The sequence below is a fragment of the Bos grunniens genome, chromosome 25 (assembly GCF_055505025.1).
Source record: "Bos grunniens cultivar Pamir isolate PY7600 chromosome 25, Bosgru_T2T1.0, whole genome shotgun sequence".
Lineage (NCBI taxonomy): Eukaryota > Metazoa > Chordata > Mammalia > Artiodactyla > Bovidae > Bos > Bos grunniens.
In genome coordinates, this window is record NC_141189.1 from 7,051,044 (window position 1) to 7,193,385 (window position 142,342).

General features: G+C 60.0%; 4 protein-coding genes across 4 annotated transcripts; all 4 read left to right on the top strand.

Moving 5' to 3' along the window:
• The first annotated feature begins 4,003 nt into the window (after positions 1-4,003).
• Positions 4,004-47,728, top strand: LOC147344898 (uncharacterized). Its single transcript, XM_086375586.1, has 33 exons — positions 4,004-4,016; positions 4,085-4,217; positions 9,439-9,565; positions 11,555-11,620; positions 12,587-12,637; positions 14,639-14,710; positions 15,677-15,823; positions 16,721-16,858; positions 17,753-17,845; positions 19,805-19,852; positions 21,880-21,930; positions 23,097-23,141; positions 23,955-24,005; positions 24,993-25,064; positions 26,036-26,122; positions 28,081-28,128; positions 30,157-30,207; positions 31,201-31,338; positions 32,218-32,294; positions 33,240-33,471; positions 35,329-35,408; positions 36,330-36,483; positions 37,375-37,425; positions 38,395-38,460; positions 39,433-39,477; positions 40,477-40,586; positions 41,395-41,467; positions 43,556-43,606; positions 44,602-44,739; positions 45,811-45,855; positions 46,090-46,137; positions 46,644-46,740; positions 47,709-47,728. Exons 1-33 carry the CDS (start codon positions 4,004-4,006, stop codon positions 47,726-47,728), a joined length of 2,718 nt encoding a protein of 905 aa, XP_086231712.1.
• An 18,570-nt stretch (positions 47,729-66,298) lies between these two features.
• On the top strand, positions 66,299-73,257 carry MUC3A (mucin 3A, cell surface associated). The gene is given in 11 exon segments (XM_086374283.1): positions 66,299-67,716; positions 67,818-67,919; positions 68,856-68,971; positions 69,088-69,146; positions 69,756-69,904; positions 70,288-70,353; positions 70,712-70,874; positions 71,044-71,235; positions 71,313-71,395; positions 71,693-71,745; positions 71,913-73,257. Coding segments are annotated over 11 exon segments (2,406 nt in total). The 5' UTR covers positions 66,299-66,335; the 3' UTR covers positions 71,955-73,257.
• A 7,336-nt stretch (positions 73,258-80,593) lies between these two features.
• Positions 80,594-86,050, top strand: LOC147344900 (uncharacterized). Its single transcript, XM_086375587.1, has 2 exons — positions 80,594-80,806; positions 83,643-86,050. The coding sequence occupies exons 1-2, from the start codon at positions 80,746-80,748 to the stop codon at positions 86,048-86,050; spliced, it is 2,469 nt and encodes an 822-aa protein (XP_086231713.1). The 5' UTR covers positions 80,594-80,745.
• Positions 86,051-86,720: 670 nt separating this feature from the next.
• On the top strand, positions 86,721-116,478 carry LOC147344901 (uncharacterized). The gene is made up of 12 exons (XM_086374282.1): positions 86,721-86,960; positions 98,472-107,549; positions 107,956-108,057; positions 108,516-108,643; positions 108,973-109,037; positions 111,807-111,958; positions 112,319-112,390; positions 112,495-112,657; positions 113,387-113,548; positions 114,170-114,249; positions 115,839-115,927; positions 116,115-116,478. Exons 1-12 carry the CDS (start codon positions 86,858-86,860, stop codon positions 116,154-116,156), a joined length of 10,236 nt encoding a protein of 3,411 aa, XP_086230408.1. The 5' UTR covers positions 86,721-86,857; the 3' UTR covers positions 116,157-116,478.
• Positions 116,479-142,342: the final 25,864 nt, after the last annotated feature.

A 142,342-nucleotide genomic window follows, 5' to 3' on the forward strand; every position in this document is an offset into this window, starting at 1 on the left:
GTGGAAGTGAAGTCGCTCAGTCGTGTCTGACTCTGCGACCCCATAGACTGTAGTCTACCAGGCTCCTCCATCCATGGGATTTTCCAGGCAAGTGGGTTGCCATTTCCTTCTCCAGGGGATCTTCCTGACCCAGGGATCGAACCCAGGTCTCCTGCACTGCAGGCAGACACTTTACCATCTAAACCAATGGGAGTGAAACTAAGGAGAGGCCCCAGACTCCAGAGTCCAAGGTCTTGGCCAAGTGAGTTCTCTGTCCAGTTTTGCTAGTTCTTGGTGGAGGGCAGGGGAAGGGTAAGGAAGGGAAGTATCCTAGGAACTGCTCTGAGTGGGCCAGGCATCCTGGGGTTGGGCCACCAGCAGCTCTTCCTGGTTGACACCCCCTGGGCTTGTCTTATCTTCTAGGTAGTCCACCCTCCCTGCAGCAACAGCAGATCCAGGGAGGAGGGGGGAAAGGGGGAAGGTGGAGCCCTGCAAAGGTGAAGCTATGTTCAGCCCCCATGCCCAGCAGGGCAGATAACTTCATCTGGTGCTGCTGTGCACACGTGCGGCCTCCCAGCTGCGATCCCCCGTGCTGGTACTGGCCCTGCTCCCAGCCTCCGCGGCGCCTCCGGACCCATGCAGCTGTTCAGGGTGCTGCGTCTCCTCTGGATGCTCAGGGCCTTCCTGGGGTCCACAGGTAAGGAGGCGCGGTGGGGGAGGGCTGCGGAGACCGTCCTGATGTCCCAGGGCAGAGTGTGTGTGTGTGTTTGGGGGGACTCTGAGGTCTAAGGAGCCTGAGGAGGGGTCCCTCAGAGCTCTCTGTGCGGGCAGAACCGAGGCGGGGGAAGGGAGGGAAGCTGGGTCCCAGGGGTGCTGCTCTCTCCCCTGGGACGGAGCAGGTTTGCAGGAGTCCGCGTGCATCAGTTGGATGGGATAACCTCTTTCTGGTCTTCCCAATTGGAGTCAGTTTTTGGAGCTCCCCTTGTCCTGTTGCTCCTGCTCCCCCAGCTCTGATGCTTCCTCCAGCGTGGATTCTCTCTCTCCCTTTGTGCGTGCCTGCTCAGTCACTTCAGTGTTGTCTGCCTCTTGGCGACCCCAGGAACTGTAGCCCGTCGGGCTTCTCTGTCCATGGGATTTCGCAGGCAAGAATACTGGAGTGGGTTGCCATTTCCTTCTCCAGGGGATTTTCCCAACTCGGGGATTGAACCCATGCCTCCTGCGTCTCCTGCATTGCAGGCAGATTCTTTACCACCGAGTCCCCGGGGAAGCCCCATCCCTCCCTTTACTTCCGTCCATTCAGCCCTCCTGAGGGACCTGCGTCTGCCCTGGGAACCCCTCCTTTCTCTGGGGCATCTTCACTTTTGGTCACAGTGGCCCCTCCTCCAGCTCTGCCCCTGACTCTCCCACCCCGACCCAGCCCACGTTTCTGGACACAGCTGTCCTTGGCAGGGTGGTGGGGGGAGATCTTGATGGCTCCCAAGACGTTCTGAGTCTAGTTGAGGACATTAACCCCAGAGAGGGCAGGAGGTCTAGGTGTTTCCTGCTCGAAACTGCTGTGTCTGTCGGTCACCCTTAGCGTCTTGAGATCTTTGAGCCTCACTCTGGTGAGAGCGGTAACCTGTAAAATGGGGTTGAGGATACTGTATCTGTAAAGAGAAGGGCTCATGTTTGTAGACTAGTTAATCGAGATAGAATAGGTAATAGAAAATACATCTTTTTGGTACCTTTTTAAAAAGAATATTATTTATTTGGTTGAGCCGTGTCTTAGTTTCAGCTTGAGGGGTCTAGTTCCCTGACCATGGATCAAACCCAGACCCCCTGCACTGGGAGCATGGAGCCTTAGTTACTGGCCCACCGGGGAAGTCTCAAAAACATATCTATGTTTGTTATTAACACTCACAGCTACACATTAAGGTCCCCCAGGACTCACGCCTGCCTGCCGAGGTATCTCTTTCTGGAAGTTTCCTTTTCTGTCCTGTCTCTCAGCCTGTGTGTGGTCCTCTCTCCTTGCCCCTCAAACTCAGTGAAGTCTGAGCTTCAGTCTCCATCTTCCCCTTTGGTGTTCTCTTGGCAACTTTCTGCTCTCCCTGGCAACCCTGTCTCCCAGAGTCCATGATGGGTCCCCATCCTCAGCCCAGGTTTGGCTGGGTTCTCTGTCTGTCTCTCCAAAGAGGAGAATCAACCCAGACAGCAGCGGGTCACAGGGAGAGGGGCAGAGGTGGGCCAGAGGGTGGGGCACAGAACCAGAAGGGCTGAAGACTCTGGGCAGCAGGAGAAGGTGGGAGGAAGGAGCAGAGTAAGGGGAACGTGGGTGTGTGAGGAGGAAGGGATGGGAGAGGCGATGGGAGGAGGCAGGACCTTTGCTGAACCTGCGTGCTCAGCACCGCCATTTCAGGACTGTGAGGTCAGTACTCAGACAAGGTGGCCAAGGAATCAAGGGTGTCTCCACTGAAACTTCCCATGGGGAGGCTGCCCTGGGGAGCAGACAGATGTTTTGGCCCTCATATATTTATTATGATTTTAAAACATATTTGTGTATTTGGCTCCGTCTGGTCTTAGTCGCGGCACATGTGATCTTTCAGTTGCGCCACATGGGATCTTTAGTTGCGTCTTTCGAACTCTTAGTTGCGGCACGTAGGATCTAGTTCTCCAACCAGGGATCAAACCTGGTTCCCCTGCATTGGGAGCGTACAGCCTTAGCCACTGGATCACCAGGGAAGTCCCCAGATGTTGGCCTTTAGAACCTGGAAGGACCCCGGCCCCAAAGTGCTCTGATGGGGGAATAACTGGTGGCACTTCCTACCTTCTGTGACACGTACCTGGAACATGGGGAAGTGAGTAAATATGTGGTGTTAAGGTGACGGGCCGACCTACCACTGAGTTCCTCTGTTCTACCGCCAATACAGGAACTTCAGCCACAGCCACATCCACCTCTAATGAGCTTTGGCGCACTGCTCTGAGGAATCCCCCACACTCCAAAGGCACAGCAAAGTGGCCACTGAACACCCCCCAAACTTCTCCCAGTCCTGATGCTAGGGAAAACATACCCAAGACTATCAGCACCTCCCCCCACTCAAAATCCCTGTCTGAAACATTGCTCAAATCACCCATCAATTCCAACCCCCCAACAAGCCCCACGTCCAAGTTTGTCTTCAAGGTTGAAACCACCCCACCTACCATGATCGTCTATATGGGCTCGACAGAGTGCACCAATCCAACGAGGCTCATAATCACCACCACTTACCCCACCACCACCTGTGTGAGCCAGACCCAAGTGTCCTTCCCCAGCTCTCACGCCACCACACCTGGGACAGAGACACCACGGACAACCATCACCAGTACTTATGCCATGTCAACAACCAAGAGAGTCACCTCCGCCGTGACCAGTCCCCCCACAGTCACCACTGCAGGGAAAACTCCCACAACCACGGCCCCACCCTCCTCCTTTGTCCCAACCTCACACACAACCCCAGACACTCTGATCTCCTCTATGACTGGTACCACTAAAAGGGCTACCCCAGCTGCTGCAAGTGTCCACACAACTGTGTCTCCTACCCCGACAATCGTGCCTACCTCTGCTACTACCCCTTCTCTGACGACTAGGAACACCTTGATAACAACAGACAAAAGCTTCTCACCCGCCACCCATACTGTGAGCACTACTTCTCTTCCAGACATGGTCAGTACTTTTAAAACATCCACAGCCACCACTCCAGCACCCACTTCAACTGATATGTTAACAACACCTACAACACCAGTTGTCTCTACTGCCACTGAAGCAACCACGGGAATAGGTACACCAAACACAACTCCTGTGAGCACGATGGGCTCCGAGAAAACGACATTCATTCCAATGACTGACATTCCCACAGAAACTCTCACTGACTCAGTTACTTCAGTTTCTCCAGTCATGTCCTCAAGCAGCCCTGCCACATTTACCACATCCAAATCCAGCCCTGTGCCAACCAGCACTGATACACTCTTGACATCCACTACCAAGGGGCCACCCTCCACCAATGTGGCCATGACCGAAAAAGGTGAGACAAGGGACCCAACATCTCATGCTTCTTCCACCAGGAAAACCACATTTCTTACTACCACTGAGGTTTGTGCAGATACTGTAACGACAGAGATTACTTCTGCAGCCCCAGTCACACGATCATATACTCTCACAAATACAGTCTTTTATCCAACTACTTCTACTTCAGTGACCACCAATACCTTGATATCACCCATCAGTAAGCATCAGTCTCCATCTGCTTCAACCAGAGACAGGAGCCCTTTCCTCACTCTGACTAACAGATTCCCTAATACCCACACCACTGCTGTCCTTTCAACACACAAGAGAAATTCCACTGGATCCACAACAGAAATCACCATTCCCACGGACATTGCAGAGAATGCCACCTCAACCACAGACACTCTGCCCACTTCTTCCATGACAAAAACAAGTGAGAGTTTGAAAACCTACATAGTAACCGCACTCATGCAAACCGCAGCCCCGGCCACCTCCCTCACGGCCACTCTGCCCTCTGCCGCCGCCGCGCACACCACCGGGGCTGCTAGCACCCTCCTGGTGACCACACCCATGCCCACCGCACGGCCCAGCGCTCCGGCCCTCACCTCTTCCACCATCTACCCCGGCGGGAGCGCCCTCACTTCCGCATTCACCTCACCCCTCCCGGCCTCCGCCGCGCCGCGCACATCCACGACTCTCCCTCCCTCCTCGGTCGGGACGGGAGCCCCCAGCTCCGCGCCCGCCACCACCGAGGCCACATCCGCCGGGCCCGCGGCTCCATCCACCACCGCCACCTCCGCCGTGGCCCTCGGCTCCACACTCGCTCTGGCCAGCCCCTCAGCCACACCCACCCCCAGCCCCGCGGCCGCGGCCTCGGCCACGCCCACGGCCGCGGCCACCCCCACCACCGGGATCATCTCCTCCGGCCCCACCACCCCCCGCACACACAGCACCTTCCCTGTCCAGGCAACCTCGGCCAGCACGCCGGCCGCCACCTCCATCTTCACCACTCCCCGCAGCACGGCGACTCCCTTCCGCTCCAGCGCCATTCCCGCCACATCGCTAGGCGCCTCCTCCCCGGCCCCCGGCAGCACCAGGGCCAGTACCACTCCGGCCGAGGGTGCCAGCCCACCTGCCCCGAGCGCCAGTGTGCCGCCCCCGCACCCCACCACCACGGGGACTCCTCCCAGTGACACCGCTAGCCAGCCTGTCGCCACGGGGGTGCCCTCTCCGCCGTCAGTCACATCCTCCGCCACGCCCAGCAGCACACTCTATGCTCCCGCGTCCACCACCTCCACTCCCGTGGCCACCAGTAGCCCCACCGCGTCCACGGGGGTGCCTCGCTCCCCTCCACCTGCCCCCAGCACAGAGCCCGCCTCCGCCTCCACCCCGCACACCAGCCCTCTGCCCACCGACATGACCACACTCCCCACCACCCACACCACTGCCGGCCCCTCGCCTCCCGCCAGCACGCCCACCGGCTCCACCACGCAGCTCGCCACTCCCAGGGACACCGCAGCCCCGGCCACCTCCCTCACGGCCACTCTGCCCTCTGCCGCCGCCGCGCGCACCACCGGGGCTGCTAGCACCCTCCTGGTGACCACACCCATGCCCACCGCACGGCCCAGCGCTCCGGCCCTCACCTCTTCCACCATCTACCCCGGCGGGAGCGCCCTCACTTCCGCATTCACCTCACCCCTCCCGGCCTCCGCCGCGCCGCGCACATCCACGACTCTCCCTCCCTCCTCGGTCGGGACGGGAGCCCCCAGCTCCGCGCCCGCCACCACCGAGGCCACATCCGCCGGGCCCGCGGCTCCATCCACCACCGCCACCTCCGCCGTGGCCCTCGGCTCCACACTCGCTCTGGCCAGCCCCTCAGCCACACCCACCCCCAGCCCCGCGGCCGCGGCCACCCCCACCACCGGGATCATCTCCTCCGGCCCCACCACCCCCCGCACACACAGCACCTTCCCTGTCCAGGCAACCTCGGCCAGCACGCCGGCCGCCACCTCCATCTTCACCACTCCCCGCAGCACGGCGACTCCCTTCCGCTCCAGCGCCATTCCCGCCACATCGCTAGGCGCCTCCTCCCCGGCCCCCGGCAGCACCAGGGCCAGTACCACTCCGGCCGAGGGTGCCAGCCCACCTGCCCCGAGCGCCAGTGTGCCGCCCCCGCACCCCACCACCACGGGGACTCCTCCCAGTGACACCGCTAGCCAGCCTGTCGCCACGGGGGTGCCCTCTCCGCCGTCAGCCACATCCTCCGCCACGCCCAGCAGCACACTCTATGCTCCCGCGTCCACCACCTCCACTCCCGTGGCTACCAGTAGCCCCACCGCGTCCACGGGGGTGCCTCGCTCCCCTCCACCTGCCCCCAGCACAGAGCCCGCCTCCGCCTCCACCCTGCCCACCAGCCCTCTGCCCACCGACATGACCACACTCCCCACCACCCACACCACTGCCGGCCCCTCGCCTCCCGCCAGCACGCCCACCGGCTCCACCACGCAGCTCGCCACTCCCAGGGACACCGCAGCCCCGGCCACCTCCCTCACGGCCACTCTGCCCTCTGCCGCCGCCGCGCGCACCACCGGGGCTGCTAGCACCCTCCTGGTGACCACACCCATGCCCACCGCACGGCCCAGCGCTCCGGCCCTCACCTCTTCCACCATCTACCCCGGCGGGAGCGCCCTCACTTCCGCATTCACCTCACCCCTCCCGGCCTCCGCCGCGCCGCGCACATCCACGACTCTCCCTCCCTCCTCGGTCGGGACGGGAGCCCCCAGCTCCGCGCCCGCCACCACCGAGGCCACATCCGCCGGGCCCGCGGCTCCACCCACCACCGCCACCTCCGCCGTGGCCCTCGGCTCCACACTCGCTCTGGCCAGCCCCTCAGCCACACCCACCCCCAGCCCCGCGGCCGCGGCCTCGGCCACGCCCACGGCCACGGCCACCCCCACCACCGGGATCATCTCCTCCGGCCCCACCACCCCCCGCACACACAGCACCTTCCCTGTCCAGGCAACCTCGGCCAGCACGCCGGCCGCCACCTCCATCTTCACCACTCCCCGCAGCACGGCGACTCCCTTCCGCTCCAGCGCCATTCCCGCCACATCGCTAGGCGCCTCCTCCCCGGCCCCCGGCAGCACCAGGGCCAGTACCACTCCGGCCGAGGGTGCCAGCCCACCTGCCCCGAGCGCCAGTGTGCCGCCCCCGCACCCCACCACCACGGGGACTCCTCCCAGTGACACCGCTAGCCAGCCTGTCGCCACGGGGGTGCCCTCTCCGCCGTCAGTCACATCCTCCGCCACACCCAGCAGCACACTCTATGCTCCCGCGTCCACCACCTCCACTCCCGTGGCCACCAGTAGCCCCACCGCGTCCACGGGGGTGCCTCGCTCCCCTCCACCTGCCCCCAGCACAGAGCCCGCCTCCGCCTCCACCCCGCACACCAGCCCTCTGCCCACCGACACGACCACACTCCCCACCACCCACACCACTGCCGGCCCCTCGCCTCCCGCCAGCATGCCCACCGGCTCCACCACGCAGCTCGCCACTCCCAGGGACACCGCAGCCCCGGCCACCTCCCTCACGGCCACTCTGCCCTCTGCCGCCGCCGCGCACACCACCGGGGCTGCTAGCACCCTCCTGGTGACCACACCCATGCCCACTGCACGGCCCAGCGCTCCGGCCCTCACCTCTTCCACCATCTACCCCGGCGGGAGCGCCCTCACTTCCGCATTCACCTCACCCCTCCCGGCCTCCGCCGCGCCGCGCACATCCACGACTCTCCCTCCCTCCTCGGTCGGGACGGGAGCCCCCAGCTCCGCGCCCGCCACCACCGAGGCCACATCCGCCGGGCCCGCGGCTCCATCCACCACCGCCACCTCCGCCGTGGCCCTCGGCTCCACACTCGCTCTGGCCAGCCCCTCAGCCAAACCCACCCCCAGCCCCGCGGCCGCGGCCTCGGCCACGCCCACGGCCGCGGCCACCCCCACCACCGGGATCATCTCCTCCGGCCCCACCACCCCCCGCACACACAGCACCTTCCCTGTCCAGGCAACCTCGGCCAGCACGCCGGCCGCCACCTCCATCTTCACCACTCCCCGCAGCACGGCGACTCCCTTCCGCTCCAGCGCCATTCCCGCCACATCGCTAGGCGCCTCCTCCCCGGCCCCCGGCAGCACCAGGGCCAGTACCACTCCGGCCGAGGGTGCCAGCCCACCTGCCCCGAGCGCCAGTGTGCCGCCCCCGCACCCCACCACCACGGGGACTCCTCCCAGTGACACCGCTAGCCAGCCTGTCGCCACGGGGGTGCCCTCTCCGCCGTCAGCCACATCCTCCGCCACGCCCAGCAGCACACTCTATGCTCCCGCGTCCACCACCTCCACTCCCGTGGCTACCAGTAGCCCCACCGCGTCCACGGGGGTGCCTCGCTCCCCTCCACCTGCCCCCAGCACAGAGCCCGCCTCCGCCTCCACCCCGCCCACCAGCCCTCTGCCCACCGACATGACCACACTCCCCACCACCCACACCACTGCCGGCCCCTCGCCTCCCGCCAGCACGCCCAGCGGCTCCACCACGCAGCTCGCCACTCCCAGGGACACCGCAGCTCCGGCCACCTCCCTCACGGCCACTCTGCCCTCTGCCGCCGCCGCGCGCACCACCGGGGCTGCTAGCACCCTCCTGGTGACCACACCCATGCCCACCGCACGGCCCAGCGCTCCGGCCCTCACCTCTTCCACCATCTACCCCGGCGGGAGCGCCCTCACTTCCGCATTCACCTCACCCCTCCCGGCCTCCGCCGCGCCGCGCACATCCACGACTCTCCCTCCCTCCTCGGTCGGGACGGGAGCCCCCAGCTCCGCGCCCGCCACCACCGAGGCCACATCCGCCGGGCCCGCGGCTCCATCCACCACCGCCACCTCCGCCGTGGCCCTCGGCTCCACACTCGCTCTGGCCAGCCCCTCAGCCACACCCACCCCCAGCCCCGCGGCCGCGGCCTCGGCCACGCCCACGGCCGCGGCCACCCCCACCACCGGGATCATCTCCTCCGGCCCCACCACCCCCCGCACACACAGCACCTTCCCTGTCCAGGCAACCTCGGCCAGCACGCCGGCCGCCACCTCCATCTTCACCACTCCCCGCAGCACGGTGACTCCCTTCCGCTCCAGCGCCATTCCTGCCACATCGCTAGGCGCCTCCTCCCCGGCCCCCGGCAGCACCAGGGCCAGTACCACTCCGGCCGAGGGTGCCAGCCCACCTGCCCCGAGCGCCAGTGTGCCGCCCCCGCACCCCACCACCACGGGGACTCCTCCCAGTGACACCGCTAGCCAGCCTGTCGCCACGGGGGTGCCCTCTCCGCCGTCAGTCACATCCTCCGCCACGCCCAGCAGCACACTCTATGCTCCCGCGTCCACCACCTCCACTCCCGTGGCCACCAGTAGCCCCACCGCGTCCACGGGGGTGCCTCGCTCCCCTCCACCTGCCCCCAGCACAGAGCCCGCCTCCGCCTCCACCCCGCACACCAGCCCTCTGCCCACCGACATGACCACACTCCCCACCACCCACACCACTGCCGGCCCCTCGCCTCCCGCCAGCACGCCCACCGGCTCCACCACGCAGCTCGCCACTCCCAGGGACACCGCAGCCCCGGCCACCTCCCTCACGGCCACTCTGCCCTCTGCCGCCGCCGCGCGCACCACCGGGGCTGCTAGCACCCTCCTGGTGACCACACCCATGCCCACCGCACGGCCCAGCGCTCCGGCCCTCACCTCTTCCACCATCTACCCCGGCGGGAGCGCCCTCACTTCCGCATTCACTTCACCCCTCCCGGCCTCCGCCGCGCCGCGCACATCCACGACTCTCCCTCCCTCCTCGGTCGGGACGGGAGCCCCCAGCTCCGCGCCCGCCACCACCGAGGCCACATCCGCCGGGCCCGCGGCTCCATCCACCACCGCCACCTCCGCCGTGGCCCTCGGCTCCACACTCGCTCTGGCCAGCCCCTCAGCCACACCCACCCCCAGCCCCGCGGCCGCGGCCACCCCCACCTACGGGATCATCTCCTCCGGCCCCACCACCCCCCGCACACACAGCACCTTCCCTGTCCAGGCAACCTCGGCCAGCACGCCGGCCGCCACCTCCATCTTCACCACTCCCCGCAGCACGGCGACTCCCTTCCGCTCCAGCGCCATTCCCGCCACATCGCTAGGCGCCTCCTCCCCGGCCCCCGGCAGCACCAGGGCCAGTACCACTCCGGCCGAGGGTGCCAGCCCACCTGCCCCGAGCGCCAGTGTGCCGCCCCCGCACCCCACCACCACGGGGACTCCTCCCAGTGACACCGCTAGCCAGCCTGTCGCCACGGGGGTGCCCTCTCCGCCGTCAGCCACATCCTCCGCCACGCCCAGCAGCACACTCTATGCTCCCGCGTCCACCACCTCCACTCCCGTGGCCACCAGTAGCCCCACCGCGTCCACGGGGGTGCCTCGCTCCCCTCCACCTGCCCCCAGCACAGAGCCCGCCTCCGCCTCCACCCCGCCCACCAGCCCTCTGCCCACCGACATGACCACACTCCCCACCACCCACACCACTGCCGGCCCCTCGCCTCCCGCCAGCACGCCCACCGGCTCCACCACGCAGCTCGCCACTCCCAGGGACACCGCAGCCCCGGCCACCTCCCTCACGGCCACTCTGCCCTCTGCCGCCGCCGCGCGCACCACCGGGGCTGCTAGCACCCTCCTGGTGACCACACCCATGCCCACCGCACGGCCCAGCGCTCCGGCCCTCACCTCTTCCACCATCTACCCCGGCGGGAGCGCCCTCACTTCCGCATTCACCTCACCCCTCCCGGCCTCCGCCGCGCCGCGCACATCCACGACTCTCCCTCCCTCCTCGGTCGGGACGGGAGCCCCCAGCTCCGCGCCCGCCACCACCGAGGCCACATCCGCCGGGCCCGCGGCTCCATCCACCACCGCCACCTCCGCCGTGGCCCTCGGCTCCACACTCGCTCTGGCCAGCCCCTCAGCCACACCCACCCGCAGCCCCGCGGCCGCGGCCTCGGCCACGCCCACGGCCGCGGCCACCCCCACCACCGGGATCATCTCCTCCGGCCCCACCACCCCCCGCACACACAGCACCTTCCCTGTCCAGGCAACCTCGGCCAGCACGCCGGCCGCCACCTCCATCTTCACCACTCCCCGCAGCACGGCGACTCCCTTCCGCTCCAGCGCCATTCCCGCCACATCGCTAGGCGCCTCCTCCCCGGCCCCCGGCAGCACCAGGGCCAGTACCACTCCGGCCGAGGGTGCCAGCCCACCTGCCCCGAGCGCCAGTGTGCTGCCCCCGCACCCCACCACCACGGGGACTCCTCCCAGTGACACCGCTAGCCAGCCTGTCGCCACGGGGGTGCCCTCTCCGCCGTCAGCCACATCCTCCGCCACGCCCAGCAGCACACTCTATGCTCCCGCGTCCACCACCTCCACTCCCGTGGCTACCAGTAGCCCCACCGCGTCCACGGGGGTGCCTCGCTCCCCTCCACCTGCCCCCAGCACAGAGCCCGCCTCCGCCTCCACCCCGCACACCAGCCCTCTGCCCACCGACATGACCACACTCCCCACCACCCACACCACTGCCGGCCCCTCGCCTCCCGCCAGCACGCCCACCGGCTCCACCACGCAGCTCGCCACTCCCAGGGACACCGCAGCCCCGGCCACCTCCCTCACGGCCACTCTGCCCTCTGCCGCCGCCGCGCGCACCACCGGGGCTGCTAGCACCCTCCTGGTGACCACACCCATGCCCACCGCACGGCCCAGCGCTCCGGCCCTCACCTCTTCCACCATCTACCCCGGCGGGAGCGCCCTCACTTCCGCATTCACCTCACCCCTCCCGGCCTCCGCCGCGCCGCGCACATCCACGACTCTCCCTCCCTCCTCGGTCGGGACGGGAGCCCCCAGCTCCGCGCCCGCCACCACCGAGGCCACATCCGCCGGGCCCGCGGCTCCATCCACCACCGCCACCTCCGCCGTGGCCCTCGGCTCCACACTCGCTCTGGCCAGCCCCTCAGCCACACCCACCCCCAGCCCCGCGGCCGCGGCCTCGGCCACGCCCACGGCCGCGGCCACCCCCACCACCGGGATCATCTCCTCCGGCCCCACCACCCCCCGCACACACAGCACCTTCCCTGTCCAGGCAACCTCGGCCAGCACGCCGGCCGCCACCTCCATCTTCACCACTCCCCGCAGCACGGTGACTCCCTTCCGCTCCAGCGCCATTCCCGCCACATCGCTAGGCGCCTCCTCCCCGGCCCCCGGCAGCACCAGGGCCAGTACCACTCCGGCCGAGGGTGCCAGCCCACCTGCCCCGAGCGCCAGTGTGCCGCCCCCGCACCCCACCACCACGGGGACTCCTCCCAGTGACACCGCTAGCCAGCCTGTCGCCACGGGGGTGCCCTCTCCGCCGTCAGTCACATCCTCCGCCACGCCCAGCAGCACACTCTATGCTCCCGCGTCCACCACCTCCACTCCCGTGGCCACCAGTAGCCCCACCGCGTCCACGGGGGTGCCTCGCTCCCCTCCACCTGCCCCCAGCACAGAGCCCGCCTCCGCCTCCACCCCGCACACCAGCCCTCTGCCCACCGACATGACCACACTCCCCACCACCCACACCACTGCCGGCCCCTCGCCTCCCGCCAGCACGCCCACCGGCTCCACCACGCAGCTCGCCACTCCCAGGGACACCGCAGCCCCGGCCACCTCCCTCACGGCCACTCTGCCCTCTGCCGCCGCCGCGCGCACCACCGGGGCTGCTAGCACCCTCCTGGTGACCACACCCATGCCCACCGCACGGCCCAGCGCTCCGGCCCTCACCTCTTCCACCATCTACCCCGGCGGGAGCGCCCTCACTTCCGCATTCACCTCACCCCTCCCGGCCTCCGCCGCGCCGCGCACATCCACGACTCTCCCTCCCTCCTCGGTCGGGACGGGAGCCCCCAGCTCCGCGCCCGCCACCACCGAGGCCACATCCGCCGGGCCCGCGGCTCCATCCACCACCGCCACCTCCGCCGTGGCCCTCGGCTCCACACTCGCTCTGGCCAGCCCCTCAGCCACACCCACCCCCAGCCCCGCGGCCGCGGCCACCCCCACCACCGGGATCATCTCCTCCGGCCCCACCACCCCCCGCACACACAGCACCTTCCCTGTCCAGGCAACCTCGGCCAGCACGCCGGCCGCCACCTCCATCTTCACCACTCCCCGCAGCACGGCGACTCCCTTCCGCTCCAGCGCCATTCCCGCCACATCGCTAGGCGCCTCCTCCCCGGCCCCCGGCAGCACCAGGGCCAGTACCACTCCGGCCGAGGGTGCCAGCCCACCTGCCCCGAGCGCCAGTGTGCCGCCCCCGCACCCCACCACCACGGGGACTCCTCCCAGTGACACCGCTAGCCAGCCTGTCGCCACGGGGGTGCCCTCTCCGCCGTCAGCCACATCCTCCGCCACGCCCAGCAGCACACTCTATGCTCCCGCGTCCACCACCTCCACTCCCGTGGCTACCAGTAGCCCCACCGCGTCCACGGGGGTGCCTCGCTCCCCTCCACCTGCCCCCAGCACAGAGCCGGCCTCCGCCTCCACCCCGCCCACCAGCCCTCTGCCCACCGACATGACCACACTCCCCACCACCCACACCACTGCCGGCCCCTCGCCTCCCGCCAGCACGCCCACCGGCTCCACCACGCAGCTCGCCACTCCCAGGGACACCGCAGCCCCGGCCACCTCCCTCACGGCCACTCTGCCCTCTGCCGCCGCCGCGCGCACCACCGGGGCTGCTAGCACCCTCCTGGTGACCACACCCATGCCCACCGCACGGCCCAGCGCTCCGGCCCTCACCTCTTCCACCATCTACCCTGGCGGGAGCGCCCTCACTTCCGCATTCACCTCACCCCTCCCGGCCTCCGCCGCGCCGCGCACATCCACGACTCTCCCTCCCTCCTCGGTCGGGACGGGAGCCCCCAGCTCCGCGCCCGCCACCACCGAGGCCACATCCACCGGGCCCGCGGCTCCACCCACCACCGCCAGCTCCGCCGTGGCCCTCGGCTCCACACTCGCTCTGGCCAGCCCCTCAGCCACACCCACCCCCAGCCCCGCGGCCGCGGCCTCGGCCACGCCCACGGCCGCGGCCACCCCCACCACCGGGATCATCTCCTCCGGCCCCACCACCCCCCGCACACACAGCACCTTCCCTGTCCAGGCAACCTCGGCCAGCACGCCGGCCGCCACCTCCATCTTCACCACTCCCCGCAGCACGGCGACTCCCTTCCGCTCCAGCGCCATTCCCGCCACATCGCTAGGCGCCTCCTCCCCGGCCCCCGGCAGCACCAGGGCCAGTACCACTCCGGCCGAGGGTGCCAGCCCACCTGCCCCGAGCGCCAGTGTGCCGTCCCCGCACCCCACCACCACGGGGACTCCTCCCAGTGACACCGCTAGCCAGCCTGTCGCCACGGGGGTGCCCTCTCCGCCGTCAGTCACATCCTCCGCCACGCCCAGCAGCACACTCTATGCTCCCGCGTCCACCACCTCCACTCCCGTGGCCACCAGTAGCCCCACCGCGTCCACGGGGGTGCCTCGCTCCCCTCCACCTGCCCCCAGCACAGAGCCCGCCTCCGCCTCCACCCCGCCCACCAGCCCTCTGCGCACCGACACGACCACACTCCCCACCACCCACACCACTGCCGGCCCCTCGCCTCCCGCCAGCACGCCCACCGGCTCCACCACGCAGCTCGCCACTCCCAGGGACACCGCAGCCCCGGCCACCTCCCTCACGGCCACTCTGCCCTCTGCCGCCGCCGCGCGCACCACCGGGGCTGCTAGCACCCTCCTGGTGACCACACCCATGCCCACCGCACGGCCCAGCGCTCCGGCCCTCACCTCTTCCACCATCTACCCCGGCGGGAGCGCCCTCACTTCCGCATTCACCTCACCCCTCCCGGCCTCCGCCGCGCCGCGCACATCCACGACTCTCCCTCCCTCCTCGGTCGGGACGGGAGCCCCCAGCTCCGCGCCCGCCACCACCGAGGCCACATCCGCCGGGCCCGCGGCTCCATCCACCACCGCCACCTCCGCCGTGGCCCTCGGCTCCACACTCGCTCTGGCCAGCCCCTCAGCCACACCCACCCCCAGCCCCGCGGCCGCGGCCTCGGCCACGCCCACGGCCGCGGCCACCCCCACCACCGGGATCATCTCCTCCGGCCCCACCACCCCCCGCACACACAGCACCTTCCCTGTCCAGGCAACCTCGGCCAGCACGCCGGCCGCCACCTCCATCTTCACCACTCCCCGCAGCACGGCGACTCCCTTCCGCTCCAGCGCCATTCCCGCCACATCGCTAGGCGCCTCCTCCCCGGCCCCCGGCAGCACCAGGGCCAGTACCACTCCGGCCGAGGGTGCCAGCCCACCTGCCCCGAGCGCCAGTGTGCCGCCCCCGCACCCCACCACCACGGGGACTCCTCCCAGTGACACCGCTAGCCAGCCTGTCGCCACGGGGGTGCCCTCTCCGCCGTCAGTCACATCCTCCGCCACGCCCAGCAGCACACTCTATGCTCCCGCGTCCACCACCTCCACTCCCGTGGCCACCAGTAGCCCCACCGCGTCCACGGGGGTGCCTCGCTCCCCTCCACCTGCCCCCAGCACAGAGCCCGCCTCCGCCTCCACCCCGCACACCAGCCCTCTGCCCACCGACATGACCACACTCCCCACCACCCACACCACTGCCGGCCCCTCGCCTCCCGCCAGCACGCCCAGCGGCTCCACCACGCAGCTCGCCACTCCCAGGGACACCGCAGCCCCGGCCACCTCCCTCACGGCCACTCTGCCCTCTGCCGCCGCCGCGCGCACCACCGGGGCTGCTAGCACCCTCCTGGTGACCACACCCATGCCCACCGCACGGCCCAGCGCTCCGGCCCTCACCTCTTCCACCATCTACCCCGGCGGGAGCGCCCTCACTTCCGCATTCACCTCACCCCTCCCGGCCTCCGCCGCGCCGCGCACATCCACGACTCTCCCTCCCTCCTCGGTCGGGACGGGAGCCCCCAGCTCCGCGCCCGCCACCACCGAGGCCACATCCGCCGGGCCCGCGGCTCCATCCACCACCGCCACCTCCGCCGTGGCCCTCGGCTCCACACTCGCTCTGGCCAGCCCCTCAGCCACACCCACCCGCAGCCCCGCGGCCGCGGCCTCGGCCACGCCCACGGCCGCGGCCACCCCCACCACCGGGATCATCTCCTCCGGCCCCACCACCCCCCGCACACACAGCACCTTCCCTGTCCAGGCAACCTCGGCCAGCACGCCGGCCGCCACCTCCATCTTCACCACTCCCCGCAGCACGGCGACTCCCTTCCGCTCCAGCGCCATTCCCGCCACATCGCTAGGCGCCTCCTCCCCGGCCCCCGGCAGCACCAGGGCCAGTACCACTCCGGCCGAGGGTGCCAGCCCACCTGCCCCGAGCGCCAGTGTGCCGCCCCCGCACCCCACCACCACGGGGACTCCTCCCAGTGACACCGCTAGCCAGCCTGTCGCCACGGGGGTGCCCTCTCCGCCGTCAGCCACATCCTCCGCCACGCCCAGCAGCACACTCTATGCTCCCGCGTCCACCACCTCCACTCCCGTGGCTACCAGTAGCCCCACCGCGTCCACGGGGGTGCCTCGCTCCCCTCCACCTGCCCCCAGCACAGAGCCCGCCTCCGCCTCCACCCCGCCCACCAGCCCTCTGCCCACCGACATGACCACACTCCCCACCACCCACACCACTGCCGGCCCCTCGCCTCCCGCCAGCACGCCCAGCGGCTCCACCACGCAGCTCGCCACTCCCAGGGACACCGCAGCTCCGGCCACCTCCCTCACGGCCACTCTGCCCTCTGCCGCCGCCGCGCGCACCACCGGGGCTGCTAGCACCCTCCTGGTGACCACACCCATGCCCACCGCACGGCCCAGCGCTCCGGCCCTCACCTCTTCCACCATCTACCCCGGCGGGAGCGCCCTCACTTCCGCATTCACCTCACCCCTCCCGGCCTCCGCCGCGCCGCGCACATCCACGACTCTCCCTCCCTCCTCGGTCGGGACGGGAGCCCCCAGCTCCGCGCCCGCCACCACCGAGGCCACATCCGCCGGGCCCGCGGCTCCATCCACCACCGCCACCTCCGCCGTGGCCCTCGGCTCCACACTCGCTCTGGCCAGCCCCTCAGCCACACCCACCCCCAGCCCCGCGGCCGCGGCCTCGGCCACGCCCACGGCCGCGGCCACCCCCACCACCGGGATCATCTCCTCCGGCCCCACCACCCCCCGCACACACAGCACCTTCCCTGTCCAGGCAACCTCGGCCAGCACGCCGGCCGCCACCTCCATCTTCACCACTCCCCGCAGCACGGTGACTCCCTTCCGCTCCAGCGCCATTCCTGCCACATCGCTAGGCGCCTCCTCCCCGGCCCCCGGCAGTACCAGGGCCAGTACCACTCCGGCCGAGGGTGCCAGCCCACCTGCCCCGAGCGCCAGTGTGCCGCCCCCGCACCCCACCACCACGGGGACTCCTCCCAGTGACACCGCTAGCCAGCCTGTCGCCACGGGGGTGCCCTCTCCGCCGTCAGTCACATCCTCCGCCACGCCCAGCAGCACACTCTATGCTCCCGCGTCCACCACCTCCACTCCCGTGGCCACCAGTAGCCCCACCGCGTCCACGGGGGTGCCTCGCTCCCCTCCACCTGCCCCCAGCACAGAGCCCGCCTCCGCCTCCACCCCGCACACCAGCCCTCTGCCCACCGACATGACCACACTCCCCACCACCCACACCACTGCCGGCCCCTCGCCTCCCGCCAGCACGCCCACCGGCTCCACCACGCAGCTCGCCACTCCCAGGGACACCGCAGCCCCGGCCACCTCCCTCACGGCCACTCTGCCCTCTGCCGCCGCCGCGCGCACCACCGGGGCTGCTAGCACCCTCCTGGTGACCACACCCATGCCCACCGCACGGCCCAGCGCTCCGGCCCTCACCTCTTCCACCATCTACCCCGGCGGGAGCGCCCTCACTTCCGCATTCACTTCACCCCTCCCGGCCTCCGCCGCGCCGCGCACATCCACGACTCTCCCTCCCTCCTCGGTCGGGACGGGAGCCCCCAGCTCCGCGCCCGCCACCACCGAGGCCACATCCGCCGGGCCCGCGGCTCCATCCACCACCGCCACCTCCGCCGTGGCCCTCGGCTCCACACTCGCTCTGGCCAGCCCCTCAGCCACACCCACCCCCAGCCCCGCGGCCGCGGCCACCCCCACCTACGGGATCATCTCCTCCGGCCCCACCACCCCCCGCACACACAGCACCTTCCCTGTCCAGGCAACCTCGGCCAGCACGCCGGCCGCCACCTCCATCTTCACCACTCCCCGCAGCACGGCGACTCCCTTCCGCTCCAGCGCCATTCCCGCCACATCGCTAGGCGCCTCCTCCCCGGCCCCCGGCAGCACCAGGGCCAGTACCACTCCGGCCGAGGGTGCCAGCCCACCTGCCCCGAGCGCCAGTGTGCCGACCCCGCACCCCACCACCACGGGGACTCCTCCCAGTGACACCGCTAGCCAGCCTGTCGCCACGGGGGTGCCCTCTCCGCCGTCAGCCACATCCTCCGCCACGCCCAGCAGCACACTCTATGCTCCCGCGTCCACCACCTCCACTCCCGTGGCCACCAGTAGCCCCACCGCGTCCACGGGGGTGCCTCGCTCCCCTCCACCTGCCCCCAGCACAGAGCCCGCCTCCGCCTCCACCCCGCCCACCAGCTCTCTGCCCACCGACATGACCACACTCCCCACCACCCACACCACTGCCGGCCCCTCGCCTCCCGCCAGCACGCCCACCGGCTCCACCACGCAGCTCGCCACTCCCAGGGACACCGCAGCCCCGGCCACCTCCCTCACGGCCACTCTGCCCTCTGCCGCCGCCGCGCGCACCACCGGGGCTGCTAGCACCCTCCTGGTGACCACACCCATGCCCACCGCACGGCCCAGCGCTCCGGCCCTCACCTCTTCCACCATCTACCCCGGCGGGAGCGCCCTCACTTCCGCATTCACCTCACCCCTCCCGGCCTCCGCCGCGCCGCGCACATCCACGACTCTCCCTCCCTCCTCGGTCGGGACGGGAGCCCCCAGCTCCGCGCCCGCCACCACCGAGGCCACATCCGCCGGGCCCGCGGCTCCATCCACCACCGCCACCTCCGCCGTGGCCCTCGGCTCCACACTCGCTCTGGCCAGCCCCTCAGCCACACCCACCCGCAGCCCCGCGGCCGCGGCCTCGGCCACGCCCACGGCCGCGGCCACCCCCACCACCGGGATCATCTCCTCCGGCCCCACCACCCCCCGCACACACAGCACCTTCCCTGTCCAGGCAACCTCGGCCAGCACGCCGGCCGCCACCTCCATCTTCACCACTCCCCGCAGCACGGCGACTCCCTTCCGCTCCAGCGCCATTCCCGCCACATCGCTAGGCGCCTCCTCCCCGGCCCCCGGCAGCACCAGGGCCAGTACCACTCCGGCCGAGGGTGCCAGCCCACCTGCCCCGAGCGCCAGTGTGCCGCCCCCGCACCCCACCACCACGGGGACTCCTCCCAGTGACACCGCTAGCCAGCCTGTCGCCACGGGGGTGCCCTCTCCGCCGTCAGTCACATCCTCCGCCACGCCCAGCAGCACACTCTATGCTCCCGTGTCCACCACCTCCACTCCCGTGGCCACCAGTAGCCCCACCGCGTCCACGGGGGTGCCTCGCTCCCCTCCACCTGCCCCCAGCACAGAGCCCGCCTCCGCCTCCACCCCGCACACCAGCCCTCTGCCCACCGACACGACCACACTCCCCACCACCCACACCACTGCCGGCCCCTCGCCTCCCGCCAGCACGCCCAGCGGCTCCACCACGCAGCTCGCCACTCCCAGGGACACCGCAGCCCCGGCCACCTCCCTCACGGCCACTCTGCCCTCTGCCGCCGCCGCGCACACCACCGGAGCTGCTAGCACCCTCCTGGTGACCACACCCATGCCCACCGCACGGCCCAGCGCTCCGGCCCTCACCTCTTCCACCATCTACCCCGGCGGGAGCGCCCTCACTTCCGCATTCACCTCACCCCTCCCGGCCTCCGCCGCGCCGCGCACATCCACGACTCTCCCTCCCTCCTCGGTCGGGACGGGAGCCCCCAGCTCCGCGCCCGCCACCACCGAGGCCACATCCGCCGGGCCCGCGGCTCCATCCACCACCGCCACCTCCGCCGTGGCCCTCGGCTCCACACTCGCTCTGGCCAGCCCCTCAGCCACACCCACCCCCAGCCCCGCGGCCGCGGCCTCGGCCACGCCCACGGCCGCGGCCACCCCCACCACCGGGATCATCTCCTCCGGCCCCACCACCCCCCGCACACACAGCACCTTCCCTGTCCAGGCAACCTCGGCCAGCACGCCGGCCGCCACCTCCATCTTCACCACTCCCCGCAGCACGGCGACTCCCTTCAGCTCCAGCGCCATTCCCGCCACATCGCTAGGCGCCTCCTCCCCGGCCCCCGGCAGCACCAGGGCCAGTACCACTCCGGCCGAGGGTGCCAGCCCACCTGCCCCGAGCGCCAGTGTGCCGCCCCCGCACCCCACCACCACGGGGACTCCTCCCAGTGACACCGCTAGCCAGCCTGTCGCCACGGGGGTGCCCTCTCCGCCGTCAGCCACATCCTCCGCCACGCCCAGCAGCACACTCTATGCTCCCGCGTCCACCACCTCCACTCCCGTGGCTACCAGTAGCCCCACCGCGTCCACGGGGGTGCCTCGCTCCCCTCCACCTGCCCCCAGCACAGAGCCCGCCTCCGCCTCCACCCCGCCCACCAGCCCTCTGCCCACCGACATGACCACACTCCCCACCACCCACACCACTGCCGGCCCCTCGCCTCCCGCCAGCACGCCCACCGGCTCCACCACGCAGCTCGCCACTCCCAGGGACACCGCAGCTCCGGCCACCTCCCTCACGGCCACTCTGCCCTCTGCCGCCGCCGCGCGCACCACCGGGGCTGCTAGCACCCTCCTGGTGACCACACCCATGCCCACCGCACGGCCCAGCGCTCCGGCCCTCACCTCTTCCACCATCTACCCCGGCGGGAGCGCCCTCACTTCCGCATTCACCTCACCCCTCCCGGCCTCCGCCGCGCCGCGCACATCCACGACTCTCCCTCCCTCCTCGGTCGGGACGGGAGCCCCCAGCTCCGCGCCCGCCACCACCGAGGCCACATCCGCCGGGCCCGCGGCTCCATCCACCACCGCCACCTCCGCCGTGGCCCTCGGCTCCACACTCGCTCTGGCCAGCCCCTCAGCCACACCCACCCCCAGCCCCGCGGCCGCGGCCTCGGCCACGCCCACGGCCGCGGCCACCCCCACCACCGGATCATCTCCTCCGGCCCCACCACCCCCCGCACACACAGCACCTTCCCTGTCCAGGCAACCTCGGCCAGCACGCCGGCCGCCACCTCCATCTTCACCACTCCCCGCAGCACGGTGACTCCCTTCCGCTCCAGCGCCATTCCTGCCACATCGCTAGGCGCCTCCTCCCCGGCCCCCGGCAGCACCAGGGCCAGTACCACTCCGGCCGAGGGTGCCAGCCCACCTGCCCCGAGCGCCAGTGTGCCGCCCCCGCACCCCACCACCACGGGGACTCCTCCCAGTGACACCGCTAGCCAGCCTGTCGCCACGGGGGTGCCCTCTCCGCCGTCAGTCACATCCTCCGCCACGCCCAGCAGCACACTCTATGCTCCCGCGTCCACCACCTCCACTCCCGTGGCCACCAGTAGCCCCACCGCGTCCACGGGGGTGCCTCGCTCCCCTCCACCTGCCCCCAGCACAGAGCCCGCCTCCGCCTCCACCCCGCACACCAGCCCTCTGCCCACCGACATGACCACACTCCCCACCACCCACACCACTGCCGGCCCCTCGCCTCCCGCCAGCACGCCCACCGGCTCCACCACGCAGCTCGCCACTCCCAGGGACACCGCAGCCCCGGCCACCTCCCTCACGGCCACTCTGCCCTCTGCCGCCGCCGCGCGCACCACCGGGGCTGCTAGCACCCTCCTGGTGACCACACCCATGCCCACCGCACGGCCCAGCGCTCCGGCCCTCACCTCTTCCACCATCTACCCCGGCGGGAGCGCCCTCACTTCCGCATTCACCTCACCCCTCCCGGCCTCCGCCGCGCCGCGCACATCCACGACTCTCCCTCCCTCCTCGGTCGGGACGGGAGCCCCCAGCTCCGCGCCCGCCACCACCGAGGCCACATCCGCCGGGCCCGCGGCTCCACCCACCACCGCCAGCTCCGCCGTGGCCCTCGGCTCCACACTCGCTCTGGCCAGCCCCTCAGCCACACCCACCCCCAGCCCCGCGGCCGCGGCCTCGGCCACGCCCACGGCCGCGGCCACCCCCACCACCGGGATCATCTCCTCCGGCCCCACACCCCCCGCACACACAGCACCTTCCCTGTCCAGGCAACCTCGGCCAGCACGCCGGCCGCCACCTCCATCTTCACCACTCCCCGCAGCACGGCGACTCCCTTCCGCTCCAGCGCCATTCCCGCCACATCGCTAGGCGCCTCCTCCCCGGCCCCCGGCAGCACCAGGGCCAGTACCACTCCGGCCGAGGGTGCCAGCCCACCTGCCCCGAGCGCCAGTGTGCCGCCCCCGCACCCCACCACCACGGGGACTCCTCCCAGTGACACCGCTAGCCAGCCTGTCGCCACGGGGGTGCCCTCTCCGCCGTCAGTCACATCCTCCGCCACGCCCAGCAGCACACTCTATGCTCCCGCGTCCACCACCTCCACTCCCGTGGCCACCAGTAGCCCCACCGCGTCCACGGGGGTGCCTCGCTCCCCTCCACCTGCCCCCAGCACAGAGCCCGCCTCCGCCTCCACCCCGCCCACCAGCCCTCTGCCCACCGACATGACCACACTCCCCACCACCCACACCACTGCCGGCCCCTCGCCTCCCGCCAGCACGCCCACCGGCTCCACCACGCAGCTCGCCACTCCCAGGGACACCGCAGCCCCGGCCACCTCCCTCACGGCCACTCTGCCCTCTGCCGCCGCCGCGCACACCACCGGGGCTGCTAGCACCCTCCTGGTGACCACACCCATGCCCACCGCACGGCCCAGCGCTCCGGCCCTCACCTCTTCCACCATCTACCCCGGCGGGAGCGCCCTCACTTCCGCATTCACCTCACCCCTCCCGGCCTCCGCCGCGCCGCGCACATCCACGACTCTCCCTCCCTCCTCGGTCGGGACGGGAGCCCCCAGCTCCGCGCCCGCCACCACCGAGGCCACATCCGCCGGGCCCGCGGCTCCATCCACCACCGGCACCTCCGCCGTGGCCCTCGGCTCCACACTCGCTCTGGCCAGCCCCTCAGCCACACCCACCCCCAGCCCCGCGGCCGCGGCCTCGGCCACGCCCACGGCCGCGGCCAACCCCACCACCGGGATCATCTCCTCCGGCCCCACCACCCCCCGCACACACAGCACCTTCCCTGTCCAGGCAACCTCGGCCAGCACGCCGGCCGCCACCTCCATCTTCACCACTCCCCGCAGCACGGCGACTCCCTTCCGCTCCAGCGCCATTCCCGCCACATCGCTAGGCGCCTCCTCCCCGGCCCCCGGCAGCACCAGGGCCAGTACCACTCCGGCCGAGGGTGCCAGCCCACCTGCCCCGAGCGCCAGTGTGCTGCCCCCGCACCCCACCACCACGGGGACTCCTCCCAGTGACACCGCTAGCCAGCCTGTCGCCACGGGGGTGCCCTCTCCGCCGTCAGCCACATCCTCCGCCACGCCCAGCAGCACACTCTATGCTCCCGCGTCCACCACCTCCACTCCCGTGGCTACCAGTAGCCCCACCGCGTCCACGGGGGTGCCTCGCTCCCCTCCACCTGCCCCCAGCACAGAGCCCGCCTCCGCCTCCACCCCGCACACCAGCCCTCTGCCCACCGACATGACCACACTCCCCACCACCCACACCACTGCCGGCCCCTCGCCTCCCGCCAGCACGCCCACCGGCTCCACCACGCAGCTCGCCACTCCCAGGGACACCGCAGCCCCGGCCACCTCCCTCACGGCCACTCTGCCCTCTGCCGCCGCCGCGCGCACCACCGGGGCTGCTAGCACCCTCCTGGTGACCACACCCATGCCCACCGCACGGCCCAGCGCTCCGGCCCTCACCTCTTCCACCATCTACCCCGGCGGGAGCGCCCTCACTTCCGCATTCACCTCACCCCTCCCGGCCTCCGCCGCGCCGCGCACATCCACGACTCTCCCTCCCTCCTCGGTCGGGACGGGAGCCCCCAGCTCCGCGCCCGCCACCACCGAGGCCACATCCGCCGGGCCCGCGGCTCCATCCACCACCGCCACCTCCGCCGTGGCCCTCGGCTCCACACTCGCTCTGGCCAGCCCCTCAGCCACACCCACCCCCAGCCCCGCGGCCGCGGCCTCGGCCACGCCCACGGCCGCGGCCACCCCCACCACCGGGATCATCTCCTCCGGCCCCACCACCCCCCGCACACACAGCACCTTCCCTGTCCAGGCAACCTCGGCCAGCACGCCGGCCGCCACCTCCATCTTCACCACTCCCCGCAGCACGGTGACTCCCTTCCGCTCCAGCGCCATTCCCGCCACATCGCTAGGCGCCTCCTCCCCGGCCCCCGGCAGCACCAGGGCCAGTACCACTCCGGCCGAGGGTGCCAGCCCACCTGCCCCGAGCGCCAGTGTGCCGCCCCCGCACCCCACCACCACGGGGACTCCTCCCAGTGACACCGCTAGCCAGCCTGTCGCCACGGGGGTGCCCTCTCCGCCGTCAGCCACATCCTCCGCCACGCCCAGCAGCACACTCTATGCTCCCGCGTCCACCACCTCCACTCCCGTGGCCACCAGTAGCCCCACCGCGTCCACGGGGGTGCCTCGCTCCCCTCCACCTGCCCCCAGCACAGAGCCCGCCTCCGCCTCCACCCCGCACACCAGCCCTCTGCCCACCGACATGACCACACTCCCCACCACCCACACCACTGCCGGCCCCTCGCCTCCCGCCAGCACGCCCACCGGCTCCACCACGCAGCTCGCCACTCCCAGGGACACCGCAGCCCGGCCACCTCCCTCACGGCCACTCTGCCCTCTGCCGCCGCCGCGCGCACCACCGGGGCTGCTAGCACCCTCCTGGTGACCACACCCATGCCCACCGCACGGCCCAGCGCTCCGGCCCTCACCTCTTCCACCATCTACCCCGGCGGGAGCGCCCTCACTTCCGCATTCACCTCACCCCTCCCGGCCTCCGCCGCGCCGCGCACATCCACGACTCTCCCTCCCTCCTCGGTCGGGACGGGAGCCCCCAGCTCCGCGCCCGCCACCACCGAGGCCACATCCGCCGGGCCCGCGGCTCCATCCACCACCGCCACCTCCGCCGTGGCCCTCGGCTCCACACTCGCTCTGGCCAGCCCCTCAGCCACACCCACCCCCAGCCCCGCGGCCGCGGCCTCGGCCACGCCCACGGCCGCGGCCACCCCCACCACCGGGATCATCTCCTCCGGCCCCACCACCCCCCGCACACACAGCACCTTCCCTGTCCAGGCAACCTCGGCCAGCACGCCGGCCGCCACCTCCATCTTCACCACTCCCCGCAGCACGGTGACTCCCTTCCGCTCCAGCGCCATTCCCGCCACATCTCTAGGCGCCTCCTCCCCGGCCCCCGGCAGCACCAGGGCCAGTACCACTCCGGCCGAGGGTGCCAGCCCACCTGCCCCGAGCGCCAGTGTGCCGCCCCCGCACCCCACCACCACGGGGACTCCTCCCAGTGACACCGCTAGCCAGCCTGTCGCCACGGGGGTGCCCTCTCCGCCGTCAGTCACATCCTCCGCCACGCCCAGCAGCACACTCTATGCTCCCGCGTCCACCACCTCCACTCCCGTGGCCACCAGTAGCCCCACCGCGTCCACGGGGGTGCCTCGCTCCCCTCCACCTGCCCCCAGCACAGAGCCCGCCTCCGCCTCCACCCCGCACACCAGCCCTCTGCCCACCGACATGACCACACTCCCCACCACCCACACCACTGCCGGCCCCTCGCCTCCCGCCAGCACGCCCACCGGCTCCACCACGCAGCTCGCCACTCCCAGGGACACCGCAGCCCCGGCCACCTCCCTCACGGCCACTCTGCCCTCTGCCGCCGCCGCGCACACCACCGGGGCTGCTAGCACCCTCCTGGTGACCACACCCATGCCCACCGCACGGCCCAGCGCTCCGGCCCTCACCTCTTCCACCATCTACCCCGGCGGGAGCGCCCTCACTTCCGCATTCACCTCACCCCTCCCGGCCTCCGCCGCGCCGCGCACATCCACGACTCTCCCTCCCTCCTCGGTCGGGACGGGAGCCCCCAGCTCCGCGCCCGCCACCACCGAGGCCACATCCGCCGGGCCCGCGGCTCCATCCACCACCGCCACCTCCGCCGTGGCCCTCGGCTCCACACTCGCTCTGGCCAGCCCCTCAGCCACACCCACCCCCAGCCCCGCGGCCGCGGCCACCCCCACCACCGGGATCATCTCCTCCGGCCCCACCACCCCCCGCACACACAGCACCTTCCCTGTCCAGGCAACCTCGGCCAGCACGCCGGCCGCCACCTCCATCTTCACCACTCCCCGCAGCACGGCGACTCCCTTCCGCTCCAGCGCCATTCCCGCCACATCGCTAGGCGCCTCCTCCCCGGCCCCCGGCAGCACCAGGGCCAGTACCACTCCGGCCGAGGGTGCCAGCCCACCTGCCCCGAGCGCCAGTGTGCCGCCCCCGCACCCCACCACCACGGGGACTCCTCCCAGTGACACCGCTAGCCAGCCTGTCGCCACGGGGGTGCCCTCTCCGCCGTCAGTCACATCCTCCGCCACGCCCAGCAGCACACTCTATGCTCCCGCGTCCACCACCTCCACTCCCGTGGCCACCAGTAGCCCCACCGCGTTCACGGGGGTGCCTCGCTCCCCTCCACCTGCCCCCAGCACAGAGCCCGCCTCCGCCTCCACCCCGCACACCAGCCCTCTGTCCACCGACATGACCACACTCCCCACCACCCACACCACTGCCGGCCCCTCGCCTCCCGCCAGCACGCCCACCGGCTCCACCACGCAGCTCGCCACTCCCAGGGACACCGCAGCCCCGGCCACCTCCCTCACGGCCACTCTGCCCTCTGCCGCCGCCGCGCGCACCACCGGGGCTGCTAGCACCCTCCTGGTGACCACACCCATGCCCACCGCACGGCCCAGCGCTCCGGCCCTCACCTCTTCCACCATCTACCCCGGCGGGAGCGCCCTCACTTCCGAATTCACCTCACCCCTCCCGGCCTCCGCCGCGCCGCGCACATCCACGACTCTCCCTCCCTCCTCGGTCGGGACGGGAGCCCCCAGCTCCGCGCCCGCCACCACCGAGGCCACATCCGCCGGGCCCGCGGCTCCATCCACCACCGCCACCTCCGCCGTGGCCCTCGGCTCCACACTCGCTCTGGCCAGCCCCTCAGCCACACCCACCCGCAGCCCCGCGGCCGCGGCCTCGGCCACGCCCACGGCCGCGGCCACCCCACCACCGGGATCATCTCCTCCGGCCCCACCACCCCCCGCACACACAGCACCTTCCCTGTCCAGGCAACCTCGGCCAGCACGCCGGCCGCCACCTCCATCTTCACCACTCCCCGCAGCACGGCGACTCCCTTCCGCTCCAGCGCCATTCCCGCCACATCGCTAGGCGCCTCCTCCCCGGCCCCCGGCAGCACCAGGGCCAGTACCACTCCGGCCGAGGGTGCCAGCCCACCTGCCCCGAGCGCCAGTGTGCCGCCCCCGCACCCCACCACCACGGGGACTCCTCCCAGTGACACCGCTAGCCAGCCTGTCGCCACGGGGGTGCCCTCTCCGCCGTCAGTCACATCCTCCGCCACGCCCAGCAGCACACTCTATGCTCCCGCGTCCACCACCTCCACTCCCGTGGCCACCAGTAGCCGCACCGCGTCCACGGGGGTGCCTCGCTCCCCTCCACCTGCCCCCAGCACAGAGCCCGCCTCCGCCTCCACCCCGCACACCAGCCCTCTGCCCACCGACATGACCACACTCCCCACCACCCACACCACTGCCGGCCCCTCGCCTCCCGCCAGCATGCCCACCGGCTCCACCACGCAGCTCGCCACTCCCAGGGACACCGCAGCCCCGGCCACCTCCCTCACGGCCACTCTGCCCTCTGCCGCCGCCGCGCGCACCACCGGGGCTGCTAGCACCCTCCTGGTGACCACACCCATGCCCACCGCACGGCCCAGCGCTCCGGCCCTCACCTCTTCCACCATCTACCCCGGCGGGAGCGCCCTCACTTCCGCATTCACCTCACCCCTCCCGGCCTCCGCCGCGCCGCGCACATCCACGACTCTCCCTCCCTCCTCGGTCGGGACGGGAGCCCCCAGCTCCGCGCCCGCCACCACCGAGGCCACATCCGCCGGGCCCGCGGCTCCATCCACCACCGCCACCTCCGCCGTGGCCCTCGGCTCCACACTCGCTCTGGCCAGCCCCTCAGCCACACCCACCCCCAGCCCCGCGGCCGCGGCCTCGGCCACGCCCACGGCCGCGGCCACCCCCACCACCGGGATCATCTCCTCCGGCCCCACCACCCCCCGCACACACAGCACCTTCCCTGTCCAGGCAACCTCGGCCAGCACGCCGGCCGCCACCTCCATCTTCACCACTCCCCGCAGCACGGCGACTCCCTTCCGCTCCAGCGCCATTCCCGCCACATCGCTAGGCGCCTCCTCCCCGGCCCCCGGCAGCACCAGGGCCAGTACCACTCCGGCCGAGGGGGCCAGCCCACCTGCCCCGAGCGCCAGTGTGCCGCCCCCGCACCCCACCACCACGGGGACTCCTCCCAGTGACACCGCTAGCCAGCCTGTCGCCACGGGGGTGCCCTCTCCGCCGTCAGTCACATCCTCCGCCACGCCCAGCAGCACACTCTATGCTCCCGCGTCCACCACCTCCACTCCCGTGGCCACCAGTAGCCCCACCGCGTCCACGGGGGTGCCTCGCTCCCCTCCACCTGCCCCCAGCACAGAGCCCGCCTCCGCCTCCACCCCGCACACCAGCCCTCTGTCCACCGACATGACCACACTCCCCACCACCCACACCACTGCCGGCCCCTCGCCTCCCGCCAGCACGCCCACCGGCTCCACCACGCAGCTCGCCACTCCCAGGGACACCGCAGCCCCGGCCACCTCCCTCACGGCCACTCTGCCCTCTGCCGCCGCCGCGCGCACCACCGGGGCTGCTAGCACCCTCCTGGTGACCACACCCATGCCCACCGCACGGCCCAGCGCTCCGGCCCTCACCTCTTCCACCATCTACCCCGGCGGGAGCGCCCTCACTTCCGCATTCACCTCACCCCTCCCGGCCTCCGCCGCGCCGCGCACATCCACGACTCTCCCTCCCTCCTCGGTCGGGACGGGAGCCCCCAGCTCCGCGCCCGCCACCACCGAGGCCACATCCGCCGGGCCCGCGGCTCCATCCACCACCGCCACCTCCGCCGTGGCCCTCGGCTCCACACTCGCTCTGGCCAGCCCCTCAGCCACACCCACCCGCAGCCCCGCGGCCGCGGCCTCGGCCACGCCCACGGCCGCGGCCACCCCCACCACCGGGATCATCTCCTCCGGCCCCACCACCCCCCGCACACACAGCACCTTCCCTGTCCAGGCAACCTCGGCCAGCACGCCGGCCGCCACCTCCATCTTCACCACTCCCCGCAGCACGGCGACTCCATTCCGCTCCAGCGCCATTCCCGCCACATCGCTAGGCGCCTCCTCCCCGGCCCCCGGCAGCACCAGGGCCAGTACCACTCCGGCCGAGGGTGCCAGCCCACCTGCCCCGAGCGCCAGTGTGCCGCCCCCGCACCCCACCACCACGGGGACTCCTCCCAGTGACACCGCTAGCCAGCCTGTCGCCACGGGGGTGCCCTCTCCGCCGTCAGTCACATCCTCCGCCACGCCCAGCAGCACACTCTATGCTCCCGCGTCCACCACCTCCACTCCCGTGGCCACCAGTAGCCGCACCGCGTCCACGGGGGTGCCTCGCTCCCCTCCACCTGCCCCCAGCACAGAGCCCGCCTCCGCCTCCACCCCGCACACCAGCCCTCTGCCCACCGACATGACCACACTCCCCACCACCCACACCACTGCCGGCCCCTCGCCTCCCGCCAGCATGCCCACCGGCTCCACCACGCAGCTCGCCACTCCCAGGGACACCGCAGCCCCGGCCACCTCCCTCACGGCCACTCTGCCCTCTGCCGCCGCCGCGCGCACCACCGGGGCTGCTAGCACCCTCCTGGTGACCACACCCATGCCCACCGCACGGCCCAGCGCTCCGGCCCTCACCTCTTCCACCATCTACCCCGGCGGGAGCGCCCTCACTTCCGCATTCACCTCACCCCTCCCGGCCTCCGCCGCGCCGCGCACATCCACGACTCTCCCTCCCTCCTCGGTCGGGACGGGAGCCCCCAGCTCCGCGCCCGCCACCACCGAGGCCACATCCGCCGGGCCCGCGGCTCCATCCACCACCGCCACCTCCGCCGTGGCCCTCGGCTCCACACTCGCTCTGGCCAGCCCCTCAGCCACACCCACCCCCAGCCCCGCGGCCGCGGCCTCGGCCACGCCCACGGCCGCGGCCACCCCCACCACCGGGATCATCTCCTCCGGCCCCACCACCCCCCGCACACACAGCACCTTCCCTGTCCAGGCAACCTCGGCCAGCACGCCGGCCGCCACCTCCATCTTCACCACTCCCCGCAGCACGGCGACTCCCTTCCGCTCCAGCGCCATTCCCGCCACATCGCTAGGCGCCTCCTCCCCGGCCCCCGGCAGCACCAGGGCCAGTACCACTCCGGCCGAGGGGGCCAGCCCACCTGCCCCGAGCGCCAGTGTGCCGCCCCCGCACCCCACCACCACGGGGACTCCTCCCAGTGACACCGCTAGCCAGCCTCTCGCCACGGGGGTGCCCTCTCCGCCGTCAGTCACATCCTCCGCCACGCCCAGCAGCACACTCTATGCTCCCGCGTCCACCACCTCCACTCCCGTGGCCACCAGTAGACCCACCGCGTCCACGGGGGTGCCTCGCTCCCCTCCACCTGCCCCCAGCACAGAGCCCGCCTCCGCCTCCACCCCGCACACCAGCCCTCTGCCCACCGACATGACCACACTCCCCACCACCCACACCACTGCCGGCCCCTCGCCTCCCGACAGCACGCCCAGCGGCTCCACCACGCAGCTCGCCACTCCCAGGGACACCGCAGCCCCGGCCACCTCCCTCACGGCCACTCTGCCCTCTGCCGCTGCCGCGCGCACCACCGGGGCTGCTAGCACACTCCTGGTGACCACACCCATGCCCACCGCACGGCCCAGCGCTCCGGCCCTCACCTCTTCCACCATCTACCCCGGAGGGAGCGCCCTCACTTCCGCATTCACCTCACCCCTCCCGGCCTCCGCCGCGCCGCGCACATCCACGACTCTCCCTCCCTCCTCGGTCGGGACGGGAGCCCCCAGCTCCGCGCCCGCCACCACCGAGGCCACATCCGCCGGGCCCGCGGCTCCATCCACCACCGCCACCTCCGCCGTGGCCCTCGGCTCCACACTCGCTCTGGCCAGCCCCTCAGCCACACCCACCCCCAGCCCCGCGGCCGCGGCCACCCCCACCACCGGGATCATCTCCTCCGGCCCCACCACCCCCCGCACACACAGCACCTTCCCTGTCCAGGCAACCTCGGCCAGCACGCCGGCCGCCACCTCCATCTTCACCACTCCCCGCAGCACGGCGACTCCCTTCCGCTCCAGCGCCATTCCCGCCACATCGCTAGGCGCCTCCTCCCCGGCCCCCGGCAGCACCAGGGCCAGTACCACTCCGGCCGAGGGTGCCAGCCCACCTGCCCCGAGCGCCAGTGTGCCGCCCCCGCACCCCACCACCACGGGGACTCCTCCCAGTGACACCGCTAGCCAGCCTCTCGCCACGGGGGTGCCCTCTCCGCCGTCAGTCACATCCTCCGCCACGCCCAGCAGCACACTCTATGCTCCCGCGTCCACCACCTCCACTCCCGTGGCCACCAGTAGCCCCACCGCGTCCACGGGGGTGCCTCGCTCCCCTCCACCTGCCCCCAGCACAGAGCCCGCCTCCGCCTCCACCCCGCCCACCAGCCCTCTGCCCACCGACACGACCACACTCCCCACCACCCACACCACTGCCGGCCCCTCGCCTCCCGCCAGCACGCCCACCGGCTCCACCACGCAGCTCGCCACTCCCAGGGACACCGCAGCCCCGGCCACCTCCCTCACGGCCACTCTGCCCTCTGCCGCCGCCGCGCGCACCACCGGGGCTGCTAGCACCCTCCTGGTGACCACACCCATGCCCACCGCACGGCCCAGCGCTCCGGCCCTCACCTCTTCCACCATCTACCCCGGCGGGAGCGCCCTCACTTCCGCATTCACCTCACCCCTCCCGGCCTCCGCCGCGCCGCGCACATCCACGACTCTCCCTCCCTCCTCGGTCGGGACGGGAGCCCCCAGCTCCGCGCCCGCCACCACCGAGGCCACATCCGCCGGGCCCGCGGCTCCATCCACCACCGCCACCTCCGCCGTGGCCCTCGGCTCCACACTCGCTCTGGCCAGCCCCTCAGCCACACCCACCCCCAGCCCCGCGGCCGCGGCCTCGGCCACGCCCACGGCCGCGGCCACCCCCACCACCGGGATCATCTCCTCCGGCCCCACCACCCCCCGCACACACAGCACCTTCCCTGTCCAGGCAACCTCGGCCAGCACGCCGGCCGCCACCTCCATCTTCACCACTCCCCGCAGCACGGCGACTCCCTTCCGCTCCAGCGCCATTCCCGCCACATCGCTAGGCGCCTCCTCCCCGGCCCCCGGCAGCACCAGGGCCAGTACCACTCCGGCCGAGGGTGCCAGCCCACCTGCCCCGAGCGCCAGTGTGCTGCCCCCGCACCCCACCACCACGGGGACTCCTCCCAGTGACACCGCTAGCCAGCCTGTCGCCACGGGGGTGCCCTCTCCGCCGTCAGCCACATCCTCCGCCACGCCCAGCAGCACACTCTATGCTCCCGCGTCCACCACCTCCACTCCCGTGGCTACCAGTAGCCCCACCGCGTCCACGGGGGTGCCTCGCTCCCCTCCACCTGCCCCCAGCACAGAGCCCGCCTCCGCCTCCACCCCGCACACCAGCCCTCTGCCCACCGACATGACCACACTCCCCACCACCCACACCACTGCCGGCCCCTCGCCTCCCGCCAGCACGCCCACCGGCTCCACCACGCAGCTCGCCACTCCCAGGGACACCGCAGCCCCGGCCACCTCCCTCACGGCCACTCTGCCCTCTGCCGCCGCCGCGCGCACCACCGGGGCTGCTAGCACCCTCCTGGTGACCACACCCATGCCCACCGCACGGCCCAGCGCTCCGGCCCTCACCTCTTCCACCATCTACCCCGGCGGGAGCGCCCTCACTTCCGCATTCACCTCACCCCTCCCGGCCTCCGCCGCGCCGCGCACATCCACGACTCTCCCTCCCTCCTCGGTCGGGACGGGAGCCCCCAGCTCCGCGCCCGCCACCACCGAGGCCACATCCGCCGGGCCCGCGGCTCCATCCACCACCGCCACCTCCGCCGTGGCCCTCGGCTCCACACTCGCTCTGGCCAGCCCCTCAGCCACACCCACCCCCAGCCCCGCGGCCGCGGCCTCGGCCACGCCCACGGCCGCGGCCACCCCCACCACCGGGATCATCTCCTCCGGCCCCACCACCCCCCGCACACACAGCACCTTCCCTGTCCAGGCAACCTCGGCCAGCACGCCGGCCGCCACCTCCATCTTCACCACTCCCCGCAGCACGGTGACTCCCTTCCGCTCCAGCGCCATTCCCGCCACATCGCTAGGCGCCTCCTCCCCGGCCCCCGGCAGCACCAGGGCCAGTACCACTCCGGCCGAGGGTGCCAGCCCACCTGCCCCGAGCGCCAGTGTGCCGCCCCCGCACCCCACCACCACGGGGACTCCTCCCAGTGACACCGCTAGCCAGCCTGTCGCCACGGGGGTGCCCTCTCCGCCGTCAGTCACATCCTCCGCCACGCCCAGCAGCACACTCTATGCTCCCGCGTCCACCACCTCCACTCCCGTGGCCACCAGTAGCCCCACCGCGTCCACGGGGGTGCCTCGCTCCCCTCCACCTGCCCCCAGCACAGAGCCCGCCTCCGCCTCCACCCCGCACACCAGCCCTCTGCCCACCGACATGACCACACTCCCCACCACCCACACCACTGCCGGCCCCTCGCCTCCCGCCAGCACGCCCACCGGCTCCACCACGCAGCTCGCCACTCCCAGGGACACCGCAGCCCCGGCCACCTCCCTCACGGCCACTCTGCCCTCTGCCGCCGCCGCGCGCACCACCGGGGCTGCTAGCACCCTCCTGGTGACCACACCCATGCCCACCGCACGGCCCAGCGCTCCGGCCCTCACCTCTTCCACCATCTACCCCGGCGGGAGCGCCCTCACTTCCGCATTCACCTCACCCCTCCCGGCCTCCGCCGCGCCGCGCACATCCACGACTCTCCCTCCCTCCTCGGTCGGGACGGGAGCCCCCAGCTCCGCGCCCGCCACCACCGAGGCCACATCCGCCGGGCCCGCGGCTCCATCCACCACCGCCACCTCCGCCGTGGCCCTCGGCTCCACACTCGCTCTGGCCAGCCCCTCAGCCACACCCACCCCCAGCCCCGCGGCCGCGGCCTCGGCCACGCCCACGGCCGCGGCCACCCCCACCACCGGGATCATCTCCTCCGGCCCCACCACCCCCCGCACACACAGCACCTTCCCTGTCCAGGCAACCTCGGCCAGCACGCCGGCCGCCACCTCCATCTTCACCACTCCCCGCAGCACGGTGACTCCCTTCCGCTCCAGCGCCATTCCCGCCACATCTCTAGGCGCCTCCTCCCCGGCCCCCGGCAGCACCAGGGCCAGTACCACTCCGGCCGAGGGTGCCAGCCCACCTGCCCCGAGCGCCAGTGTGCCGCCCCCGCACCCCACCACCACGGGGACTCCTCCCAGTGACACCGCTAGCCAGCCTGTCGCCACGGGGGTGCCCTCTCCGCCGTCAGTCACATCCTCCGCCACGCCCAGCAGCACACTCTATGCTCCCGCGTCCACCACCTCCACTCCCGTGGCCACCAGTAGCCCCACCGCGTCCACGGGGGTGCCTCGCTCCCCTCCACCTGCCCCCAGCACAGAGCCCGCCTCCGCCTCCACCCCGCACACCAGCCCTCTGCCCACCGACATGACCACACTCCCCACCACCCACACCACTGCCGGCCCCTCGCCTCCCGCCAGCACGCCCACCGGCTCCACCACGCAGCTCGCCACTCCCAGGGACACCGCAGCCCCGGCCACCTCCCTCACGGCCACTCTGCCCTCTGCCGCCGCCGCGCACACCACCGGGGCTGCTAGCACCCTCCTGGTGACCACACCCATGCCCACCGCACGGCCCAGCGCTCCGGCCCTCACCTCTTCCACCATCTACCCCGGCGGGAGCGCCCTCACTTCCGCATTCACCTCACCCCTCCCGGCCTCCGCCGCGCCGCGCACATCCACGACTCTCCCTCCCTCCTCGGTCGGGACGGGAGCCCCCAGCTCCGCGCCCGCCACCACCGAGGCCACATCCGCCGGGCCCGCGGCTCCATCCACCACCGCCACCTCCGCCGTGGCCCTCGGCTCCACACTCGCTCTGGCCAGCCCCTCAGCCACACCCACCCCCAGCCCCGCGGCCGCGGCCACCCCCACCACCGGGATCATCTCCTCCGGCCCCACCACCCCCCGCACACACAGCACCTTCCCTGTCCAGGCAACCTCGGCCAGCACGCCGGCCGCCACCTCCATCTTCACCACTCCCCGCAGCACGGCGACTCCCTTCCGCTCCAGCGCCATTCCCGCCACATCGCTAGGCGCCTCCTCCCCGGCCCCCGGCAGCACCAGGGCCAGTACCACTCCGGCCGAGGGTGCCAGCCCACCTGCCCCGAGCGCCAGTGTGCCGCCCCCGCACCCCACCACCACGGGGACTCCTCCCAGTGACACCGCTAGCCAGCCTGTCGCCACGGGGGTGCCCTCTCCGCCGTCAGTCACATCCTCCGCCACGCCCAGCAGCACACTCTATGCTCCCGCGTCCACCACCTCCACTCCCGTGGCCACCAGTAGCCCCACCGCGTCCACGGGGGTGCCTCGCTCCCCTCCACCTGCCCCCAGCACAGAGCCCGCCTCCGCCTCCACCCCGCACACCAGCCCTCTGCCCACCGACATGACCACACTCCCCACCACCCACACCACTGCCGGCCCCTCGCCTCCCGCCAGCATGCCCACCGGCTCCACCACGCAGCTCGCCACTCCCAGGGACACCGCAGCCCCGGCCACCTCCCTCACGGCCACTCTGCCCTCTGCCGCCGCCGCGCGCACCACCGGGGCTGCTAGCACCCTCCTGGTGACCACACCCATGCCCACCGCACGGCCCAGCGCTCCGGCCCTCACCTCTTCCACCATCTACCCCGGCGGGAGCGCCCTCACCTCCGCATTCACCTCACCCCTCCCGGCCTCCGCCGCGCCGCGCACATCCACGACTCTCCCTCCCTCCTCGGTCGGGACGGGAGCCCCCAGCTCCGCGCCCGCCACCACCGAGGCCACATCCGCCGGGCCCGCGGCTCCATCCACCACCGCCACCTCCGCCGTGGCCCTCGGCTCCACACTCGCTCTGGCCAGCCCCTCAGCCACACCCACCCCCAGCCCCGCGGCCGCGGCCTCGGCCACGCCCACGGCCGCGGCCACCCCCACCACCGGGATCATCTCCTCCGGCCCCACCACCCCCCGCACACACAGCACCTTCCCTGTCCAGGCAACCTCGGCCAGCACGCCGGCCGCCACCTCCATCTTCACCACTCCCCGCAGCACGGCGACTCCCTTCCGCTCCAGCGCCATTCCCGCCACATCGCTAGGCGCCTCCTCCCCGGCCCCCGGCAGCACCAGGGCCAGTACCACTCCGGCCGAGGGGGCCAGCCCACCTGCCCCGAGCGCCAGTGTGCCGCCCCCGCACCCCACCACCACGGGGACTCCTCCCAGTGACACCGCTAGCCAGCCTCTCGCCACGGGGGTGCCCTCTCCGCCGTCAGTCACATCCTCCGCCACGCCCAGCAGCACACTCTATGCTCCCGCTTCCACCACCTCCACTCCCGTGGCCACCAGTAGACCCACCGCGTCCACGGGGGTGCCTCGCTCCCCTCCACCTGCCCCCAGCACAGAGCCCGCCTCCGCCTCCACCCCGCACACCAGCCCTCTGCCCACCGACATGACCACACTCCCCACCACCCACACCACTGCCGGCCCCTCGCCTCCCGACAGCACGCCCAGCGGCTCCACCACGCAGCTCGCCACTCCCAGGGACACCGCAGCCCCGGCCACCTCCCTCACGGCCACTCTGCCCTCTGCCGCTGCCGCGCGCACCACCGGGGCTGCTAGCACACTCCTGGTGACCACACCCATGCCCACCGCACGGCCCAGCGCTCCGGCCCTCACCTCTTCCACCATCTACCCCGGCGGGAGCGCCCTCACTTCCGCATTCACCTCACCCCTCCCGGCCTCCGCCGCGCCGCGCACATCCACGACTCTCCCTCCCTCCTCGGTCGGGACGGGAGCCCCCAGCTCCGCGCCCGCCACCACCGAGGCCACATCCGCCGGGCCCGCGGCTCCATCCACCACCGCCACCTCCGCCGTGGCCCTCGGCTCCACACTCGCTCTGGCCAGCCCCTCAGCCACACCCACCCCCAGCCCCGCGGCCGCGGCCACCCCCACCACCGGGATCATCTCCTCCGGCCCCACCACCCCCCGCACACACAGCACCTTCCCTGTCCAGGCAACCTCGGCCAGCACGCCGGCCGCCACCTCCATCTTCACCACTCCCCGCAGCACGGCGACTCCCTTCCGCTCCAGCGCCATTCCCGCCACATCGCTAGGCGCCTCCTCCCCGGCCCCCGGCAGCACCAGGGCCAGTACCACTCCGGCCGAGGGTGCCAGCCCACCTGCCCCGAGCGCCAGTGTGCCGCCCCCGCACCCCACCACCACGGGGACTCCTCCCAGTGACACCGCTAGCCAGCCTGTCGCCACGGGGGTGCCCTCTCCGCCGTCAGTCACATCCTCCGCCACGCCCAGCAGCACACTCTATGCTCCCGCGTCCACCACCTCCACTCCCGTGGCCACCAGTAGCCCCACCGCGTCCACGGGGGTGCCTCGCTCCCCTCCACCTGCCCCCAGCACAGAGCCCGCCTCCGCCTCCACCCCGCCCACCAGCCCTCTGCCCACCGACACGACCACACTCCCCACCACCCACACCACTGCCGGCCCCTCGCCTCCCGCCAGCACGCCCACCGGCTCCACCACGCAGCTCGCCACTCCCAGGGACACCGCAGCCCCGGCCACCTCCCTCACGGCCACTCTGCCCTCTGCCGCCGCCGCGCGCACCACCGGGGCTGCTAGCACCCTCCTGGTGACCACACCCATGCCCACCGCACGGCCCAGCGCTCCGGCCCTCACCTCTTCCACCATCTACCCCGGCGGGAGCGCCCTCACTTCCGCATTCACCTCACCCCTCCCGGCCTCCGCCGCGCCGCGCACATCCACGACTCTCCCTCCCTCCTCGGTCGGGACGGGAGCCCCCAGCTCCGCGCCCGCCACCACCGAGGCCACATCCGCCGGGCCCGCGGCTCCATCCACCACCGCCACCTCCGCCGTGGCCCTCGGCTCCACACTCGCTCTGGCCAGCCCCTCAGCCACACCCACCCCCAGCCCCGCGGCCGCGGCCTCGGCCACGCCCACGGCCGCGGCCACCCCCACCACCGGGATCATCTCCTCCGGCCCCACCACCCCCCGCACACACAGCACCTTCCCTGTCCAGGCAACCTCGGCCAGCACGCCGGCCGCCACCTCCATCTTCACCACTCCCCGCAGCACGGCGACTCCCTTCCGCTCCAGCGCCATTCCCGCCACATCGCTAGGCGCCTCCTCCCCGGCCCCCGGCAGCACCAGGGCCAGTACCACTCCGGCCGAGGGTGCCAGCCCACCTGCCCCGAGCGCCAGTGTGCCGCCCCCGCACCCCACCACCACGGGGACTCCTCCCAGTGACACCGCTAGCCAGCCTGTCGCCACGGGGGTGCCCTCTCCGCCGTCAGTCACATCCTCCGCCACGCCCAGCAGCACACTCTATGCTCCCGCGTCCACCACCTCCACTCCCGTGGCCACCAGTAGCCCCACCGCGTCCACGGGGGTGCCTCGCTCCCCTCCACCTGCCCCCAGCACAGAGCCCGCCTCCGCCTCCACCCCGCACACCAGCCCTCTGTCCACCGACATGACCACACTCCCCACCACCCACACCACTGCCGGCCCCTCGCCTCCCGCCAGCACGCCCACCGGCTCCACCACGCAGCTCGCCACTCCCAGGGACACCGCAGCCCCGGCCACCTCCCTCACGGCCACTCTGCCCTCTGCCGCCGCCGCGCGCACCACCGGGGCTGCTAGCACCCTCCTGGTGACCACACCCATGCCCACCGCACGGCCCAGCGCTCCGGCCCTCACCTCTTCCACCATCTACCCCGGCGGGAGCGCCCTCACTTCCGCATTCACCTCACCCCTCCCGGCCTCCGCCGCGCCGCGCACATCCACGACTCTCCCTCCCTCCTCGGTCGGGACGGGAGCCCCCAGCTCCGCGCCCGCCACCACCGAGGCCACATCCGCCGGGCCCGCGGCTCCATCCACCACCGCCACCTCCGCCGTGGCCCTCGGCTCCACACTCGCTCTGGCCAGCCCCTCAGCCACACCCACCCGCAGCCCCGCGGCCGCGGCCTCGGCCACGCCCACGGCCGCGGCCACCCCCACCACCGGGATCATCTCCTCCGGCCCCACCACCCCCCGCACACACAGCACCTTCCCTGTCCAGGCAACCTCGGCCAGCACGCCGGCCGCCACCTCCATCTTCACCACTCCCCGCAGCACGGCGACTCCATTCCGCTCCAGCGCCATTCCCGCCACATCGCTAGGCGCCTCCTCCCCGGCCCCCGGCAGCACCAGGGCCAGTACCACTCCGGCCGAGGGTGCCAGCCCACCTGCCCCGAGCGCCAGTGTGCCGCCCCCGCACCCCACCACCACGGGGACTCCTCCCAGTGACACCGCTAGCCAGCCTGTCGCCACGGGGGTGCCCTCTCCGCCGTCAGTCACATCCTCCGCCACGCCCAGCAGCACACTCTATGCTCCCGCGTCCACCACCTCCACTCCCGTGGCCACCAGTAGCCGCACCGCGTCCACGGGGGTGCCTCGCTCCCCTCCACCTGCCCCCAGCACAGAGCCCGCCTCCGCCTCCACCCCGCACACCAGCCCTCTGCCCACCGACATGACCACACTCCCCACCACCCACACCACTGCCGGCCCCTCGCCTCCCGCCAGCATGCCCACCGGCTCCACCACGCAGCTCGCCACTCCCAGGGACACCGCAGCCCCGGCCACCTCCCTCACGGCCACTCTGCCCTCTGCCGCCGCCGCGCGCACCACCGGGGCTGCTAGCACCCTCCTGGTGACCACACCCATGCCCACCGCACGGCCCAGCGCTCCGGCCCTCACCTCTTCCACCATCTACCCCGGCGGGAGCGCCCTCACTTCCGCATTCACCTCACCCCTCCCGGCCTCCGCCGCGCCGCGCACATCCACGACTCTCCCTCCCTCCTCGGTCGGGACGGGAGCCCCCAGCTCCGCGCCCGCCACCACCGAGGCCACATCCGCCGGGCCCGCGGCTCCATCCACCACCGCCACCTCCGCCGTGGCCCTCGGCTCCACACTCGCTCTGGCCAGCCCCTCAGCCACACCCACCCCCAGCCCCGCGGCCGCGGCCTCGGCCACGCCCACGGCCGCGGCCACCCCCACCACCGGGATCATCTCCTCCGGCCCCACCACCCCCCGCACACACAGCACCTTCCCTGTCCAGGCAACCTCGGCCAGCACGCCGGCCGCCACCTCCATCTTCACCACTCCCCGCAGCACGGCGACTCCCTTCCGCTCCAGCGCCATTCCCGCCACATCGCTAGGCGCCTCCTCCCCGGCCCCCGGCAGCACCAGGGCCAGTACCACTCCGGCCGAGGGGGCCAGCCCACCTGCCCCGAGCGCCAGTGTGCCGCCCCCGCACCCCCACCACCACGGGGACTCCTCCCAGTGACACCGCTAGCCAGCCTCTCGCCACGGGGGTGCCCTCTCCGCCGTCAGTCACATCCTCCGCCACGCCCAGCAGCACACTCTATGCTCCCGCGTCCACCACCTCCACTCCCGTGGCCACCAGTAGACCCACCGCGTCCACGGGGGTGCCTCGCTCCCCTCCACCTGCCCCCAGCACAGAGCCCGCCTCCGCCTCCACCCCGCACACCAGCCCTCTGCCCACCGACATGACCACACTCCCCACCACCCACACCACTGCCGGCCCCTCGCCTCCCGACAGCACGCCCAGCGGCTCCACCACGCAGCTCGCCACTCCCAGGGACACCGCAGCCCCGGCCACCTCCCTCACGGCCACTCTGCCCTCTGCCGCTGCCGCGCGCACCACCGGGGCTGCTAGCACACTCCTGGTGACCACACCCATGCCCACCGCACGGCCCAGCGCTCCGGCCCTCACCTCTTCCACCATCTACCCCGGCGGGAGCGCCCTCACTTCCGCATTCACCTCACCCCTCCCGGCCTCCGCCGCGCCGCGCACATCCACGACTCTCCCTCCCTCCTCGGTCGGGACGGGAGCCCCCAGCTCCGCGCCCGCCACCACCGAGGCCACATCCGCCGGGCCCGCGGCTCCATCCACCACCGCCACCTCCGCCGTGGCCCTCGGCTCCACACTCGCTCTGGCCAGCCCCTCAGCCACACCCACCCCCAGCCCCGCGGCCGCGGCCACCCCCACCACCGGGATCATCTCCTCCGGCCCCACCACCCCCCGCACACACAGCACCTTCCCTGTCCAGGCAACCTCGGCCAGCACGCCGGCCGCCACCTCCATCTTCACCACTCCCCGCAGCACGGCGACTCCCTTCCGCTCCAGCGCCATTCCCGCCACATCGCTAGGCGCCTCCTCCCCGGCCCCCGGCAGCACCAGGGCCAGTACCACTCCGGCCGAGGGTGCCAGCCCACCTGCCCCGAGCGCCAGTGTGCCGCCCCCGCACCCCACCACCACGGGGACTCCTCCCAGTGACACCGCTAGCCAGCCTGTCGCCACGGGGGTGCCCTCTCCGCCGTCAGTCACATCCTCCGCCACGCCCAGCAGCACACTCTATGCTCCCGCGTCCACCACCTCCACTCCCGTGGCCACCAGTAGCCCCACCGCGTCCACGGGGGTGCCTCGCTCCCCTCCACCTGCCCCCAGCACAGAGCCCGCCTCCGCCTCCACCCCGCCCACCAGCCCTCTGCCCACCGACACGACCACACTCCCCACCACCCACACCACTGCCGGCCCCTCGCCTCCCGCCAGCACGCCCACCGGCTCCACCACGCAGCTCGCCACTCCCAGGGACACCGCAGCCCCGGCCACCTCCCTCACGGCCACTCTGCCCTCTGCCGCCGCCGCGCGCACCACCGGGGCTGCTAGCACCCTCCTGGTGACCACACCCATGCCCACCGCACGGCCCAGCGCTCCGGCCCTCACCTCTTCCACCATCTACCCCGGCGGGAGCGCCCTCACTTCCGCATTCACCTCACCCCTCCCGGCCTCCGCCGCGCCGCGCACATCCACGACTCTCCCTCCCTCCTCGGTCGGGACGGGAGCCCCCAGCTCCGCGCCCGCCACCACCGAGGCCACATCCGCCGGGCCCGCGGCTCCATCCACCACCGCCACCTCCGCCGTGGCCCTCGGCTCCACACTCGCTCTGGCCAGCCCCTCAGCCACACCCACCCCCAGCCCCGCGGCCGCGGCCTCGGCCACGCCCACGGCCGCGGCCACCCCCACCACCGGGATCATCTCCTCCGGCCCCACCACCCCCCGCACACACAGCACCTTCCCTGTCCAGGCAACCTCGGCCAGCACGCCGGCCGCCACCTCCATCTTCACCACTCCCCGCAGCACGGCGACTCCCTTCCGCTCCAGCGCCATTCCCGCCACATCGCTAGGCGCCTCCTCCCCGGCCCCCGGCAGCACCAGGGCCAGTACCACTCCGGCCGAGGGGGCCAGCCCACCTGCCCCGAGCGCCAGTGTGCCGCCCCCGCACCCCACCACCACGGGGACTCCTCCCAGTGACACCGCTAGCCAGCCTCTCGCCACGGGGGTGCCCTCTCCGCCGTCAGTCACATCCTCCGCCACGCCCAGCAGCACACTCTATGCTCCCGCGTCCACCACCTCCACTCCCGTGGCCACCAGTAGCCCCACCGCGTCCACGGGGGTGCCTCGCTCCCCTCCACCTGCCCCCAGCACAGAGCCCGCCTCCGCCTCCACCCCGCACACCAGCCCTCTGTCCACCGACATGACCACACTCCCCACCACCCACACCACTGCCGGCCCCTCGCCTCCCGCCAGCACGCCCACCGGCTCCACCACGCAGCTCGCCACTCCCAGGGACACCGCAGCCCCGGCCACCTCCCTCACGGCCACTCTGCCCTCTGCCGCCGCCGCGCGCACCACCGGGGCTGCTAGCACCCTCCTGGTGACCACACCCATGCCCACCGCACGGCCCAGCGCTCCGGCCCTCACCTCTTCCACCATCTACCCCGGCGGGAGCGCCCTCACTTCCGCATTCACCTCACCCCTCCCGGCCTCCGCCGCGCCGCGCACATCCACGACTCTCCCTCCCTCCTCGGTCGGGACGGGAGCCCCCAGCTCCGCGCCCGCCACCACCGAGGCCACATCCGCCGGGCCCGCGGCTCCATCCACCACCGCCACCTCCGCCGTGGCCCTCGGCTCCACACTCGCTCTGGCCAGCCCCTCAGCCACACCCACCCGCAGCCCCGCGGCCGCGGCCTCGGCCACGCCCACGGCCGCGGCCACCCCCACCACCGGGATCATCTCCTCCGGCCCCACCACCCCCCGCACACACAGCACCTTCCCTGTCCAGGAAACCTCGGCCAGCACGCCGGCCGCCACCTCCATCTTCACCACTCCCCGCAGCACGGCGACTCCCTTCCGCTCCAGCGCCATTCCCGCCACATCGCTAGGCGCCTCCTCCCCGGCCCCCGGCAGCAAGGGCCAGTACCACTCCGGCCGAGGGTGCCAGCCCACCTGCCCCGAGCGCCAGTGTGCCGCCCCCGCACCCCACCACCACGGGGACTCCTCCCAGTGACACCGCTAGCCAGCCTGTCGCCACGGGGGTGCCCTCTCCCGCCGTCAGTCACATCCTCCGCCACGCCCAGCAGCACACTCTATGCTCCCGCGTCCAACACCTCCACTCCCGTGGCCACCAGTAGCCGAACCGCGTCCACGGGGGTGCCTCGCTCCCCTCCACCTGCCCCCAGCACAGAGCCCGCCTCCGCCTCCACCCCGCACACCAGCCCTCTGCCCACCGACATGACCACACTCCCCACCACCCACACCACTGCCGGCCCCTCGCCTCCCGCCAGCATGCCCACCGGCTCCACCACGCAGCTCGCCACTCCCAGGGACACCGCAGCCCCGGCCACCTCCCTCACGGCCACTCTGCCCTCTGCCGCCGCCGCGCGCACCACCGGGGCTGCTAGCACCCTCCTGGTGACCACACCCATGCCCACCGCACGGCCCAGCGCTCCGGCCCTCACCTCTTCCACCATCTACCCCGGCGGGAGCGCCCTCACTTCCGCATTCACCTCACCCCTCCCGGCCTCCGCCGCGCCGCGCACATCCACGACTCTCCCTCCCTCCTCGGTCGGGACGGGAGCCCCCAGCTCCGCGCCCGCCACCACCGAGGCCACATCCGCCGGGCCCGCGGCTCCATCCACCACCGCCACCTCCGCCGTGGCCCTCGGCTCCACACTCGCTCTGGCCAGCCCCTCAGCCACACCCACCCCCAGCCCCGCGGCCGAGGCCTCGGCCACGCCCACGGCCGCGGCCACCCCCACCACCGGGATCATCTCCTCCGGCCCCACCACCCCCCGCACACACAGCACCTTCCCTGTCCAGGCAACCTCGGCCAGCACGCCGGCCGCCACCTCCATCTTCACCACTCCCCGCAGCACGGCGACTCCCTTCCGCTCCAGCGCCATTCCCGCCACATCGCTAGGCGCCTCCTCCCCGGCCCCCGGCAGCACCAGGGCCAGTACCACTCCGGCCGAGGGGGCCAGCCCACCTGCCCCGAGCGCCAGTGTGCCGCCCCCGCACCCCACCACCACGGGGACTCCTCCCAGTGACACCGCTAGCCAGCCTGTCGCCACGGGGGTGCCCTCTCCGCCGTCAGTCACATCCTCCGCCACGCCCAGCAGCACACTCTATGCTCCCGCGTCCACCACCTCCACTCCCGTGGCCACCAGTAGACCCACCGCGTCCACGGGGGTGCCTCGCTCCCCTCCACCTGCCCCCAGCACAGAGCCCGCCTCCGCCTCCACCCCGCACACCAGCCCTCTGCCCACCGACATGACCACACTCCCCACCACCCACACCACTGCCGGCCCCTCGCCTTCCGCCAGCACGCCCAGCGGCTCCACCACGCAGCTCGCCACTCCCAGGGACACCGCAGCCCCGGCCACCTCCCTCACGGCCACTCTGCCCTCTGCCGCCGCCGCGCGCACCACCGGGGCTGCTAGCACCCTCCTGGTGACCACACCCATGCCCACCGCACGGCCCAGCGCTCCGGCCCTCACCTCTTCCACCATCTACCCCGGCGGGAGCGCCCTCACTTCCGCATTCACCTCACCCCTCCCGGCCTCCGCCGCGCCGCGCACATCCACGACTCTCCCTCCCTCCTCGGTCGGGACGGGAGCGCCCAGCTCCGCGCCCGCCACCACCGAGGCCACATCCGCCGGGCCCGCGGCTCCATCCACCACCGCCACCTCCGCCGTGGCCCTCGGCTCCACACTCGCTATGGCCAGCCCCTCAGCCACACCCACCCCCAGCCCCGCGGCCGCGGCCACCCCCACCACCGGGATCATCTCCTCCGGCCCCACCACCCCCCGCACACACAGCACCTTCCCTGTCCAGGCAACCTCGGCCAGCACGCCGGCCGCCACCTCCATCTTCACCACTCCCCGCAGCACGGCGACTCCCTTCCGCTCCAGCGCCATTCCCGCCACATCGCTAGGCGCCTCCTCCCCGGCCCCCGGCAGCACCAGGGCCAGTACCACTCCGGCCGAGGGTGCCAGCCCACCTGCCCCGAGCGCCAGTGTGCCGCCCCCGCACCCCACCACCACGGGGACTCCTCCCAGTGACACCGCTAGCCAGCCTGTCGCCACGGGGGTGCCCTCTCCGCCGTCAGTCACATCCTCCGCCACGCCCAGCAGCACACTCTATGCTCCCGCGTCCACCACCTCCACTCCCGTGGCCACCAGTAGCCCCACCGCGTCCACGGGGGTGCCTCGCTCCCCTCCACCTGCACGCACACAGAGCCCGCCTCCGCCTCCACCCCGCACACCAGCCCTCTGCCCACCGACATGACCACACTCCCCACCACCCACACCACTGCCGGCCCCTCGCCTCCCGCCAGCACGCCCACCGGCTCCACCACGCAGCTCGCCACTCCCAGGGACACCGCAGCCCCGGCCACCTCCCTCACGGCCACTCTGCCCTCTGCCGCCGCCGCGCGCACCACCGGGGCTGCTAGCACCCTCCTGGTGACCACACCCATGCCCACCGCACGGCCCAGCGCTCCGGCCCTCACCTCTTCCACCATCTACCCCGGCGGGAGCGCCCTCACTTCCGCATTCACCTCACCCCTCCCGGCCTCCGCCGCGCCGCGCACATCCACGACTCTCCCTCCCTCCTCGGTCGGGACGGGAGCCCCCAGCTCCGCGCCCGCCACCACCGACGCCACATCCGCCGGGCCCGCGGCTCCATCCACCACCGCCACCTCCGCCGTGGCCCTCGGCTCCACACTCGCTCTGGCCAGCCCCTCAGCCACACCCACCCCCAGCCCCGCGGCCGCGGCCTCGGCCACGCCCAGGGCCGCGGCCACCCCCACCACCGGGATCATCTCCTCCGGCCCCACCACCCCCCGCACACACAGCACCTTCCCTGTCCAGGCAACCTCGGCCAGCACGCCGGCCGCCACCTCCATCTTCACCACTCCCCGCAGCACGGCGACTCCCTTCCGCTCCAGCGCCATTCCCGCCACATCGCTAGGCGCCTCCTCCCCGGCCCCCGGCAGCACCAGGGCCAGTACCACTCCGGCCGAGGGTGCCAGCCCACCTGCCCCGAGCGCCAGTGTGCCGCCCCCGCACCCCACCACCACGGGGACTCCTCCCAGTGACACCGCTAGCCAGCCTGTCGCCACGGGGTGCCCTCTCCGCCGTCAGCCACATCCTCCGCCACGCCCAGCAGCACACTCTATGCTCCCGCGTCCACCACCTCCACTCCCGTGGCTACCAGTAGCCCCACCGCGTCCACGGGGTGCCTCGCTCCCCTCCACCTGCCCCCAGCACACGGCCCGCCAACGCCTCCACCCCGCCCACCAGCCCTCTGCCCACCGACATGACCACACTCCCCACCACCCACACCACTGCCGGCCCCTCGCCTCCCGCCAGCACGCCCACCGGCTCCACCACGCAGCTCGCCACTCCCAGGGACACCGCAGCCCCGGCCACCTCCCTCACGGCCACTCTGCCTCTGCCGCCGCCGCGCGCACCACCGGGGCTGCTAGCACCCTCCTGGTGACCACACCCATGCCCACCGCACGGCCCAGCGCTCCGGCCCTCACCTCTTCCACCATCTACCCCGGCGGGAGCGCCCTCACTTCCGCATTCACCTCACCCCTCCCGGCCTCCGCCGCGCCGCGCACATCCACGACTCTCCCTCCCTCCTCGGTCGGGACGGGAGCCCCCAGCTCCGCACCCGCCACCACCGAGGCCACATCCGCCGGGCCCGCGGCTCCATCCACCACCGCCACCTCCGCCGTGGCCCTCGGCTCCACACTCGCTCTGGCCAGCCCCTCAGCCACACCCACCCCCAGACCCGCGGCCGAGGCCTCGGCCACGCCCACGGCCGCGGCCACCCCCACCACCGGGATCATCTCCTCCGGCCCCACCACCCCCCGCACACACAGCACCTTCCCTGTCCAGGCAACCTCGGCCAGCACGCCGGCCGCCACCTCCATCTTCACCACTCCCCGCAGCACGGCGACTCCCTTCCGCTCCAGCGCCATTCCCGCCACATCGCTAGGCGCCTCCTCCCCGGCCCCCGGCAGCACCAGGGCCAGTACCACTCCGGCCGAGGGGGCCAGCCCACCTGCCCCGAGCGCCAGTGTGCCGCCCCCGCACCCCACCACCACGGGGACTCCTCCCAGTGACACCGCTAGCCAGCCTGTCGCCACGGGGGTGCCCTCTCCGCCGTCAGTCACATCCTCCGCCACGCCCAGCAGCACACTCTATGCTCCCGCGTCCACCACCTCCACTCCCGTGGCCACCAGTAGCCCCAACGCGTCCACGGGGGTGCCTCGCTCCCCTCCACCTGCCCCCAGCACAGAGCCCGCCTCCGCCTCCACCCCGCACACCAGCCCTCTGCCCACCGACATGACCACACTCCCCACCACCCACACCACTGCCGGCCCCTCGCCTCCCGCCAGCACGCCCACCGGCTCCACCACGCAGCTCGCCACTCCCAGGGACACCGCAGCCCCGGCCACCTCCCTCACGGCCACTCTGCCCTCTGCCGCCGCCGCGCGCACCACCGGGGCTGCTAGCACCCTCCTGGTGACCACACCCATGCCCACCGCACGGCCCAGCGCTCCGGCCCTCACCTCTTCCACCATCTACCCCGGCGGGAGCGCCCTCACTTCCGCATTCACCTCACCCCTCCCGGCCTCCGCCGCGCCGCGCACATCCACGACTCTCCCTCCCTCCTCGGTCGGGACGGGAGCCCCCAGCTCCGCGCCCGCCACCACCGAGGCCACATCCGCCGGGCCCGCGGCTCCATCCACCACCGCCACCTCCGCCGTGGCCCTCGGCTCCACACTCGCTCTGGCCAGCCCCTCAGCCACACCCACCCCCAGCCCCGCGGCCGCGGCCTCGGCCACGCCCACGGCCGCGGCCACCCCCACCACCGGGATCATCTCCTCCGGCCCCACCACCCCCCGCACACACAGCACCTTCCCTGTCCAGGCAACCTCGGCCAGCACGCCGGCCGCCACCTCCATCTTCACCACTCCCCGCAGCACGGCGACTCCCTTCCGCTCCAGCGCCATTCCCGCCACATCGCTAGGCGCCTCCTCCCCGGCCCCCGGCAGCACCAGGGCCAGTACCACTCCGGCCGAGGGGGCCAGCCCACCTGCCCCGAGCGCCAGTGTGCCGCCCCCGCACCCCACCACCACGGGGACTCCTCCCAGTGACACCGCTAGCCAGCCTGTCGCCACGGGGGTGCCCTCTCCGCCGTCAGTCACATCCTCCGCCACGCCCAGCAGCACACTCTATGCTCCCGCGTCCACCACCTCCACTCCCGTGGCCACCAGTAGCCCCACCGCGTCCACGGGGGTGCCTCGCTCCCCTCCACCTGCCCCCAGCACAGAGCCCGCCTCCGCCTCCACCCCGCACACCAGCCCTCTGCCCACCGACACGACCACACTCCCCACCACCCACACCACTGCCGGCCCCTCGCCTCCCGCCAGCACGCCCACCGGCTCCACCACGCAGCTCGCCACTCCCAGGGACACCGCAGCCCCGGCCACCTCCCTCACGGCCACTCTGCCCTCTGCCGCCGCCGCGCGCACCACCGGGGCTGCTAGCACCCTCCTGGTGACCACACCCATGCCCACCGCACGGCCCAGCGCTCCGGCCCTCACCTCTTCCACCATCTACCCCGGCGGGAGCGCCCTCACTTCCGCATTCACCTCCCACCCTCCCCGGCCTCCGCCGCGCCGCGCACATCCACGACTCTCCCTCCCTCCTCGGTCGGGACGGGAGCCCCCAGCTCCGCGCCCGCCACCACCGAGGCCACATCCGCCGGGCCCGCGGCTCCATCCACCACCGCCACCTCCGCCGTGGCCCTCGGCTCCACACTCGCTCTGGCCAGCCCCTCAGCCACACCCACCCCCAGCCCCGCGGCCGCGGCCTCGGCCACGCCCACGGCCGCGGCCACCCCCACCACCGGGATCATCTCCTCCGGCCCCACCACCCCCCGCACACACAGCACCTTCCCTGTCCAGGCAACCTCGGCCAGCACGCCGGCCGCCACCTCCATCTTCACCACTCCCCGCAGCACGGCGACTCCCTTCCGCTCCAGCGCCATTCCCGCCACATCGCTAGGCGCCTCCTCCCCGGCCCCCGGCAGCACCAGGGCCAGTACCACTCCGGCCGAGGGAGCCAGCCCACCTGCCCCGAGCGCCAGTGTGCCGCCCCCGCACCCCACCACCACGGGGACTCCTCCCAGTGACACCGCTAGCCAGCCTGTCGCCACGGGGGTGCCCTCTCCGCCGTCAGTCACATCCTCCGACCACGCCCAGCAGCGCACTCTATGCTCCCGCGTCCACCACCTCCACTCCCGTGGCCACCAGTAGCCCCACCGCGTCCACGGGGTGCCTCGCTCCCCTCCACCTGCCCCCAGCACAGAGCCCGCCCTCCGCCTCCACCCCGCACACCAGCCCTCTGCCCACCGACATGACCACACTCCCCACCACCCACACCACTGCCGGCCCCTCGCCTCCCACCAGCACGCCCACCGGCTCCACCACGCAGCTCGCCACTCCCAGGGACACCGCAGCCCCGGCCACCTCCCTCTCGGCCACTCTGCCCTCTGCCGCCGCCGCGCGCACCACCGGGGCTGCTAGCACCCTCCTGGTGACCACACCCATGCCCACCGCACGGCCCAGCGCTCCGGCCCTCACCTCTTCCACCATCAACCCCGGCGGGAGCGCCCTCACTTCCGCATTCACCTCACCCCTCCCGGCCTCCGCCGCGCCGCGCACATCCACGACTCTCCCTCCCTCCTCGGTCGGGACGGGAGCCCCCAGCTCCGCGCCCGCCACCACCGAGGCCACATCCGCCGGGCCCGCGGCTCCATCCACCACCGCCACCTCCGCCGTGGCCCTCGGCTCCACACTCGCTCTGGCCAGCCCCTCAGCCACACCCACCCCCAGCCCCGCGGCCGCGGCCTCGGCCATGCCCAGGGCCGCGGCCACCCCCACCACCGGGATCATCTCCTCCGGCCCCACCACCCCCCGCACACACAGCACCTTCCCTGTCCAGGCAACCTCGGCCAGCACGCCGGCCGCCACCTCCATCTTCACCACTCCCCGCAGCACGGCGACTCCCTTCCGCTCCAGCGCCATTCCCGCCACATCGCTAGGCGCCTCCTCCCCGGCCCCCGGCAGCACCAGGGCCAGTACCACTCCGGCCGAGGGTGCCAGCCCACCTGCCCCGAGCGCCAGTGTGCCGCCCCCGCACCCCACCACCACGGGGACTCCTCCCAGTGACACCGCTAGCCAGCCTCTCGCCACGGGGGTGCCGTCTCCGCCGTCCGTCACATCCTCCGCCACGCCCAGCAGCACACTCTATGCTCCCGCGTCCACCACCTCCACTCCCGTGGCCACCAGTAGCCCCACCGCGTCCACGGGGGTGCCTCGCTCCCCTCCACCTGCCCCCAGCACAGAGCCCGCCTCCGCCTCCACCCCGCACACCAGCCCTCTGCCCACCGACATGACCACACTCCCCACCACCCACACCACTGCCGGCCCCTCGCCTCCCGCCAGCACGCCCACCGGCTCCACCACGCAGCTCGCCACTCCCAGGGACACCGCAGCCCCGGCCACCTCCCTCACGGCCACTCTGCCCTCTGCCGCCGCCGCGCGCACCACCGGGGCTGCTAGCACCCTCCTGGTGACCACACCCATGCCCACCGCACGGCCCAGCGCTCCGGCCCTCACCTCTTCCACCATCTACCCCGGCGGGAGCGCCCTCACTTCCGCATTCACCTCACCCCTCCCGGCCTCCGCCGCGCCGCGCACATCCACGACTCTCCCTCCCTCCTCGGTCGGGACGGGAACCCCCGGCTCCGCGCCCGACACCACCGAGGCCACATCCGCCGGGCCCGCGGCTCCATCCACCACCGCCACCTCCGCCGTGGCCCTCGGCTCCACACTCGCTCTGGCCAGCCCCTCAGCCACACCCACCCCCAGCCCCGCGGCCGCGGCCTCGGCCATGCCCAGGGCCGCGGCCACCCCCACCACCGGGATCATCTCCTCCGGCCCCACCACCCCCCGCACACACAGCACCTTCCCTGTCCAGGCAACCTCGGCCAGCACGCCGGCCGCCACCTCCATCTTCACCACTCCCCGCAGCACGGGGACTCCCTTCCGCTCAGGCGCCATTCGCGCCACATCGCTAGGCGCCTCCTCCCCGGCCCCCGGCAGCACCAGGGCCAGTACCACTCCGGCCGAGGGTGCCAGCCCACCTGCCCCGAGCGCCAGTGTGCCGCCCCCGCACCCCACCACCACGGGGACTCCTCCCAGTGACACCGCTCGCCAGCCTGTCGCCACGGGGGTGCCCTCTCCGCCGTCAGTCACATCCTCCGCCACGCCCAGCAGCACACTCTATGCTCCCGCGTCCACCACCTCCACTCCCGTGGCCACCAGTAGCCCCACCGCGTCCACGGGGGTGCCTCGCTCCCCTCCACCTGCCCCCAGCACAGAGCCCGCCTCCGCCTCCACCCCGCACACCAGCCCTCTGCCCACCGACATGACCACACTCCCCACCACCCACACCACTGCCGGCCCCTCGCCTCCCGCCAGCACGCCCACCGGCTCCACCACGCAGCTCGCCACTCCCAGGGACACCGCAGCCCCGGCCACCTCCCTCACGGCCACTCTGCCCTCTGCCGCCGCCGCGCGCACCACCGGGGCTGCTAGCACCCTCCTGGTGACCACACCCATGCCCACCGCACGGCCCAGCGCTCCGGCCCTCACCTCTTCCACCATCTACCCCGGCGGGAGTGCCCTCACTTCCGCATTCACCTCACCCCTCCCGGCCTCCGCCGCGCCGCGCACATCCACGACTCTCCCTCCCTCCTCGGTCGGGACGGGAGCCCCCAGCTCCGCGCCCGCCACCACCGAGGCCACATCCGCCGGGCCCGCGGCTCCATCCACCACCGCCACCTCCGCCGTGGCCCTCGGCTCCACACTCGCTCTGGCCAGCCCCTCAGCCACACCCACCCCCAGCCCCGCGGCCGCGACCTCGGCCACGCCCACGGCCGCGGCCACCCCCACCACCGGGATCATCTCCTCCGGCCCCACCACCCCCCGCACACACAGCACCTTCCCTGTCCAGGCAACCTCGGCCAGCACGCCGGCCGCCACCTCCATCTTCACCACTCCCCGCAGCACGGCGACTCCCTTCCGCTCCAGCGCCATTCCCGCCACATCGCTAGGCGCCTCCTCCCCGGCCCCCGGCAGCACCAGGGCCAGTACCACTCCGGCCGAGGGTGCCAGCCCACCTGCCCCGAGCGCCAGTGTGCCGCCCCCGCACCCCACCACCACGGGGACTCCTCCCAGTGACACCGCTAGCCAGCCTCTCGCCACGGGGGTGCCGTCTCCGCCGTCCGTCACATCCTCCGCCACGCCCAGCAGCACACTCTATGCTCCCGCGTCCACCACCTCCACTCCCGTGGCCACCAGTAGCCCCACCGCGTCCACGGGGGTGCCTCGCTCCCCTCCACCTGCCCCCAGCACAGAGCCCGCCTCCGCCTCCACCCCGCACACCAGCCCTCTGCCCACCGACATGACCACACTCCCCACCACCCACACCACTGCCGGCCCCTCGCCTCCCGCCAGCACGCCCACCGGCTCCACCACGCAGCTCGCCACTCCCAGGGACACCGCAGCCCCGGCCACCTCCCTCACGGCCACTCTGCCCTCTGCCGCCGCCGCGCGCACCACCGGGGCTGCTAGCACCCTCCTGGTGACCACACCCATGCCCACCGCACGGCCCAGCGCTCCGGCCCTCACCTCTTCCACCATCTACCCCGGCGGGAGCGCCCTCACTTCCGCATTCACCTCACCCCTCCCGGCCTCCGCCGCGCCGCGCACATCCACGACTCTCCCTCCCTCCTCGGTCGGGACGGGAACCCCCGGCTCCGCGCCCGACACCACCGAGGCCACATCCGCCGGGCCCGCGGCTCCATCCACCACCGCCACCTCCGCCGTGGCCCTCGGCTCCACACTCGCTCTGGCCAGCCCCTCAGCCACACCCACCCCCAGCCCCGCGGCCGCGGCCTCGGCCATGCCCAGGGCCGCGGCCACCCCCACCACCGGGATCATCTCCTCCGGCCCCACCACCCCCCGCACACACAGCACCTTCCCTGTCCAGGCAACCTCGGCCAGCACGCCGGCCGCCACCTCCATCTTCACCACTCCCCGCAGCACGGCGACTCCCTTCCGCTCCAGCGCCATTCCCGCCACATCGCTAGGCGCCTCCTCCCCGGCCCCCGGCAGCACCAGGGCCAGTACCACTCCGGCCGAGGGTGCCAGCCCACCTGCCCCGAGCGCCAGTGTGCCGCCCCCGCACCCCACCACCACGGGGACTCCTCCCAGTGACACCGCTAGCCAGCCTCTCGCCACGGGGGTGCCGTCTCCGCCGTCCGTCACATCCTCCGCCACGCCCAGCAGCACACTCTATGCTCCCGCGTCCACCACCTCCACTCCCGTGGCCACCAGTAGCCCCACCGCGTCCACGGGGGTGCCTCGCTCCCCTCCACCTGCCCCCAGCACAGAGCCCGCCTCCGCCTCCACCCCGCACACCAGCCCTCTGCCCACCGACATGACCACACTCCCCACCACCCACACCACTGCCGGCCCCTCGCCTCCCGCCAGCACGCCCACCGGCTCCACCACGCAGCTCGCCACTCCCAGGGACACCGCAGCCCCGGCCACCTCCCTCACGGCCACTCTGCCCTCTGCCGCCGCCGCGCGCACCACCGGGGCTGCTAGCACCCTCCTGGTGACCACACCCATGCCCACCGCACGGCCCAGCGCTCCGGCCCTCACCTCTTCCACCATCTACCCCGGCGGGAGCGCCCTCACTTCCGCATTCACCTCACCCCTCCCGGCCTCCGCCGCGCCGCGCACATCCACGACTCTCCCTCCCTCCTCGGTCGGGACGGGAACCCCCGGCTCCGCGCCCGACACCACCGAGGCCACATCCGCCGGGCCCGCGGCTCCATCCACCACCGCCACCTCCGCCGTGGCCCTCGGCTCCACACTCGCTCTGGCCAGCCCCTCAGCCACACCCACCCCCAGCCCCGCGGCCGCGGCCTCGGCCATGCCCAGGGCCGCGGCCACCCCCACCACCGGGATCATCTCCTCCGGCCCCACCACCCCCCGCACACACAGCACCTTCCCTGTCCAGGCAACCTCGGCCAGCACGCCGGCCGCCACCTCCATCTTCACCACTCCCCGCAGCACGGGGACTCCCTTCCGCTCAGGCGCCATTCGCGCCACATCGCTAGGCGCCTCCTCCCCGGCCCCCGGCAGCACCAGGGCCAGTACCACTCCGGCCGAGGGTGCCAGCCCACCTGCCCCGAGCGCCAGTGTGCCGCCCCCGCACCCCACCACCACGGGGACTCCTCCCAGTGACACCGCTCGCCAGCCTGTCGCCACGGGGGTGCCCTCTCCGCCGTCAGTCACATCCTCCGCCACGCCCAGCAGCACACTCTATGCTCCCGCGTCCACCACCTCCACTCCCGTGGCCACCAGTAGCCCCACCGCGTCCACGGGGGTGCCTCGCTCCCCTCCACCTGCCCCCAGCACAGAGCCCGCCTCCGCCTCCACCCCGCACACCAGCCCTCTGCCCACCGACATGACCACACTCCCCACCACCCACACCACTGCCGGCCCCTCGCCTCCCGCCAGCACGCCCACCGGCTCCACCACGCAGCTCGCCACTCCCAGGGACACCGCAGCCCCGGCCACCTCCCTCACGGCCACTCTGCCCTCTGCCGCCGCCGCGCGCACCACCGGGGCTGCTAGCACCCTCCTGGTGACCACACCCATGCCCACCGCACGGCCCAGCGCTCCGGCCCTCACCTCTTCCACCATCTACCCCGGCGGGAGTGCCCTCACTTCCGCATTCACCTCACCCCTCCCGGCCTCCGCCGCGCCGCGCACATCCACGACTCTCCCTCCCTCCTCGGTCGGGACGGGAGCCCCCAGCTCCGCGCCCGCCACCACCGAGGCCACATCCGCCGGGCCCGCGGCTCCATCCACCACCGCCACCTCCGCCGTGGCCCTCGGCTCCACACTCGCTCTGGCCAGCCCCTCAGCCACACCCACCCCCAGCCCCGCGGCCGCGACCTCGGCCACGCCCACGGCCGCGGCCACCCCCACCACCGGGATCATCTCCTCCGGCCCCACCACCCCCCGCACACACAGCACCTTCCCTGTCCAGGCAACCTCGGCCAGCACGCCGGCCGCCACCTCCATCTTCACCACTCCCCGCAGCACGGCGACTCCCTTCCGCTCCAGCGCCATTCCCGCCACATCGCTAGGCGCCTCCTCCCCGGCCCCCGGCAGCACCAGGGCCAGTACCACTCCGGCCGAGGGTGCCAGCCCACCTGCCCCGAGCGCCAGTGTGCCGCCCCCGCACCCCACCACCACGGGGACTCCTCCCAGTGACACCGCTAGCCAGCCTCTCGCCACGGGGGTGCCCTCTCCGCCGTCAGTCACATCCTCCGCCACGCCCAGCAGCACACTCTATGCTCCTGCGTCCACCACCTCCACTCCCGTGGCCACCAGTAGCCCCACCGCGTCCACGGGGGTGCCTCGCTCCCCTCCACCTGCCCCCAGCACAGAGCCCGCCTCCGCCTCCACCCCGCCCACCAGCCCTCTGCCCACCGACATGACCACACTCCCCACCACCCACACCACTGCCGGCCCCTCGCCTCTCGCCAGCATGCCCACCGGCTCCACCACGCAGCTCGCCACTCCCAGGGACACCGCAGCCCCGGCCACCTCCCTCACGGCCACTCTGCCCTCTGCCGCCGCCGCGCGCACCACCGGGGCTGCTAGCACCCTCCTGGTGACCACACCCATGCCCACCGCACGGCCCAGCGCTCCGGCCCTCACCTCTTCCACCATCTACCCCGGCGGGAGCGCCCTCACTTCCGCATTCACCTCACCCCTCCCGGCCTCCGCCGCGCCGCGCATATCCACGACTCTCCCTCCCTCCTCGGTCGGGACGGGAGCCCCCAGCTCCGCACCCGCCACCACCGAGGCCACATCCGCCGGGCCCGCGGCTCCATCCACCACCGCCACCTCCGCCGTGGCCCTCGGCTCCACACTCGCTCTGGCCAGCCCCTCAGCCACACCCACCCCCAGCCCCGCGGCCGCGGCCTCGGCCACGCCCACGGCCGCGGCCACCCCCACCACCGGGATCATCTCCTCCGGCCCCACCACCCCCCGCACACACAGCACCTTCCCTGTCCAGGCAACCTCGGCCAGCACGCCGGCCGCCACCTCCATCTTCACCACTCCCCGCAGCACGGCGACTCCCTTCCGCTCCAGCGCCATTCCCGCCACATCGCTAGGCGCCTCCTCCCCGGCCCCCGGCAGCACCAGGGCCAGTACCACTCCGGCCGAGGGAGCCAGCCCACCTGCCCCGAGCTCCAGTGTGCCGCCCCTGCACCCCACCACCACGGGGACTCCTCCCAGTGACACCGCTAGCCAGCCTGTCGCCACGGGGGTGCCCTCTCCGCCGTCAGTCACATCCTCCGCCACGCCCAGCAGCACACTCTATGCTCCCGCGTCCACCACCTCCACTCCCGTGGCCACCAGTAGCCCCACCGCGTCCACGGGGGTGCCTCGCTCCCCTCCACCTGCCCCCAGCACAGAGCCCGCCTCCGCCTCCACCCCGCACACCAGCCCTCTGCCCACCGACATGACCACACTCCCCACCACCCACACCACTGCCGGCCCCTCGCCTCCCGCCAGCACGCCCACCGGCTCCACCACGCAGCTCGCCACTCCCAGGGACACCGCAGCCCCGGCCACCTCCCTCTCGGCCACTCTGCCCTCTGCCGCCGCCGCGCGCACCACCGGGGCTGCTAGCACCCTCCTGGTGACCACACCCATGCCCACCGCACGGCCCAGCGCTCCGGCCCTCACCTCTTCCACCATCTACCCCGGCGGGAGCGCCCTCACTTCCGCATTCACCTCACCCCTCCCGGCCTCCGCCGCGCCGCGCACATCCACGACTCTCCCTCCCTCCTCGGTCGGGACGGGAGCCCCCAGCTCCGCGCCCGCCACCACCGAGGCCACATCCGCCGGGCCCGCGGCTCCATCCACCACCGCCACCTCCGCCGTGGCCCTCGGCTCCACACTCGCTCTGGCCAGCCCCTCAGCCACACCCACCCCCAGCCCCGCGGCCGCGGCCTCGGCCATGCCCAGGGCCGCGGCCACCCCCACCACCGGGATCATCTCCTCCGGCCCCACCACCCCCCGCACACACAGCACCTTCCCTGTCCAGGCAACCTCGGCCAGCACGCCGGCCGCCACCTCCATCTTCACCACTCCCCGCAGCACGGCGACTCCCTTCCGCTCCAGCGCCATTCCCGCCACATCGCTAGGCGCCTCCTCCCCGGCCCCCGGCAGCACCAGGGCCAGTACCACTCCGGCCGAGGGTGCCAGCCCACCTTCCCCGAGCGCCAGTGTGCCGCCCCCGCACCCCACCACCACGGGGACTCCTCCCAGTGACACCGCTCGCCAGCCTGTCGCCACGGGGGTGCCCTCTCCGCCGTCAGTCACATCCTCCGCCACGCCCAGCAGCACACTCTATGCTCCCCCGTCCACCACCTCCACTCCCGTGGCCACCAGTAGCCCCACCGCGTCCACGGGGGTGCCTCGCTCCCCTCCACCTGCCCCCAGCACAGAGCCCGCCTCCGCCTCCACCCCGCACACCAGCCCTCTGCCCACCGACATGACCACACTCCCCACCACCCACACCACTGCCGGCCCCTCGCCTCCCGCCAGCACGCCCACCGGCTCCACCACGCAGCTCGCCACTCCCAGGGACACCGCAGCCCCGGCCACCTCCCTCACGGCCACTCTGCCCTCTGCCGCCGCCGCGCGCACCACCGGGGCTGCTAGCACCCTCCTGGTGACCACACCCATGCCCACCGCACGGCCCAGCGCTCCGGCCCTCACCTCTTCCACCATCTACCCCGGCGGGAGTGCCCTCACTTCCGCATTCACCTCACCCCTCCCGGCCTCCGCCGCGCCGCGCACATCCACGACTCTCCCTCCCTCCTCGGTCGGGACGGGAGCCCCCAGCTCCGCGCCCGCCACCACCGAGGCCACATCCGCCGGGCCCGCGGCTCCATCCACCACCGCCACCTCCGCCGTGGCCCTCGGCTCCACACTCGCTCTGGCCAGCCCCTCAGCCACACCCACCCCCAGCCCCGCGGCCGCGACCTCGTCCACGCCCACGGGCGCGGCCACCCCCACCACCGGGATCATCTCCTCCGGCCCCACCACCCCCCGCACACACAGCACCTTCCCTGTCCAGGCAACCTCGGCCAGCACGCCGGCCGCCACCTCCATCTTCACCACTCCCCGCAGCACGGCGACTCCCTTCCGCTCAGGCGCCATTCCCGCCACATCGCTAGGCGCCTCCTCCCCGGCCCCCGGCAGCACCAGGGCCAGTACCACTCCGGCCGAGGGGGCCAGCCCACCTGCCCCGAGCGCCAGTGTGCCGCCCCCGCACCCCACCACCACGGGGACTCCTCCCAGTGACACCGCTAGCCAGCCTGTCGCCACGGGGGTGCCCTCTCCGCCGTCAGTCACATCCTCCGCCACGCCCAGCAGCACACTCTATGCTCCCGCGTCCACCACCTCCACTCCCGTGGCCACCAGTAGCCCCACCGCGTCCACGGGGGTGCCTCGCTCCCCTCCACCTGCCCCCAGCACAGAGCCCGCCTCCGCCTCCACCCCGCACACCAGCCCTCTGCCCACCGACACGACCACACTCCCCACCACCCACACCACTGCCGGCCCCTCGCCTCCCGCCAGCACGCCCACCGGCTCCACCACGCAGCTCGCCACTCCCAGGGACACCGCAGCCCCGGCCACCTCCCTCACGGCCACTCTGCCCTCTGCCGCCGCCGCGCGCACCACCGGGGCTGCTAGCACCCTCCTGGTGACCACACCCATGCCCACCGCACGGCCCAGCGCTCCGGCCCTCACCTCTTCCACCATCTACCCCGGCGGGAGCGCCCTCACTTCCGCATTCACCTCACCCCTCCCGGCCTCCGCCGCGCCGCGCACATCCACGACTCTCCCTCCCTCCTCGGTCGGGACGGGAGCCCCCAGCTCCGCGCCCGCCACCACCGAGGCCACATCTGCCGGGCCCGCGGCTCCATCCACCACCGCCACCTCCGCCGTGGCCCTCGGCTCCACACTCGCTCTGGCCAGCCCCTCAGCCACACCCACCCCCAGCCCCGCGGCCGCGACCTCGGCCACGCCCACGGCCGCGGCCACCCCCACCACCGGGATCATCTCCTCCGGCCCCACCACCCCCCGCACACACAGCACCTTCCCTGTCCAGGCAACCTCGGCCAGCACGCCGGCCGCCACCTCCATCTTCACCACTCCCCGCAGCACGGCGACTCCCTTCCGCTCCAGCGCCATTCCCGCCACATCGCTAGGCGCCTCCTCCCCGGCCCCCGGCAGCACCAGGGCCAGTACCACTCCGGCCGAGGGTGCCAGCCCACCTGCCCCGAGCGCCAGTGTGCCGCCCCCGCACCCCACCACCACGGGGACTCCTCCCAGTGACACCGCTAGCCAGCCTCTCGCCACGGGGGTGCCCTCTCCGCCGTCAGTCACATCCTCCGCCACGCCCAGCAGCACACTCTATGCTCCTGCGTCCACCACCTCCACTCCCGTGGCCACCAGTAGCCCCACCGCGTCCACGGGGGTGCCTCGCTCCCCTCCACCTGCCCCCAGCACAGAGCCCGCCTCCGCCTCCACCCCGCACACCAGCCCTCTGCCCACCGACACGACCACACTCCCCACCACCCACACCACTGCCGGCCCCTCGCCTCCCACCAGCACGCCCACCGGCTCCACCACGCAGCTCGCCACTCCCAGGGACACCGCAGCCCCGGCCACCTCCCTCACGGCCACTCTGCCCTCTGCCGCCGCCGCGCACACCACCGGGGCTGCTAGCACCCTCCTGGTGACCACACCCATGCCCACCGCACGGCCCAGCGCTCCGGCCCTCACCTCTTCCACCATCTACCCCGGCGGGAGCGCCCTCACTTCCGCATTCACCTCACCCCTCCCGGCCTCCGCCGCGCCGCGCACATCCACGACTCTCCCTCCCTCCTCGGTCGGGACGGGAGCCCCCAGCTCCGCGCCCGCCACCACCGAGGCCACATCCGCCGGGCCCGCGGCTCCATCCACCACCGCCACCTCCGCCGTGGCCCTCGGCTCCACACTCGCTCTGGCCAGCCCCTCAGCCACACCCACCCCCAGCCCCGCGGCCGCGGCCTCGGCCACGCCCACGGCCGCGGCCACCCCCACCACCGGGATCATCTCCTCCGGCCCCACCACCCCCCGCACACACAGCACCTTCCCTGTCCAGGCAACCTCTGCCAGCACGCTGGCCGCCACCTCCATCTTCACCACTCCCCGCAGCACGGCGACTCCCTTCCGCTCCAGCGCCATTCCCGCCACATCGCTAGGCGCCTCCTCCCCGGCCCCCGGCAGCACCAGGGCCAGTACCACTCCGGCCGAGGGTGCCAGCCCACCTGCCCCGAGCGCCAGTGTGCCGCCCCCGCACCCCACCACCACGGGGACTCCTCCCAGTGACACTGCTAGCCAGCCTCTCGCCACGGGGGTGCCGTCTCCGCCGTCAGTCACGTCCTCCGCCACGCCCAGCAGCACACTCTATGCTCCCGCGTCCACCACCTCCACTTCCGTGGCCACCAGTAGCCCCACCGCGTCCACGGGGGTGCCTCGCTCCCCTCCACCTGCCCCCAGCACAGAGCCCGCCTCCGCCTCCACCCCGCACACCAGCCCTCTGCCCACCGACATGACCACACTCCCCACCACCCACACCACTGCCGGCCCCTCGCCTCCCGCCAGCACGCCCACCGGCTCCACCACGCAGCTCGCCACTCCCAGGGACACCGCAGCCCCGGCCACCTCCCTCACGGCCACTCTGCCCTCTGCCGCCGCCGCGCGCACCACCGGGGCTGCTAGCACCCTCCTGGTGACCACACCCATGCCCACCGCACGGCCCAGCGCTCCGGCCCTCACCTCTTCCACCATCTACCCCGGCGGGAGCGCCCTCACTTCCGCATTCACCTCACCCCTCCCGGCCTCCGCCGCGCCGCGCACATCCACGACTCTCCCTCCCTCCTCGGTCGGGACGGGAGCCCCCTGCTCCGCGCCCGCCACCACCGAGGCCACATCCGCCGGGCCCGCGGCTCCATCCACCACCGCCACCTCCGCCGTGGCCCTCGGCTCCACACTCGCTCTGGCCAGCCCCTCAGCCACACCCACCCCCAGCCCCGCGGCCGCGGCCTCGTCCACGCCCACGGCCGCGGCCACCCCCACCACCGGGATCATCTCCTCCGGCCCCACCACCCCCCGCACACACAGCACCTTCCCTGTCCAGGCAACCTCGGCCAGCACGCCGGCCGCCACCTCCATCTTCACCACTCCCCGCAGCACGGCGACTCCCTTCCGCTCAGGCGCCATTCCCGCCACATCGCTAGGCGCCTCCTCCCCGGCCCCCGGCAGCACCAGGGCCAGTACCACTCCGGCCGAGGGGGCCAGCCCACCTGCCCCGAGCGCCAGTGTGCCGCCCCCGCACCCCACCACCACGGGGACTCCTCCCAGTGACACCGCTAGCCAGCCTGTCGCCACGGGGGTGCCCTCTCCGCCGTCAGTCACATCCTCCGCCACGCCCAGCAGCACACTCTATGCTCCCGCGTCCACCACCTCCACTCCCGTGGCCACCAGTAGCCCCACCGCGTCCACAGGGGTGCCTCGCTCCCCTCCACCTGCCCCCAGCACAGAGCCCGCCTCCGCCTCCACCCCGCACACCAGCCCTCTGCCCACCGACATGACCACACTCCCCACCACCCACACCACTGCCGGCCCCTCGCCTCCCGCCAGCACGCCCACCGGCTCCACCACGCAGCTCGCCACTCCCAGGGACACCGCAGCCCCGGCCACCTCCCTCACGGCCACTCTGCCCTCTGCCGCCGCCGCGCACACCACCGGGGCTGCTAGCACCCTCCTGGTGACCACACCCATGCCCACCGCACGGCCCAGCGCTCCGGCCCTCACCTCTTCCACCATCTACCCCGGCGGGAGCGCCCTCACTTCCGCATTCACCTCACCCCTCCCGGCCTCCGCCGCGCCGCGCACATCCACGACTCTCCCTCCCTCCTCGGTCGGGACGGGAGCCCCCAGCTCCGCGCCCGCCACCACCGAGGCCACATCCGCCGGGCCCGCGGCTCCATCCACCACCGCCACCTCCGCCGTGGCCCTCGGCTCCACACTCGCTCTGGCCAGCCCCTCAGCCACACCCACCCCCAGCCCCGCGGCCGCGGCCTCGGCCACGCCCACGGCCGCGGCCACCCCCACCACCGGGATCATCTCCTCCGGCCCCACCACCCCCCGCACACACAGCACCTTCCCTGTCCAGGCAACCTCGGCCAGCACGCCGGCCGCCACCTCCATCTTCACCACTCCCCGCAGCACGGCGACTCCCTTCCGCTCCAGCGCCATTCCCGCCACATCGCTAGGCGCCTCCTCCCCGGCCCCCGGCAGCACCAGGGCCAGTACCACTCAGGTCGAGGGTGCCAGCCCACCTGCCCCGAGCGCCAGTGTGCCGCCCCCGCACCCCACCACCACGGGGACTCCTCCCAGTGACACCGCTAGCCAGCCTGTCGCCACGGAGGTGCCCTCTCCGCCGTCAGTCACATCCTCCGCCACGCCCAGCAGCACACTCTATGCTCCCGCGTCCACCACCTCCACTCCCGTGGCCACCAGTAGCCCCACCGCGTCCACGGGGGTGCCTCGCTCCCCTCCACCTGCCCCCAGCACAGAGCCCGCCTCCACCTCCACCCCGCACACCAGCCCTCTGCCCACCGACATGACCACACTCCCCACCACCCACACCACTGCCGGCCCCTCGCCTCCCGCCAGCACACCCAGCGGCTCCACCATGCAGCTCGCCACTCCCAGGGACACCGCAGCCCCGGCCACCTCCCTCACGGCCACTCTGCCCTCTGCCGCCGCCGCGCGCACCACCGGGGCTGCTAGCACCCTCCTGGTGACCACACCCATGCCCACCGCACGGCCCAGCGCTCCGGCCCTCACCTCTTCCACCATCTACCCCGGCGGGAGCGCCCTCACTTCCGCATTCACCTCACCCCTCCCGGCCTCCGCCGCGCCGCGCACATCCACGACTCTCCCTCCCTCCTCGGTCGGGACGGGAGCCCCCAGCTCCGCGCCCGCCACCACCGAGGCCACATCCGCCGGGCCCGCGGCTCCATCCACCACCGCCACCTCCGCCGTGGCCCTCGGCTCCACACTCGCTCTGGCCAGCCCCTCAGCCACACCCACCCCCAGCCTCGCGGCCTCAGCCACGCCCACGGCCGCGGCCACCCCCACCACCGGGATCATCTCCTCCGGCCCCACCACCCCCCGCACACACAGCACCTTCCCTGTCCAGGCAACCTCGGCCAGCACGCCGGCCGCCACCTCCATCTTCACCACTCCCCGCAGCACGGCGACTCCCTTCCGCTCCAGCGCCATTCCCGCCACATCGCTAGGCGCCTCCTCCCCGGCCCCCGGCAGCACCAGGGCCAGTACCACTCCGGCCGAGGGTGCCAGCCCACCTGCCCCGAGCGCCAGTGTGCCGCCCCCGCACCCCACCACCACGGGGACTCCTCCCAGTGACACCGCTAGCCAGCCTCTCGCCACGGGGGTGCCCTCTCCGCCGTCAGTCACATCCTCCGCCACGCCCAGCAGCACACTCTATGCTCCCGCGTCCACCACCTCCACTCCCGTGGCCACCAGTAGCCCCACCGCGTCCACGGGGGTGCCTCGCTCCCCTCCACCTGCCCCCAGCACAGAGCCCGCCTCCGCCTCCACCCCGCACACCAGCCCTCTGCCCACCGACATGACCACACTCCCCACCACCCACACCACTGCCGGCCCTTCACTTCCCACCAGATATACCTTGTTAATGTCCACTAGTTTACCTTCATTCACTCCTATCGCAACCACAGATCCAGGCTCCAGTTCCACCAGCAATAGAAATGGCCTCTCTACATTTACATCCAATATCCTCTCTCCCTACGCCACTTCTCTTCGTTCACCTCCTGGCCGTTCTGTCATCACTTCCTGGACAGCAATCACCCGTCTGACAGACACTCCAAATTTAACCACCTCAATCACAGCCCCTCTGCCCTTGCCCTCCACTGCAGAATCCACCCAGTCTGATATCACTCCCTTGGTGACCACAGTCATCGCCACAAAAGAGCAAAGTGCTCTGCACATCACCTCTTCAACCACCTTTTCTCCTGGGAACATTGCCAGGTCTGCTTCCACTGCATCTGTGTGTAGCTCCACTATTGTGCCGACATCCACGACTGTACCTGCCTCCTCTGACAGTATAGAAGTGTCTACCTTGTTACCAGCCTCCACCCAGTCCACATTCATGAATTTTGCTGGTTCCTCCACCTTCAAGACCGACCTCAGCTTGACACTTTCCCTGTCTGGCACCTCCCCCCCTACCACTCATAATATCCCATCTTCTCCCCCTACCCATAATACAGGAACAACCTCTAATATCATGACAACCTTGTCCATTAGGCCCAGTGAGACATCTGTGTTCCCTAACATCCAAAGTACAGCAACTCCGTTACTCTCTACCAGCATTCCAGTTCCATCTTTAGGTCATTCTCTCATGCCTAGGAGCAGTACCTGGACCACTCAGGCAGACAATACCACCTCACATAAAATTAGCATGTCTAATTCAATGCAGGACCCCGCTGAAACCACTTTGGCACCCACCACCACTGATCTACACCTGTATCAGTCCAGTTCCTTGGGACTGTCCTCCACTGTAGCTTCTATAGAAACAGCCATGATGAGGGACACAACCCTGCTTGCTTCGTCCACTTTGAGAACCACAGTTACTCCTATCAGTACCCTTTCTGTAGAGTCTCTGACAACAGATATTACTTCTATTTCTCCCATCACATCGTCAGGCACTCAAACAAGTACAGCCCATTTTCAGACATCTCCAGTCTCTATGCCAGTGACCAGTAGTACCTTGACAGCATCCAGTTCGCCTGTATCATTTCCATCTTTCCCAACCACAGAACCAGTACCCACTGAAGCCACAGCCTCCACCCCTCTGTTTACCCCACCCACGATCCCTGCCACCCAGTCCATGTCCACCCCTCCATCTCCGACTGGGACGTTAACCACAACCAGAACTGAGGTCACCACTCCCACGCATACATCTCCCCCTGCCACCTTGATCACAGCACCCTCTAGCACTCCCTCAACCACAGAAGTTGCCAAGACTGGGACCACAAACATGGCAACAACACCCACCTGCATAACAGCTCTCGGTACTTCAGGTGTTTCTCCCTCTTCAGCTTTCCCTATATTGAGTACTTCTACTAATGCGATAAGTACCCCTTTTGGTACCATCATCTCCTCTTCAACACCTGCAATAATGTCATCTTCCATTAGCCCAAGTTCAGAGGTCTCTACGACAAGTAGTTCTTTTTCTACCTCCTCTCATATGTCCAGTGCAGAGAACACAGGCCCTTCCTCTCTCACTGCTTTTCCCACCTTTTCATCAATTGAAACGACAAAAACTTCTTCCACCGTGACTTCCCTAATGACATCTCCTACCCAGACGACCTCCATGCTGACTCTGTCTTCCACCACCCCGTGTCCAGAATCCATATCAGTTACAATAGTGTCTGCTTCTCCCACTACACCATGTGTCGAAGTGAGTCCAAATGCTGAAGTTACCTCTATGCCCACCGTCCCATTATCAGTTTTTACCTCTACTACTGAGATGGTCACCTCTCCCAATTCCACAAGTATGACAACTCTGTTCCCTGATAAACTGGGTACTTCCCCTCCCATGCTGGATACTAACCCCTCCAACAAGACTGCTGCTCCTAGTTCTATCAACATTGGAAGAATTCCCATCAACATGGTTTTCCCGAGCAAACTAAGGCCTAATAGTGGGACCTGGATCAACTCCAACTTTGTAAATACTCGGCCTGTGCCTGGTCTCATTACCTCCCCACGCATCGTGAAACGTCGAAGGAGATCTTCATCTTCCACGATGGCTACACGCAAGTTGACACCTCAAAGCCTACCATTCACCAGAGTTCCACGGATACTGGTGGACACCAAGACTCTCTCTACGCATACATCTCGCTGGACAACTTTGACCACTACTCAGATGACCACACAGTCTAGGTTTATCAGCAGCCCAGGTTGGATCTCCTGCCTATTTTTTATCCCTTCTCATTCCCTTACTGAATTCCATGAGCATGGTCAGTCCTGGCCTGAACTTCCCTTTTCACTTGCTACCCAGGCATTTGTGACAATGGTGGCACCTGGACGCAGGGCCGGTGCTTCTGTCCCCGAACTTTCTATGGCTCCCACTGCGAGTTGGCTGCCAGAGAGATATATCTGGGTGAGTTGCTTTTTGCATTTTCTCTTGGGAGGTGTCACTTTAATGAGACCAATCATTTTGCCAAATCTCTTTATCCCTGTTTTCTCCCTCATGCTCTCTTCTACCCCATACCATACCTATCCTCCACTCTTACCTCCAGGACGTTACTGGGGCCACTCTCTTTTCCTAGGACCTCCTCCCAGTCTGTGTTGCTAATTTCTGCTGTATCAAATTACCACAAACTCAGCAGATGAACCATGCAAATTTATTACTGTAGAATTTTGTAGATTAGAAGTCCAACCTGAGTCTTGCAGGGCTAAAATCAAGGTGTTGGCTAGGGCTGGGTTCTTTTTGGTAGCCCTAGGGGAGAATCACTTTCTTTGCCCTTTCCACATTCTCCAGCCTCCTACATTTCTTCCTCAAGGCCCCCTGACTACATCTTTGATGCCAGCCACATTGCATGTCTGTTCCTTTTTTCCATACTTAACATCATCCCCTGAGTGGTTCTCATTTCTTCTGAGTCCCTCTTCCCCTGCTAAGGACTCTTGTGATTACACTGGACTCAATCATATATTCCACGTTAGTTTTCCCATATTAAAGTCAGCTGATTAGTACCCTTAATTCTTTCTGCCACTTTAGCTCCTCCTTGTCATGTAGCATAATATATTTCCAGGTTCTGGGGATTAGACATAGACATCTTTGGGGCCACTATTCTTCTTCCCACTGGGACAGACTAGAGAAAGACTACAGAACTGACTGTGGGACATCCCACTTCCAGTATTTCTCACATCTCAGGACAACACATCCCAGAAATCCTACCTTCTTCCTTCTGCTATTCAGTCAGTCCTCAGGGAACATGGAGAGGGGCAGTGGGAGCAGCTTCTGGGTTAAGGTGGTGGTGGTGATGTCAGACAGAAATGGACGTTGAAGTGACCAGAGAGGGCATGTTGTGTACAGATATGGTGGACAGTGAAGTGGGCATGGAGGTGTCTGTCAACCAGGAGTTTTCCCTGGACCTCCATGACAACAGTTCTAAGGTCTACCGGGATTTCACGAACACCTTCCGGGATCAGGTGAGGAGGAAGGGGTGGGGGAATTCAAAACTCAAATGACCTTGGAGTGGAGCTTGGGCCTGGGGGTGCCCTCTGATTGGAGGTTCAGATGTGAGCCAGGATCCTTCGCATTTCAGATAAAGAAGATTTACCAAAATGTGCAGGGGTTCAAGGAGGTGCAGATCCTTTCTCTGAGGTAGGACCCCTTTCCGGGGCTGTGGAGGCAAGTGTCAAGTGTGTGTGGTGGTGGGTGGGGAGCACAAAGAAGGGCCAAAGAAGCCATCCCTTGCTTTTGGAATCATTCAATGTCATAAAGAGAGGGATGGACGGAGGAGGCAAGAAAACTACTCCATGGAAGGTGTTTGGGGATCACTTTCAGGATTCATTCCTCTGTAGGAGGGATGTCTCCCCTCTCCTTGAAGCATGCTGGATGCAGAATGATTGGGATCTACAGGGAGGTGGTGCCTGAGGCTTTGTGCCTGGTGTCTGGACCATAGCTGGTCTCTCTGGTTGGCAACTGGTCTAGTGGATGGGTCAGCAAGAGGGAGGCAGAGAGCCCAGAAGGGCCTGGTTTGATTATGGCTTGAGGGAACACAAAGAGAATGTCAATCATTCCTTGTCCCACCTACACAGGCTAGCAGCCCCTTCTGGACATAATCCGTCTGGAATCCCATCTCATTGCCTCTGCCCCTTCCTGCCAACACCTGCATAGCTGTGGCTGGTCTGGAAATGCCCTTCTACAGTTGTATGGTGGCTTGGGCCTGGGCCCCTTTTAAGGCTCTCTGCACCCCACCCCTGCCCCCAGGAATGGCAGCATCGTGGTGGAATATCTAGTCCTGCTGGAGTTACCCTTCAGCCCCCAGCTGGAGGAGGAGTATGAGAAGGTGAAGGTGGCCTTGAAGGAGGAGCTCCAGAATGTCAGCCAGGATGGGAACAGCTGCCAGAATGACCAAGGTGAACAGAGGCTGGGGGCCTGGGGTGGAGGGAGGGGTCAGGGTCACAGCCACCATCCCAGCCTGCTCCAACTCACACAGGGGCCTTCGGGGGGCAGGTGTCAGCCCTGTGGTACCTCAGGCAGGATAGGAGAAGAGAGACAGGTCCACAGAAAACCGGGTCAAGTGTGAGCCTAAGGAAGGGTTGTCAGAACCTAGGAGCTATGGAAGAGAGAGTTGCTCAAGGTCTCCCAGGTGGCTGAGGACCCCTGGCTAATCAGGGGACATGAGGGAGGCCCAAGGAGCCTTCCTTCATGGCCCATCCAAACCTCCCCCATACTGACAGAGCGCTCTCTGTCCCTTCCTGTGCCTCCCCCGATTCCACCTGTGCCTGTGCCCCCCAAGTCCTGTGTTTTAAGCCTGACTCCATCAAGGTGAACAACAACACCAGGACGGAGCTGTCACCTGAAGGTGAGAGGTGGGGCAAAGGGCTGAGTGGCCCCAGGTGGCCGGGACCCCTCCCACAAGGGACATCTGTCCGTTGGAATTCCCAAGGAGGAGGGGAGACCTTTTGGGGACGCAAGTGGTACCGACCTGGCAGGGCTGCCTCTCAGGTCCTTGTTGGTAGCTTCCGCGTGGGGAAGGATCAACAGGGAAGGTGAGGAGAGGGTGACGAGCCTACCCTGCACTCATCTAATCCCACGGTCTACCCGCTGACACGCCACCCGCGGAAATGCAGTCCTCTACCGATTTTCAGAATTACCATAGCCAGGCCCCAGAGTAGAGTGGATGAGGTCTTTACGTCTGCAACCCCCTACCTACCCCCCAGCCATCTGTCGCCGCGCTGCTGCCGAAGGTTTTGAGGATTTCTACTTCCCTTTCCTGGAGGAGAACCAGCTCCGCTGTGTCACCAAATGCACAGCAGGCCTGAAAGGCGCCATTGACTGCCATCAGGGCCAATGCATTCTGCAGAAGAGTGGTCCTTCTTGTCGGTGAGGTCCCGCCCACAGCCAGCTGGGCCAATCATCAGGCCCCTCCGGCTCCGCCCCCTCGTCTCCTGGTGGAGCCCCGCCCACTTGCCAGGACCTGGGTTGTCTAGGGGCACTTATTGTCCTGGCGTGGGAGGTGGTGAGGGTGTTGACCTGTGACCCCCTCCTCCAGCTGCTTCTCCACGGACACGCACTGGTTCTTGGGCCCGCGCTGCGAGGTGGCCATCTCCTGGAAGGCGCTGGTCGGGGGCCTGGCGGGAGCCGGGGCCCTGCTTCTGCTGCTGCTGGTGGTGGTGCTGAGCGTGTTCGTTGTGCGCTCCCGGAGGAGGGACAGGCAAGGCCGAGGCAGGTAAGTGAGCTGGGGGTGAATGGGTGAGGGGAAAGGCGTCCCAGACCAGGTTACCCTGCTCTGACAACGCGGCGCCCTTCTGGCAGGTCCAGGGACGACAGGAAGTGGTTCGAGACCTGGGATGAGAGTGCAAAACCGGCTTTTTCTAACTTTGCCTTCCAGGATGACAGAAGAGGTGAGTCTGGTCTCCTGGAGAAGGTGGGGGCTGGAGGGCACTTCCCTGGGCACCATTTTGGTCTGGGCAGACCAGAGGACTTCTCTTGTCCAAGACAGGCATCTACCTCCTGCCCTAGAGTTTGCTTCCCTGCTTCCACGCACCCCTCTAAGGCCCAGGTCCTGCACAGGCCCTCCCTGCAGGGCAGGCCCAGGGGCCCAGGAACGCCCTGAGGCCCTACCTTCCTCACTTTCCTTCCCTCCCCCTTTTACTCCCCATCTCTTCCTCTTCCTCCCCCTGTTCTCTTTTCTCTCTCAGTTAAAGATAAAAATTTCTCTGTGGCCTTGGACACCATGGACACCAATGCCAGGGTGAGGGGTCGGGATGGGTTGATGGTAAGGAGCTGTCACAGGTCCAGCTCCTGATGCCCCTCTCCCAGGGCAGGGGGCTGGCTGGGACAGGAGGCAGTGACCTCCTAGCCAGGCCCCTGCAGGATGGTTCCTTGTTCTCACTGCCCGTCTTGTGAATTCTATGGCAGGTGCATATTCATAGACCTGAGGTGGTCTCGTCCTCAGTGTGAGCCCACACAGCTCTCTCCACCTGCCCGGACAGCGGAGAGAACCATCTGCACTGCCTTTGGAGAGATGGCCGCGGGCTCGTGCGGCTCAGTCTCCTGGTTTCCTGGGGCATAACAGACCTCCGCCTACCCTCATCCTTCCCCCAACTTGGGTGAAACCCACCTGGAGACCCAGTTCAAATCCACGCTCTTCCACTGTGGGACCTTGGGCAAGTCAGTAACTTCTCCGAACTTCGGTTTTGTCACCTGCAAAATGCAAGTGGCCACTCCTCTGGTACTTCCTGTTGGTTATAGTGAAACCAGATGTCTTGGGTCCAACCTCTGTCCCCATGCACCTTCCTGTGTCGGCCTTCATGCTCATATGGCTTCACTCACATCCCCAGTCCCCGTGTCCTTCCCCGAGGCTCAGGCCTCTGCCTCTCCTTTTCCTGTGCATCCCTACTGCCAGCCAGGTCCTCCCCACCGTACCTGTAAGCAGCCTGCAGCCTGTCCCAGCCTCCTACCCTGTCCTTCTGTAACTCCCTGCTGCGCCCCCTCCACCACTTCTTAACCCTCTCCCCTCTGAACCTGCTGCTGCTGCTGCTAAGTCGCTTCAGTCATGCCCGACTCTGCGACCCCATAGACAGCAGCCAACCAGGCTCCTCCGTCCCTGGGATTCTCCAGGCAAGAATCCTGGAGTGGGTTTCCATTTCCCTCTGAACCCACTTCTTCTTAAGTCCCTCCTCCCCCACAGTCCCACCCTGTGTCTCCCTGTTTCCATACTTTCCCCTTCCTTATCTTTCTACCCTCAATCCTAAATCCCCCCTGCCCCCCACATCTCCATGCCCCACTCCTAAATCCTCCCTCCTCCCCACCCCCTCTCCCTAGGTAGGTACAGATGCCCTCTTCATCTTAGGACCCCCAACTGGGGTTCCCTAGGCCAGGCCCCCCATTCTGAGTCCCCATCCTTCCTGTCACCCCTAAGGGCCCTGGATCCCGGTGGGTGGGGGGTGGCAGGTAGGTTCCTAGGTCCCTGAAGATGAGGAGAAGAGGGGCCCTGAGGTGAGGAAAGCTCCCTCAGCCCCTCCTCCTCATTCCCCTAACTCTCCCTCCTCTCCCTTAGTGCCCCCCACTTCCTACTCCTCCCCCTCCTCCCCTCCCCACTCCTCTCCCTGGCTCAGCCCCATCTCTGCTGTAACCTGTGAAGCCAGGAGCCCAGCCTCCTTTGTAGGAAGACCTCACCTGGGGACAGGAAGTCTGCAAGTCTCCAGTTCACCCAATTGATCATAATATAGCATTGTAGTTTAATATAGCATTTTCAAAGAAACTGCTGTATGTCTTTTTCTTTCTAATGCTCTGGTCTCTTCACTCAGTTGAGGAACAAGGATATCAGAGGATATGTCTAGGGGCCTCAGAGTGCTGGTTTCTCCCAGGAAGGAAGGGGTCCATGGCTGGCTCTCTGGGTCCATGACCATCCTCAAAGGGAACATCAAGGTTGGAGGACCCATTTTTCTCAAGGAGCAGGTGGGAGTCTGTTGGGTTTGTTGTCTGTTCCCCCAGACGTTAAGAGTTCAGGGCTGGCTCAAGCAGGTGGGTGACTCTGGCTAGGTCAGTTTCCATTGGTTCTGATGGGTAAGCCTAGCTCCTCCAAAGACCGGGAGACTCCATAAGACCTTGGGGTCAGGGTGAGAGCTGCTAGGGTATTGCCCCAGCATTCTGAGGGGCGAGAGCCAGGGCAGGATGAACTCTGGGGGAGAAGGAAGGTGATGCTGTCTGCAGTTTCCAGGAACCTCACACCTCCACCCCACTCCTACACCCAGAGAACTCTCCAGACGGCAGGAGATGACAGCAGGATACTGCCCTCCTCTGCCAGGCTAGGGCCTGAGGGCATGGGATTCCCAGACCTCAGCTGTGGTCAGAGAAGGTTAGCGTTTTCTGAGCAGCTCACAGGACCCACAGTCCAGCACAGCCCCAGGCCCCAACTTTCTGACCACTAATGCAATACTGCCTAGTTCTTTTGGTTTAGAGAGAAATGTGTTCTCTTTCTTTGGTCTCATGCATGGTAATGTTTGTGGCTGTTCTATTGGCAGCTGCTAAGGAGATCTATTCTCTGTTTTCAGGACACAGTATTCATTATATAGATCGATTGGACTTGGCCTATCGTGTTATGTAGGCTCTTGTGATTCTGTCAAACCCTTTCTACATTTCTTTCTTTTTAGATCCATTTGATTTTTCCTGGGCTAAGAGGAATGAATTAGTTTTCTATTGTTCATATGCTTCTGTCTGTTCCTTCTTCTATTTTGTATAAGTATAGCTCTAAAAACATTAGTGCTTTGCAAATTGGTACATAGATAACTTTCTTATCATCATTGTGAACTGTACACCCTGACATTAGAACGCATCTTTTGTGGTACCCAAAATGCCATCTGTAGAAGGAAAAAATTGATAAATTGGGCTTTGTCAAAATTAAAAGCTTTGCTCTCTGACAGACACTGTTAAGAGAATGAAATAAACTACAAAATGGGAGAAAATATTCACAGATCATGTATCTGACAAGGGGCTTGTATTCAGAATACATAAAGCACTCTCAAAATTCAACTGTAAGAAAATACTAAAAAATGAGTAAGACTTGAACATATACTTCACCAAAGAGGATATATAGGTAGTAAGTAAGAATATCACAAGATGTTCAACATCACTAGTCATTAAGGAAGTGCAAATTAAAACCACAATGAAGTACCATTACATGCCTATGAGAATGGTAAAATTAAAAAGCACTGACAGTTGGTAAAGCGTTAATGGGGATGAGGAGCAAAACTATACATTGCTGCCAAGGCGGAAAATGCTACAGCCACACTCTGGAGAAGAGTTTGGCAGTTTCTCACCAAGTGTCATCTTAAAAAATATTCACCATCTAAACGTCGAGAGTTATGTTTTATTCGGTGGGAAATTTTAGAGGACTACGAGCCTGGGAGACAGCATCTCAAGCAACCCTGAGAGAACTTCTCCGAGGAGGTTAAGGGAGGAGCCAGGTTATATAGAAGTTTTGCAACCAAGGGCAGGTAGTCTCAACAAAAGATTATTGTTAATTAAAGGAAGCCAGAGATCTCAAGTTAGGGAAGTTAGCGCTTTTCTAGGTATGGGAAGATGCAAGAGCCTGGGCTCCCTGGAATCATTCCTCTTATATCCATTTCAGCAATCCAGGGCCAGTAGCCTGTTTCTGTTTTGTTTTACTGCCTGAGCTCCCTTGGGGGTCACTGGTAGGGATGGCTGCAGTCTGCGATGACTGCTAAGTCTCAGGTAGTTTTCTCCTTTCTGAGTGTCCTTAGGGCTCCAGGTTAGACATTTACAACTGGCCTTCTGTTTGCATTTCATGGGACACGAAGAAGTGAGCTTCAGCCTGGATACTTAAAACTGTTAGAATTTCCTGAGACAAGAGTTAAATGGGCTCCAGTTAAGGCATTTACAATCAGCCTCCTATTTGCCCTCTGAAAAGGAAGTAACAACAGAAACCGGGTAAATAGCCTGCCTTTTTGTCTTGTAAACATCCTAAGGTAATAGTCATGGCAGGGACAATGCGGGGCAAAACCCTGTCTGAGTAAAGGATTAAGGAATCTCCCCTTACCCCCTTTTGGGGACAAGGCTCCTTGGAGGTCAAAAGTCAGGATATCTCCAGGCCATAATGAGTCTTGCTCCTCCCAGAAGCCGTCACTTTGAGACCCATCTTGGCTGAAGGGTAGGTGCCCACCCAGCAGGGTAAATCAGATGTGGAAAAATAAACCAGATAACTGGCCTGAAGGAAGACAAAGAAGAACTGACCTATATAAATGACTTAACTGCTTCTTTAGGGCTTCCTTAATAGCTCAGTTGGTAAAGAATCTGGAGACCTGGGTTGGATCCCTGGCTTGGGAAGATCCACTGGAGAAGGGATAGGCTACCCACTCTAGTATTCTGGCTTGGAGAATTCCATGGACTGTATAGAGCCCCCAAACTCACAAAGAGTCGCACACAACTGAGCCACTTTTACTTTTCAACTGCCTTTATACAGCGCTCCCCCTCGCTAGGGGTGACACCCACACCCTTTCTCTCTAGGTGTGCCTCTCTGCCTTTTGTTCCTATTTTAACTGAACAAACTGTTTTTCTATGTGCTCTCCCACTTGTTGAGCTATGTCTCAGGTAATGAACTTGGTACCTGCATTTACAGTTTCTGCCTCTGTAATAAATGCATTTTTCATTAGGGGCAAAGGTTCAGGGAAAAACAGCTTCTAGCCTCTGGCCCTTGCTAGTCTGGTGGCTAGGATTCCTGGTTTTCATCCAGGCTGAGAGTGAAAGTGTTAGTAGCTCAGTCATGTCCGACTCTTTGCGATTCCATGGACTGTAGCCCGCCAGGCTCCTCTGTCTATGGGATTTCCCAGGCAAGAATACTGAAGTGGGTTGCCATTTCCTTCTTCAGGGGATCCTTCCAACCCAGGGACCGAACCCTGGTCTCCTGCATTGCAAACAGATTCTTTACCATCTGAGCCACTGGGGAAGCCCTACCCAGGTTCAATTCCTGGGCAGGGAATTGATCTTGCTTCAGGCCACCACTCACTGCTGCCTCACCAAGATCAACATGGCAGGAAATATTCCATTTCTCACAAGTAAATTAAATATGCACTAACCATATGACCCCCATCAATCCATCTCCTGGGTGTTTGCACTAGAGAAGTGAAATCTTCAGTTCTCAAAGAAATGCCACACACTGGAAACAATTCAAATGTCCATCCAGCAGTGAATGAATGAACTGTGGTATATCCATATTGTAGACTACAGCAGCGATAAAATGAGAGATCTAATATTGACACAGCTTTCCAGGTGCTCAGTGGTAAAAAATCTGCCCGCCAAGCAAGAGATGAGGGTTCAATCCCTGGGTCAGGCAGATCCCCTGGAGAAGGAAATGGCAATCCACTCCAGTATTCTTGCCTGGGAAATTCCATGGACAGAGGAGCCTGGCAGGCTACAGTCCATGGGATCACAAAGAGTCAGACTTGATTAGTGACTAAACAATGAAATTTTAGTATAAGAATTATAACCAGGATACATTTCAGTCCTTGGATTTTTTTCCTCTTTTCCTTTGTATTGTAACTATATCTGTGATCAACACACTGGATCTTTGCTCCTTTCAAAATATTGTGCTCTAAGCATATTCAAAAGCAGAGACATTACTTTGCCAACAAAGGTCCGTCTAGTCAAGGCTACGGTTTTTCCAGAGGTCATGTATGGATGTGAGAGTTGGACTGTGAAGAAGGCTGAGCACTGAAGAATTGATGCTTTTGAACTGTGGTGTTGGAGAAGACTCTTGAGAGTCTCTTGGACTGCAAGGAGATCCAACCAGTCCATTCTGAAGGAGATCAGCCCTAGGATTTCTTTGGAAGGAATGATGCTAAAGCTGAAACTCCAGTACTTTGGCCACCTCATGCGAAGAGTTGACTCACTGGAAAAGACTCTGATGCTGGGAGGGATTGGGGGCAGGAGGAGAAGGGGATGACAGAGGATGAGATGGCTGGATGGCATCACTGACTCGATGGACGTGAGTCTGAGTGAACTCCGGGAGTTGGTGATGGACAGGGAGGCCTGGTGTGCTGTGATTCATGGGGTCGCAAAGAGTCGGACACGACTGAGTGACTGAACTGAACTGAACTGCTCACACTCAGATTGCCAAAACTGTTAGCCTTGAATGCCCTGGCAGACATTCCAAAGAAAAATAATAAAAACTTATAGAAAGAAATGAAAGAATAAAAGAAGAAGAAGAAATCAATTAATATTATCACTGTTGCTTTCTTGTTTGCGTTTGTCTAGGAAACATTTGGCCATCAAAAGTTTCTGAATCTAAAAAACAATGATGTATGTATATGTGTAACTAAATCACTTTGCTGTACACCTGAAACTAACACAGCATTGTAAATGGACTATACTCCAATCAAATTAAAGTATTTTTTAAAAAGTTTCTGAATCACTTTGTCTGAGATGTTTCTTTTGTATACAATAGAGTTGAATTTTCCTTTGTGTGCCAATATTAAAATCTTTTAAAAATGTGTGTGAACGTGTAGTCACTCAGTAATGTCTGACTGCGACCCCATGGGCTGTAGCCTGCCAGGCAAGAATACAGGAGTGGGTAGCCATTTCCCTTCTTCCTGACCCAGGGATCGAACCTGTGTCTCCTACATTGCAGGTGAATTTTTTACCATCTGAGCCACCAGGGAAGCAGCTAATCTAAATTCATTTTCTTTTATTTATGGGACAGCTGTTTTCTTTCCTCGCATTTTTCCTCCCTATGCTTTATAACTTAAAAACACTTGTATTGTTTGGATTCTGCTTTCTTTTCTGTATGTTTCTTCTGACAATTTGGAATATCAGGCAATGTTACTATGGTCACTATTATAGGATATGGAACTTATATGTAATTCTGTTTCTTTAGGATTTAATTCCCCACTATGAGCAATAATGAGATCAATATATTGATCTCATTCTTCTGGCTTCCCATCCTTCACTTCCTTTGCTTGTATATATTATGTTCTCATTTTATAATTTTTTAGTTCTTTTAGTATAGTTGATTTACAATGTTGGTTTAGATTCTAGTGTACTGGAAAATGATTCAGATATATATATATATATATATATATATATATATATATTCTTTCTCACATTCTCTTTCATTATAGGCTATTACAAGGTACTGAATATAGCTCCCTGTGCCATACACTAGAATTGTACTGTTTATCTTATTACCTTTCTTAATATTCACCTTTGTATTGTTAGAGACTTTTGTAAGTTTATTACTCATTAGTTTTAAATGATGTGTATAAATCTCTGGCTGTAAAAGGTAAGGAAGTCATGCCTCCTCTTCCCCTCCCAATTAACAAAACATTATTTCTATGCCATTTGGTTTTATAATAGAAGCACTGTCTTTTAACCATAGCCCTCACATTGCTTTTAGTTTTACTTCATCAATTAGAGAGATTCAGTGATCAGAGTTAGTAGTTTATCCACTCATCTCTTGGCTGACTTTCAGTTGACTGATTTTTTTTTCTTTTAGTATTTTCAAAAAAGGCTCATGAGAACAGTATTTTCTAATATTTTCCTCACTCCCATCCCCATCCAATATTTACTAGTTTTTAAAAACATTTATTTATTGAGCTGGACTATATAATTCAGCTTTTTAATGTGTACAATTCAGTGGTTTTTAGTATATTCACATAGCTGGGCAACTGTTGAAAGCTTTAATTGCTCAGTCGTGGCCAACTCTTTGCAACCCCATGGAATGTAGCTCACCAGGGTCCTCTGTCCATGGGATTTTTCAAGGCAAGAATACTGGAGTGGGTTTCCATTTCCTTCTTCAGAAGATCTTCTCTACCTAGGGACAGAACCCAGGTCTCCTGTACTGCAGGCAGATTCTTTACTGTCTGAGCCACCAGGGAAGCCCCGTGCAACTATTACCCCAGTCAAATACAAAGAAATGCAAAAGCATAGCTAAGCACCACCAGACAGGTTTGCAGGGTGGGGGAGATGCCCCCAATTCAGGAAACTTTCATGGTGACAGAATACACACCTGCTGAGCTTATGGATATAGGTGCTAAATTCTAGCCAAAGACTAGGGAAAGCTAGCAGAGTTAGCAGGCATGGGATCTGAGGAGCAATGGTTTCACTGATCCAAAGGAGGCAGAGACAAAGTACAGAATCAATCAATATCATCTGACAAACATGCAAGCTGCTGGCAGTGAGCTTCAAGGTCCTCACTTCCTATAGATCAGATTATTCTACCCTGAAGGGAGGCTTGCCCAGTAACAGGGACTTTCCTGGGCATGTGGGACCCTGGAAATCTATAGAAGAGGTACAACAAATTCATAAAGAGTTGGGAATGGGACAGGCAGCCTATGCCCCTGTCTTCAAAGGTCCTGATTGGGCCACCTTCACTGCAGGAATGAGAGCTCCTGTCCGCCCTCACTACCTGGTGTAGGAAGGGTTAGCCATGCTGAGCCCAGTTATGACTCACGATATTTATGATGTTGGGTCACCCTTTGCTGATCTGGGGGAAACTGACAAATCCCAGGAATGGGTGCAGGCTGGGGGAAAGACCAGAGATGGAGAAGCGGCTCAGAAAGCCAAAGGGGCTATCCTAATGGGCTCTAAAGGGTCAGGGGAAAATGACCTGGAAGCACATGTGGTTTGACCTCATGGATGCGGGGACCCCACCTGAACAGCTGGACCAACAACATATTGCTGGTCAACCTGCGGAAAGTCTTAAAACCCAAACAGCAGCTGAGATCTGCCCCCTCTGCTCCAACCGTCCCTCCCCCATGGACTGAGAAGGGAAAGAGTGAGGGTGGAGGGAATGAAGAACAAGTTTCCATATCGGTACCCCTCCCCGCTGCAGCTGGAAATGAAACTGAGGCCAGGCCCCAGACTCCAAAGTCCAAAGTCTTGGCCAAGTGAGTTCTCTGTCCAGTCTTGCAAGTTCTTGGTGGGGGGCCGGCAGAGGGAAGGGCAATGTCCTAGGAACTGCTCTGAGTGGCCCAGGCAGCCCAGGGTTGGAGCTTTTCCCTGCTGACTCCTCCTGGGCTTGTCTTATCTTCTAGGTAGTCCACCCTCCCTGCAGCAACATCAGATCCAGAGACGGGGTGGGGGGAAAGGGGGAAGGTGGAGCCCTGCAAAGGTGGAGTTATGCTTAGCTAACACGCCCAGCAGGGCAGATAACTTCATCTGGTGCCGCCTCCCCGCTGCAGTCCCCCGTGCTGGCGCTGGCCCTGCTCCCAGCCTCCGCGGCGCCTCAGGACCCATGCAGCTGTTCAGGGTGCTGCGTCTCCTCTGGATGCTCAGGGCCTTCCTGGGGTCCACAGGTGAGGAGGCGCGGTGGGGGAGGGCTGCGGAGACCGTCCTGATGTCCCAGGGCAGAGTGTGTGTGTGTGTCTGGGGGGACTCTGAGGTCTAAGGAGCCTGAGGAGGGGTCCCTCAGAGCTCTCTGTGCGGGCAGAACCGAGGCGGGGGAGGGGAGGGAAGCTGGGTCCCAGGGGTGCTGCTCTCTCCCCTGGGACGGAGCAGGTTTGCAGGAGTCTGCGTGCATCAGTTGGATGGGATAACCTCTTTCTGGTCTTCCCAATTGGAGTCAGTTTTTGGAGCTCCCCTTGTCCTGTTGCTCCTGCTCCCCCAGCTCTGATGCTTCCTCCAGCGTGGATTCTCTCTCTCCCTTTGTGCGTGCCTGCTCAGTCACTTCAGTGTTGTCTGCCTCTTGGTGACCCCAGGAACTGTAGCCCGTCGGGCTTCTCTGTCCATGGGATTTCGCAGGCAAGAATACTGGAGTGGGTTGCCATTTCCTTCTCCAGGGGATCTTCCCAGCAGGGATTGAACTCACACTTCCTGTGTCTCCTGCATTGCAGGCAGATTCTTTACCACTGATTGCCCGGGGAAGCCCCATCCCTCCCTTTACTTCCGTCCATTCAGCCCTCCTGAGGGACCTGAATGGGAACCTGAGGTTCCCTGTCTGCCTTGGGAACCCCTCCTTTCTCTGGGGCATCCCCACTTTTGGTCACAGTGGCCCCTCCTCCAGCTCTGCCCCTGACTCTCCCACCCCAACCCAGCCCATGTATCTGGACACAGATGTCCTTGGCAGGGTGGTGGGGGGAGATCCTGATGGCTCCCAAAGGGTGCTTCTGAGACCACCTGGTATGGGGTCTCTCCCTCTCCTTAGGAACCTTGGAATTCCTCTGCACTTCCCTTCCCTCTGCTCCTGCCCCAGGGTCTACTCCTGAGCCCCAATCCTAGACCTTCCCAACACATAGGTCCCCCCAGTCCACCCTCTCACTTATCTCCAGGGTCGGCTCTTGGTGACAAGGGCTCTGGGCCAGGAATCTTCAGAATCCCCTGCCTTACCTCTGTGACACCCCAGCAAAGCTGAGAAGTGAAATCCCAGCTCTCAGAGCAAAGACATGATGTGTCTAGTTGAGGACACTAACCCCGAGAGGGCAGGAGGTCTGGGTGTTTCCTGCTTGTAACTGCTGTGTCTGCTGGTCATCCTCAGCATCACGAGATCTTTGACCCTCACTCTTACCACCTACAAGGTGGGGTTGACAATATCTGTAGGGAGGGACTTGTGTTTGTAAACTAATTAATCCCTTGGCTTAAATGGAATAAATGATAGAAAGTGTATCTGTGTTTATTATCAACACTCAAGGCTGCACCTTAAAGTCTCAAGGACTCATGCCTGCCTGCTGAGGTGTCTCTTTCTGGAAGTTTCCTTTCTGTCCTGACCCTCAGCAGCATGTGGTCCAGTCTCCTTGCCCCTCAAACTCAATGAAGTCTGAGCTTCAGTCTGTTTTCCCCTTTGGTATTCTCTTTGAGATTGCTGCTTTCTGACCCCTCATCTCTTGAATTCCATGATGTGTCCCCACCCCAGGTTTGGCTGGGTTCTCTGTCTCTCCCTCTCCAAAGAGGAGAGTCAGCCTAGACAGCAGTGGGTCACAGGGAAAGGGGCAGAGGTGGGCCAGAGGGTGGGGCACAGAACCAGAAGGGACTTTGGGCAGCAGGTGAAGGTGAGAGGAGGGAGCAGAGTAAGGGGAACGAGGGTGTGTGAGGAGGAAGAGATGGGAGAGGCGATGGGAGGAGGTAGCACGCTGAACCTGCGTGCTCAGCACCGCCATCCTGATACTGACCAGGGTTCTTGGGTTTCTCCAATCCATAGAAATTGACAAGAGGCCAGACCAAAATTTCAGGCAAGACTTTGCTGGGGCCTCTGCTGCTGCAGAAGGGGGAAGCGAGAATAAATAGCAGGTTCCCTTGCTTGCTATTAATAACTCCCTGAGGTGGGGAAGGCGAGCTTGCACCTTATGTGGGGTGATGGTACATGTGTGTCCAGGGGACGGGCCAGAGGGGTGGTTTAGGTGTTTTGCTCACCGCTTAAGTGGCGTTGTGTGAAGGTGGCACGCACAGTACCCTGCTCTTTGCTTCTGACTCCCTGCTTTGGCTTCTTTGTTCTGGGCTCTTTAAAAATGGCGCTTGAGTTTTTGGTCTTTTTGTATCTTTTGTCCATAATATTGCCCCAACTGCCAATGCAAGCAGTTATTTTAGTTCCATATAATAGTCCCATATGGGCTTCCCTGGTAGCTCAGACAGTAAAGAATCCACCTGCAATGTGGGAGACCTGGATTTGATCCCTGGGTCAGGAAGATCCCCTGGAGGAGGACATGGCAACCCACTCCAGTATTCCCGCCTGGAGAATCCCATTGACAGAGGAGCCTAGAAGGCTATAGTCCATGGGGTCCACAAAGAGTCAGACCCGACTGAGTGACTAAGCACAGCATAGCATGGTAGTCCCATATACTTTCTCCATATTTTGTTGCCCAGGGAGAGGTGTGTCGAGGTGAAATCATTGCAACACTGCAGTGAAGGGTCCCCGGTCCTGTCTGTCTCAATCCCAAGGCTGGAAGACAAGTGGGCAAAGGATTAAGGTTTCCTTCCCATCCCAATTCCCCTTGGTGAGGCTGCCCCGGGGAGCAGACAGATGTTGGCCTTTAGAACCTGGAAGGACCCCGGCCCCAAAGTGCTCTGATGGGGGAATAACTGGTGGCACTTCCTACCTTCTGTGACACGTACCTGGAACATGGGGGAGTGAATAAATATGTGGTGTTAAGGTGACGGGCCAACCTACCACTGAGTTCCTCTGTTCTACCGCCAATACAGGAACTTCAGCCACAGCCACATCCACCCCTAATGAGCTTTGGCGCACTGCTCTGAGGAATTCCCTGCACTCCAAAGGCACAGCAAAGTGGGCACTGAACACCCCCCAAACTTCTCCCAGTCCTGATGCTAGGGAAAACATACCCAAGACTATCAGCACCTCCCCCCACTCGAAATCCCTGTCTGAAACATTGCTCAAATCACCCATCAATTCCAACCCCCCAACAAGCCCCACGTCCAAGTTTGTCTTCAAGGTTGAAACCACCCCACCTACCATGATCATCTATATGGGCTCGACAGAGTGCATTAATCCAACGAGCCTCATAATCACCACCACTTACCCCACCACCACCTGCGTGAGCCAGACCCAGGTGTCCTTCCCCAGCTCTCACACCACCACACCTGGGACAGAGACACCACGGACAACCATCACCAGTACTTATGCCATGTCAACAACCAAGAGAGTCACCTCCGCCATGACCAGTCCCCCCACAGTCACCACTGCAGGGAAAACTCCCACAACCACGGCCCCACCCTCCACCACTGTAGCCACTGAAGAAACAGGCGAGACAAGGGACCCAACATCTCATGCTTCTTCCATCAGGAAAACCACATTTATTACTACGACTGTTGTTTCTAAAGAATCTGTAACGACAGAGATTACTTCTACTCCCCCAATCACATCATCAGACACACCTACAAATACAGACAATTATCCGACAACCATTACTTCCACTTTAGTGACTACCAATACCTTGACATCACCCATCAGTAAGCCTCAGTCTTCACCTGCTCTGACCACAGAACCAGTCCTGACTACAGCCTCACACCTTTCCCCTCTATCCACTTTGATAATAACGACTACCCAGGCTACGTCCACCCCTCCATTTCCCACTACTACTCTGACCACGGCTCCAACAGAAATCACCACTCCCACCTATATTTCAAACCCAGTCACCTCAGTTACAGCAACATTGCCAACCACCTCAATTACAGAAATAGACAAGACTGCGACTACAGACAGAGTAACACCCACATCAAGAGCAACACAAAGAACACCAGGTATCACATCTTCACCCAGCTTCTCCACAGGAAGGAAAACCACGCTAGCCACCACTGAGTCCACATCCAGGGGTACCACTGTCTCACTGACCTCTACCAGCAACCTCAGCTCCACACTTGTGCTCTCAAGCACCTCACTCACCACCACAAATCACATCCCTTCTTCCCCCACCATCCATAATACAGATACAACCTTCAGTGTGGTCACAAACTCAGTCACTGCGCCTACTGAGACATCCACGTCCGCTACCAGCCACAGCACAGTGACTCCCTCCCTCACGACCAGCACTCCAGCTACATCACTGGGCAGTTCTTCTGTGTCTACAAGTGCTACCAGGACCACTCAGGCAACAAGTACCACCTCACTTGCCACAAGCACCAGTGCACTGCACACAACCACAGCAACTCCTCCCAGTGACACCTCCAGCCAGCCTGTCACCACGGAGGTGTCCTCTCCGTCATCAGTCACATCGTCGGTCACTCCCACCAGCACGCTACTTTCTCCGGCATCCACCACATCGACTCCCATTGACACCAGTACCTTGACATTGTCCACGACTGCACCTCCCTCCTCTGTCACTACCGAAGCCCCCACCCCGACACCAGCCACCACTGAGTCCACAGCCACGAGTACCACTGGCTCACTGAGCTCCACAGGTGACCTCAGCTCCACACTTGTGCTGTCTAGCACCTCACCCACCACCACAAACAACATGCCATCTTCCCCCACCACCCATAATACAGATACAACCTTCAGTGTGGTCACAAACTCAGTCACTGCGCCTACTGAGACATCCACGTCCGCTACCAGCCACAGCACAGTGACTCCCTTCCTCACGACCAGCACTCCAGCTACATCTCTTGGCAGTTCTCCCATGTCTACAAGCACTACCAGGACCACTCAGGCAACAAGCACCACCTCACCTGCCACAGGCACCAGTGCACTGCACACAACCACAGCAACTCCTCCCAGTGACACCTCCAGCCAGCCTGTCACCACGGAGGTGTCCTCTCTGTCATCAGTCACATCGTCGGTCACTCCCACCAGCACGCCAGATTCTCCAGCAACCACCACATCAACTCCCATTGACACCAGTACCTTGACATTGTCCACGACTGCACCTCCCTCCTCTGTCACTACTGAAGCCCCCACCCCGACACCAGCCACCACTGAGTCCACAGCCATGAGTACCACTGGCTCACTGAGCTCCACAGGTGACCTCAGCTCCACACTTGCGCTCTCAAGCACCTCACTCACCACCACAAATCACATCCCTTCTTCCCCCACCATCCATAATACAGATACAACCTTCAGTGTGGTCACAAACTCAGTCACTGCGCCTCGGTAGCAGACACACAATGGTCAGAGCCGCCTTTGGCTCTGATGGGTAAAGCCAAGCATCCCCTCTCATTCCCACTATTGTGGGCAGCCAGGCCCGTCAGACCAGAGCTGAGGTGGGTCAGGGCTGGCACAACCTGCTTCCTTGGGTGGGGCTGTCAGAAAGCCCCTGGGACTTTTGTTCAGGACAGAAGAGGGTACTGGCAGTGGCCACTGTGAGGGTGGAGACCAGGACCATAAAGCCTCAGGTGTGAGAGGCAGCCCTACCCAGGAGAGGCACTAGTGGTCAGAGGTGGCCTGGGGGAAGAAGCCACTGCCCTTCTGCGGAAGGGGCCAGCATTGGGTGGATGACGGGGAAAGAAGACCAGAAGGGAAGCTTCTCGGGGGCAAAGGTGGAGGGTTCTTCCCTCTGCCTGGCCTGTCCTGCAGCTCCTGCCAGGGCTCTGGTACCCCTCCCTCCACAGTCACCATCTTCCTGGCATTTGTTGGCCCCTGCCTCTTGGCAACCGTCATGTACTCTGACACCTCTGACTGCCTGTCCCTCCCTCCCGCCCTGCCCCACCCGTGACTCTGGCTTCCGTTGTCTAGAGACCCTGCGGAGGCTGGTTCTGGTCTCTTAGAGAGGAGGAGGGTGGCCCAGCTGCCCTTTGACCACCTCCCCGTGGTCAGCATGTATCACACTCATCTCCACCCTGGGCCAGACACTGTCCTTCCCAAAGCAAAGGTCTCCAGGGTGCTTTATATAGCTGAGCCCTCCCTGGGAAGCACTCATTTCTTAGTCTCTCCTGATGTGGGCAGACCCTACAGCCAGGGCCTCATGCTCAGGGAGATGCTGGTGACCTGGATCTTGCCGATGGTTTTCTGGCTCTGGGTACCCATCACTGCCTCATCCACGGCCACTGCCACATTCGTATCATCAGGTGAGTGAGACCTGGCCCAGGTTCCCAGTGGTCCTGGTGTGTGCTGGCCTCAGGCAGGGCTTCAGGGGGCTAACCTCCCTTCTTTCTTCCCTCCCTCTCTTTTCAGGGGAGGGGGCTGCTCAAGGGATGGACACCCCGGCCATGACCTCATCCTGTCTTTGGGAGCTAAAGGGGTCACCCTGGGGACCCACAGGTGTGGAGGGAGGGGCCTGGGCTGTGCTATGTTGCTGATGGTTTGCTGGAATCCACCCTCCCCAAGGGGGCTTTTTCTTCATCTGGACAGTGGTCTCTGTCTGCCTTCATCCTGGGGGTTGCATCGGCCCAAGTGTCGGGTCAGCTCTTTCCAAACTTCATGGAGACACTGCACAGGCTGCTGGCCCTGGCCGGGAGGGCAGGAGCCCACAGGGTGTCCAGTAGCTTCCCTCCTGGCCTGGGGAGAGCCTCAGGGGGCCAGGGGTAGCCCCTCTAGTTAGAGAAGGGCTTGAGGGCGAGGCAGGCCCTGAGGTCCTTGTTATACCTTGTCATGGAGGGACTGCCCTGGTAGTCCAGTGGTTAAGACTCTGGGCTTCCACTGCCGGGGGCACAATTCAGTCCCTAAGTGGAGAAGCAAGATCCAGAAAGCCATGCAAGGCAGCCAGAAAGCAAACAGATAAACAAAAAAACCTTGTCACGGCCATTTGTCTGGGAAGAGACTGATTATAAGCTGATTCCCATGGGTTCAGACTTTCTGACTCCCTAGCAACAGGGAAGCACCCCTGGGGGGAGGGGTGGGCAAAGTGGGTCCTCCCGTGAGGGGCACTGGGGGAGTGCGCCCAAGGTGCCAGCCAGTGGAAAGTGGCATCGCTTGAGCTGAAGGGCCTGCAGGGTATGTGGTGAGGGGTCACGGTGGGTTGAGGGTGGGGGCTGCAAGTGGGGGAGTCTCTGGAGGTCTTCAAGGGCAGCTGTGAGATAGCCCACATGGGAACTTAGGTCCTTAGAGGCGACCTGAGTCCACCATGCCTTGACGCACTTGCTTCTCCTCTACCAGGACATGTTGGAGGTAGTGGCTCTGGCTGGGAGAACCTGAGGGGAGAGGAGGCAGGACTAGGGGTGTAAACTTTGTGGATTTAGGGACATTATGAAAATACGTTAATAACAGACATATTAGCTCTAAGGAAGCTATGGTGGGGGTCAGCCTTAGGAGGGGTCCGCCCGTCCCAGCTCCCCAGGTAGAAGCTGAGGGCAATGACGATGAGGAAGGATCCAGAAGTCAGCAAGTGTGTTGCCTCTGTGCCTCCTGCCATGCCTTAGAGATCCCACCCACACAAGCAAAGATCCCTGTTGGCAAGATGCTCATAACTGTAAGGAAAAACATCATGTTGGATCCATTAGCACACTAAGGAGTCATAAAGTGTCTATCTCTGATAAGTGCAGACAGCTGTCAGGCGTGAAGAGGTCAGGCAAGTAGGGCCATTCCAAGGGACTCCAGGTCTGAGGACACCCCACGACTCACTGCCCCCGACTCAAAGAAGGATCTGCTATTTACAAAGACATTTCACAGCATGCAGTCTGTATGACTTTTATTAGGAAGATTGTGAAAGGAAAGGAAGGCAGATAGGAAAGCAAGGGTCAGAGAAGGCGAGTGACTTACCTGGGAACAGTGTGACCAGTAATCATATGACGATCACCATGACCTCACTCATCTGACTCTAGGTTTGTGCTGCCCTTGAGCCCACACTGGAGGCCCTCAGCCCTCTGCAATACCTCCACCCCCTGCATGTATTCTGGGTTCTCGGGGAGGGGTTCAGACATCAGAGCAGACACCAGGGGTGGCATCTGTGGTTTTCTTTGTTTCTCATCTGCTCCCTCCTCTGGGTTCCCCAGTTCCCACCATGAAGACTGATGAGGTCTTGGACAAGTGAACAGTAGGGACAAGGAATGGCAGCCGGAGAAAGTAGAAAAACACTGCAGGGCTGTGCAGGGGAGTCAAGGTGTAGGAATGCCCTGAAGGCGAGGGGCACGTGCCCAGTGGGGAAAGCGTGCTTGTGCGAGAGCATCTTCAGGCAACAGGAGCATTAAAACCAGGTGGAGACACCAGAGAATGTCCAAGGACAGAGCAGGGGTGGGTCACCCTGGTAAGACAGATACATTGAGAACCAACCTGGTTTTGCAGGAAGGGAGACCCCTTCCAGGGCCTGAGAGTGGGCTCCTGTTTATCACTCAGAATTGAATTGCTTGAGGAGACATACGATCTGACAAAGCGAGAGACTTCATTGGGAAGGGGCATCCGGGTGCAGAGCAGTAGGGTAAGGGAACCCAGGAGGACTGCTCTGCCACATGGCTCCCTGGCTTGGGTTTTTTGGTGATGGGATTAGTTTCCAGGCTGTCTTTGGCCAACCATTCTGACTCAGGGTCCTTCCAAGTGGCTCAGCCAAGATGGATGCCAGAGAGAAGGATTCTGAGAGATGATTGGACCTGTGGTGTCTCCTTTTGACCTTTCTCTAATTCTTCTGGCTGGTGGTGGCTTGTTAGTTCCAAGTTCCTTACCAGGACCTCCTGTCATGAAATAACATGCAAATACTTACTATGGTGTATGGCCAGGGTGGGTGGTTTCTGTGAGTGTGCTTCCCCTAGCACTGGCAGGAGGCCTTGAGGGTCCATCTGGGAACCCAATTCCCCTAGAAATGGAAAGGTGTTTCCTCTCAAGGCTGGGCTGTGGAGGCACCAAGATAGATGGTTCTAGAGCCTGCGTGACTCAAGAAGCAAGAGACTCTTTTTGGTGGTTGACAATGGGGTCCAGGCAGGCCTGTTGAGCTTGGGTGAGCATGGAATTTCTAGATGGAGCTTTCCTAGAGGTCTGGGCTCAGGAAGGAGGACAAAGACAGGGACACGGTCTAGATTCTCCATTCTCCATTGCTGCAGGGGCCACAAAGATCCTACGATGAGGACTGGAGTCTGTCCTGTCCTGCGGACTCGAAGTTCCAAAGTGTTCTTAGGAACGGTGGGGGAGGGGAGCTGCTCAGAATGGCAGCGGGGAACAGGAACTGAGTGTCTCTCTTGGAAGGGCTGCCGCGGGGGCCCCAAGTGGTCCAGGGAGTTCTGGAACCTAGAAAGGCCAAAGTGGAAGTGGAAACGTTCGATGTATAAAACTGTGGTGAAGACCAGAATGGATCTGTTCACAATAGCCAAAGGGGTAACCTTTGGAATGTAGGTGATGTAAATTTAGAGTAATTAAAAAGAAGTGACGTTTTATGCGGAGTAATAAACTTACTCATTCTGCAAACACAGGAGGCTTGGCTCTGCCCAGGCAGGTGCTCTGAACCAGACAGGATGAATAAGCCAGTTTATAGTCTTGTTTATTAGACAGAAACACGAGAATTGGGCAGAAAGAACCACAACCTAAGGCTGGTGGTGAGGCTTGGCCTGGAGAGTGGCCGCAAAGAGTTGGACACAACTTAATGACTAAACGACAACAACAGTAATAGATATTCAAACACTTTAGACAATTTCAGAACTGACAAAGCCATACATAGCTATGGACGTAACTGGAATATTGACAACTGAATCTTCTGGGTCTAACAGTTCGGAAAACCACAACTCCTTGTAGCCTGTGCTCAGCTGCTTAGTCCTGTCTGACTCTTCGCAACCCCACAAACTGTAGCCTGACAGGCTCCTCTGTCCATAGGATTTTCCAGGCAAGAATACTGGAATGGGATGCCATTTTCTTCTCCACCCCGTAGCCTGAGTATGACCCTAATGCTCAAAATTGCTGGTGTTCATTGAGGGCCTACTATGTGCTAAACAGTGTTTAAATGATATCTGTTATTTAAATTTCCCAGCAACCCTGGAAAGAAGTACTGTTACTGATTTCCATTTTATACATGGGGAGACTGAGGCATGGAGACATGAACTAAGGAATTGAAGGTTTCCATCCATCAGGTGGAGGAGTCGGGATGGGAACCCACAGAGTCAGGCTCCATAGCCCACTTTCTTTACCACTTGCTCTAAGTGGGGGTGTCTCTGTGTGTGTGTTTCTTGGGGCTGCTGTAACAAATTACCATAAACTTGGTGGTTTCAAACAACAGAAGTGTATTCTCTCATAGTGATGGAGGCCAGAAGTCTGAAACGAGATACCACCAGGGTCCGATCCCTCCAAAGGTTCTCATTGCCTCCTCTGGATTCCGGTGCTTCGTGGCGTTCCTTGGCTGTGTGGCATCACTCTAGTCTCTGCCTGTCTTCTCATGGCCTTCTCCCCTGAATTTGTGTCAAATGCCCCTTACCTTTCTCTTGTAAGGATGCCAGTCATTGGATTTAAGGCCCAACCTAAATCTAGAAGGATCTGATTTTGAGATTCTTCACTTAATTATATCTATAACGACTATATTTCCAAATAAGGTCACACTCAAGCATACAAGTGTTAAGACTTGGACGTATCTTTTATTGTTGTTGTTTAGTGGCTAAGTTGTGTCCAACTCTTTGTGACCCAGTGGACTGCAGCCCACCAGGCTCCTCTGTCCATGGGATTTCCCAGGCAAGAATATTGGAGTGGATTGCCATTTCCTTCTCCAGGGGATCTTCCCAACCCAGGGATTGAACCCACATTTCCTGCATTGGCAAAACACAATTCAACACTCTATACCATGCTTCTGCAGCAATCAGAACAACTGCTGTCTGTTCAAGGAGGCAGTGGGCAGGGGCAGGTGGCACTGGCTGCTGATGCTAGAAAATCAGGAAGCCCATTCATTCCCCACAGATGTGTGCAGGGTGGGGGGGCAGGGACAGAGCCAAGGTGGCCCCAACCCAGTGTCACCTCTGTGGTGACTCTGCCAGGTGGGAATGACTTTACAGAAAAGGAAATGGGCCCAAATCACTGAGGTTGTGAGTGGCAGGGCTGAAAGTACACCCAGGGCTGAGTGACACAGCCTAGTGGTCACCGCACTGCTTCTCTTGGAGAATATTCTAGAATGAGCAGAGTGGTGAAGGCAGGCATCAGTCATCTCCATTTTCTGGAGGAAATGGAAGCTCAGAGAGGTTAACTATATGAGATCCCAGACCTGGTTAGCACTTGCCCTGACAGGTGTGCCCCTCACTCCACACTCCACCCTTCAGGACTGTTCCTATGGGCCTCATTGAGTCACCATAAGCAGAAATGTGTTTTGAAGATATTATAGTAGGAGGGGGCCATCTTATATCAAGGTGGTGGTCTTCAGACTTGTCCCAAGGTGCTTTTGAGGGCTCTTCCTCAAGAATGTCACAGAGTGAAAAACTTGCCTGGCAAACCAGCTGCCTAACTCAAATGATTATCTTTTAAAAAATAATTTAGTTTATTATTATTTTTTTGGCTGAACTGGATCTTCTTCGTGGCGTATGGGCTTAGTTGCCCCGCGGCATGTGGGAGTCTTAGTTTGCAACCAGGCATTGAACCTGAGCCCCCTGCATTGGAAGATGAATTCCTAACCACTGGACCACCAGAGAAGTCCCTAAAATGATTACGTTTTAAAGAAAGAGGCAATAAGAACTGTACACAGGGCAAGAAATTTTATCAAACAAATTTTACTTGTTTGATAGGAGACCTGATGTCTTAGATGGCTAGTGTAACACTAAAATGACATTTTCTAGCAACACAAAAATGACATCAAGATCATTTTTGTTAAGCATTTTGACCACAAGAGTGTGGGGAATCCCAGCTTGGGAATTATTAGTGATTTTGCCTGGGTTCTCCAAGATGTGGGGTACACCTAAGGTTTTATTTTTATAGCATATACCTTTACTGTGTTTAGGAGAAGGCAATGGCACCCCACTCCAGTACTCTTGCCTGGAAAATCCCATGGACGGAAGAGCCTGGTAGGCTGCAGTCCATGGGGTCCCTGAGTCAGACATGACTGAGTGACTTCACTTTCACTTTTCACTTTCATGCATTGGAGGAGGAAATGGAAACCCACTCCAGTGTTCTTGCCTGGAGAATCCCAGGGGCAGGGGAGCCTGGTGGGCTGTCGTCTATGGGGTCGCATAGAGTCAGACACGACTGAAGCGACTTAGCAGCAGTAGCAGTTACTGTGTTTAAATATTATATCAGGAATGCCTATTTATGGTACAACATTCAGAAAATATAGACAGACCAAAGGAGGAAAATCTCCCTTAAGCCTGCCACTCAGATAAACATTGTTAACATTTTAGTTTTTTTCCAAATAACTATTTAGATTTATTCTATGGGCAGTTTCTATTTTAATGACTGATCAATATTCAATTGTATGGAATACCCTAGCCATCTAACCAGTCTCCTATTCTTCTATTCTTAGACAGGCTTTCCCCAAGTTTTCATTATAATAGATAATGATGTAATAAACATTGCTGTAAAGAAATTTTTTTTAACAAAAATCTGCGTCAGGCTCCTTTTCTTCAGGGTTAGTAACTAGAAGAGGAATCATTGAAATGGTATGAGTCAGCCCATGATCCCTAAGGTACATTTTCAAATTATCTTTTAGAAATAAGATACTCAGTAAACGTCCGTTAGCATCTTATTCCCCAACCAATACCAGCTACATCACTTAACATCACAGAGGGGATGCCATGTGATAAGTAAAGATAAATAGTATCTTGCTTTGTTTTGAAAATCTTTGCTTTCTAGTGAAGTTGACCATTTTCTTCTTGTAGGCTTATTGGCCATGTAAATTGTTCCTTTGGAGAACTTCTGTGTTTTTCCTTGGCTCAGCTTCCTAGTGGAACACCCCTGACCCTGGAGGTTGACTCTGGGAAGACTTTGCTCAAGTTCTCTGCCACATCCTTTGGAGATGTTGTGGCCACCAGAATTTTGGGCTGGGAGGGTTCTGAACCACTTCACCAGGGCAGCGCTGTCTAGGGGGCCTACTTCCCTTTTAAAAAATATTTATATTTATGTATTTATTTTATTTGGCTGGGCTGGGTCTCAGTTGCAGCACTTGGGATCTTTAGTTGTGGCATGTGGGATCTAGTTCCCTGACCAAGGATTGAACCTGGGACCCCTGCACTGGAAGCAGGGAATCTTAGCCATTGGACTACCAGAGAAGTTCCCTATGGTGGCTTTTCCTTGTCCCTCCCAGAAATGAGTTAAAGCCTTGCGCACAGAGGGGATTGCTGCTGGGAAGATGAGGGATCCGGCGGAGCCTTTATCTTGAGGGTTTCACTTAGACGTTGCTGTTGTTGTTCAGTCCCATCCAACACTTTGCGACACCGTGGACTGCAGCACCCAAGGCTCCTCTGTCCTTCACTGTTTCCTGGAGTTTGCTCAAATTCATGTCCGCTTAGTCAGTGATGCTATCTAACCATCTCATCCTCTGCTGCTCCCTTCTCCTTTTGACTTCAATCGTTCCCAGCATCAGACTCTTTTCTACTCTGCTCACTTAGATACTGAACAGGAAAGAACAAGGGAGGAGAAAAAGGGTGATTAGGAGGCAGTGGTGTCTTAGAATCTGAAGGAGATGAGAGATTCCAGGAGCAAGGGAAACTGTGAAATGGACAGGGATTGGGGTGCTCAAGCTGGTCGCAGCTGTAGTAGACACGTGAGTGGCAGGAAACTGGAGTAAACGGTGCGGATTCAGGAGTGAAGATAAAAGAAAGCCTGTTCAGAGACTGTGCCAGCGTGTGTCCTGGCCTTCACTGGGGCCCCCAGTGAAGGTGCTGCCGTGGGCTCATCAATCGTCCCCTGCCCTCACCATCCCTTCTCTCCAGGTTCTGCTCCTAACGCACAGTTGTGACCATGGCCTTTTCTGGACACTCTTCACTATTGCTGAGTCAAGTCCAGAGCTGGCTTCACACTCACCTTGACAACCTTCTCTCTGCCTCCTCTGGTCTCTCAACATCCAGCTTCAATCCAAACATGTACTCTGAGCCTCCACACATGCTGTTCCCTAAACTTGAAACCTTTCCTTGTTCTTCTCCTCTTTGCAAACCCCTTCCTTATGCTGAAAGTAAAAGCTACCTTCAGATTGTGCTTGAATTCTATCTTACCAGTTGGGTGAACTTGGAAGATATTTAACCCTTAGAACCTCAATTCAGTTGTGAAACAGGAATAGTCACGTCTTCCTCCTGAGATGACACTAAATAACTTACAAAAAGTATCAGACAGAATTTTCAGTGTTCATTCACTCCTTTATCCAAGACCTCCTCATGGAGCATCTGCTCTGGGTCCAGCTGAATATGGCAGAAATATTTCCTCTGTTATCAGTAAGGAGCAAAGGCAATTACATACACGGTCATTGAATTACAGTGTGATACGACTACTCAGGAATTTGATAGGCAGCCAGTAAATGTCACCTCTCTCCACCTCTACTCATTCTTATGCTTCAGTTAGGGATCATAAATTGCCTTTATATGCTTTCTCATTCTTGACATGTGACAACAAAAATAGTCTACTTTTATAACTTTAAAAGCCCGTTAAAACTTATAATACCTAAGTCCACAAAACCCTTTCTTTTTAAAGAAGGAAGCAAAAAGAGAGCTTGGCTTTTACTTTCATTTTGAAGCCTTCCGAGAAAGGCAGAGGGACAGTTCCCTCCCTCCTCCTCCCCCTCCCCACACCCCGTGTCCCTTAAATGGGCCTTGATGCTCTAGAATTGCACTGGTCGGGGGAGGGCCAGGAGCGTCCTTGAGGGGTGGGGGCCCATTTGTCCACCAGCCTGGGTTTACTCTGAGCCGTGTTACAGTTTGTTTTGGGTTGACTAAAGCCCTCAATGTGTACTCTCTCTTTCTGATCCTTCCTATACCCAAGACTCAAGGATGCCTCCACCTCCACCCTTCGCAGCCTCCCAGCTCAGCACCTTCTCTTTCACTTGGTAGGCAAGTTGTTGTTCAACTGCTCAGTCGTGTCCAACTCTTTGAGACCCGATGGACTGAAGCACACCAGGCTTCCCTGTCTTTCACTATCTCCCAGAGCTTACTCAAACTCATGTCTATTGAGTTGGTGATGCCATCCGACCATCTCATCCTCTGTCATCCCCTTCTCCTCCTGCCTTCACTCTTTCCCAGCATCGGGATCTTTTCTAATGAGTCAGCTCTGTGCAAGAGAACTGGACAAAACAAACATATCTACTGACTTAAAAAGAACCAAGTAATCTTGTCAAGATTTTTACATTAATTAATTTTTTTTCCTTTTTTAAAAAATATACATTTATTTATTTTAATTGGAGGTTAATTACTTTACAATATTGTATTGGTTTTGCCATACATCAACATGAATCCACCACCGGTATACATCTGTTCCCCATCCTGAAACCCCCTCCCTCCTCTCTCCCTGTACCATCCCTCTGGGTCGTCTCAGTGCACCAGCCCCAAGCATCTAGTATCATGCATTTAGAATCCTACAAATCATAGGCATTATGGCACCTTTGATTTGAACTACCTTAATCAATGATTTGATATCACTTTTCCCCTAAAGTTCTGATGGAAGCTCTGCAAAGCCAATGATCCAGAACCATTGGTGTGAATGACATGTCTTCACTAATGGTCCACTCTCATGGCCTCCAGTCCTGGTCCAGCTCCTGGTCTCGCCCTGAGACTGCCTTTTTAAGGACCCTCTGAAAATGGGAGCATCTGGGATGGTAGAGGGTCCTGCTGCCCTGACGGCTTCCACTGTCCCCTCTGCCAGGGGCCAAAGACCACCTTCCTGGGAGATGAGAAACATGCAGCCCCAGGGTATCTGCAGAGGAGTGGGGGACTGATAGGAGGGACGATAGGCCACATTCCCTGACCTCTCTAGGAAGTTTCCTGTACACTATCCTGTGGAATTCCTAATAATCCCTAGATATATGGTGTAACTGTTTCAAAGATCCTTTCCATATTTGATCTTATTCACCTTACAGGCACAGTGAAGAGGAGCCAGGGGTTATAGTTCCACCTTTCATAGGAAAATAGAGTTCCACACATGCAGCCACATGTTCTAAGTGGCCCAGGGAACACAAAAGAAGCCCTCCAGCCCCAGGGTGCAAGCCCAGCTCCCATTATTGGAGAGTTGCAACTCTTTGAGTGGGCTGTGGGACCAGCTGGGGGAGGAAGAGCTTACCTGGGCAGTTGTGATGAACACAGGACAGCCAGGTAGAGGTGGCAGCATTCCAGTAGAGTGGCTAGTCCCTGTGTAAGTGTATCTGGAGAGAGAGGACAGGCGATGAATTGTCCAGGGTAACAGCTCTCCTATTCCTTCGGGGTCAGTAGGAAGTATTGGGGTAGAGGAGGAACCTTAGATGTAAAGGATGGGAAGAGAGACTTGTCTGACTAAGTACTGGCCAGAGGATGGAGGGGATCATGTGGCCTGCAGATCACAAAATGTGAGGGGCAAAAGGAATGTGCAGGGGGCATTTGTGTGAGTACAACTATCCGCTAGAATTTATGCCAGGTACCCAAGGAGACGCACATGTCCCAGGGTGCCCAGGGAGGAATGCACAGGCAATATTGGGCAAAAGTAGACATATATACTTGAAGTGGAGGCATTCTCAGTTCAAGTGTTTGCAGATGACACTATGGATTGAGAAAAATGGTATATACGTATATATGTGTGTGTGTGTGTATATATGTATGTGTGAGTATATATATATAGGCTTCCCTAGTGGCTCAGCAGTAAAGAATCTGCTGCAGTGCAGGAGTTGCAGGAGATGCAGTTTCCATCCCTGGATCAGGAGGGGGACATGGCAACCTGCTTCAGTATTCTTGCTGGGAAAATCCCTAGGACAGAGGAGCCTGGCAGGCCATAGTACATAGGGTCACATAGGGTCAAACACGGCTGAAGTCATTGAGCATGCATACATGTATATATATGTGTGTGTATATATATGTACAAACATGCAGATTTGTCAAAATCCACAGCCACAGCCATAACTAACAATTCAAGTCATAAATCACAATCAACTCTCAGAACATTAGCTAGTGATATTAATATCTTGCTCTATAAAAATTTCTATATTTAACAGAAGATACCAAATTTCAAGATTACCATTGGTAAATTGTCCAAATCTACAGATGCCCTAACACTTCCTAAACCCTTGGAAAGGAAAGCCATGCTTCAGTGTAACAGACTGACCAGCTATGTCCCGGGCATCCTGGGACAGACTGCCACTAAATGCAATAACAAAATCATAGACCATAGTAATGTCATCTCTGAGTTTTCCCAACTCACGCTTAAGATGTAGTTTTCTCTACAAGTATCTTAACCAAAAATGCCCCATCAAGTCCTGGTGACACCTACATATCTAGGGTGATGGACCATCAGCCATATTTACTAGAAGGCAATTCGTTTTTCCTAAAACAATCTAAGAATTTTCAAGTCTCAGTTCCATCTGCCTCCTTAAATACCACTGATAATATAAAAGCTTCAGTATATTCTGGTCCTGGTGAATCAAGCACCGCTCAAGACTCTAGACAAACAGCAACAACATTTAATAAAGACACTCTCTACACACATTTCATATTTGTTCAAAATAATAATTCTTTGAAACTGCATACATCAAAGATGAAAGAACTGCATCCCTTTCAAGTCCTGACAAACTACAACTTCTTTTATTTCAGGGATGACAACAACAGATTACACAAAAAATTCTGCTAACACCACAGTCTCTGAAAACTCCGTCACCACTTCTGGTCCATTTGAATCTTCAGTCTCTTCTGCAAGTTCCATCACCGCCATACTGGGGAGTACCAGCACCACTTCTGGTTTGTCTGAATCCAAACTCTCCTCTGTGGGATCGCACACCACAGTCCTTGGGACCTTTACCAGCACACCTGGTCAGTCTGAATCCACAGTGTCTTCTGAGGGTGCCAAAACAACAGCCCAACTGAGCTCCGCCACATTTGCTCAATCTAAAACCACCAACTCTTTTGCTAGTTCCCATATCACATCTGGTCAGTCTGAATCCACAATCTCATCTGAGGCTTCCCCCACCACAGTCCCTGGGAGCTCCACCACCACATCAGCTCCATCAGAATCCATTGTGTCATCTGAGGGTTTCCAAACCACAGTCCTACTGAGCTCCACCACCCCATTTAATCAGTCTGAAACCACAGTCTCTTTTGAGAGTTCCCACACCACATCTGGACAGTCTGAATCCACAGTCTCTTCTGAGGTTTTCCTCACCACAGTACTTGGTAGTTCCCCAACTACTTCTGGTTGGTCTGAATCCATAGTCTCTTCTGTGGGTATCCCCACCACATCTAGTGAGTCAGAATCCACAGTCTCTTCTGAGGATTCACATAGCACAGTTCCTGGGAGTATACTCACCACATCTGGTCAATCTGAATCCACAGTCTTTTCTGAGGGATCTTCCACCACAGTCCCTGGTAGCTACTCAGGTCCACCTAAATCCACAGTGTCTGCTGAGAGTTCCCACACCATATCTGCTCAGTCTGAATCCACAATCTCTTCTGAGTCTTCCCCCACTACAGTCCCTGGAAGTTTTATCACCACATCTGGTCAGTCTGAATCCACAGTCTCTACCGAGGGATCCCCCACTGCAGACCCTTGGAGCTCCACCACCACATCAGATCTGTCAGAATCCACAGTGTCTTCTGAGGGTTCCCAAACCACAGTCCTACTGAGCTCCACCACCACATTTAATGAGTTTGAATCCACAGTGTCTACTGAGAGTTCCCATACCACATCAGGTCAGTCTGAATACACAGTCTCTTCTGAGGCATCACCCACTACAGGCCCTGGGAGCTCTACCACCACATCAGTTCTGTCAGAATCCACAGTGTCTTCTAAGAGTTCCCACACCACATCTGGTCGGTCTGAATATACAGACCCTTCAGAGGCTTCTCCCACCACAGACCCTGGGAGTTTTATCACCACATCTGGTCAGTCTGAACCAACAGTCTCTTTCGAGGCTTCTCCCACCACAGTCCCTGGAAGCTCCATCACCACATCAGTTATGTCAGAATCTACAGTGTCTTCTGAGGGTTTCCACACCACAGTCCTACTGAGCTCCACCACCACATTTGATCAGACTGAATCCACAGTCTCTTCTGAGGGATCCTCCACTGCAGTCCTTGGGAGCTCAACCACCACATCAGTTCTGTCAGAATCCACAGTGTCTTCTGAGAGTTCCCACACCACATATGGTCAGTCTGAATCCACAGTCTCCTCTGACGGTTCCCAAACAACAGTACTACTGAGCTCCACCACCACATTTGATCAGTCTGAACCCACAGTCTCTTATGAGAGTTTCCACACCACATCTGGTCAGTCTGAATCCACAGTCTCTACTGAGGCTTCTCCCACCACAGTCCCTGGGAGTTTTATCACCACAACTGGTCAGTCTGAACCCACAGTCTCCTCTGAGACTTCTCCCACCAGAGTCCCTGGAAGCTCCATCACCACATCAGGTCTCTCAGAATCCACAGTGTCTTCTGAGGCTTCGCAAACCACAGTCCTACTCAGCTCCACAACCACATTTGATCAGTCTGAATCCGCAGTCTCTTCTGAGAGTTCTACCACCAGAATCCCTGGGAGCTCCACCACCACATTAGTCCTGTCAGAATCCACAGTGTCTTCTGAGAGTTTCCACACCACATCTGGTCAGTCTGAATCCACAGCCTCTTCTGAGGTTTCTCCCACCACAGTCCCTGGGAGTTTTATCACCACTTCTGGTCAATCTGAACCCTCAGTTTCTTCTGAGACTTCTCCCACCACAGTCCCTGGAAGCTCCATCACCACATCAGGTCTCTCGGAATCCACAGTGTCTTCTGAGGCTTCCCAAACCACAGTCCTACTCAGCTCCACAACCACATTTGATCAGTCTGAATCCACAGTCTCTTCTGAGAGTTCCCACACCACATCTGGTCAGTCTGAATCCACAGCCTCTTCTAAGGTTTCTCCCACCACAGTCCCTGGGAGTTTTATCACCACATCTGGTCAATCTGAACCCACAGTCTCTTCTGAGACTTCTCCCACCACAGTCCCTGGAAGCTCCATCACCACATCAGGTCTCTTGGAATCCACAGTGTCTTCTGAGGCTACCCAAACCACAGTCCTACTGAGCTCCACAACCACATTTGATCAGTCTGAATCCACAGTCTCTTCTGAGAGTTCCTACACCACATCTGGTCAGTCTGATTCCACAGTTTCTTCTGAGAATTCTACCACCAAAATCCCTGGGAGCTCCACCACCACAATGGTCCTGTCAGAATCCACAGTCTCTTCTGAGAGTTCCTACACCACATCTGGTCAGTCTGATTCCACAGTCTCTTCTGAGGGATCTCCCACCACAGTCATTGGGAGCTTTATCACCACATCTGATCAGTCTGAATCCACAGTTTCTTCTGATAGTTCTACCACCACAATCCCTGGGAGCTTCACCACATCAGTCCTTTCAGAATCCACAGTGTCTTCTGAGAGCTCCCAAACCACATCTGGTCAGTCTGAACCCACAGTCTCTTCTGAGAGTTCCCACACCACATCTGGTCAGTCTGAATCCACAGCCTCTTCTGAGGTTTCTCCCACCACAGTCCCTGGGAGTTTTATCACCACAACTGGTCAATCTGAACCCACAGTCTCTTCTGAGACTTCTCCCACCACAGTCCCTGGAAGCTCCATCACCACATCAGGTCTCTTGGAATCCACAGTGTCTTCTGAGGCTTCCCAAACCACAGTCCTACTGAGCTCCACAACCACATCTAGTCAGTCTGAATCCACAGTCTCTTCTGAGAGTTCCTACACCACATCTGGTCAGTCTGATTCCACAGTCTCTTCTGAGGGATCTCCCACCACAGTCATTGGGAGCTTTATCACCACATCTGATCAGTCTGAATCCACAGTTTCTTCTGATAGTTCTACCACCACAATCCCTGGGAGCTTCACCACTACATCAGTCCTTTCAGAATCCACAGTGTCTTCTGAGAGCTCCCAAACCACATCTGGTCAGTCTGAACCCACAGTCTCTTCTGAGAGTTCCCACACCACATCTGGTCAGTCTGAATCCACAGCCTCTTCTGAGGTTTCTCCCACCACAGTCCCTGGGAGTTTTATCACTACATCTGGTCAATCTGAACCCACAGTCTCTTCTGAGACTTCTCCCACCACAGTCCCTGGAAGCTCCATCACCACATCAGGTCTCTTGGAATCCACAGTGTCTTCTGAGACTTCCCAAACCACAGTCCTACTCAGCTCCACCACCACATTTGATCAGTCTGAATCCACAGTCTCTTCTGAGAGTTCCCACACCACATCTGGTCAGTCTGAATCCACAGCCTCTTCTGAGGTTTCTCCCACCACAGTCCCTGGGAGTTTTATCACCACATCTGGTCAATCTGAACCCACAGTCTCTTCTGAAACTTCTCCCACCACAGTCCCTGGAAGCTTCATCACCACATCAGGTCTCTCGGAATCCACAGTGTCTTCTGAGGGTTCCCAAACCACAGTCCTACTCAGCTCCACAACCACATTTGATCAGTCTGAATCCACAGTCTCTTCTGAGAGTTCCTATACCACATCTGGTCAGTCTGATTCCACAGTCTCTTCTGAGGGATCTCCCAGCACAGTCATTGGGAGCTTTATCACCACATCTGATCAGTCTGAATCCACAGTTTCTTCTGATAGTTCTACCACCACAATCCCTGGGAGCTTCACCACATCAGTCCTTTCAGAATCCACAGTGTCTTCTGAGAGCTCCCAAACCACATCTGGTCAGTCTGAACCCACAGTCTCTTCTGAGAGTTCCCACACCACATCTGGTCAGTCTGAATCCACAGCCTCTTCTGAGGTTTCTCCCACCACAGTCCCTGGGAGTTTTATCACCACAACTGGTCAATCTGAACCCACAGTCTCTTCTGAGACTTCTCCCACCACAGTCCCTGGAAGCTCCATCACCACATCAGGTCTCTTGGAATCCACAGTGTCTTCTGAGGCTTCCCAAACCACAGTCCTACTGAGCTCCACAACCACATCTAGTCAGTCTGAATCCACAGTCTCTTCTGAGAGTTCCTACACCACATCTGGTCAGTCTGATTCCACAGTCTCTTCTGAGGGATCTCCCACCACAGTCATTGGGAGCTTTATCACCACATCTGATCAGTCTGAATCCACAGTTTCTTCTGATAGTTCTACCACCACAATCCCTGGGAGCTTCACCACTACATCAGTCCTTTCAGAATCCACAGTGTCTTCTGAGAGCTCCCAAACCACATCTGGTCAGTCTGAACCCACAGTCTCTTCTGAGAGTTCCCACACCACATCTGGTCAGTCTGAATCCACAGCCTCTTCTGAGGTTTCTCCCACCACAGTCCCTGGGAGTTTTATCACTACATCTGGTCAATCTGAACCCACAGTCTCTTCTGAGACTTCTCCCACCACAGTCCCTGGAAGCTCCATCACCACATCAGGTCTCTTGGAATCCACAGTGTCTTCTGAGACTTCCCAAACCACAGTCCTACTCAGCTCCACCACCACATTTGATCAGTCTGAATCCACAGTCTCTTCTGAGAGTTCCCACACCACATCTGGTCAGTCTGAATCCACAGCCTCTTCTGAGGTTTCTCCCACCACAGTCCCTGGGAGTTTTATCACCACATCTGGTCAATCTGAACCCACAGTCTCTTCTGAAACTTCTCCCACCACAGTCCCTGGAAGCTTCATCACCACATCAGGTCTCTCGGAATCCACAGTGTCTTCTGAGGGTTCCCAAACCACAGTCCTACTCAGCTCCACAACCACATTTGATCAGTCTGAATCCACAGTCTCTTCTGAGAGTTCCTATACCACATCTGGTCAGTCTGATTCCACAGTCTCTTCTGAGGGATCTCCCAGCACAGTCATTGGGAGCTTTATCACCACATCTGATCAGTCTGAATCCACAGTTTCTTCTGATAGTTCTACCACCACAATCCCTGGGAGCTTCACCACATCAGTCCTTTCAGAATCCACAGTGTCTTCTGAGAGTTCCCACACCACATCTGGTCAGTCTGAATCCACAGCCTCTTCTGAGGTTTCTCCCACCACAGTCCCTGGGAGTTTTATCACCACAACTGGTCAATCTGAACCCACAGTCTCTTCTGAGACTTCTCCCACCACAGTCCCTGGAAGCTCCATCACCACATCAGGTCTCTTGGAATCCACAGTGTCTTCTGAGGCTTCCCAAACCACAGTCCTACTGAGCTCCACAACCACATCTGGTCAGTCTGAATCCACAGTCTCTTCTGAGAGTTCCTACACCACATCTGGTCAGTCTGATTCCACAGTCTCTTCTGAGGGATCTCCCACCACAGTCATTGGGAGCTTTATCACCACATCTGATCAGTCTGAATCCACAGTTTCTTCTGATAGTTCTACCACCACAATCCCTGGGAGCTTCACCACTACATCAGTCCTTTCAGAATCCACAGTGTCTTCTGAGAGCTCCCAAACCACATCTGGTCAGTCTGAACCCACAGTCTCTTCTGAGAGTTCCCACACCACATCTGGTCAGTCTGAATCCACAGCCTCTTCTGAGGTTTCTCCCACCACAGTCCCTGGGAGTTTTATCACTACATCTGGTCAATCTGAACCCACAGTCTCTTCTGAGACTTCTCCCACCACACTCCCTGGAAACTCCATCACCACATCAGGTCTCTCGGAATCCACAGTGTCCTCTGAGGCTTCCCAAACCACAGTCCTACTCAGCTCCACCACCACATTTGATCAGTCTGAATCCACAGTCTCTTCTGAGAGTTCCCACACCACATCTGGTCAGTCTGAATCCACAGCCTCTTCTGAGGTTTCTCCCACCACAGTCCCTGGGAGTTTTATCACCACATCTGGTCAATCTGAACCCACAGTCTCTTCTGAGACTTCTCCCACCACAGTCCCTCGAAGCTCCATCACCACATCAGGTCTCTTGGAATCCACAGTGTCTTCTGAGGCTTCCCAAACCACAGTCCTACTGAGCTTCACAACCACATCTGGTCAGTCTGAATCCACAGTCTCTTCTGAGAGTTCCTACACCACATCTGGTCAGTCTGATTCCACAGTTTCTTCTGAGAGTTCTACCACCACAATCCCTGGGAGCTCCACCACCACATTAGTCCTGTCAGAATCCACAGTGTCTTCTGAGAGTTCCCACACCACATCTGGTCAGTCTGAATCCACAGCCTCTTCTGAGGTTTCTCCCACCACAGTCCCTGGGAGTTTTATCACCACATCTGGTCAATCTGAACCCACAGTCTCTTCTGAAACTTCTCCCACCACAGTCCCTGGAAACTTCATCACCACATCAGGTCTCTCGGCATCCACAGTGTCTTCTGAGGGTTCCCAAACCACAGTCCTACTCAGCTCCACAACCACATTTGATCAGTCTGAATCCACAGTCTCTTCTGAGAGTTCCTACACCACATCTGGTCAGTCTGATTCCACAGTCTCTTCTGAGGGATCTCCCACCACAGTCATTGGGAGCTTTATCACCACATCTGATCAGTCTGAATCCACAGTTTCTTCTGATAGTTCTACCACCACAATCCCTGGGAGCTTCACCACTACATCAGTCCTTTCAGAATCCACAGTGTCTTCTGAGAGTTCCCAAACCACATCTGGTCAGTCTGAATCCACAGTCTCTTCTGAGACTTCTCCCACCTCGGTTCCTGTAAGTTCCATCACCACATCAGGTCTCTCAGAATCCACAGTGTCTTCTGAGGCTTCCCAAACCACAGTCCTTCTCAGCTCCACAACCACACTTGATCAGTCTGTATCCACAGTCTCTTCCGAGAGTTCCTACACCACATCTGGTCAGTCTGATCCCACAGTTTCTTCTGAGAGTTCTACCACCACAATCCCTGGGAGCTCCACCACCACATCAGTCCTGTTAGAATCCACAGTGTCTTCTGAGAGTTTCCACACCACATCTGGTCAGTCTCAACCCACAGTCTCTTCTGAGACTTCTCCCACCACAGTCCCTGGAAGCTCCATCACCACATCAGGTCTCTCGGAACCCACAGTGTCTTCTGAGGCTTCCCAAACCACAGTCCTACTCAGCTCCACCACCACATTTGATCAGTCTGAACCCACATTCTCTTCTGAGAGCTCCCACACCACATCTGGTCAGTCTGAATCCACAGTCTCTTCTAAGGGATCAACCACCACAGTCGCTGGGAGCTTTATCACCACATCTGGTCTGTCTGAATCCATGGTTTCTTCTGAGAGTTCCCCCACCACAACTCTTGGTAGCTCCAGTAGCACATCAATTCTGTCAGCATCCACCATCTTTTCTGATAGTTCCCACACCATATCTGGTCAGTCTGGATCCACAGTCTCTTCTGAGACTTCTCCCACCACAGTCCCTGGAAGCTCCACCACCACATCAGGTCTGTCAGAATCCACAATGTCTTCTGAGGGTTCCTACACCACATCTGGTCAGTCTGAATCCTCAGTGTCTTCTGCAGGTTCCCACACCACAGTACCTGGGAGCTCTCCCACTACTGGTCTGTCTGAATCCACAGTGTCTTCTGATGGTTCCCATACCACAATTCCCTTATCCTCCCCAACCACTTCTGGTCTGTCTGAATTCACCATGTCTTCTGAGGGTTCCCTCACCACACGTCCTGGGAGTTTTGCCACTACTTCTGGGTGGTCTGCATCTAGTGTTTCTTCTGAGAGTTCCCACACAGGAGTTGCTGAGAGCTCTACAGCCCCATCTAGCACTGGAGAGACATTTTCCAGCTCGTCTGGTTCAGTACAGTCTACCACTTTTGTCACTCAGAAATCCACAGATCACAACACCATATCTGATTTTTCTCAAGTCACGGACTTACCTACATCGACAATTTCTCAAGAGGATGGAAGTCCTGTGTCCACTTCAAGTCCAGCTGAATCCATTACCTCCTCCACTGGTGATGAAGAAAGGACCACGTATCCTACTCCTGAAGCCACTGTGTCCACAATAGTCTCAGCACCATCAACAGATACAGTCTCCTCTTACACCTCAACATTTTATATACCTTCAAACTCTGAGGGACTTTCTACCACTACCTCCAGGACTGGACTCAGTACAACAACAATTACTGAAATGTCCTCTGTCCTTTCAACCATTTCCAAATCTTCTATGTCAACTTCCTATCCCAGCCACAGTAGTAGCCTAGCTTCCTCTTCTATTCCCACCCTGCTGTCTACCACCCCCTCTGTCTCCACACAGACAATCACAGGCCTCACAGAGGAACTCACTCTTGCTACTTCCACCCCTGATTCATCAAAACCTACAGGCACCTTGAACAGCACTGTTACTGTAGGGAATGAAATTTCTGCTTCGACATCAAGGCCTGGAGAATCCTTAACCACTTCCGTTGGTGATGGACACATGACCACATCTTCTTCTCTGGGATCCACTCTCTACACCAGCTCCTCAGACGGGTCCATGCCATCATTCTCTACCCATTCTTTGCACAGTACAAACAGTGCAAGTCCTTCCCCGTCAAGCCCCAGTGAGATCTCCACCCACACTGTGGTCTCACAACATACCACCACAACTGCCAAAGAGTCGACTTCTGGCTTTTCTTCTCCTGTGTCCTCCACTTCACCTGGCTCCACTGGTACTCCAGTCCCTGGATTCAGTACCACTTCAACCCTGCATCCCCCATTCACTAGGACACAGACAACTGTGAGGACAACCCACTCTTCAACTATGACACCATGTAAGTCTACTTGTATGTCACTCTAAGGGCTCTTCCTGCTCATCGCCCTTATCAGCTAATCAGTTTTGTCCTCCTTGTGATCTTGTTCCACACTTCCAGTATCATCTTGTTGCCAGTATACATCATCCAAGTGGATGGTGTGCCTGTCTTTTGAGTTGTAGGACTCTTGATTTCTTTGAGTGTCCTCTTTCATCTCTTGCTTCCTTCCATTCTGTTGTTCCTTCTCCTTTCCCCACTATCTCCTGGGGATTGAAATGGTGGCAGAGGGCTCTCAGTTACAGCATGATTATCTAGTCCCATTTCCATCTTTCAGTGCAATGTCTGAATGATGGGACTTGGAACGAGAGTTGATGTTTTGTGTCTTGGGCTTCCATGGTAACCTCTGGAATGTTCTACCTCTTTGCAGGGCAGTGCTACAATGGAGGCATTTGGAACGGAAAAGAATGTATCTGTGCCCAAGGCTACCTTGGTTACCAGTGTAAATCCCTCAAGGAATACTTCTCCATAGGTAAAGACCTTTTTTGAGACTTGTAGATCATTTCCACATCCCTTAACCATTCAAAATAGGAGGGCAGCACTGGAAGATTCATTTGCTACCATTGCCTAATTGTGCAGGTAGAGAAGAAAATGTGACTTTCACGCAGGCCAAAATGCAGGTAGAGCATGGATTTCCTGCATCCCACTTCTGAGCCCTTTTCACTAGTTAACTTGCCTCTCTCATCTGAATGATCATCTGGTGCCCTCCAGTCAGGTCTCACTGAATCAAGATTCTGACTAGTAGCTCCTCCTGGTATTCAGAGATAAGGGGCAAATGTTTCAGCTACTCCTACCTGCCTTTTGAGTTTCTGTCTGCCTCCCTACACACTTTCTCCTCTCCCATAAAGCCAACAAATGAAGAATTAGCTATTCCTGGAAGGCATTACTGTGAGGTTGCTGTCTCATGCATAATATGCCCTGTTTCCATAGAGACTCCCCAGAAAATCAACGCCACTGTAGACCTGAAAGTGAAAGTGACTAACAGGAATTTCACAGATGACCTAAAGGACAACTCCTCTGCTGCATACAAGAACTTCGTTCAAGTATTCAAGAGTCGGGTAAGAGGAGAGGAAGCCTAGATTCCCTGATGTGAATCCTGGAAGAGGGGACATCCCTATGCACCCCCTTCCTTCTTTCCTATGGGCAGATGGCATCACCGACTCAATGGACATGGGTTTGGGTGGACTCTAGGAGTTGGTGATGGACAGGGAGGCCTGGTGTGCTGCAGTTCATGGGGTCGCAAAGAGTCGGACGCGACTGAGTTGACTGAACTGAATACAGGGACTCCTTGGGGAAAGGAGGTTCTGAGGGACTTCCCCCAGCACAGAGAACAGGGACTGCTGCACATTCCAGGCTTCTAAGAACTCAGCTGTCTTGTTTCTTTCAGATGGATGAAGTTTACAGGGGCAACAACTTTCCCCAATACAGAGGCGTGAATGTCAAAAGACTGCTGTGAGTATGGGAGTGGGAAGGTTTATAGACTGTGGGAAGCTCTTCTCTCTTGTCTGCTCTCCTGCCTCCTCCTATCATAAATGGTTAGAGTACCAGTACCTGGCTGGGTCAAAAAAAGCAACACCTGAGGGCTCTGAGACCATGCATTCATTCATTCAGCATTCATCCATTTATCAAGTTAATATTGGAAGTCTACCCTGTGCTAGGTGCTGGGAACATTGGGTTCTGCTCTTCATGGTGCTTAGAAGGGCAGAGCACAGGTAGCTAGCTAGAGTTATGGTAGCTAGAGTTATGGTAGTTATGATAACTCAGTTACTGAGGTTAGACTTATAAGAGACACACGAGGTACAGAGGGAGAGGTCCTGAATGCAGGGTCAGTGAGACTGAGGGAAATCTTCCTGGAGGAAGATACAGCTAAGCTGAGGCTTGAAGGATGAGGAATGGGCCGACTAGAGGCAAGGGAGTGGGAGAGTGTTACAAGAGGAAATCCATGATGTGCCTACAGGTAAGAGAAAGGAGCTCAGATTCTAAGAACACAAAGCACATTTGGCTTCTTAAAGACAAAGGGGCTGTGGTGGGAGAGGAGGTTGGAAAAGTGACACATGCTCATTTACATGTGAAGCATCATCTGCCCATGTGGCAGAGTAAATGCTTTGCACTGCAGACCATGAGATCTGTTTGCAGGGTTGAGAATGGATGGACAGAGGAGGGAGACAATAGTAGCCTAGGCCTTAATGAAGAAGGAAAGTAGTCCAGTGTTAAAGGTCTTTAAGAGGCAGGACCAGCAGATCACTGGATTTTGATGGGTGTTTGAAGAAAAGGAGGACTGACACCAGATTTCTGGGCTTCTGGGAGTGTGGGTTGCCCTTGGCTGAGATGAGGAGCATAAGAAGGAGCAGGACAATAGAAGAAGATGATGAGTTTGACATGGGCCTTGTTAAGCCTCAAGTGTCTGGGGCCCAGCCATGTCAAGTGATGGAGCAGCTGGTGGTCAAATGTATGATAGTAAGGGTCTATAGCAGAGACATCAGCATTGATGTCCCCAGACAGGCATCACTGGAAGCTCGGGGAGTAGACCAGATGGCTGGGGCAATTGTCACAGCATGGAAGTGAAGCTGTCCCTGGACAGAAGCATGGGAAGCATCCATATTTAACGGATGGGCAGGAGAAGCAGAGCTCCCAGAGGAGGATGGGAAGAAGCAGACAGAAGGGTGAGGAGGGAGCCTGGGGCATGTCAGTTACCAACATATCAAGAACCCGTGGTGTTCCATAACCCAGCATCCTCCACCCACACCCAGCCTCAGAGCCATGGTCTCTGTCTCCATTCTGACCCAGGATTTTATTGGGTTAGGTCCTCCTGGGTCCTGCTTCCGACTTCTTTGCCACAAGGACTGTGGGCAGTGATGGACCTTGTCTCGGGAGCTCTCTGCTCAGAGCATTGCCGACCATCTAACAAGAAGCTTCTGGGTTGGAATCCAACATTTCTAAAGTGCCCTCATGTTTCTTCATATCTAAAAGTTTACTTATTTGGTTTTCAAAATGCAATCCATTAGCTTCTGTCTTAAATGTTTACATTTAAAATATGTTCATTGTGGTGAAATACCCATAACATAAAATCTGTCATTAGCCACTGAATTCACCATGTTAAGTATATGGTTTAGCAGCATTAAGTAAATTCACATTGTTGTACAACCACCACCACTGTCCATCTCTAGAACTTTTTAATTTTTTTTTTGGCTGCACTGGGTCTTCATTGCTGTGGGGGACTCTCTCTAGTTGAGGCAAGCAGGGTCTGCTGTCTCATCGTGACACATGTGCTTCTCATCGCATGACTTCTCCTGTTGCTGAGCATGAACTCTAGCACAAGCGAACTTAAGTAGTCTCAGGCTTAATTGCCCCACAGCATGTGGAATCTTCCCAGGCCAGGGATTGAACCTGTGTCCCTGACACAGGCAGGTGGACTCTTAACCATTGGACCACCAGGGAAGTCCTCCAGAACTTTTTCATCTTCCCAAACTGAAACTCTGTATCCATTAAACAGTAACTCCCAATTCCACCTCATCCCACCTTTGACAATCGCCATGCTGCCTTCTGCCTCTATTCTGAATTTGATTACTTCAGGGATATCATATTACTACTCATAAATACTCACCCAGTATTCATCCTTTTTGGACTGGCCTATTTCACTTAGCATAATGTCCTCAAGGTTCATGCATGTTGCAGCATGTCTCAGAATTTCCTTTCTTTTAGAGACTGAATAATATTCCATTGTATGTAATATACCATTGCATTTTGTTAATTCAGTCATCCGCTGATGGGCGCTTAGATTGATTGGTTCCACTGTTTAGTTATGAATAAGATGGCTATGGACATGGGTGTACAAATATTTCCTCCTGCCCCTGCTCTCAATTCTTTGAGGTGGATACCCAGAGGTGGAATTGCTGGATCACATGATCATTTTATATTTCATTTTTTGAGGAACCATCATACTGTTTTCCACAGTAGCTATACCAGTTTGCTTTCCCACTGATGCACAAGGGTTCCATTCCTCCACATCTTTGCCCAACAGCCTCCATTTTTAGGAATGAATTTCACCCATTGGCATATATTGTAATCCCAGGCTTATATTGTAGCCTCCCTCTAGGTTGTTAACTGCTGGAGGGAAGAGTCTATATTCTGTCCCACCCCTGGGTCACATGACTATTTGTTTCTCATCACCCTTCTTGCTTCTTGGGCCCCACTTGGTTGACTGATGACTCTCGGTTCCAGTCGGGGCAGCGTCATGGTGGAACACGAAGTCATCATGGAGGCCAACTATACTTCGGGGTACCTGGAGCTGTTTGAAAACCTCACTAAGATTGTAAGGGCCAAGATTATGAGTGAGACTGGACAGCTACACGGGAATTCTAAAGAGTGCAAAAGTAAGCCCCCCGAAAACCCCTTGATGTTGGTGGTGAAAGGATGGGTGGGGCCCCTTAGGGAGGTCTCAGGCCCACGCCCACGTCCTGCACCTCTCATCTCTTCTGGAACTCCAGAGACCTCCCTCGAGGAATCCAGATGTCAAGCCTGGGTACCTTCCCCATATTCTGCGCTGCTCCCAGCAGCCCCTCTCAGTCCTGGGCTGAGGTGGTCAGCAGCCCCAGTGACCCCCTCAGAGCCAGCCCACAGCCTCAGCTGCATCTACTAGTCTTGGTCACAGCAAGGAGGAAAGGGGAGGCTGACTGCTTCCAGCGGGCGGGGGGAGGCACATCTGTTTTTCTCTTTCTCACCACTCTGGGCAGACCTCTCACTCCTGTGCTACGATGAGACGGCCACCTCTGTGGACCCCGTGAAGGTCGACTTTGACCCGCAAGGTGAGCAGCTCCATGGAGAGTGGACGGTAAACCTGCAGGATAGGGGGGCCTAGGGACGGGTTCATCTGGCTGACACTTCCTGCTGGCCCCCCACCTGCCCCCAGAGCAATGCACTAAGAAAGCTGCGAAGGAATTCGCCCAGTTCTACTACGTGGATGAGCTGGATGGTAAGCTGGCCTGTGTGACCAAGTGCACCCCAGGGACGAAGTCGGAAATGGACTGTCACCACGGCAGGTGCCAGCTGCAGCAAAGCGGCCCCCGTTGTCTGTAAGTGCTTGTTCCCTCTAGGCCAGCATCTGCCCTCTCTGGTAGTAGGGTCCCACTCTCCCCGAAGGTCATCCAAGAGTGCAGGGTGAGGGTGGACAGAGCTCACAAGGCACCTCCAGCCCAGCCTCTACATCCCTCTTTCCTCTTCCCAGGTCTCCCACCTCCCACTCCCATATACCATGGGAGCGGGAGGTACAGATTACATACACAGGCCTCATAGAACCAAGCAGTCCCCTTTCTGAGAAAGTTCCAGTTATCAATTGCAAATCTGTATCTATGGACCTCTCTCTTCATCTATCATTCATGTCCCTAACAACATCCCAGCCACCATGCCACCATGCCATTATCACCTCCTTGCTGGCGTGCTACGTCTTAAACTAAAGTACAAAATATAAAACATGGTGACAGGCCATCCAAGTGCCAGCTGCTTAACGATTACTGTGCTTAGCGATTACATGCTTAGCGATTACGTGGGTGAACATTACGTGCGTGGGATGAGGTGCCCAGCCCTCTCAGATTCTGCTCTGTGGATCTGCGGTCCCTGCACCCACTCACCACCCGTTAGACTTGGGGAGTCAGGGAGGGTGCCCAGCAGCTGCCCTTAGTGGGTGAGATGGTTTCCTGTGCTTTGACATTGATCTTTTTTTTCAGGGGCAGGGGGCAGGGGGTGCAGAAATTGGGTGGGTGAGGGAAGCTGGTGGACTGGCCTGAGCTTGTGTGTGTCCCCAGATGCCTGAACTCAGACACACATTGGTACTCGGGGGAGACCTGTGAATCCAGCACCAGCAAGAGCATGGTATATGGGATTGTGGGGGCCGTGGTGGCACTCCTGGTGGTCTTGGTGGTGGTTCTGATCGTCTTACTCAGCCGATCCCAGAGAAAACGGCACAGGTAAGCTTCCAAGGCTGGGCCTGGGGGAGAGGTGACCATAGTCAGAATATCCTGAGGCCCTGCTGAGGCCCAACAGGGGTGGGTGAGGCCCTGCCCCACACCCTCGAGTCCTTCCTAGTTCCTGCTGGTCCCTCCCAGCTCTGTGTCTAGCAGAGGGCAGCCTGCGATCTGATAAGACATATCCGCTTGGCAGAGAAATGGAAACAGAGACTTATGTACTGAAACTGGATTGTGTAATGAAATTACCTGGTGCTTATCACCTTGGCTGCCACAGAGCAGCACTGTCACACTAGGACGCTGGGAATGATCGCTCTCTTCCCAGCTGTAAGAGACTGAGTAACGTTCTGTACAGAGCCCAGCCAGCAGGCAAAGGAAACTGCCCTGACTCTAGTCCGATGCCCCCAGCTCACAGATAAGGTCACTGAGGGGTGGGGGTGGGGGGCAGGCGATGGGGACATCTCCAGGATGTCTATTCGGTTTCTACCCCTGCCACTGGGGGCAGGCCCCTCCCTCCCTGACTCAGGGCTTGGCCAGAGCAGATTCTTCTGGAGGCCGAGGTCAGAGGTCTCTGAGCCCTTCCCCCACCTCTCCGTCATCAGCTGCTCATGTCATTTCTGTCAGGAGGCAAGAGTACGACGTGTCTCGAGAGTGGCAAGATGCAGGCTACCCTGGCAGTTTTGAGAACACAAGCATCTGGGAAGGTAGATCTTATCAGGGGCCAAGGCGGGGCAGGCTGGTGGGGGTGGGGGCGGCGTGGAGAAGTACCAGTCAGACTCCCAGTGGCTGTGGGTGACACGCACACACGTCCTGCCAGCCAGTCCTGCGTCTGCCGTAATAGCCAGACAGTCTGCAGCCTCCTGACCCCGAGTCCCCATGGGCAGCCCTGCTGACCCTCCAGCCTTTACTTGGCTTCTCCCCATCAAGTTCCCTGCATTCCAGTCTGTGGCCCACCGCTTTGCAGACTGTGCTGCTTCTGGTCGTCTGAATCTCTGCACATCCCCATCCCACTGTTTCCAAGATCCAGTTCACACGCGGTCCTTCCACGGAGCTTCCCGTGGGTTCAGCCCACTCTGGCTGCCAGAGCTGCTCATAACGACTGAGAGCCTGATCCTTCCCCAGAGCCCAGCCCCAGCGTGTCTCACACACAGTGGGATGACGGGCCATGGCCAAGTGAGGCCGTGTCCCAGGATGGGAAGGGAGAGGGGTTTTCCAGGCAAGGGTCTCTGCTGAAGAAAGGGCGTAGAGGTGGAGAAGAAGTGGCCTGTAGGGAACCAAGGGCGGGTTAGTGGGGCGGGAGAGTGACAGAGCTAGGTCAGGACTGGTCAGTGGCCCATGGTGGGGGGACCCATTGGAGGAGCTTGAAGGGAGGGGGACCAGACGTGCATTTTGGGTGGCTCATTCAGGAGGATTTGAGGGGGACACACGAAAGTGGGGAGTTCAGGGAGCGAACAGCACACTAATGCAGGCCAGGGATGATGAGGCTGAGTGAGGGGACGGTGGGGACCAGGAGGTGTGGACAGCAGTCAGCATAGTTCAGATGCCAGTGAGCTAGCTGGGCAGGGCCTGTCGTTTGCAGGCTCTGGGAGGGGATGACGGAGACGGGGGGCAGTGGGCAGTTAAGTGCAGAGGGAAGATACCCCAGATCAGGCCAGTCTGAAGTCTGCAGAGAGGCCTGTGGCCTACGGGCAGTGCTGGGGAGTCAGCTTAGCTCAGCGCACATTGTTGGGGAGAGCAGGCGAGGAGGGCAGACGGTGGGGGAGGATCTTGAGGGAGGGAGCAAAGGAATGATCAGGAAGATGCCAGGTGGACCTGAAACCCGGTTCTGAAGGTTGAGGAGCGAGTTTCTTTGCATGATGGAGACAGGGAGTGCTGGACTCATGCCAACTCACACAAGAAGATTCCAGGCACAGTTGCTTCTGTCTGTTGTCACTACCGTTGCTATGAGGAAGTGTGCCCGTTGACCCCAGGCAGTCTCGCCCTCCTACCCACCCTAAACCAAGTGACTCCTTGGGGACCCACTCACCAGGCCTCGACTTTTGCCCGTGGCGCATGTCGGAAGGCAGCTCCCATCCCCTCCTGTCCCTGAGTCATCCCGGGCCACCTCCCCAGCCCCTCTTCCGCATCCCTGATAAGCTGGGCTGGGGGGAGGATGGATGGGCAGTGGGAAAGGAGTTTAGCGCAGCTGTGGGGCCAACTCCCCAAGCCCATCCTTTTTACTGCAAACAATCCATCCTGTGTGTCTCTTCTGCTTCCCCCAGGCTCACTCTCACCCCAGTACCTCTCTTTACAGGTCAGGATCTGAAGGGGGACACGTTTGGCCTTGAAAACATCTACAGAAACTTCCAGCCCTCCTTGAGGAGCGTGGACCCCACTACAGAGGTGACTCAGGAACCCCCAACTCCCCGCACCCTTCCCCCACAGCTAGGGGCTTCTCTCCTCTGTCCACTGCCTGGGGCTGCCTGGGGAGGGTGGGCCTCCCTCCGGCCCAGAGGCAGCTCACTACCCCTGGACACGGCCATCACTGGGGCCCCCATTGGTCTCACCTCCTCTCTCCCACCCTCCCCAGCTCCACATTCAGAGGCCCACAGTGGTGACAACTGCTCAGTGATGGGGACAGGGACTGCCACCCCTCACTCAGATCTGGGTGATGAGGCTGCGGCCAACAGAGCCCTCCACGGCCCCAGGCTGCCAAGAGGAACCTGAAGTCCGAAGTTGTCAGGCCCGAGGATGACCCTCTCAGAGAGAGCGGGCTTGCCCTGTCCTCACTGCTGGGAACCAACGCCCTCTGCTCCCTTGCCCTCCAGCCAGGAGCCCAGAAGCATCTTGTTTACTCTACTTATGTTTACTCTACTTGTGTTTACTCCAATTGTTTACTCCACTTGTGACACCTATGCAGGAATTTCCTGCCAATAAAGGACAAGTCTTATAGAGCTGAGCATGGCCAGAGCAGTCTCTTCCCCTCCCCTGCAGGGAGGCCTGCGAGTCTGGGAAGGTCCTTCTTGGAAGAGCACTGCAGGGTTGGACACCACATCTGGGCCCCTTCCTGTGCCCACGTGTGGAGCCCGGGGCCCGTCGTCTGCTCCAAGCCCGGGCTGGATCAGGCCCACCTCTGCCAGAGGGTTCTGTGGCAGCTGAGCTTGGGGTCACATCCGGGAGTGGACCTTGGGCCAAGGGAAGGAGGAGCGGGAGTCCCCAGAAGGCAGAAGAGTGAGCATGTTGCCCTGCTGACCTTGAGAGGGGCCAAGGTCACTTCAGATGACCCCAGGGGCTGTGCTTACCTTCGAACCCCTCAGACCCGAAAACTCTCAGCCCTCCTGGGGCTGGGCACTGGTCTGCACCCATGACCTGTTGGGGTACCCTGAGCAGTAGTAAAACCAGCTTGAGAAGAGGGGAGGAGGTCTCCACTCCCGGGGTTGGAGTCAAAAGCACCCTCTCCTTGCAAGCTCAGGCCCACCCTCTCCTCCACCTTCCGCTTCCCTCCAGGGCCCCCTAGTTCTTCCAGGCCACTTCAGGCCCTGTGCCCGACAGATCAGATGGCCTGTGTGCCTATGTGCTGTGTCACCAGGGAGGACCTCCCCTTCCCTCTGCCCTTTGGCCTGAAACAGGGCTTCTCGCACTCCCAGTCATCAGTGAAGCCTCCCAGACTGCCTTTGGTTGGCCCCAGCTCTCCAGTGTCTCCGGGATCAAAGGGCTTGGGACCCATTTATTTCTGGGGTTCCTTGACCAATGTTTGTTTCACTAATTCCCTGAAGGGTGAAGGGCAGGTGCACTGCCCTCCAGGCTCTGAAATCGAGACTGGTGACGACGCTCTGTCTGCTGCCTCTTTTCCTTCGGCTCCTGCCCCTCTCCATGGTGACTGATCCCCACCCCCCCATTGCTCTCACAGCCTCAGCCCTGCGGGGTCCTGGACCTGCCCATGCCCAGGGAAGGCTGCATCCTGGGGGCCCAGGTGGGGGTACTCTCAACCTCCTACCCTTTGCCTACTCCTCTCTTCTCCCCAGCGAGGTCTGGAGGGAAAGCCAGGGCTTTAGAGTTAGTCTGAGTTGGCCTCTTGCAGCCTCAGTTTCCGTTCCAAAAAGGGAGAATAAGAAAGCTGACTTGTCAGGGCTGGAGAAGCAGACAGAAGCCCCCAGACAACACCCCAGGCACATGACAGATGCTCAGCCAGTGCTGGGATCTGTCCTTACGCCATGAGTGTGCCCCTCCTCTCCCCTCTCCCCTCCACCCCTGCCCCAGATGCCCAGGTTCTCTCTTCCGTTTTGTTGTTCAGTCTCTCAGTTGCGTCCGACTCTTGGCAACCCCATGGGCTGCAGCGCGCCAGGCTTCCCTGTCCTTCACCATCTCCCAAAGTTTGCTCAAACTCATGCCCTCAGGCCAGTGATGTTATCTAAACATCTCATCCTCTACTGCCCCTTCTTTTGCCTTCAATCTTACCCAGCATCAGGGTCTTTTTCAAAGAGTCGGCTCTTCAAATGCCTCATGCCTCTGCTCTCCAACCCTTGCCCTGACCATGTCTGCTTCACCCTATCCCTACCTTGTGCCCCAAGGATGTCACAGAGCTGTCAGACAACCCTGAACCAGGTGAAAAGCTACTGCTGTAGCCAAATGGACACAAGATAGGGTTTGGGAACAAACCCTAACCTTATCTAACCTAACCCCGACTCTAATCCTGCCTGGAAGAAGCTGTGTACCATGGGGCAACTCAGGTTGTCTCTGGCCTCAGTTTCTCCCCCTGAAGAACAAAGGTTGGGGCCTCTAGGACTCCTTCCAATTCAGCCTTTCTGGGCTTCATGGCCATGGAACTGGGCTCAACTCAGCAGAAGATGATAGTGAGTCCTAGTTGGACCCTCCAAGATCCCCTCTGCCCCTCATCTGCTCCCAGAGAAAGAGGGAAGGGGACAAAGGCCAAAATCAAACTGTAGGCTTCAGGACTCCCACCCTCCTTGGGTTGTCATCCTGCGATTGCCTGGGTGGGAGGGAAGGGAGTTTGGGGCAGACGTGGGGGCTCACGCTGGACCCTGTCAATATCATTCAAGCAGCCACGTCCTTGACTTTGTCCTGCCCTGAGCTCACGGCCCCAGAAGCAGGGAATGGCGGTGGGGGGGCTCCTATCCCCTTGCCCCAGACTGTGGACAGCTCTCCTTCAAGGTGGAAATGGAGTGGGAGGTAGGGGGAAAGTATCCCTGAGCGTAATCAGAGAGGCCATGGCCTCCTCAGTCCAAACCTGCCCGCAGGAGGCAAGGCCTTCTTTGGGAGCCAACCTGAGAGCTGAGGGGGCCAATGAAGAGGGTGGAGGTGGGAAGAGGGGGAGGGAGGCTGGGCAGAGTGGGACAGTGGCTTGGCTTGCTCTAAAGGGCAGATTCATCACTGATTTGAATTCTGCTGTCCCTTGGCACAGATTTTCCCAGGATAACATCACCAGAAGCTGATATCTTATCAGTAGGAAGAATGGCACCCTCCCTCCCAGTCCTGGCATTTTCAATGCCTTCCAGACAATGGTGGCATCTGGGGCCCCATGATACACCTTAGGGAAGGCCTTTCTGGGTCCCTCTCATCCCTCCGCCCCCTGCCTTTTTCCTTTCTTCCTGCTCCTCCATGCCCTCTTTCTGGCCCTCTCTTCCCTTCCCTCTCCCTTTCTTCTTCTTTTCTTCCCACCTTCCCCCATCACCCCTTAGGCTCTAACCACGTTCTGGACTCTGGGACTCATTGCATCTCTGGCTTCAGTCTCCACTTCCCGTCTGGGAAGTGGAGCCTTTCCGACTCTCTGCTCCTGAATTCTGTGGTCCTCTCTCTGGGCCTGCCATCCACTAGTCTGGAGACCCCTGGCCAGCTTTGAGTGGCATCTGATTCTCCCACATTTTTTCTCTGGGGATCCAGAGCCATATATACTTCCTCAGGCTACGTGGCTGAGGCAAGGGCCTTAAGAAACACTCTAGAGGCCTCTGCCCGGCCTTGCCCTGTCCCGACAGACACACCCGTTCCCGCTGCCCTCCCCTGCAGCACACCCCTGGTTATATTGGACGTGAAAGAAACACAATGTCCTTTCAGCCCAGGGCAGGCATGTCCAGGCTTGCCAAGTGCCTTCTCCTTGCCCACACCCGGCACGAATGGGACCCAGGACTGGTTGCTAAGCCCTTTGCCTGCAGCAGGCCCCTCTGTCCTTCCCACCCACTCCCTTTCCTCTCCCTGCCCACCCCCATCCTACCCGGGTCCTTTCACTCGCCCATGGTCCCTGTTTCCACTGCTGTCCTACTCTCGTCCTCCTGCTGAGAGAGTCTGGGGAAGTTAGACTCAAGCCTCTATCACTCCCACACCCCTACCCAACCCGGAATAAGGCCCTCCTCCTCTGAGGAGCTCTCCTGGGGGTCTCCATTAACTTATCTCCTCTCAAACCCACCCTGGCAGCAACAGGTGATCAGAAAGTGTGTTCACTTTCCGTGACTGCCTTAACAAATTATCACAACCTGGGTGGCCTAGAACAACAGGGATTTATTGTCTCAGTCACAGAGGCCAGAAGTCCAAAACCAAGCTGTCAGCAGGGCTGTGCTCTCTCTGAGGCGGGCGGGGAAGGGTTTGTTCCGGGTCTCTCCCCTGGCTTCTGGCCGCTGGGTGTCGATGTTGGCTTGTGGCCACATCATCCTGTTGTCTCCCTTTACCTTCACGTGACCTTCTGTGTCTGCGTTCAAACTTCCCCTTTTTACAAGGGCACCAGTCATTTTGGATTAGGGTCCCACCCTACTCCAGTATGACCTCATCTGAGCTAATTATATCTGCAATGACCCTATTTCCCAATGTCAGCATCTGTGGTACTAGGGGTTAGGACTTCACTGTCTGAATTTGGGGAGGGGGGATACCATGCAACCCGTAACAGAGGCCCCGAGGAGTTTGCAGCACAGAAGTCACTTGACGAATGTGTTTTGAAACAATCACTCTAGCTGTGATGTAGAGGACTGTTCGGGATGGAGGCCCAAACGGGAAGCAGGGAGGTGGGTGGGTGGGAGTGATGCCAAAAACTCAGCCTCTTTGCCCTGGGGCCAAATTGAAACTCAGAGACAGACTTTTGGGTAAATTAAAAAACAACAGTTTTATTGCTTTGCCAGGCAAATGGGAAAAGGCACGCTTCTGCCCTTGGAAACCATGTCCCAACCTGGGAGGGATTTGTTGAGAAGCTTTATAGAAATGAAAGTGCTAGTTGCTCAGTCATGTCCAACTCTTTGTGACCCCATGGACTGTAGCCTGCCAGGCTCCTCTGTCCATGGGATTCTCCAGGCAAGAATACTGGAGTGGGTTGCCATTCCCTTCTCCAGGGGATCTTCCCAATCCAAGGATTGAATCTGGGTCCCCTGAGCCTGAGCCTGGTGGGCTACAGTCCATGAGGTCGCAAAGAGTCAGACAAGATTTAGCAACTAATACTTAATAGCAATGACTCAAGGGTGGGGTTGCTGATAAAGTTTAGGGCGTGTGAGGGCCTGCACTCCTTTAATGTGGTCTTTATTTGTTTATTGACTTATTGTTCTTAGTTTCATCACTTGGAATCTACGTTGTGGTTTGTGGGCTCTCTAGTTGAGGAGTGCAGGTTCAGTAGTTGTGGCAAGCTGGCTTAGGTGCCCACCCACCACCCTCCCAGCATGTGGGATCTTAAGTCAAACTACACAGCAGTCCTCTCTTTAATCCATTTCCTGGCTCTACCAGTTTCCTAGGGCTGTAGCAACGAAGTATCATAAACAGATGACTTAAAACAACAGAAATTTATTGGCTGACAGTTACAGAGGCCAGAAGTCCAAAGCCAAGGTATCAGCAGGGCTGTGCTCCCTCCAAAGGCAGCAGAGAAGGATCTGTTCCAGGCCTCTGCCTCTGGCTTCTGGTGATTTGTCAGCAATCATAGGGCTTCCCTTGTGGCTCAGAAAGAATCTGCCTGCAATTCCAGGATCGGGAAGATATCCTGGAGGAAGAAATGGCAACCCACTCCAGTATTCTTGCCTGGAGAATCCCATGGACAGAGAAGCCTGAGCCTGGCAAGCTACAGTCCTTGGGGTTGCAAAGAGTGAGACACAACTGAGCAACTAACACTTTGACTTCTGGTGTTCCTTGGCTTGCAGCCCTATCACTTTGATCTCTGTCTCTATCTTCTTGTCCTTCTCCATGTGCATGAGCGTGTCCAAATTTTCCCTTTTGAGAAGGACACAGGTCATTTTGGGTTAGGGTGAGAAATGGATGAAGCACAAGCTGGAATCAAGATCGCTGGGAGAAATATTAATAACCTCAGATATGCAGATGACACCACTCTTATGGCAGAAATCAAAGAGGAACTAAAGAACTTCTTGATGAAAGTGAAAGAGGAGAGTGAAAAAGCTGGCTTAAAACTTGACATTCAAAAAGTGAAGATCTTGGCATCCAGTCCCATCACTTCATGGCAAATAGATGGGGAAACAATGGAAACAGTGACAGACTTTATTTTCTTGGGCTCCAGAATCACTGCAGATGGTGACTGCAGCCACGAAATTAAAAGACACTTGCTCCTTGGAAGAAAAGTTATGATCAGCCTAGATAGCATATACCTGTGGTGGATTCATGTTGATGTATGGCAAAACCAATACAATATTGTAAAGTAATTAACCTCCAATTAAAATAAATAAATTTATATTAAAAAAATAAAAAGCAAAAACATTACTTTGCTGATGAAGGTTCATCTAGTCAAAGCTATGGTTTTTTCCAGTAGCCATGTATGTGAGTGAGAATTGGACCATAAAGAAAGCTGAGCACTGAAGAATTGATGCTTTTGAACTGTGGTATTGGAGAAGACTCTTGAGAGTCCCTTGGACTGCGAGGAGATCATTTGTCAATCCTAAAGGAAATCAGTCCTGAATATTCATTGGAAGGACTGATGCTGAAGCTGAAGCTCCAATACTTTGGCCACCTGATGCCAAGAGTTGACTTATTAGAAAAGACCCTGATGCTGGGAAAGATTGAAGGCAGGAGGAGAACGGTGACGCAGAGGATAAGATGGTTGGATGGCATCACCAACTCGATGGACATGAGTTTGAGCATGCTCCGGGAGTTGGTGATGGACAGGGAAGCCTGGTGTGCTACAGTCCATGGGGTTGAAAAGAGTCCGACACAACTGAGTGACTGAACTGAACTGAGAAATGGAGTATTTCCTGCCATATCAGTACACAAGGATGCCACAGTCATCAGAGATAGCAGCTCTCAGTTGTGAGCTCCTGAGTCCTCAGGAAAGAGAGGAATACCTGCTATCCAGCAGCCATCAGGCTGCAGCCCTCCCCACCCCTACAGTAAACCCTGAGAAAGCAGGCATAGGATGTGAAAAACACAGGATACCGGCCCCAGTAGCTGAGATGTATATAAAAGGAATGACTTTAGTGAGCCCAGACTCTTGCATATTCCCATATGTGCTCTGTGGCTCAGTCATGTCTGACTCTTTGTGATCCCATGGACTGTAGCCCGCCAGACCCAGAGGGATTCTCCAGGTGAGATTATCCATGGGATTCTCCAGGTGAGAATACTGGAGTGGGTTGCCGTTTCCTTCTCCAGAGGAGCTTCCTGACCCAGGGATCCAACCTGTGTCTCCTGCGTCTCCACCATTGGATTCTTTGCCACTGAGCTACCTGCGAAGCCCTTCCCATATATAGTGAAATTCATTCAGTTGTGTCTGACTCTTTGCGACCCCATGGACTATATAGTCCATGGAATTCTGCAGGCCAGAATACTGGAGTGAGTAGCCCTTCCCTTCTCTAAGGGATCTTCCCAATCCAGGAATTGAGCTGGGGTCTTCTGCATTGTAGGGGGATTCTTTACCAACTGAGCTATCAGGGAAGCCATTCCCATACATAGAAAAGTGATAAATTCATTAACTTGGGATATCTGGTTTTCTTTAATTATCAATAATCTTTTGATGTTCAGACTAGCTGCCCTTTGTCACAAAACTTCTGTACAACCTGGCTCCTCCTCTCATCTCCTCAGAGCAGTTCTCTCAGGGTTGCTGGAGATGCTGCCTCCCAGACTTGAAGTCCTAAAAAATTCCCACCGAATAAAACATAACTCTCAACTTTTAGGTTGTGAATATTTTTTTTAAGACAATGGGGTTTATCCTAAGGACCTCATTTTAACTTCATTACTTCTGTAAGACCTGTCTCCAAAGAAGGTCACATCCTGAGGTACTGAGGGCTAGAATTTCAATACATCCTTTTTTGAGGGGTGAAGGGACATTTCAATATATAACGGTTGCCAAGAATCAAAAAGCTAGCTAGCACATTGGGTGTGGGAAACAGGCACGGCCACAGAGGGGTGGAGGGAGTGCAACTGGTACCGTTCTACAGAAAGAAGTAACACAACATTACTTATGCTCTTTCACTGGGCGATTCCGATGTTTAGGAATTTACTCCACCGGTACATTCAAAAACCCATCCAAGGTTGTTTGTAAAAGGAAATTCAGATTGCCTTCAACAAAGGACAAGACCTGACTCTGCTGGTTTTCTATCACTACCCTGACAAAGTACCACACATTTAGTTCAAACAACACCCTTTGATTATCCAATAGTTTTGTGGATCAGAAGTCTGGGCACAGGGGTGGTTCTGCCGAGTTCTCAGCTTAGACACTCATCAGGCTGAAATTAAGGAATCAGCCAGGCCATGTTCGTTGCTGGGGGCTCCGTGGAGGAATCCACTTCCAAACAGATTTAGGTTATAGGCAGGAGCGAGTTTGCCAGGAGGTCCCCTCCACCTGCAGAGCCAGCATCGGCGTGCCCTCATGCTTCAGATGTCTCTGATTTCCTTTCTGCCGTTTCTTCTGCTTTTAAGGACTTGTGAGATAATACTGAGCCTACCCCGATAATCCAGGATAATCTCCCTATTTTAACTGATTAGCCAGCTGACTAGTAACAGGAATCCTGTTACTCTATTTTGGCCAGAAGCAGAAGGACAATCACTTTGTTGAAAGCCTTTGATTAGTGTTTATTTTACATTCTTGGGCTTCCCAAGTGGCTTAGTGGGTAAAGAACCTGCCTGCAATGCAGGAGACAAAAGAGACACAGGTTTGATCCCTGGGTCAGGAAGATCCCCTGGAGAAGGGCATGGCCACCCACTCCAGTATTCTTACCTGGAGAATCATGTATAGAGAGGAGCCTAGCGGGCTGGAGTCCATAGGGTTGCAAAGAGTTGGACATGACTGAAAAGACTGATGCAACTGAGCACATTCTTGGCTAGTCAAATTCTATGAAATGTTTTCAGTTGCATTTATAAAATTAATACATTACATTTCCTATTTAAAGATTTCCATCTTTTTTGACGAATAAACAAAAGCTTTCCAACTACCCAAGAAGCTCCATAAATCTAATACAATTAAATGTGTTTTTTAAAGCTTTCTTCACACTTAATTTTACAAAACCCAATAAATTAAATGCACCTATATGATGACCCCTGGAGAAGGAAATGGCAACCACTCCCATATCCTTGCCTGGAAAACCTCATGGACAGAGGAGGCTGGCAGGCTACAGTCCATGGGGTCGCCAAGAGTCAGACACAACAGAGCACCTACACAGCACAGAACAGCATGATGAATCTCAAGTTCTCTTAAGTGTTCTGACCCTGTTTACAACTTCAGCAAGATTTAATATAAAATTACAAGTCTAAATCAATCACTCAGTTACATACTTTAAATCAAGGTGGACATTCCAATAGGCCAAATTCTCTTGAGTGTTACAAACATATTAAATCCAAAATGTAAGGAGATTATTTGATCCAAAAATATTAATACTAAAAGTCTGAACTTCTTTAGGATGACTGATGGCTCAGCAGGTAAAGAATATGCCTACAATGCAGGAGACACAGGAGACACAAGTCCAATCCCTGGGTCAGAAAGATCTCCTGGAGGAGGAAATGGCAACCCACTTCCGTATTCTTGCTTGAAAAATCCCATGGACAGAGGAGCCTGACCAGCTACAGTCCAAAGGGTCACAAAGAGTTGGACATGACTGAGGACAAGACAAGAGTCTTTCTATCAAATATCTGTTCCTGGGATTAAACAACACCCTTCCCTGCAGCAGTTAGGATATTTTAAAATCTGCTGTAACAAATATGCCCCAAATGCATAATGGCTCAACCACAATAGAAGACTTTATTTTCTTGCTTATATAACTGTGCTCCTGATTAGCAGGTAGCTTTCTTCCATGTGGCGATTCAGGGATCTAGGTTCCTTCTTCGAGGCTTTGCTAGTCTCTTGGGTCTCCTCACCCTGTGTCCCTACCTGGAAGAGCAATCAGTACCACCAGGGAAGTTGAATGGATCAGGCCTGGAAGTGCATTCATCATTTTGCTCACATTCCATTGGAAGGGACTTAGTCATGTGTATTTACTAACTTCCCTGAAATCCAGCTCCTGAATTGGGTGTGATCTCCCTTTCTTACAGCTGCATAATTAGACATTATCCCCACCTCCCTGAACACTTTCAAGACCTCATCCCCTACCCCTAGCTTCTAGCTTCGCTTCTATGTGTATTAAGTCCTGATGCCAAATTTCTCGGAGAAGGCAATGGCACCCCACTCTAGTACTCTTGCCTGGAAAATCCATGGGCGGAGGAGCCTGGTAGGCTGCAGTCCATGGGGTCGTTAAGAGTTGGACACGACTGAGTGACTTCACTTTCACTTTTCACTTTCATGCATTGCAGAAGGATATGGCAACCCACTCCAGTGTTCTTGCGTGGAGAATCCCAGGGACAGGGGAGGCTGGTGGACTGCTGTCTATGCGGTCGCACAGGGTCAGACACGACTGAAGCGACTTAGCAGCAGCAGTCAAATTTCTAGGCTGTGAGATAAGCAATGTGGTTGAGGTACCAAGGCCCTTCCAGACAAAAGTGGGTGAACTCATAGAAGTTGTGAGAGAATGAAGGACCCCCTAGAATAGGAAGGAGAATTATAGTTTCAAGAGACTAACTTGCCTTTCTCTCCTTCAGATCTCAGGGAGGACAGGGTGTCTGGGATGGAGGAGGGTGTGTATCCCAAGAGGACCCCCGGTGCCAGTAGCTATGGAAGAGCTATAAAGTGAGGTACTGAGCCTCTGGAGGTACTGAGAAGGGGGCACATTCATGCAAAGGGATTGGAACAATCCCCAGTAGGCTAGCAAAGGAACCAGATTTTATAGTCCAGGACTGCTTATATTCTGGGGCCTTACAAAGATTGTTCAAGGGTAGAAGGGAAACAACCTGGGTCTGTAGAAGGGGTTTCAGGCTCATCTCATTTCAAAACAGTTTAGAAGAAAAGGCAAGAGAGACCCAAATATGCCTGGAACAATTACTCTCACGGCAAAGGCCATGACTGCAGGGGCCACAACTGGTGTTGGTCATCTCTCTGAAGGTGATGGTTTGACCTGTCTTTCTGTTCTCCACTTGTACTTACCAAGGGGGAAGAGGAGATAGACCACAGTGCTGGGAAACTCTCAAACAGAAACACCATGGAAGCTCCAATAGGTGCAGTGCTCACACTCATTCCAGGAAGCTTGTGCCACCTGCCAGCTCAGTTTCAGCACCAAGGACAGCGCCCCAATCTCTTTCACTTAGAGCCGAGATCCCTTAAAATACTGGCCTGAACCTGCCATTAAACAAAATGCTATTGTTAAGATTCACTGCATTCCATTGTTATGAAAAACATATGTTTTTAAGCACAGAGAATTTTCTTTTAATATATAGTATTATGAGTATTTTTAAGTTCTTATTTTTATCTGCAGGTTCTGATTTTTTGCTAGTCCATATCAAGAGATGAGAATACCAGACCACCTGACCTGCCTCTTGAGAAACCTATATGCAGGTCAGGAAGCAACAGTTAGAACTGGACATGGAACAACAGACTGGTTCCAAATAGGAAAAGGAGTAGCTGTATATTGTCACCTTGCTTATTTAACTTATATGCAGAGTACATCATGAGAAACACTGGGCTGGAAGCACAAGCTGGAATCAAGATTGCCAGGAGAAATATCAATAACCTCAGATATGCAGATGACACCACCCTTATGGCAGAAAGTGAAGAGGAACTAAAAAGTCTCTTGATGAAAGTGAAAGAGGAGGGTGAAAAAGTTGGCTTAAAGCTCAACATTCAGAAAACTAAGATCATGGCATCTGGTCCCATCACTTCATGGGAAATAGATGGGGAAACAGTGGAAACAGTGTCAGGCTTTATTTTTGGGGGCCCCAAAATCACTGCAGATGGTGACTGCAGCCATGAAATTAAAAGACGCTTACTCCTTGGAAGGAAAGTTATGACCAACCTAGATAGTATATTGAAAAGCAAACACGTTACTTTGCCAACAAAGGTCTGTCTAGTCAAGGCTATGGTTTTTCCAGTAGTCATGTATGGATGTGATAGTTGGACTGTGAAGAAAGCTGAATGCCAGAGAATTGGTGCTTTTGAACTGTGGTGTTGGAGAAGACTCTTGAGAGTCCCTTGGACTGCAAGGAGATCCAACCAGTCCATCCTAAAGGAGATCAGTCCTGGTTGTTCATTGGAAGGACTGATGCTGAAGCTGAAACCCCAATACTTTGGCCACCTCATGTGAAGAGTTGACTCATTGGAAAAGACCCTGATGCTGGGAGGGATTGAGGGGAGGAGGAAAAGGGGATGGCAGAGGATGAGATGGCTGGATGGCATCACCGACTCGATGGACATAAGTTTGAGTGAACTCCGGGAGTCAGTGATGGACAGGGAGGCCTGGCGTGCTGCAATTCACGGGGTCGCAAAGAGTTGGATACGACTGAGCGACTGAACTGAACTGAACTGATCATCATCTCTACCTAATAAATAAAAACAAGAAAAACAACTCAATCAAAATTCTCATGGTTCCCAGACCTTTCTCCAGTCAATGCCCTATGCAAGCTTCTGTTTCTCACCTGCAGTCTCTCTCTCCTCTCCTCTGGGATATAGATTCCGATAAGTTTGGCCTCCAGATGACAAGAGGGAAGTATGAAGCCAGGAAGCATGCCAGTCCCTGACCTCCCCCATCATCATTTGCTGAGCCCAAGGATGCCACAAGTGAGGCAGGGCCACACAGGCTCACATGACTCAGATACGCACTTCCTCATGCAAGAAAGCTAAGTTCTCTTTCTAGAAATAGGTTCATGTGGCTTTACATAGATCTGAAAAGATAGAGTCCTGGGTTCTCTTTCCAGCTTTCTCATCAACTCCCTGAGTTACATTTGGGAAAAATTATATTTGACCATTTGGTCACAATTTTGCATTCTGCTGTATAAAAACTAGGTTGCTTGTAAAGCATCCCTTATGGATGTCATTTTTAACATTTTTGGGATGTTTTATTACTGTTCCTGCCATGCAGCTCAAGATTCATTTTGTTCTGGAAGGTGTCTCCCACAGGCCATACCAGTTAGACCTTAACCTAAGAAAGAGGCTAAGCTCTGCTGCCCCCTCATGGACGTTTGGAGCATCTGCAGGCATCCTTCAGTTTCTCCCCCATGAGAAATCTTTAGACTTCACTTGCTTCTTGCTCCTATTTGCCATCAAACTACTCAGATCCTAAAACTGGGCTGTCTTAGTCCATTCTGACTTCTATAACAGAATGCCATGGAACTGGGTGACTTAAAAACAACAGATATTTATTCTTCACCGTTTTGAAGGCTGGGGAATCCAAGATCAAGGAGCTCTGTGTCTTGTGAGGGCCCACTTCCTGGTTCAAAGACAGCTGTCTTTTTGCAAACCTTCCCACATCTTCCTCTCTAGGACTTGACTCATCCTGATACTCCAGTTCCACTTCCTCCAGGAAGTCTTCTTTGATACAACTCTTTACGATTAACAGCTCTCACCTATGTCTTTCTGTCTTAGCTGTGGCTGCTACAACAAAATACCCTACTGGGTGGCTTAAACAATGAATTTTGATTCTCCCACAATTCTGGAGGCTAGAAGTCCAAGACCAAGGGGCCAACAAGATTGCTTTCTGGTGAAGGCTCTCTTCCTGGCTTGCAGAAGGCCCCTTGCTCGTCATATGCTCACACGACCGCTTTTTATGTGCATGTCCACACCAGAGATGGGGGAGGGGGCAAAAAAGCAAGCTGTCTGGTGTCTCTTCTTCTAAGAGCTCTAATCCCACGGGGCCAAGGCCCTGCCCTCATGACCTCATCTCACTCCACCTCCCAAAGGCCCCATCTCCAAAAACCATCATATTGAGGGTTGGGTCGGGGGGGGCACAAGTTTCCAATCCACAGCACTCCCTAACAGCGCTATATATACTTCTCACATCACCCCATGCTTTTCCCTTGAGTCTGTCCCCTCAGGGTGAGGTCGTGCCTTTGTTCCCCTCTCCGCTCCCACAATGCCTGACACAGGGCCGTGTGCACAGAGGATGCTACTGATGCTTGTTAAATTTAATTGAATCAAGACTCATCTCCACAAAGTCTTTAAAAATATCCCCTGCTGCATTCATCCATCCTTCTTCAGCCTCCTTCTGGGCTTGTGTCAACGTGACAAACCAGAATTCTTATTTGTTCTCTAATCGCATCATACATGGGTATCTCCCATCCTACAGAAAGCACAGTGCTTGAAGCCCTAGAACCAATTCAGGCCATGCAAGAACAGGGCATTTGTACTTCCTTCCCTCTCACAGCCAAGACTGAGAAGCGCTGCAGAAGAGCTTCTTCTTTCATCACAGTGGGGGCTGGGGTTTCGGGGTAAGAACACATCCTCATCTTCCTCCCTCTCCTTCTCTGGATCTCTCCAGATCACTTTCAGATACGCAGAGACCCTGGGAATGGGTCAAGTATAAAATAAAGCTGGACGTTCAAGGACTATCTCCTGATGATAAACTAAGACTAATGCCACTAACCCGCTCTCAGAATGCCTAGAGACGAGGGAGATTTTCCAAGGCACCCTCTAAAATGCAGCTCTAAAAGATTATAGTATAATCTTTAGACTAATAGCAAGGGTCTGGGCATTTAGAACCCCAGAGATTTTACTAGACCCGGGAAGACGTGACAGTTGTGTCTTGCTGCTGAGGGTGATGTGACTGTCGATGGCGTTTAGATTACAGCCCCAGGTTGGGCAAGCCTGATTCATCTGTGATGATATGGCAGCCGGCAGGCGGGGAGCTGGCGGCTTCCTAAGTCGGGCTGCCTGACAAGAGGCAGGGCTCGCAGGGGAGCCTGGCGGCTGAGGAAATTTACTGTGCGCCGTAGCCAAGAAAAGTGAAATTGGACCTGGGCGATAATCAGCCTGATTAGCTCAGTGCCTCCTGGAGAGAGCCAAGGGCGGGAGGCAGTGTGGGTGGGGGTGGGGAGGACAGGTCAGCCAGCACCAAGGTGGAGACTCAAGGGCTGGGGTTTGCTAAGGTCAGGAGCTACGGGGGCCCAGAGAAGTGTATGGAGCAGGAAATTCAGAGAAAACAAGCCCCATGCCCAGTCGTGGGAGTGAGGGTGACTCAAGAGCAGTGATCAGGCTGAAGGCAAGGAGTGGGGATGTGTGGGCGTGGCGGGGGGGAAGCCAGGGTGGAGGAGGAGGACCGTGGGCAGAGTCGGGGTGCCCATAGTGCCCTCTCGCTGGGCCCTGGTGGAGGGGTCCCTCCTGGCCAAGTTAAAGGCTGACAATCCACCATCAGCAACCCCCCAGCCTCAGACCCCACCCTCGGAGACCCCTGTGTGTGTTCAGAGCAGAGATCACCAGCACTGATCTTGGGGGTGGTCTCAAGCTTCTTGTGCTGTGGCTGCAGGAACCCCAGCAGCTCTGGTTTGCAAGATGAAATGGCAGGCTGCTGCTCTGCCCTCTCCCTCCCAGCCTGTTTCTTGCTGTTGTTATTCAGTCCTCCAGTCGTGTCTGACTCCGAAATCCCACAGACTGCAGCATGCCAGGCTTCCCTGTCCTTCACCATCTCCCGGAGTTTGCTCAAACTCAGGTCCATTGAGTCGGTATTGCCATCCAACCATCTCATCCTCTGTCACCCCCTTCTCTTGCCCTCAATCTTTCCCAGCATCAGGGTCTTTTCCAATGAGTCAGTTGCCTTTTCACATCAGGTGGCCAAAGTATTGGAGCTTCAGCTTCAGCACCAATCCTTCCAATGTACATTCAGAGTTGATTTCCTTTAGGATTGACTGGTTTGATCTCCTTGCTGTCCAAGGAACTCTCAAGAGTCTTCTTCAGCTGCTGGCTCTCTCATGCCCAGGACTGAGCTTCCGAGGTGGGGAAGACGGGGAGGAAGGTACAGATACTCAGCTGTTTTCTCCTCATCTTCCTCCCTTACTGGAATGGGGCTGTCTGCACTGCAGAGACTGATGCTGAGAATATCCAGGCCTGGGATTTGGTCCGATAAGTCAGGGACGCCTGATTTGATGCTAGAGCAACCAAGCATTTCCTGTGCCTTCCTCCCCTCTTAAACTTGGAGAGCAGGCTGAGCCCAGGAAGCCTGATGCTCTTCTTGGGAACAGCCCCTCCCTCAGCCTGGTTAACCCCCTCAAGACTCATCACCAGGCACCAGATCAAGATGCTCCCAACACACACACTCCAAGGAGAGGCTAACTCCCCTGTATTTGTTTCCCGGGCTGCCATAACAAAACACCACAAAGTGAGCAGCTAACACACAGAAATGCATTCTGTAGCAATTCTAGAGTTCAGAAGTGGTGTCAAGATCGAGGTGTTGGCAGAGTTGGTTTCTTCTGCGGGCCTTGGGGAAGAATCTGTTCCCTGCCTCTCTCCTGGTTTCTGATGGTTGGCTGGCAATCTTGGCATTTCTAGGCTTGTAGAAGCATCACCCCTTCTGCCTTCATCTTCAGACGGCATTCTCCTCGTGTGCATCCAAATTTCCCCTTTGTATAAGGGTGCCGATCCTCTTGGATGAGGGCTCAGTGGATTCCACTGTAACTTCATCTCAGTTTAAGTAACTATATCTGCAAGACCCTATTTCCAAATAAGGTCACGTGCTGGGGTAGAGGAACTTAGGTCGGAGTCCAGATAGGAATGGGGTGGGGGGCACAAGTCAATCCACAGCACGGCTCTTCTCTTGCAACTGTTCTCACACTTGGGTGAGGATCGGAATCACCATCGGACCCTCCTACTCTCATAATCTTTGCCTATTTTTCTTCAGGTTGCTTGTCATTTTGAAACTGATTTGCAGGAGTTTATTGATTATGAATCCTCCATCAATCTGAGATATTGCAGGTGTATTTATCCAGCTGGACACCTGTATCTTAATTGTCTCTATAGTGCCCTGTGTTGAACAGAAAAAAATTTTTTTTCCTATACGTGGTTTGTGTTTTGAAGCTCCAGTTCAAAAAGTCTTCTCCTAAACAAAAATCTCAAAGATACTTTCCTGCACAATCTTCTGTTAGTTTTGTAATTTTATTTTTCACATTTAGGTTTGGACCTACTGGGAGTTCACTTCTGTGTATGGTGAGTCAGAGGTCTGCATTAGCTTCCCATTGCTGTTGTAACAAATTACCATAAATTTAGTGACTTAAAAACCGTGCACATTTATTATTTTACAGTTCTGGCAGTCAAAAGTCCAAAATGAGTTTTTTGGGTGGCTATAACCTAGGTATTAGCAGGGCCGTTCTCTTTAAAATCTAAAAAGATTTTAAAGAGAATCTATTTTCTTGCATTTTCCAATTTCTAGAGGCCAACTGCATTCCTTGGCCTGTGGCCCTTTCCTAGATTCCAAAGAAAAAAGAAAAACTGGTGCTAGGCTTCTCTCTCTCTGACCACAGGTAAGGTTTTCCACTTTGAAGGAATCATGTGATTATACTGGACCCAAGATAAGACATGAAGTGAAAGTTGCTCAGTCGTGTCTGACTCTTTGCGACCCCATGGACTATCCAGTCCATGGAATTCTCCAGGCCAGAATACTGGAGAGGGTAGCCTTTCCCTTCTCCAAGATAATCTCCCCCTTTCACAACTTAATCACTTCTACAAAATCCCATCTGCCATGGAAAGTAACATTGTCACAGGTCCTGGGAGTTAGGATGTTGACATCTTTGACATGAAAGTGAAGGTGTTAGTCATTCTGTGGTGTCCGACTCTTTACAACCCCATGGACTGTAGGCCACCAGGCTCTCTGTCTATGGGATTCTCCAGGCAAAAATACTGGAGTGGGTTGCCATTCCCTTCTCCAGGGGATCTTCCTGACCCAGGGATCAAACCCAGGTCTCCTGCATTGCAGGCAGATTCTTTACCATCTGAGCCAGCAGGGAAGCCCACGGACATTTTTGGGAGACCATTATTCAGTGAGCACGGGATCCAGCTTGATTTTTGCTCCATTTGGTGAAACGGTGTTCCCAGTGGCATCTGCCAACAGCCAACTCCCCTATCGATTTGTGGTGTCATATCTTCCACACGCCAAGTAGCAGCATTCACACAGATCTAATTCTGACTTCTCACTTCTGTTCCATTGCCAGCACAAGTATCACTGTGGTGTTGGTTGTTGTTTTTAACTTCGGTTTTATAAGATATTTTTTTTAAACTAGCAGAGTGAGTCCTCCTTTTCAACATTTTCTTAACCGTATAAGGACTTTATTCTGCCATATAAATTTAAGATTACATTTAATAGATTAACTTGGGGGAGAATTGTCATCTATGCAGTGCTAAGTCATCATATCCATGAGGATAGTATATTTTGCCTTTTATTCAAATCTTCTTTAAAGTTCCTCAAGGGAGTTTAAGCCTTTTCTTCTAAGGAGTTAAGGTTTTGATCATCAACCTCCTGTGTGTGTGTGTTGAGTTTTCCTCATAGCAACAAGCAATTCTTTGACACCAACTGGGTGTGTCTTACTATTCAATTCAATTCTGACACTGTCTACCTGGAGAGAGCGTCTGATTCTGCGGGTAAAGTGTTCACTCCCACAAGGCTGCCCTCCACTTCGGACGCTAATCCCAAGTCCAGGTTGTCATCTATACTTCTCATCAACTAGGTATAAATCAGAGGTTCCCATGACTTCCTCCTTGCTGCTGCTGCTGCTAAGTCGCTTCAGTCGTGTCTGACTCTGTGCGACCCCAGAGACAGCAGCCTACCAGGCTTCCCCGTCCCTGGGATTTTCCAGGCAAGAACACTGGAGTGGGTTGCCATTTCCTTCTCCAATGCATAAAAGTGAAAAGTGAAAGTGAAGTCACTCAGTGGTGTCCGACTCTTAACGACCCCACGGACTGCAGCCTACCAGGCTCCTCCATCCATGGGATTTGCTAGGCAAGAGTTCTGGAGTGGGTTGCCATTGCCTTCTCCTCCTTAGGTTCAATTAACTTGCTAGAGTAGCTCAAGGAACTCAGGAAACGTTTATTCAATAGATTACTGGTTTATTACAAAGGACAATAAAAGATATGGATCAATAGCCAAATGAAGAGATACGCAGGACAAGTTCCTGAATAAAGGAGCTTCTGTCCCCATGAACTGCGGGGCTGGCACAGCAGCATGTGGAAGAGTTCTGGTTCACCAGCTTGGAAGCTCTCCAAACCATGTCCTTTGGGGTTTTTATGGAAGTTCCATTACGTAGGCGTCATTGATTGAATCACTGCCATTGACAGTTGATTCAACCTCCAGCCCCTTTCCCCTCCCTGGAGGTCAGGGAGGTGGGACTGAAAGTTTCAACCCTTTAACCACCTGCTTGGTTCGTCAGGCAACCAGCCCCCAACCTTAGGTGGGGTCCAAAAGTCATCTCTGGAACCTAACATAAGATACTTTCAAGGCTCTGATCACTTAGGAAATTACAAAGATTTTAGGAGCTCTGTCCCCAGAACTGTGGACAGAGATCCAATATATATATTTCTCGGTCTAAATCACATTGCAAGAGGTCACGTAGATCTCATGGAGGGCAACATTGGGTGGGCATTGCCCACTTGTTTTTCCACTAGGTACTTTTCCTGGATCTTACCACCTTCTCACAGTTGGAAAGGTGAGTGACAGCTATTTGTCTGAATCTCTTGAATGTTTGGGCTAACCATTAAAAGGCTTTGAATACTGAGATTTATGACTCTTCTCCCTTTGTCCTGGGCAGTGTGAGGGAATGGTTGCAAGTGCCTCTGACGTTTAGGATCAGGAAGACAGGATAATCCAGAGAAGCCGTGGGGAAGGGAGTAGGAAGACAGCCAGGGATCCAGGAGGCCGACACGCCAAGAGGAAAGAATTTCGAGGAGCGTGGATCTCCTCTGCCAGACGCGGAATAAGTGGAGCACAGACGAGGTGAAGGTCGTTGGTGACCTTGACCAGAGCCGCTTCCCAGGGAGCATTGAGAACAAAAGCCCAATTGTAGTCAGCTCCAAAGGAAAAGGAAAACAAGACAGAGAATGGTAGGGCAGGCGAGGTCAGGCGGGAGACTGGTTTTCTTTTGTTTTAAGACAGGAAATATGCTAAAGAAGCAACCAGGGGCGAGAAGAAAGGTGATTCTGCAGGGGAGAGGCAAAAACAGAAGCCATGTCCTTGACTAAGTGGTGGGGGGTGAAACCCAGCCGTGCCTGGCTGAGCCAGATTGAAGCCTGAGACCAAAGGAAAAAAATCAGTAATACTGATTCCGTCTTGACTTAAATTTTTGATGATTTGTTCATGATGTATTTTTGCATTCATTGTAATTATTAAAATATCATAAATATTTATTAATGACATTTGGGGGGTTCTTTAGATTTTGCACCTGAGAAAGGAATCTTTGAGAGAGACAGACTAGTATAAGACGGAGTATGCAGGAAGGAGGTGTATAAGACTAAGGGGGCAAGGGCCTCTGATGATTGGCAAGGGCAGCCCACAGGTTGACAGGCACTAGCAAAGCCCAGAAAGAAACAAGGAGAGGTGGTTTGTACTCTCCGCAAGGCGAGGGACCGTGTTCCAGAATGCAGCTTCAGCAGGGATAGAGCTCCCCCTGGTGGGCCTAGGCGGGAACGACAGCTCAGAATGGATGGGGAGGAGAGCCTAAGGCTCGCCCTGGCTCGCAGAGACCAGAATGGACCAACCCGCTCCCTCCCCGAGAAGGGGCGTGGTCCCAGAGCGAGGGGGAGAAGAGGTCGAGAGCAGAGCAAATTTTGAGAAAGGAGTGATCAACAGTTTGAATAGTCAGAATAGTCTTAGGTGCCTCCTTGAATTTTGACCTGTTTGCACAGGTGCAGCAAGAGGTGAACATTTAAGCCAGTCAACGTCTTCAGGTATGCGGTATTGCACAAGATGAAAAGCTTACCTTTTATGTGCAAATATTCTAAAGGAATCTTGGCGTGGACCTTTAAAAGTCTTGATTATTTGCCCTTTTCTCCTAAGTCTAGGATCAAGGCCAAGAAAGTCCCTTCACACATGTCACCTGAAGTGCCTATGAGTGGAAGTGAAGTTCTATCTCAGAGATGCTGCTGACATTTTACAAGGTTCTGACTATCAAGGAGCAGTTGGCTGGAACATTAAAAAAAAAATAGATTAAAAAAAGTATTACTGAAGTCGAGGAGTGTGAAAGGTAAAAGGAACCGACTAACCACCTGGGTTGCCAGGCAGGTTTTGCGGTCACTGGGCATCTGATCCCGGGGTCTTTGGTGCTGGGCTATGACGGCTGGATGATCAGAGATCAGATGGAGTTTGAATGACTCAGAGCAACTTTGGTTGCTATAAGACTGAGTGACTTCAAGACTCACATCAACAAGAAAATTGGGACTGCGTTGGCAGCTTGACATACAGAAGGTGAGCAGGCATTTGGAGACTGCGATCTGACTTGCTTGGACAGTGGGAGGTTGGATTCCTTTGGAGCAAGAGATAAGCATCAGTCATGCTTCTCAGAGAAAGTGGATACCTCCAGCCTGATGGGTTTAGGATACAGGCAAACCTAAAGCAGCCAGCCAGCCCATGTTGTTGCAGGGCCCCAGGTGAGGTCTGCCTCTGTAATTTTACTTTTAAGTGACTATTATCCAATAATTTCATTTGAAACTATTTTGAAAGCATAACTACTTCCAGAATGTAATGGTTCTTTTTAATGATACTCGTCTGGGATGTAATATTGCTAAGTATTCTGTGAGATGAGATGGTTAGATGGCATCACTGACTCAATGAATCATGAATCTGAGGAAACTCGGAGAGATTGTGAAGGAGAGGGAAGCTTGGGGTCACAAAAAGTTGGACCCGACTTAGCGACTGAACAACAAAGTCCTGTGAGACCTGCATGTCCGTTTCCTCTGCAAAACTGAGGGGAGCTGGCAGAAAGTAAAAACCAGGGGAGACGTCTTCATATTTCAAAAGGTTATTAGCTTTTGCTATTCAACAAAATATAATAATAATAAAACCCTCATAACTTGTTTGGAGAACTTCAACGTTTTTTGTTTTTCATTATAAAAATCAAGGGCCATTTTGTAACTTTTTAAAGTGTGTAGTTGTTACATGTATGGTAATGTGTCTTTAGTGATAAACTCCTTTTATGGAAAGGTTTTCTCTTTGAGTTAAACATGTTGTTTAAATAAATGTCTCATTTAAAATATAATTTTAAAAAGACATTCTCAAATAAATACAAACAGAAGTCGTTGCTAGCCAACCTGTTTTACAGAAGGAAGTCCTTCAGATGGATAAGGAAGGACCCTGGATGGTAGGTTTAAGTCGCCGGAAAGAAGAATACAGGAAATGGTAAACTCATGGTAAATCAAAACACTGATCTATATCTTTCCTTCCCTTACTGTCTTTTAAAAATGAAGTTGTTTAAATAATTATTATAGGGCTGTATTGCTGCGTTTTTAACACACGTAGATGTAATCGATTTGACAAAAATAGAATAAAGAAGGGGAAGAAATAGAACTACATTGCTATATTTTATTGGATTTAAGTCATTATAAATCTGAAATAGTTTCTCATAAGTTGAAGATGCATATTGTAGTTCCTAGAGCAATCACTAAGAAGTGAGCTTAGAAACATAGAAACAGTGGAATTAAAATAATACAATAGAAATGTTTTAAAGAATTTATCAGTCACACCTTATATATATATTTTTTTGGCTGCTCTGGGCTTTCGTTGCAGCATTCAGGGGCTTCTGTAATTGGGTTCTCTAGTTGTAGCCCCTGGGCTTAGTTACCCCACTAAATGTGGGCTCTTAGTTCCCTGACCAGGGATAGAACTTATGCCCTCTGCATTGGAAGGCGGATTCTTAACCACTGGACCATCAGGGAAGTCCCAATAAAAATATTTTTAACACAAGAGAAGGCAGTACAGAAGGAGCAGTTTTTTGTGTGTTAATGTGACAGTTCTGTGTCTTGATTATTGTTGTGGTTGCATGGTGGTTATACCTGTGATAAAATTGCATAGAACTAATACCCAGTAACAGGGGGCTACCCAAGTGGTGCAGTGGTAAAGAATTCGCCTGCTAATGAAGGAGATGCAAGAGATGGGAGCTCTATCTCTGGGTTGGGAAGATCCCCTGTAATAAGAAATGGCAACCCAATCCAGTATTCTTGCCTGGAAAATTCCATGGACAGAGGAGCCTGGCAGGCTACAGGCCTTGAGGTCATAAAGAGTCAGACATGACTGAGCAACCGAGCACACACATATACCACATATGCACACACACTGGAGTAACGTAAAAACTGGTGAAATCTGAATAAGGTCTGTAGTCCAGTTCACAGCATCCTGCCAATGTCAGTTTCCTTATGTTTATATTGTACTGTTGCATAGTGTGATTGTGTTGGTAATTATTTAAGTGTATACATTGGCAAGACTCATTGAGCTCTACATATAAATTGATGATTTTCATTGTACATAAAGAAAGCTAATTTAAAAATATAAAACAATTTTAAAAATAAACAAAAGAAACTATAAAACAATAAATACTACAGTCACCTAAAGAAGGAGGAAGGAAGGGAAAGAGAGGGGAAGGAAACCACAACTTGGAAGTAACAGATACTGTGCAAGACGAAGAAAACTCTCTCATACACACACATCACACACACCACCACCACCAACCCCAGCAACAACAATAACAAGACTGTCACTCACATCCTCAGAGAAGTAAACGATAAAAGGAACTCGTGAGTTAGCATCGTGGCAGCAGATTTGAAAAAAGCACAACAACTGAAAGTTTAAGTTAGAGGAAACCTCCCAGAAAGTAGTACCAAAAAAAAAAAAAAGATTAGATATAAAATTAGAAGACCATCTGGGAGATGCAACCACTGAATGATGGAAGTTCCAGATGGGAAAACGGAGAAAGCAGAGGGGAGAGAATCAACAAAATACTCCAGGAGGATTTCCCAACCCTGAGACGCACGTGTGTTAGATTGACAAGTAGACAAAAAGTACACGTACACTATAAACACAGCTACGTCAGATATGTATAAATACATATACAGTTGTGTAAAATATACTCACATGGACAGAGACCAGAGGAAATACACATAGGAAAAAAAAGTTATTTTGTTATAATGATGATATGAGTCTTTTAAATTTTATTTTAAATTATGCATATTTGTATAAATTAAGATCAAAAACCTTTGCCTTTAATCTCACCCCCAAAGTGCCTGCAGAAAAAGTCCAAACTTGCCTAATAAAAAGTCTATAATGGCTCCCCGATACCTTAAGGTCTTTCAGGATTCTCAACAAGAAATTGTGAAGTTTGTTCTGCCTGCATGCTCCCATCTCCTACCACGTCCCTCCACCCACCCACACTCCCATCTCATCAGAACACCCAGCAGCAGAGGCTTCTTGAGGAACCCCCAGCATCTGGCAGGAACTCCTCCTTCTCCCCAGGTCTCCATGGTAACACTTAACCACTCGGTTGTAAGCTGAGTTATCCCTTGATGTGGATGCCTGATTTCAAGCAGAAGAAACCAATTTCCTGGGGTCTGCTGCACACTGTAGGCACTTTAAACAATTGTTCAATGTTTGGGGTGAGGGAAGGGCAATCATTTTAATGCTGCTTCTTTCATGAAGCCTTCCTGATTCCCATACAACCACCACCACCACCTCCGCCATTCCAGGAGAAAGCAAACTTCCCTCTGTGCTGCCACAGCACTTGTGTGACCTTGGGTGATGTATTCTGTTACTCAGTTTCCTCATCTGTAAAATGGGGGCAAGAGTGCTACCTACCTTATGAGATTGCTGTGAGGATTAAATCAGGTTATGCTTGGTGCCTTAGGGGTAAAGAACTCACCTGCCAATGAAGGAGATGTGGGTTTGATCCCTGGGTCGGGAAGATCCCCTGGAGAAGGAAATGGCAACCCACTCCAGGGGTATCTTAGTTCCCCAACCAAAGATCGGACCCGTGCCCCCTGCAGTGGAAGCACAGAGTCCTAACCACTGGACCACCAAGGATTATGAACTGCCCATGGGTGGGGAAACTATCTTGTTGATCTTTGTGTATTGCACATATATATGGCATGCTGTCTAGCAGCTGTTGCTTTCATGTTTGCCTCTTCTGCAACCCCATGGATTGTAGCCCACCAGGCTCCTCTGTCCATGGGATTTCCTAGGCAAAAATACTGGAGTGGGTTGCCAGGCTCTCCTCCAGGGGATCTGCCAGACCCAGGGATCGAACCCACCCCGTTTCCTACACTGGCAGGTGGATTCTTTACCACTGAGCCACTAGGCAGCCATCCAGAAAATCTTCCTTGACTGTGCACAGACAAGCACACACGGGGTCTGTACGCATGTGCAGGTGTGTGTACACACACTTGGGGACACACGTGGTCAGTACGTTTCTCTGTGCTCATCATGGCTGACCGTCCAGTCTGCAGCATCCGGCCGTGATGACCGCCTCCCCCTTCCGGAGGTGCAGCATCCTGCAGCCAAGGCTTGTGGGACCTTCTCTCTCTTGGATTCCCACCTACGTCTCTGGAAGCGCCCCTCAGCCTCTTCTCGCCCCAGGCCCTTCGCCCGCTTGCCCATGAACGTGTTTTTAGCGCCATCTCAGCCCTGCTCTTCTCACATTGGACTCTGCTGGGCGAACTTCATCAAAACCACAGGTTCCTTGGAAAAGTCCGGAAAAGTCACAAGCCCGGGTTATCACCTGCTGAGCCCTCTGTGCTGACCGCCAGGTCTGCAAAACCCTAAGGACTTCCTACTCTCCTGTCATCACCTGCACCAACTTGTCACACCTGAGGCTCCCCTCCTCCACCCCCCACCCTGCCCCTAGTGGAGCTGTGTCAGCTCAGACCCCTCCGCTTTCCACCTGGAAAACAAGCTCCCCTCTGTTCTCTTGGCTGACGCCAGAGTGAGTTCTCACCAGTTGTGTTTCTTCCTGAAATCCTGTCCCTGTGAATAAACGGATGCCCATCTGGGTAGCTGTGTGATGAATCAACTATGGCAAGGTGTTAACTGCAGAAACTAGGGGATAGACATGGGGGTGTTTGTTTCAATTCTTTCGACTCCTTTGTGCTTCATAATTTCCAGAAGGTGTTGGGGGAAATATCCTTCGATGGCTTCTTTCGGCTTTGGGGATAAATCTCAGACTCTGTCATGTAGACCATAAGACTCTCTCTGATCCAGCCGCTGCTTCCTCGGTGACATCATCTGCTACTACTGACACGTCCCTTTACCACACATCGTTCCTTTTTTATTTTTTAACTTTTTTTTATTTTGTATTGGGGTATAGCCAATTAGCAATATTGTGATAACTTCAGGTGGACTGCAAAGGGCCTCAGCCATAAATATATACATATCTGTGCATGCGTGCTCAGTCATGTCCGATTCTTTGTGACCCCACGGACTGTGGCCCGCCAGGCTCCTCCGTCCATGGAATTCTCCAAGCAAGAGTACTGGAGAGGGTTGCTATTTCCCACTCCAGGTGTTCATCCCTGGAAGATAGAACCTGCATCTCCTGCATCTCCAGCATTGGCAGGTGGACTCTTTATCACTGCTCCATATGCATGTATCTGCT

Bases quoted from the DNA above. Each gene is read 5' to 3' on its own strand.
- LOC147344898 (XM_086375586.1), top strand. The intron at 15,824-16,720 runs GCCCCGGCCACC...ACAGAGCCCGCC, and splicing joins CCACTCCCAGGGACACCGCA to TCCGCCTCCACCCCGCCCAC. The intron at 30,208-31,200 runs ACACTCCCCACC...ACAGAGCCCGCC, and splicing joins CTCTGCCCACCGACATGACC to TCCGCCTCCACCCCGCACAC.
- LOC147344900 (XM_086375587.1), top strand. From the start codon at position 80,746: ATGCAGCTGTTCAGGGTGCTGCGTCTCCTCTGGATGCTCAGGGCCTTC. The intron at 80,807-83,642 runs GTGAGGAGGCGC...CCGCCAATACAG, and splicing joins GGCCTTCCTGGGGTCCACAG to GAACTTCAGCCACAGCCACA.
- LOC147344901 (XM_086374282.1), top strand. From the start codon at position 86,858: ATGCTCAGGGAGATGCTGGTGACCTGGATCTTGCCGATGGTTTTCTGG. The intron at 108,644-108,972 runs GTAAGAGGAGAG...TGTTTCTTTCAG, and splicing joins TTCAAGTATTCAAGAGTCGG to ATGGATGAAGTTTACAGGGG. The intron at 113,549-114,169 runs GTAAGCTTCCAA...CATTTCTGTCAG, and splicing joins TCCCAGAGAAAACGGCACAG to GAGGCAAGAGTACGACGTGT.